Source organism: Salvia miltiorrhiza, chromosome 6, assembly GCF_028751815.1.
Source record: "Salvia miltiorrhiza cultivar Shanhuang (shh) chromosome 6, IMPLAD_Smil_shh, whole genome shotgun sequence".
NCBI lineage: Eukaryota > Viridiplantae > Streptophyta > Magnoliopsida > Lamiales > Lamiaceae > Salvia > Salvia miltiorrhiza.
In genome coordinates, this window is record NC_080392.1 from 41084482 (window position 1) to 41226742 (window position 142261).

At 37.2% G+C, this 142261-nt stretch overlaps 13 protein-coding genes, 2 long non-coding RNA genes and 2 pseudogenes across 18 annotated transcripts; 6 read left to right on the plus strand and 11 right to left on the minus strand.

Annotated features, from left to right (window-relative positions):
* Nucleotides 1-25106: 25106 nt before the first annotated feature.
* Nucleotides 25107-29556, plus strand: LOC130989577 (cystathionine gamma-synthase 1, chloroplastic). The gene is made up of 11 exons (XM_057913557.1): nt 25107-25858; nt 26361-26464; nt 26944-27017; nt 27109-27277; nt 27528-27587; nt 27670-27873; nt 27976-28062; nt 28256-28363; nt 28857-28952; nt 29039-29157; nt 29240-29556. Exons 1-11 carry the CDS (start codon nt 25378-25380, stop codon nt 29361-29363), a joined length of 1626 nt encoding a protein of 541 aa, XP_057769540.1. The 5' UTR covers nt 25107-25377; the 3' UTR covers nt 29364-29556.
* A 4054-nt stretch (nt 29557-33610) lies between these two features.
* LOC130989578 (SPX domain-containing protein 4-like) lies at nt 33611-36851 on the plus strand. 2 transcript variants are annotated; one of them, XM_057913559.1, is made up of 4 exons: nt 33725-33929; nt 34047-34369; nt 35912-36077; nt 36217-36851. In XM_057913559.1, the coding sequence occupies exons 2-4, from the start codon at nt 34124-34126 to the stop codon at nt 36684-36686; spliced, it is 882 nt and encodes a 293-aa protein (XP_057769542.1). In that variant the 5' UTR covers nt 33725-33929; nt 34047-34123; the 3' UTR covers nt 36687-36851. The 2 variants fall into 2 exon arrangements, with proteins under 2 accessions (XP_057769541.1, XP_057769542.1); XM_057913558.1 differs by having other exon boundaries at nt 33611-34369.
* Nucleotides 36852-38808: 1957 nt separating this feature from the next.
* Nucleotides 38809-41516, minus strand: LOC130989579 (uncharacterized). Its single transcript, XM_057913561.1, has 3 exons — nt 39433-41516; nt 39171-39347; nt 38809-39085 (listed from the first exon to the last, which is right to left on the minus strand). The coding sequence occupies exons 1-3, from the start codon at nt 40309-40311 to the stop codon at nt 38924-38926; spliced, it is 1218 nt and encodes a 405-aa protein (XP_057769544.1). The 5' UTR covers nt 40312-41516; the 3' UTR covers nt 38809-38923.
* LOC130990942 (uncharacterized) lies at nt 40600-41481 on the minus strand. The gene has a single exon (XM_057915163.1). The coding sequence runs from the start codon at nt 41479-41481 to the stop codon at nt 40600-40602; it is 882 nt and encodes a 293-aa protein (XP_057771146.1).
* A 3057-nt stretch (nt 41517-44573) lies between the features above and the next one.
* Nucleotides 44574-48299, plus strand: LOC130989581 (SPX domain-containing protein 4-like). Of its 2 annotated transcripts, XM_057913563.1 has the most exons (3): nt 44583-45474; nt 47397-47562; nt 47668-48299. In XM_057913563.1, exons 1-3 carry the CDS (start codon nt 45241-45243, stop codon nt 48114-48116), a joined length of 849 nt encoding a protein of 282 aa, XP_057769546.1. In that variant the 5' UTR covers nt 44583-45240; the 3' UTR covers nt 48117-48299. The 2 variants fall into 2 exon arrangements, with proteins under 2 accessions (XP_057769545.1, XP_057769546.1); XM_057913562.1 differs by having other exon boundaries at nt 44574-45474; nt 47397-48299.
* LOC130989582 (uncharacterized) lies at nt 44692-46482 on the minus strand. 2 transcript variants are annotated; one of them, XR_009090698.1, is made up of 2 exons: nt 46214-46482; nt 44692-46091 (listed from the first exon to the last, which is right to left on the minus strand). It is a non-coding gene; the product is annotated as an uncharacterized LOC130989582 (long non-coding RNA). The 2 variants fall into 2 exon arrangements; XR_009090697.1 differs by having other exon boundaries at nt 46192-46482.
* Nucleotides 48300-48458: 159 nt separating the features above from the next.
* On the plus strand, nt 48459-50508 carry LOC130989580 (putative pentatricopeptide repeat-containing protein At3g01580; annotated as a pseudogene).
* A 6294-nt stretch (nt 50509-56802) lies between these two features.
* Nucleotides 56803-57429, minus strand: LOC130989583 (uncharacterized). The gene is made up of 2 exons (XR_009090699.1): nt 57239-57429; nt 56803-57151 (listed from the first exon to the last, which is right to left on the minus strand). It is a non-coding gene; the product is annotated as an uncharacterized LOC130989583 (long non-coding RNA).
* A 5689-nt stretch (nt 57430-63118) lies between these two features.
* On the minus strand, nt 63119-64110 carry LOC130989584 (uncharacterized). Its single transcript, XM_057913564.1, has 3 exons — nt 63947-64110; nt 63534-63857; nt 63119-63443 (listed from the first exon to the last, which is right to left on the minus strand). The coding sequence occupies exons 1-3, from the start codon at nt 63998-64000 to the stop codon at nt 63210-63212; spliced, it is 612 nt and encodes a 203-aa protein (XP_057769547.1). The 5' UTR covers nt 64001-64110; the 3' UTR covers nt 63119-63209.
* Nucleotides 64111-74063: 9953 nt separating this feature from the next.
* Nucleotides 74064-75295, plus strand: LOC130989585 (uncharacterized). The gene is made up of 3 exons (XM_057913565.1): nt 74064-74495; nt 74570-74908; nt 74985-75295. The coding sequence occupies exons 1-3, from the start codon at nt 74442-74444 to the stop codon at nt 75225-75227; spliced, it is 636 nt and encodes a 211-aa protein (XP_057769548.1). The 5' UTR covers nt 74064-74441; the 3' UTR covers nt 75228-75295.
* Nucleotides 75296-87424: 12129 nt separating this feature from the next.
* Nucleotides 87425-88898, minus strand: LOC130989587 (uncharacterized). The gene is made up of 3 exons (XM_057913566.1): nt 88323-88898; nt 87910-88248; nt 87425-87815 (listed from the first exon to the last, which is right to left on the minus strand). The coding sequence occupies exons 1-3, from the start codon at nt 88476-88478 to the stop codon at nt 87573-87575; spliced, it is 738 nt and encodes a 245-aa protein (XP_057769549.1). The 5' UTR covers nt 88479-88898; the 3' UTR covers nt 87425-87572.
* Nucleotides 88899-88946: 48 nt separating this feature from the next.
* On the minus strand, nt 88947-94830 carry LOC130990949 (uncharacterized). The gene is made up of 6 exons (XM_057915168.1): nt 94609-94830; nt 93140-94279; nt 90427-92984; nt 90172-90384; nt 89938-90061; nt 88947-89006 (listed from the first exon to the last, which is right to left on the minus strand). Exons 1-6 carry the CDS (start codon nt 94828-94830, stop codon nt 88947-88949), a joined length of 4317 nt encoding a protein of 1438 aa, XP_057771151.1.
* Nucleotides 94831-100114: 5284 nt separating this feature from the next.
* Nucleotides 100115-101845, minus strand: LOC130990957 (uncharacterized). Its single transcript, XM_057915172.1, has 2 exons — nt 101615-101845; nt 100115-101497 (listed from the first exon to the last, which is right to left on the minus strand). Exons 1-2 carry the CDS (start codon nt 101843-101845, stop codon nt 100115-100117), a joined length of 1614 nt encoding a protein of 537 aa, XP_057771155.1.
* A 5749-nt stretch (nt 101846-107594) lies between these two features.
* On the minus strand, nt 107595-108496 carry LOC130989588 (uncharacterized). The gene is made up of 3 exons (XM_057913567.1): nt 108371-108496; nt 107958-108296; nt 107595-107877 (listed from the first exon to the last, which is right to left on the minus strand). Exons 1-3 carry the CDS (start codon nt 108422-108424, stop codon nt 107635-107637), a joined length of 636 nt encoding a protein of 211 aa, XP_057769550.1. The 5' UTR covers nt 108425-108496; the 3' UTR covers nt 107595-107634.
* A 3821-nt stretch (nt 108497-112317) lies between these two features.
* LOC130989589 (phosphate transporter PHO1 homolog 9) lies at nt 112318-116446 on the minus strand. The gene is made up of 13 exons (XM_057913569.1): nt 115639-116446; nt 115094-115385; nt 114948-114996; nt 114794-114865; nt 114592-114721; nt 114299-114419; nt 113938-114196; nt 113762-113866; nt 113626-113670; nt 113385-113537; nt 113013-113309; nt 112781-112917; nt 112318-112653 (listed from the first exon to the last, which is right to left on the minus strand). Exons 1-13 carry the CDS (start codon nt 116198-116200, stop codon nt 112560-112562), a joined length of 2316 nt encoding a protein of 771 aa, XP_057769552.1. The 5' UTR covers nt 116201-116446; the 3' UTR covers nt 112318-112559.
* A 13863-nt stretch (nt 116447-130309) lies between these two features.
* On the plus strand, nt 130310-133042 carry LOC130989590 (uncharacterized). Its single transcript, XM_057913570.1, has 4 exons — nt 130310-131463; nt 131548-131706; nt 131845-132179; nt 132275-133042. Exons 1-4 carry the CDS (start codon nt 130629-130631, stop codon nt 132359-132361), a joined length of 1416 nt encoding a protein of 471 aa, XP_057769553.1. The 5' UTR covers nt 130310-130628; the 3' UTR covers nt 132362-133042.
* A 304-nt stretch (nt 133043-133346) lies between these two features.
* LOC130990968 (uncharacterized) lies at nt 133347-139359 on the minus strand (annotated as a pseudogene).
* Between the last annotated feature and the right edge of the window lie 2902 nt (nt 139360-142261).

Consider the following 142261-nt stretch of genomic DNA (forward strand, 5'->3'; position numbering starts at 1 on the left):
TTAAATTGCACAGTTGATTATCGAAAATGCATATATGAAATTGGATAGTTGGTTTTCAAAAATTAAATAGCACATTAGAGTTTCAAAATTGCATTTTGCACTAATTATAATTGCATAGTGAATCCACAAGCAGCTCCATATGCACGGTAGAAATCCATACCATCTTCAAGAGTGGCAAATGTTTGACCTATTTTGGGTTTCAAAGAATCATCACATTCAGGAACGTAAACATCTTCCACATCTGTGGTATATATCCAAATCAAGTTGCATAGAACCTGTATGAAATAGCAAAATAAACTAAAACATTAATAATAATAAAATTTGTGCAACAAAAAATTGATATGCAAAAATATCTAAAATAACATTATATTATTAATTGTGCAACATCAACACATATCTATGCAATTACTATATCAACCTGTGCAATTATATGCAACACAACATCTGTGCAACGAATATAATTAGTTGTGCATCTGAAATAAACTCATAAATAAAATTGTGCAACATCAACACACATTCATGCAATTACAATACATATCTGTGCAGGTGTGCAATTGAAATCTACATATAAAACAAATGGATTATAAAACAAAGTATGGAAGAATATAAAAAAAAATTCAAGATGACGGAAAAATTAAAAAAAAAAAACATAAAATTTAATCTACAAAAAACTATAACTCTTTTATTAAAAACTAATTGGATAAAAAAACAAAATGGATAAAAAATGAAATTAAAACAAAACATCTATTATTAATTAAGAAAACCTTAAAAGACAAATATAACCTTCTCCTAATTAAAAACAAAAAAAAACGGCAAAATCAAACAAATTCCATCATTTTAGGCGCATTATTAATCAAATTAATCATAACCACTAGATCTTCAAATTTAAAGGCTAAGATTAGGTTCCTAGTTCTCATTTTAAAAAAGGTTTTTATTAGAACATCTTCCTATATATATATATATATATATATATAGAAGGGATTGGAAAAAGCTTGAACCCAATTCCTACAACGATGAATATGAACACATTTGAAATTCCCCGAGAGTTATACATGTGTGTGTGTGTTATCTATCGTGTGAACTACATTTTTTATGAGAACATGAGCTCGATTGCTCCATACATCCATTAAAATAATGCATTCACTGTAAATCTTTTTTATAGAACTCCTGAGAATATTTCTCAATTCTTATTTTAAATAAGGGTTCTATTTGAACATTGTCTTATACAAAATGCAAATATTTAGTTGTTATTTGAGTCCTTTTTCTAACCGATATGATTTAGTTGTAATATATATATATATATATATATATATATATATATTGTGTGTGTGTGTGTTTTGTGGAATTAAGCTTAATTTGTGGAATTCATGTGGTCTTTTCAGACAGTTGCGATGAAATTAAGGTCGAAAATTGTGGATTATGTACAAACGAGACAAAAGAATGCAAACTGGGGCTGATCGGCCCAGGTTTTTACAAACCTTTTTTTCGGCATTTTATGTATAGATGGACGGTCAGGTTCACTACTTTGTAATTTCATGTTTCTCTCTAAAATGAATATATATATATATATATATATATATATATATATATATATATATATGATGCAGTTCTAATGAGAGCCACAATTTTCTTACGAACATGATAATCATTAATTTAAAATAATTTAGGGTCAATAATTAATCTTAGTTCTCACTCTAATGTAAAGTTTTCAATAAAAGCTAGTTCTAAATTCGACTAAGAAATAATTCAACAATTTACAATTTACTAGCAATTGTATCATATGTACACTAAATTAAAAATGAAATTGGAGATCGACGACGTTCAAAATTGGTTCTAAATTCGGCTGATTACATATCTAATACTATCGGGGCTCGTTTGGTAATAAGTAATGCTGTACAAAACATACGGTTTTTTTTATAAATTAAAAGTCCACAAATATTACTGATTTTGAGGGAATCTATATACCACCTAATGGGGTGATATACGTAATACAAATCTTAATTATAACTATTATTAACTTTATATATTCTTAGTACATCATACTAAACACAAACAACATGTATTTTACAGATATTTTAACGCATTCTATCAAACATGATATTAATTTGATATTTAATAAAAAAATATTCTAATTAAATATATCACACTTTTATTTCATACCGCGTGCTAAACGAGTTCTTGATATACCCAAAAAATGAAGCACACAAGGGGGTACGACCGTACGTGCATGTGTAGGTGGAACGGTGGTTCGAGGGGGTCTATTCGTAACTTCTAAATTAGCTCTATTTCGGTGCTATAATTTTCGTCTTATAATTTGTTTACTCAAAAATGAATATGTTTTTTTGGTACACCTAAAATCCTTACCTCATTCATGATAATCTACGCAATAATAATAATTAATGAAACTAAAGGTAAACCGACTTTCAAACAAATCATTTTTCTATAGCTATGCAGTAGTTGACTAGCTAGCCTGTATCACTTTGGCTGTAAGATTATTTTACCATTCGAAATTGTATGTATTTTGTAAATTGTTAAGTTATTATTTTTATTTTTTTAGAATAATTGTTAAGTTAATTTTATATGGCACATAACTGTTCAAAGTATAGATTTGTTATTCTTATTTTTAAGAAATTCCATATAAATTACATGGAGGTCTATGTTGAATCCAGTCATATGATAAATTGAGATACTTTCATCCAATTCTAAGCGAAGGGAATTTAATTTTGGTGGAAATTTACATATTCGTTCATTCGTTGTGTTATTATGAAATAGAATAGACAGGCAGAATTATTTAAATTCAAAATAAAAAATTTAAGTTTCACATATTTGCAAATTTGACATTAATTTCAAATTTTAGTAATTCATGGTACTTTTATTTTCTATACATTTTTGTATTTCAAATCTAGAGTTGCGAAAGAGTTAGATTATTATGCTACATTTGAGAAATCACTCTCAATTACTATTACCTACGTAATACTCCCTCGGAGGGGTGGGAATTTCGGGATCGGGTAATCGGGTACCCGATACCCGACCCGAAAAAATCGGGTATCGGGTACCCTATACCCGAAAAATTAGGGGTCGGGGTCGGGTTCGGGTATTTAGGGTGTTAAAAAATCGGGTATCGGGTATACCCGATCGGGTATCGGGTATACCCGAAATACCCGATTTTTTAATTAAATGTATTTAAATTATTTAATTAAATTTTAATTCCTTAATTTCAATTTCAATTTAATTAAATTTTAATTTCTTAATTTCAATTTCAATTTCAATTTCAATTGGGCATGAAATTAGTGGTTACATTTTCGAATTTTTTTAAAAAAAAATCGGGTATTTTCGGGTATTAGGGTACCCTAATACCCGATTAAGGAAAACCGGGTACCCTAATACCCGAAATACCCGATTTTACACAGTTTGACCTGAAACATGTAATTTTGACCGGGTAATTAGGGTACCCGAATACCCGACTCGGGTACCCGAGTCGGGTATTAGGGTACCCGATTTTTTTTCGGGTTCGGGATCGGGTATCGATTTTCCGTCTTAATCGGGACCGGGTACCCGATTTTTTGGGGGACCCTCCCGTCTTTTGAATTTATTGATATTGAATCTATACTTAATTTTTTAGTCGAACAAAATGTTCATCAAACTCAAACACAGTATAATATAAAAACAAGAATAAAAGGAAAAGAAATTCAACAAATGAAGAAAAAAAATATTCGGGCTTTACAGGCAGCAAAAATATAAAGAAATGAATCGATTTAAGCTGCAAAGCGGATCCCAAAATCTTCAATATCCGCACGTTAAATTTCGGCTTCTGGAAATATTTATTTTTCCACAGAGCCGTAGTACGGTGCAGTTCGTCGCCGTAAATTACGTACAATTACACGCATTCACAGTTTCTTTCATGGCTAAAAGCGTAAATTGAATATACATACATACATACATGGAGTATATATAAACACGACGACCGCCGTGTGGAAGAGAGGTGGCGGCGACACGGGGGGGGGGGGGGGGGTGGAAGACGATGCAATGAAATGTGATTGAGAAGTTTTCCATATTTATAGTGAATCCCTTGTGTTTGGCTTTTTTCATTGTACATAATTAGGTCTAACTTTATAGGAGTTTCTAGGCCCATAATATTTATGGACTGGGCTTTTTGCTTTCGGAACTTGCCCTGGCCCATGTTGAGCCTAATAATCTTATTATGCCCTTGAATGGAATGGGATGAACAATATTTTGGTTACAAAAATCTTATACCTTACCAAAATAAATATGATATCTATAACTATAAGGGATAAGGTTCAAAATTCAAATACACTTGTACCTATATATTGGGCTTCATGTACTCGTTTTGCACAACACACAACTCATTTGTTAGGCTTTAAATCTATTTGTTAGGCTTTAAATCTACAGGGATTTTTTCTGGATTCAACTTGTTCATTGTGGATTCATCTTCGGGTTTTATCAATTTAATTATATATATTATTTTTGTTCTTATTTAATTATGTTAGAGTTAAGTTTTTATCTGATTTTAGAGTTTGTATAACTTAATGGAGTAGAATTTATGTTTTAATTTATTGATAGTCTATGATTTATTATTCCTCATGCTCATTTCATGTGGAATTTTTGGACAATATTTTGCATATTTAGTTATTCAATTTGAGACTTAGCGATGATAATTGTTCATCTGATTCAGGAATACATGATATAATTTACCTCGAGTCATAGCAAAGAAAGGTGGGTCATATGAAGCCATTCCGAATGTGTTTTTAGGAGGTTAGTATACATGCATGTATTACATTAAACTTAATAATAATAAAAAATATATGGCACGTCGTTTTTTTCTGCATAATGATACTTCTTACAAGCCATAGGAAATTTTTGTTTACACCATATTCTATACGTAATACAAATAATCAAACGCCGTCTATGTTAGGTTAAATTAAATTATCTTTAAGAGTCCGTATTAAATTTTATGGAGTATTATTATATATAACAACCATAAAAAGTATTCATAAAAATAAAAAGATAATTTTTTTTTTATTTTGATTATGTAACTGAACTGGTCAATGGAGTGGAATTACTTGGTGGAAAAAATCAAGAAAAAGATCAGCGGGTGGAACAATCGGAAATTTTCTTTCGCGGGAAGGATTACCTTGATTCGATCTGTTTTGTTTTCGATCCCTATTTACCAACTGTCCTTCTCTAAGGTACCCAAATGTGTGTTGTCCGAAATTAGATCCCTTTTGAGTAAATTTCTGTGGGGGGTGGTCTGGAGGCTAGAAAAATTAATTGGGTAAATTGGGAGGAGTTGTGCACTGATCCAAGTATTGGGGGGCTGGGGTTTAAAAATCTTGATTGGTTTAATTCAGCCCTTATGGCTAAGTGGATCTGGAGGTTTTTGACGGAGAGAGATTTGTTGTGGGTTAGGGTGGTGCGGGCAAGTCAAGGGGACATCTGTTGGGATGGAGAGGGTCTTAGGGTGAAGGAGACCACATCGATGAAAATAGGATGGTGGAAAAAAGTGCTGGGGTTAAGCTGGGGGAAGGGGGAAAGTGGCTCAGACAGAATCTCGAATTTCAAATTGGAGAGGGCGATTCCACATCATTTTGGCATCACTGTTGGGCAGGGGAGAAACCTCTCTCGGAACTATTCCCTAGGCTGTTTCATCTTAGCAACAATAAGGGAGGCTTCATCAACAGTATGGGAGAGTGGGTGGAAGGAATTTGGGAGTGGAAATTTTCATGGAACCGGGATTTGAGGGATTCTGACCAAGAACGAATCACTCACCTTCTTTCTTGTATCAGTAATTTTCCGATTTGTGCAGGCAAAAAAGATAGCTGGAGATGGAAAGCCGATCCAAGTGGAAGATTCTCTGTTAAGACGACGTATAAGGCGATTGATTCGCAAGCAATTCCAACTGATCATCAAGGAAAGAAGGAGTGGCCAATGATTTGGAAAGCAAAAGCCCCATTTCAAGCAAAAACAACAGCATGGAAAGTTTTGAAGGGAAGACTGCCAACTTGTGACGAACTCCAAAAACGACAGGTCAATATTCCAACCTTAGAGGCTCTCTGTATCTTCTGCAAATCTTCCCCAGAATCCATGGACCACATCCTTTTTGAGTGTTGCAAATCAGACGAAGTTTGGAGGGGGATTCTTGGCTGGCTCAATAAACAGACGACCCTCCACCATAAGGCTTATGACCATTTTCTTGCTTTCGTACATCTTGGAAATAAGGAGGACACTGATTTTCTTATTGGTGTGTGGATTTGCACAACGTGGTGTCTTTGGAAAGAGAGAAATGAGGGTAAATTCAACAAAAGCCCATGGAAGACTGAGAAAATAATGGCAGAGATCAAAACAAGAATCTGGGGGTGGTCGCTGGCGTTTAATCAGAAGACAGAACCAGGCGAGTTCAGGAGATGGTTCTTTGGGGTGAATTTGTGTGGCTAAGTCAGGTGTTTCTTCCTTTGTATTTCTCTTCTACTTTTTGTGTTTCGTTATTTTTTCCAGTTGTGTTGTTGGTGGGGTACCTCTGGTACCTTTGATTTCTTCATTATAAAAGTTTTTACCTTTGCCTGATCAAAAAAAAAAAAAAAAAGATGACACCTCATCATTTTGATCCATGACGGCAACAAGACGTTCCACCATTTTCTGATCGACGACAATTTGATACTTACTCCCTCCGTCCGCCAAAATTATGTAAAATTGCTTGGGCACGAGATTTAATAAAATTGGTGATGATTTTGATGTAGTGGAGAAAGGGTCCCACCACTTTATGAGATGTGTGGTTGAGATTGAATTTTGAGTGGGTTTTTTGTAAATAAAGAGTGTTAGTAAGGATAAAATATTAAAGAGGATGGTGGGACCATTGCCATAAAAGGAAAGTGACATAATCTTGGCGGACGCCAAATATAGTAATTTTTACATAATCTTGGCGGACAGAGGGAGTATTATTTAGCATCCCTCCATACTAATTCATTTCATCCATGTGATATTGATTGAGGATCGATCCTTCAGAATCGTTGCGTTTAAGAAGTATCCTCACCAACACAACAATTTTCACGAGGAGATCTTCTTGGATAACAACACCACAGTTATCTCACGAGGGCTTCATGGTCAATTTTCAATATATAGTGGCATTGAGATTAATAGGGGACTTGTTCTTATCATTACGACAAGAACTAGAAGCCATTTGAAATAAAGAGGGATGTAGGAAATAGAAGTAGAAGAGTAGAAATTTAAGTGCCACAACAATAAGAGCAAAAAAAAATTAAGTAGACAATAGAATACGTCAAGAGCTTGGAATGCTTAGAGAGAGAAGATAGCAGAAATTGTGTTAGGATTAGGGAGTGGGTATTTATAGAAGAAAAATGAGAGAGTTTGAATTTTTTTGGCTGTATGTCGGTTCGGACGGTTTGAACCATGGAATCGCTGGTTTGGCGCAATTCTAAAAAAAATTATATATGAATCGTCGATTCGAAGAAAATATAACCAAAATTGGACCGTCTAAAAGTGATTACAGTTTCGATTCAGAATCATTGACCGCGGTTTCGATTTCGGGCTGATTCTGACTCAGTTTGGCCACTAGAGATGTCAAAAAAGCCCGAAACCGACGGGTCGACCCGAATAGACCGATAAAAAAGGTGGGTTAGGGCTGAAAATTTTTAGCCCGAAAAAAATTTAGCCCGAATGGCCTGAACCGAAAATAGCCCGAGCCCAATAGGGTTGGCCCGAAAACCGAGTGGGTTGGCCCGATTAACCGAACACTTTCTTAATAATTGATTTCTAAACTTTAATACTTTACTTTTTAATTTGATAATAACATTTTGATGCTTGTATAATTTGTTTTGATTTTTTCTAACGATCAATAATAAATATTTATGATATAAAAGTCAAAGAAAGATAGTAATTTATGTTATATCTATATACAGTTTTTATTGGAAACAAAGTTAAAATTAGATATTATGTAAATTTACATTAAAACAACACTAATTTTTGTATCTAAAATAAGGTGAAATGTTTTGATTTAAAAAGCGCGACATATTTTTATTACAATAATATGATTATCCATATAAAAAATTATACATATAAAAAAAACGTAAATTTGTGGGCCCGAACGGGCTAGCCCGAAACCGAGTGGGTTAGGGTCGAAAAATTTTAGCCCGAAAAATAAAAAAACCGACTAGCCCGAACCGAAAATAACTCGAAACCGAATGGGTTGGCCCGAAACCGAGTGGGTTGGCCCGATTGACATCCCTATTGGCCACCTCTAATTAATTTATAGCTATGTGATAGGCCAGAAGACGTTACAGGTTCAAGGATAATTCTTTGTTGTCACTTCTCTATATATATCTATATATCTCTTGATTTATGTGTTGGCGGGCCTAGTCATAGGATGTCGTAAAATTATAAGTATGATTATTTTTTATTTTATTATTTTAATTTGAATAGTTTAAAAGCCCACGCTATTTTTAATATTCAATCGATCGATGATGATTGAGATTGGTGAAAGGTATATATGATAGATAACATAGACATCTCTATCATGTATAGTAAATCACCTCAATATATTTATTACAATGTTTAGTTATTTTTAAAAAAAATCCACCAGAATAGAGGAAAATAAATATTAAAAAAAAAAAGACCCAAAGTTATGATAAGGTGTTGAAATGGATATAAGTATTCTTAGGATGAGTATGTGAAGAGACTGAGCTGCCCTTAAATTAAATATGACAATTTCATGTGTGAATGTGAGAAAGCTCTACTAGTGTCTTTGACATTGTTGACAAACTATTTAGGTATTGATCCTGAAGGGAAATGATTAAGATCCTGGTTGGTACAGCACCAAATAGATTATTAAATATAGTATTTAATTTTAAAGGTTTTGATAAATAAAATTTAAAATTATTTCGAAATTGTAATTTTAACATGATTATTAAATTATGACAAATTAAATCACCATCTTTTATTACGTCCCGTCAATTGTTTTCGGTCATTGGATTGTTGAGTTAGAATTTACGTATATTAGTTCGCCACGTAATATTCATGTTACGACATCGTTTACTATAAAATTGTTGAATATTGAAAATTATTGTGCAAAGGATATTGTCCATTTATAATTTGGAGAAATTATTTTATTAAAATAGTACGAAACTACATCGTTTAAGTCTCACAAAAACAACATTGTCTTTACTAATACATGTCCTGAAGGGATATGATTAAGATCTAGCTGGTTAGTACAACACCAAATAGATTGTTGGATATGGTAGTTAATTTTAGAGGTTTTGACAAATAAGAGTAGCAGACTATTTCGAAATTGTAATTTTAACGTGATTTTTAAAGCATGACAAATTAAATCACCACTTTTTTAATTTTTTATAATGTTTTACCTTCAGTTTTTTTCGATTGTTGGAATTGGGGGGATCGAAAAAAAATTCGGGGATAGAAAAAATTAAAAAAGTGGTGATTTAATTAACTACACTTTAAAAATGAAGTTAAAGTTGCAATTTCAAAATAATTCGTGATTTTATTTTGCCAAAACCCCTTAATTTTAATTGAAATATGATGATTTGATTGTACACTCATGATTTTCATAAATTCGAAGATTGAAATATTATGAAAAGTGACTACAGTATTGTAAAAGTCGATCAAATGTTAGAACAATTGATCAGAATATTGTGATAGTTCAATCAGATTCATGTCATAGGATATCTAATCAGATTCCTTTTGGCACCATGCGTGGACGGAAGAGAAGAGTTTAAGTGATCGGTTTCCGAGACTTTTCCGCCTAAGTAACAATCCCGAGGGCTGCGTTAGGAGTATGGGGAGATAGGTGGAAGGACAGTGGGTGTGGAATCTTGAATGGAGCCGTGCTTTGCTGGATAGAGAGAAAGAACAAGCAGATCTTCTTCTTTCATTTATCAACAACTTTCAGATAAATGAAGGAAAATTGGATTGTTGGAGATGGAAACTCTCGCCAGAGGGTCTCTTCACAGTCAAAACGGCATACAAAGCAATTTTCAATCAGGGGGCACCTCCCACCCAAAGCAAGAATGGGGTTTTCTCCACCATCTGGAATACCCCAGCAATGCACAAGGCAAAGTCAACTGCATGGCGAATCATAAGTGGGAGGATGGCGACGTGCGACAACCTTTTGAAGAGAAACGTTCCAATCCCAAATTCGGAGATGTTATGCGTTTTTTGCAAAACACACAATGAAGATGCAAATCATCTCTTCTTTTCTTGCCAAATGTCCTCTGATATCTGGTACAACCTCTTTCGTTGGGTTGGCAAGCAGTCTGCACTCCCTTCATCTGCAAAAGCTCACTTTGAAGTCTTCATTAATATGGGGAGTAAGAAAGAGTTTGGTCTTCTCTCTGGTGCATGGTTATGTGCGGTTTGGTGTTTGTGGAAACAGAGGAACGCATGTAGATTTAATCAAGTTCCATGGGTCAAAGAAAAGGTGATTGCTGAGATCAAAACTAGGCTTTGGGGATGGCAGCAGATTTTCAGCCGGTCACCACCTTCAAGGGATTTTAGATCCTGGTTTGGAGCCGCCTGTGTTGAAGATTAGTTTTGACTTGGCCTCCTCGCTCCTGCTGATGAAGGCTTTCTTTCCTTTTGTCTTTCTAAGTTTTTTTGTAACCTTGTTTTGACTTCTTTTGGCATCCCTGGTGCCTGTTGCTTTTCTAGTAATAAAATCTAATATCCTTTTCCTGATCAAAAAAAAAAATTGTATGCAACAAACAATCTTGAAAAATTATGCGTGCAAGAGACTTTCGATATAAATGTGTAAGAGTGACTGAGTGAATGTGATATTAAAGGGCAGTTTAGTAATTTTGAATATATCTTACGTATTTTTATGAAGTAAAGTAATTTTAATGTCTTTGTTATTAAAAATGAGTAGATTTCCACCCAGATAAGATTGCGGAAAAAAGAAGAAGAGAGGACAATATGGATTGTTTAAAAGGAATTTTTTTGGTATAGTATTTGGATAAGAAAAAGTGTTTTTAGCGTTAATGGGTTGTACCATTTTTTATCAGAAAAAAAGGATTTATTAAAACAAAAACCAAGGTACCAGAGCTACCGAAACAGAATTATAAAAGAGAACTAATCAAGTCATTAGAGCACCAATCAGAGAAAGGAAGCTCCTTTGAAATGATATCAAAACATTTATTCCAACTCCACGCCCTAACTTTAATCTCCGAAAGAATACTAATATTAACCGTTCCCACAGCCTCGAACCTGTCTTCGTTTCTCTTTCTCCAGATCAGCCAGATGGTACACACCCAGATTGACATCAAGAACTTCACGGTCTTTTTCTTATTGCTCAAGTTCACAAACGATTGAAAATGCAATCCAATCTTATTTGGTCTTACCGTTGAGAATCCAAGCCACTTCTGAATCTCGTCCCAGGTCTCCATGGTTTTTGGACAGCTTAAAAAGAGATGTTCCGCTGTCTCCCCCAGAGAATCGCAGACATTGACGTAGCCAGAGGGGGGGTAGTGGGGGCACTGGGCCCCCCTGGAAATTTCAAAAAACACTAGGGGTATTTTAGTAATTTTATATTTAATATTAAATAAATACATAAATATTCTTATTTTAGTAATAATCCCAATTTTTCTCTACGTGTAGGAGATAAGCTATTGAACGATTGTAAAACTAGTGTTGTAAGGGTGTGTTTACTTTGGTTGAAAAAAAGTTTATTGAAAAATGATAGATAAGAAAAGGTGAGAAAATATTTTTCTCCTTTTTTTTTATCATATATTTTGCTAGAGATGAAAAGATGATAAAATGTTGAAAAATATTTTCACATCCATATCTTAGAATAATATTATCTAATATTGGAGAGAAAATGAGTGAAAAGGGGATGCCCGATAAAATATTTCACACTGGCCAGAGAAAATTTTCCATCATAATAAACATGTGAAAATGGTGGAAAATGGATGAAAATGTATTTTTTCTTTGTTTTCCATCAAAATTAGTGTATTTGGTAATAAAATGAATAAGTGATTAGATGTTTTTTGCTTATATTTATTCCATATTAGAAAATTGAAATAAATTTAGCTGGCATGGTCCGAAAATGAATATTGATTAAATTAGTTGGGACGAAGAGAGTATTTGGCCCCCCCTAGCTAAAAAGTCTGGCTACGTCACTGATCACAGAGCTTGCATTTTTTGTCTTCCTCGTTTAGTGGGTATATGTCTCTTTTCTAAATTATCACAGGTGGCGAGTCTATTTCAGAGGAGTCTCCACGCCGTGACGACCGCTTTCTGTAGCGCCTTCGTCTTCCAGATTTTAGCAAACTCCATCGGAAAACTGTTAAAGAGAGGATTGTTCTCTTCTTGTTTTTAAGATACAAGAATAAACAGATTTTGTGGTATAAACACCTTCTGGAGAAGCTGTCCATGTCCACTTGTCCTCCTCTCCTGCAAAAAGAGAACACTTGAAGATAAAAGAGGTTAATTGCTGCACCATCTCACTTTCTCCCCCCCCCCTAGCTCCCTCATCCACTCCATCTCCCACCTCCAGCATCCGTCCACCCACTTCCCACACTCACCGATGCAAGCCTCCTTATTCGAGCAAAGCCGGAAAAGTCTTGGGAAAGCCAACTTCAGCGGAGTTTCCCCTACCCACTTATGAAGCCAAAAGGAGGTGTTAAGACCATTCCCCACTTTCCTCTCAAGATTATGTAGGAACCCACCCTTATTCATGTTTTCCCCCATGGCAACAATTTTTCCCCACCAACCCGTTCCCCTCCTACTCTTCCTAGACACCCTTATGCCCTCCTCTCCCCACTCAATCTCTCCATAGATTGATTTAACAATCTTAACCCAAAGTAACTCCCCACTCCCTAAATTATATGTTTTAAGTGATTTTTTTAATGTTTTTATTATCTATATACATAATTGTTGAATTAATAATTAATATCCACATAACATTAACTATCACAAAAGCTCCCATACCTTAGTGACGGATTCAGGAGTTTTATATTGGGGGTGTGATAAATAATCACATGATCATAAATGTAAAAAATATTAATGATAAAAATAAATATATTATTTAATTTTAAATTTAGTTTTGAGCTTATATTTTTCTTTCAAAATAGGTATTTTTTATTGGGGTGCAAAAATTAAATCTAATATATATATATATATATATATATATATATATATATATATATTAATACTATTGATTTTTTGGGGGGATGGGACGGGGGGATGCATCTACACCCTCATGCTCTATGCTAGATCCGCCACTATGGTACCTCATTCGAATCCATGGGGATGGATCCTTTGGCACCTAGACCCGATCAATTGCCTTGACACGTTCGACTAAACGAGTAATTTATAAAAATATAATCTTTAAATCATTTGATCTAAATTAAATTTTGCTTACTTTTAAGAAGAGTATAATATTTTAAGCAAAATCTTGTTTATATAACAACTAATACAAAAATATAATTAAAAACTATTTTTTTTTTACTTTATAATCATATTAAGAAAACATTATCATGCATTAGAATTGATACTTCACTCAATAATAAGTAAAAAAAAAAATACAAGAATAGAAACACATAACTGGAAATAAATCAAACTACAAATTGATGCGTGAGACATTTTCTAATGTGAGACTTTTTTGAAATATATAATTTTGACTTAGATTTGGAGAAAATTAAGTTTGATAAAATTAAGAATTTGTGGTTGATATTCAAAATTTGAAAAAAAAAATGACGAGTCAGGTAAGATGCAGAGTTTGAAGAATCTCGAGAATTAGAATTATTTGAATTTATAAATCTAAGGGTTAATAGCCAAAAAATACACGAACTTTCACCGAATTTGCAAATTGCACATGACCTTCAAAATTGGCCTCAGAATACATGACCTTTTAATTTAATTGTGATTTGCACATGCGTTGACCATAACTTTAAGCCTAGTTGACGTGGCTGCCGGAAATTGCAGACGTGGACTAACCGTCGTGCAAGTAATACGACGTCGTTTCTTGAGTGAGTATAATTTTAAAAAAAAGAGGAAAATCTCGGTCTTCTTCTCCGTCTTTTCCAGACGTCGAGCACGACCGCCGCCTTTTCCAGATTCGCCGTCTTTTCCAGACGCCGAGCACCATCGCCACCGCCGAGCACAGCGCGGTCTTCTTCTCCATCACAGGCCATCGCTCGCTTTCTTTCCGCTGCCTCACCGCCGTCCTCCATCCTCTATCGCTCGCCTTTTCTTCGCTCATATGAATGTCGCCTCACCGCCATCCTCCATTTCCGCCCCTTTCCCTGAATCTCCATCCTCCATCAGCCGTCATTCTCCATCTCCGCCGCACCGCACAGCGCGGCCTCGTCTCCAACCGCCGCCTTCCACCAGCCACAACACAAACACCACACCACGACGACACGACACAAGCACAACACCATGCCACGAATTTCAGTAGCGAAGAGCTGACAATCCCCAAATTTGCAAAACCCCCAAATCCACAAATCCCCCACAATCCTCCTCCGCTTCCAACCTTCCAAAATCGAAGTCCAGCCGGATGAAATCGAAGGAGTGGTGAGGGAAAATCGGAGTCAAATGGGAAGAAATCCCCAGATCTGAAGCCACAATCCTCCTCTGCCTCCAACCTTCCAAAATCGGAGTCGAGCCGGATGAAATCGAAGGAGTGATGAGAAAAAATCGGAGTCAAATGGGAAGAAATCCCCAGATCTGAAGCCACAATCCTTCTCCCCATGCGCGTAGAGTTCATCAGCTTCGTCACCGGCGAGGCCTCCGACAAGTGCCACCAGGAGAAGCGGAAGACGTCCGTCGCGCCCGATGCTGGAGAAGAAGATGACTAATTAGGCAATTTTGTCAGCTTCTCTCTTTCTCTCTCTCTCTCTTGCCACATGTATAAAAAAATTACATTGTTTTTAATTTTTATGCCATGCGTATTGCCACAGCATTAAAAATGCCATGCGTATTGCCACGTCGTTGCCGGTCAACTTTAATTATAGCCGGAATTCTCGCCGTGTGCAAATCACGATAAAATCAAAATGTCATGTATTCTAAGGCCAATTTTGAAGGTCATGTGCAATTTGCAAATTCGGACAAACTTCGTGTATTTTTCGGCTATTAACCCTAAATCTAAATGTAAGTAAATTTGTGAGGAAGAAACTAAGAGAATGTGAAACTGTGAAGATGATATAGGTTTGAGGTGGTCTTGGGTATACCCGGGTGTACCGTACAACCGGGTTACACATTCACTTAAATTTTGACCCGCACTCTGATTTGAACCCATATCCTGACCCAACTCATATAAATAATATTATTTTGGGTATGGGTTAACTCGGTTATACGGTACACCCAGGTGTACCCAAGATTTTGTGTATAGAGGTTTAATTTGTTTGGAAGAATATAGCAAAATTAGGTTATATTTTTGAGAAAAAATCAATGAAATTTTAATATATATATATATATATATATATATATATATATATATAAGGAGTTACATATTATTAAAACGTGATTAAATCTATACTATATTAAAAGAGCAGTTTTCAATTTCAAATCAATTTGAAATCAATTTGAAATTGATTTGAGTGGCAATTTTGAAGATATATGAAATATAAAGGTTATAAATAAATTACACTTTCACACCCCACTAATTCACCCTCATATTCACCGCATGAACTAATTCAACATATCTTTTAATTAATAAATTATAAAACTCAAATTAATGCAATTATAAAATTAATCGTTAATGTCGGAGTTATGCCACAAAATTGTTCATTAACTTCTATTAGCTCTTTAATATTCTATTTACGTGCTTCCATTTAAGTATAGTACAATAAGACAAAAATTATTAAATTAAAAATAGGTAAATTATCAATAGATTTAAACGGTGATTTCAAACTAAAAAAATAATCTATAATTACTATCAAAATTCAAAAGTTTGTAAATTCAGGTTCTTTACACAATTACACTATTTATATAATTCTAGATTCTTTACATACATCATCTATATAGTTTTAAATTTTAAAAATATCAAATATTTCCATGTATTCACTGAGGGCAAATGTAGTTTGATTTAAAATGCAAAAAAATATATTTATGTAAAAATAAAATAATCTCTTTCCTCTCTCATCTTTTTTTTGAATAAATCTATTTTTTAATTATTTTAATTTTTTAAAATATTTTTTTTTTGCACTTTAAATATCAATTTTTATTATTGTGAAATCTATCTATACTATATTAAAAGGGAGTTTTCAATTGAAAATCAATTTCAAATTGATTTGAATGGCAATTTTTTGAATACTGAAAAAATAAATGGCTAATTGAAAATTTATGTATAATTCTAAGAACGTGGTTTTGACCACTTCTTTTAAATTTTAGTTAAAAATAACGTGTGTATTTTTAATCTGCAAATCATGGTATTTTTTTACAAAAAAAGAACAGCATATTATGTGCATAATTGCATTTCTCATGCAATTATATCTAAAAGTATTTCTGAGTTTTTTAGATAAATAAAATTAGTTATATATATATATATATATATATATATATATATATTCTTATATGATTTAAATTTATTTAATTTGTGGTAGTGTTTTTGTACTAATAATACTTTATTTATTTATTTAAACATATTTGATATTTATATAGATTAAAAATGAATCTTTTTTAAAAATGGTTTACATTTATTTATTTTAAGATTTTCAAATTCTTCACTATATATTAAATTTTAATATAAAATTGAAATAATTATATGGTATAACTATTTTACTTTTAGTTACATACAAAATATACTGACTATTGTAATATGCAACAATTAGTTTGTACATATTTTTTTTTTAAATTGAGTTAACTTATCGTAATTCTATTTTTTTTCTTTATAATGTAATTATTATTTTATGGTACCTATTAAATTTAATATTATACTCATTGAGTTGATAATATTGTTATTATATACTACTTTGATTAAAATAATATAGTTAACAAAAATAATTTTTAGTTGTCAGTTAATCTAATTATAAAATATTTAATATGCATATCAAATTAAAGATCAAAATAAGAGCTTTAATTTGATATATTTTATGTAAATATATCAATTAACTTAAACTGTAAAAGTTATATTTATTGAAAGATTAAAATTAACAAATTATGTCTCAGCTCTCATCTTTTTTCGAATAAATTTATTTTTTTAATTATTTTCATTTTAGCCTTTAGTTTTTTTTTTTGCCTTTTGATCGTATCAATTTTTATTCTTGTGAATTCTTCTTTATTTTTTAATATTAAACTAAAATATATATTTAATTAAATGTAATTTTTTATTATATTTATAAATATGATAATTGAGTTGGTATCAATTTTATATAAATATAAAAATAAAAATATATTTTCCGTGCATCGCACGGGGTGCAAATGCTAGTTTTACCTAAAAGAAAAGTTGGGTTGATCAATAATATTTTTCTTTTGTCGATGAAAACCTAAATATATTAGTAAATTCATATAGATAACGGCGTGTTTTTATTTATTGGTCATTCATACCAACTACAACCTTAACTTTTTTATCCTTATTTTTATTTTTATTTCATTATTAAGTGGGGAGGGGAATCTGCATCAGTTAACATAGTTGGGCCATATCAAATAACATCCGTGCACTATCACTCATCACTATCACAATAACTGTGTGTCGCTGAGATGTTCAGTGTATGTGTCCAAAAATAATTCACAATTAAACTACTACTTGCCTTTCATTATTAATGACTAAAAAAACATAATACTACGATTTTTAACTTAATAAGTATATCTTACACAATTTTTGAAACAAGTTCAACGTCAACATTTCATAATATAAATTGTACAAACGTTCTTATCAGATGTGTAATTATTTTATTGCATATTTATGTATAATATACATAGTTGGCAATTTGTCGTTGTGTGTGTGTGTTTTTTTAATATCTCACCAATCATGTGATAGTTGATACGTTTTTTTCGAGAGACGTATTTTTCTTGAAATAATTAATAATTTTATTAAATAATTTTATAAATTAATACGTCAATAAAAAAATAGGGTTAAGTATCAAATAAGCCCCTGACATAGTAGCCCTTATCACGTTTACCTCCCTATAGTCGAAGTTGGGCCAACTAAACCCTCAAAGTGCCAAATTTTTAACAATCGGGCCCTCCGCCCTAACGGCGACTTAAAGGCTGTTAACTAGTATATTTTTATAAAAAAATTTTAACATAGCTACTGCTCCAAGCCTCCACCTGGGTTTTGACCGACAACCCCCTCCTCCTCACCCTCATCCCCGCCCTCCTCTCCACCTCCGCCGCGCCGAAACCCTCTACCACCGCGCCTTCTTCGTCAGGAATCTCTTCACCAGGCTCCAGATCGGCGGGATCGAGTTCAAGCGGAAGGCACTCGATTCGCTGATTCAGCTCTTTTCAAACGACGACAAGTCCGCTGCCGTCGTCGCGAAGGAGGAGAACATGAGCTACCTGGTCTCTCTCCTCGATCCGAACGCTCATTTCTCGATTCGAGAGCTCGCCATCATCGTTGTCTCGCTGATTTTCTCCGTCGGCGATTTGCCGCGGAAGTGCGTGTTCGAGGAAGGGGCTTTGGGTCAGCTCTGTCGAGCTGGTTTACATTGTGACACTTTCGCATAGCAGAGCGCATAACAGAGCAGAGCGCAGAGCACAGCAGAGCAGAGCGCATAGCTGACTCGTGCCGCCGAAGTCGACAGAGCTGACCAGATAAAATTAAAAAAAATAAAAATAAAGGCAGACGGCGTTATATGGCCGTTAGAGGCGAGGGCTCACTTATTCGAGTTTAGGTACTATGAGGGTTTAATTGGCCCAATTTGGACTATAGGAAGGCAAACGTGATAAAGGCTACTATGTCAGGGGCTTATTTGATACTTAACCCATCAAAATAATTACGAGTAAATAACTTTCGAAATAAAAACTATAGTGATTAATTGTTTAGAATTTAGCTTTTCAAAAGAATTGAAAGTTAGTGAAAATGAAAACGAAATGCGTAATTTTTTTAGAAAGAAGATTATTGGTAAATTATTTATATAATGAAAATCGAAAAATCGGTTATTGCATTTTTTAAAATTTTGGTTTCAATATTGATTGAATCTTTAAATGAATGGAAATTTGATAACACATTCAATAATAGAAATTTGTAACTGAATAAAAAATTATAAGAGATAAAAGGGAATCATACGTAATTGAATTTGTTTAAAATTTTATATAATTGGTTCTCTAATATTGCTAGTTCAATTGCTGTTTTAACATTATAATATTAAATAAAACATTACATTTTCTCATATCAATGGTTAATTTTTTAACGATAATGATTATATAATCAAATAAATTAAAAGTATAAATTCTCGTGAGTAAAAATAACAATTTCCGAAAAGAACAAACATTATTTTTCATAATGTTAATTATTATTTTTCATTACTATAATATAATTACTTTGAATTATGTGATCCGTGACTGCCCTCAGACCCACCTCAATCAATTTCACCCGTGCACTCAGTCTCACCAAAATTTTTATCTACCGTTAATATTTTAATGGCGTGTTTGATTTTTATCCCTCTAAATGAAGGGATAATATAATGATGTATAAATTTATCACTTAAAGTGAAGATCATATTTGTTAATATCTTATTTGATTTGAAGGATAATATATTTATCCACTTCTTATAAGGTGGTATAAAATTATACCTTCCTCTCTTAAGTATAAAATTATTCATTTCTCAAGGAATAAGGGGCTGTTTGAAAAATTATACAATTTACTCAAATTTTTTTATACATTAAAATAAATAAAATATAAAATAATAAATATAACTTATCCCTCCCTTGTACTTCAAAGCAAACGCATGCTAATTCTTTTGCAACGTATAGCATTGGTAATTTGGTAGCTTGTTACAATAAGGACGTGTTTGATGCCCTGTATATTGCTGTATTAGCATGTTAATACAGCTTTTCATTGGAGTTTGGTGGCTTTGCTCGTAACACAGATGGCCTGGGATTATGCAAAGGCCCGGACCTCTTTACACGAATAAATCCCGACTACGTATACCCCACCCCCCATCTGATACGTTTTCCAGTCTTTTGAAATGAATTCCATCTCCCAAAAAAGCCCTCTACTTTTGACTCAAAATTTCACCAAAATCAAATTTCTCCCCATATTTGTGGGTCTCTCAATTTCTGCTGCAAACTCAAGACGTACTCGCCTGAAGCTATGGGAGCTGCCGCGGCGGAGGACGAGGTGGAGCGTCGCAGCCGCGTCGCAGCCGTCGCCCCCTGCTCACCGGCCTTGATCTCGACGCATATGTGTTGGAAGATTTGGGTGCAGATTTCTAGAACAGAAAGTTAGAAGATTTGTGTTGGAAGATTTGGGTGAGATACAAGAAGATAAAATTGAATTGGCGGTGGGTTTGGGGGATTCCAGAACAGAAAATGGAGTATAAAAATTGAATATCTTTGATTTTAGAGACCAAATCCTAGTTGCTCCCTCAATTATCTTGTTAAACTCTCTGCATCAAGAAGGAATATGGCATTCACAAAATCATGCGTGGGGATGGAGGTGGGGGTAGGGGATGGAGGTGTTACAGAGAGAGATGGAGTAATTGTTTTGGGGGTTTCCGATTTGGTGGGGGTTGGGGGTGAGGGGTGGGGGGGGGGGGGGGGGGGGGTTTGGAGACACGTGTGGAAAAGATAGAGAATTGTTTTGTGGTTGCCAATTTGCCATAGATAATTTGGCTTTTTTAAAATAAAAATTTGAATTTATTTTATTTAAATTTATATGAGGGTAGAATAGTAATTTGATTACTTAATCTAAATTTTAATATAAATCACCAAACAATTGATTCATGTTATCTATATTTTAGTTTTGGTTTATCAAACATTAAGATATATTATTAATCTTATTTTATGTATGTTACGTATCTTAAATTTTATTTATCTTAGCTTATCTTAATAAAACTATCAAACGTGCCCTAATAGTTTTGATAAAATGAAAACAATTAACAATGATATTTTTATATACTGTAAAATGACGTGTACAACCACATTGGATATCGTCTGTAAACCACTAAATCTCAGCCCATATTAAAAAAAAAACCTATCTTAATATAGGCAAAATTAGTTAAATCATAATATATACTACTCCCTCCATCCTAGTAAGCATGACCCAATTTCCTTTTTGGTTCGTCTCATGAAGCTTGACCTATTTCTTTTTTTGGCAAAAAATTTACCCTTTATTCACCTTTTCACTTTTTCACATATCACATTTAACATACAAAATATCAATTTATTGAAAAGAACTAAGTCGTGCTTCATGGGATGGAGAGAGTATTAGTAAAGCTTTTTACATGAAAAAGAAAGAGATTGGGAGATGGCCTGGTTGGGAAATTTATTGCACTGGAACAGATTTGTTATCGAATTTAACATAATATTAATATAATTTTGTAATTCGTATATGACTTTTTAATTGTTAAAATAAATAAAAAAAACACAAAATTTTATTTTCTTTTACAAGTTTAACATTCTCTTTTTGTTTCCTGGTGAAATCATCTGATATATGACGTGGGTTCATCCGTACAATTAATTATACGGATATGTTCTCTTTAGTTGTAAATTTATCATGAAAAAATAAGGGGCAAACAAAATTTCATCCTCCAAATCCTTGTTTTATTTTCCCTCATTTTCTGCTTGACCCTTACTCATTTCTCATTTTCACTATAAATAAGGGATAATATTATCCCTCCAAAATGATGTGATAATATTATCCCTCATTTGTAGTGAAAATAAGGAATGAGTAAGGGTGGTTCTCAAAAAAAAAAAAAAAAAGGAATGAGTAAGGGTCAAGTAAAAAATGAGGAAAAAAAATGAATGATTTTCATGATAAATTTACAACCAAAGAGAATGCACCTACACAGATCAAGATTCTTTATATGTAAAGAAAATTATTTTTCATATATAATTAGCCCCCTTTAATGAAATCTGTATGACAAATATGCAAAATACAAATTCTGGGTAATGCCATAATAAATAACAAAAAAAAAGGGTAAATATCATGAAAACCCCTGAACTATACTCACTTTATCAAAAATACCCTGAAACTTTTGAAATGTTCTCTAAACCCTCAAACTATCAGGTTTTTATCAAATATATCCTGCATCTATTTTTCGATTACCAGAAACATGATGTGACAATTTATATTCTATTTTTTTAAAATGACACGGAAAAAACGACTTCGTTTCGTACCATATTCTATCGTGTTTATCCCTAATTATAGGTGATTAGCGTGAATTTCAAACACGATAGGAGTGAATTTTAAATTTCAAAGTGGATTTTTTTAAAATGATATGGTACGAAACGATGTCGTTTTTGCCATTGCATTTTATAAAAAATAGAATATAAATTATATTGTGCCATCCGGTGAGCCACATCACATTTATGGTGACTGAAAAATAGATGCTGGATATATTTGATAAAAACCTGATAGTTTGAGGGTTTAGAGAACATTTTAAAAGTTTCAGGGTATTTTTGATAAAGCGAGTATACTTCAGGGGTTTTTATGATATTTACCCAAAAAAAAAAGAGAGAGCCTAGGACCTTAGATTTCCTACAAATTAAAAAGTGAGAGAATTGTAGAAACTTGAAAATGTTCCGTGTTAAAACTTAAATGTGATGCAGTATCTTTTTGTTAAACATGAGATGTTCTTGTACAATCAGTTTTTATCCTGTACTATGGGAATAAATGTTGTGCATTTACTTATAATATAATATGTCCAAACGATGTCGATTTTCTCATAAGAGAGGTGACTATAAAGTCGGTTGGGCCCAAAATTCCACTTTCTTTTGATTTCAATTTCAATTATTTCAGTTCACCTTCACCTAAAAGTTGTTTACAATAGAGAAAATAAATAAAAAAATAAAAAATACTATATTTTTACAATGCATTAATAATACTATAAAAAGAAATAGAACGTTGCGCCACAATGAACTCAAACTCAAGACGTTTGGCTTTAGATATTAACAATTCTATCATTTAGTTGACACACGCACACCTAACAATTTTAATAGTTCATCTATTCTCATAAAATGTACTCCCTCCGTCCATGAAAGAACTTCCTAGGAGGGAGTGACACGGGTTTTAATAAAATGTTGTATAGTGTATTGAGAGTGGAGAAAAAGTTGTAAAGTGTATTGGGAATTGTGAAAAAGTATTAATAATTTATTGTGTTGTTTTAATTAATGTTATTTGAGTGGTGGGAATTGTCTTAAAAGGGGAGTATTTTTTAAGTGGTGGGGTATTGTCCCAAAATAGGAAAAAGTAGGAAGTTCTTTCGTGGACGTCCCGAAATAGAAAAATAGGAAGTTCTTTCGTGGACGGAGGGAGTATCTAGTTTATTTTTGATAAGTTTTCTACTCATAATAAAATGAGATCATTACACACTCAAAACACATTCAATTACTTTATTGAGGATATATTAAAAGTGGATATGTTTATGAGGATGGAGGAAATATTTAAAAACACAAATTCTCTTGTAAAACCGCATGTATAAGTGAGACAGATCGGGTTGGGGCTGGGGAACAGGTTTGGACGTGAGTCGCTAGTCTGGACCAAATAATGCAAAATAATTGTTTTGTGATGAAACGTAATAATTGACATAAAGAAAAATAATGTTCAAAATATTTTTTGACCAAAATAAGTACACCATCGTCGTGCTCGTGCTCTCTGCTGCTCTATCAGTTAGAACTAATTGAAAAATATGAATTATTCAAGCTAATTATTATTATGATAAGAAGTAATATTTTAATTTTTTTTATAATAATACTCCCTCCGTCCCACGAATCTTGACACGTTTGGTTTCGGCACGAGAATTAAGGAGTTGTAGATTAGTGTTTTAAGTGTGTAGTTAATAAAGTATAAAAGTGATAAAGTAGGAAATAGAAAGTTATTAGTGTTAATAGGCAAAAATGCCCACTTCCTTAAGTTTTTTTTTGTAAAAATGCTCTAAGTTATCATACAAAGCATTCTATGCCCTAATTATGTGAAGTACCTATTTTACCCTTTGATGTTGATAGGTGTGCTTGGTTTTCTGTGAAAGTCTTACACATTTGACCGATTTGACAGCTATCAATCATAAAAGTCAACGATTTGACAGTTATCAGTCAAGAATACATATGAACGATGGGTGGCTAGATCATGTGTCCGCCCGGGCGGACACATAATTTCACCGGGCGGACACATCATTTTATCGGTCGGACACATGAGATAGCATTTTTACAAAAAAAGATAAGGAAGTGGGCATTTTAAATTTTTACTCAAGTTATTAGAGCATCCGCAGCGCTTGTGTCGAGCAGCGCCTCGATCCGGGTCGAAGAGAAGGCCGCCGCACTGGAGACGCGGCGGGATGCGAGGCCGTGTCTTGGCTAAGACACGGGGCGAACGGCAATTATGTATGGCTCGTCCGGAGGACGCGCCCAATTAAAAAAAAATCGAAATTCGTTTTTTTTTAGAATGACCGTTTGATTTTTTTTTTAAATTTACCGTTGGGCCAACGGTCATCTTCACCGATTTTTAATTTTTTTTCCCTTTATCTATATATATCACAATTTAATTCCATTCATTTCATTATCTAAAATCATCTCCACATCAAAAAATTCTCTACAAAAAATGTCTTCATCCTCATCAAGCCACGAGGACGAGCGACGTGCTCAAGAATTTTTCAATCTTGTGCAAGAATTTAATAAAATATGAATTTAAAAAATAAAAATATAGAAATGTGAATTTTGTGGAAATAAGGATCTAAGCACTCATCTAAGACACAATGCATTGGAGAGGGGTGTGTCTTAGATGGGGACCACCTTCTAAGACACCCCATAAGCACCAATGCATTGGAGATGCTCTTAATACCTTATTTGAAAATATGTCAAAATTTGTGAAACGATTTAGAAAGGAAAACGTGTTAAAATTCGTGGGACTGATGGAGTAATTACTTTTATAATTCGTTCACAAAAATAACCCACTATCCATTCTAGCTTCAATCGGATCCGTCTTTTCAACACTTTGATCTCGGAAGAGACCAGCTCATTAAAAAATGGTTAGAGAGGAGCAACTTGTCATTTAAAATAATAAAAAAGAAAATGTAGGAAATAGTACAAGTCCAAGAAACGAATCTAGAGGAGTGTTTATCGGAAGGCTATATAAGAACGACAAACTCTAGCCCCGTTTACTTCCTAGTCCAGAGAGAGAAAGAGGAGAGAGAGAGAGAGAGGCTCACCAGAATTTGTGAACTCTATTCAGCATCCAAAATAGGATTTTTTTTCATTTCCATTTCCAACCCTCCTCCCCCAAACCTAAGCCTAATGGCCGTTTCCAGCTTCGCTAGGGCATTTCCCTCCTTCGAGTGCCGCTCCGATCCCGACTTCTCCCTGCCGGAGATTCCTTCACCTCGATATGGCGCAGGATCCAAATCCGCCGTCCTCCGCGGCGGCGCCGGAGCGTACGGTCTTTCGTCGCTCATCCTGAAGTTTCCCCCGAATTTCGTGCGCCAGCTCAGCGTCAAGTCGCGGAGAAATTGCAGCAACATTGGCGTCGCCCAAATCGTGGCGGCTTCTTGGTCAAACAACCAAGGCGCGCCGGCTCCCACCCCGGCGGCTACGGCTGTTGACGCAGCCGCGGCCGCCGCCGCTGCAGCACCGGTCGAGCTCGACACCGGTGCTGCGAATGGGGTCCTTCCGGTGAAGGATCCGTGTTGTGACGGCGAAAACGTCCAGATTGACGATTCGCCTAAATTTAAATACGCTTCATTTTTGAATTCGGATGGCAGCGTTGCGATTCATGCTGGTATGCTAGTTAGGATTAATACCTGATCTATCTCTTATTCTGCGTAGCAATTAACTATTCCATCCTGTTCGATTCGCTATGTCTGTTTAGTACTTCATTTAGAGGCTGCAAGCCTGCAATAGCTTAAATTATGCGAGTGTAAGTGAGGCTGGATTTCTGTTCATTTATAATTTCGTATATTACTTGAAACTTTTGATTGCCTAATTATAATATCTTAGGCGCACGGTTAGTGATTTTCCGGATCCAGAACTCGGATTCGTTTGTTCGTGGTCAATGAATATTCTATCTAGCTCAGCCTTTCGATAAAGTGATTTTAATGGGTCTAGGTGTGGTCCGAAGTGAAAACACAAGATAACAATATGTTTGTCTTAGTTTCTTTTGTTTGCTTTTCTTGCTATTTTCTCGTTTTGTTCACTCAGTATGTTTCTGAATTTGTGCATCTTTAGGATACTCATAAGCTTCTCTGTTCTTATAAATATTGTGGATTTACTGATTTGGTTAGGTGAAAGATTGGGCCGTGCCATTGCTACTGATGCAATAACTACTCCAGTATTTAATACATCTGCATATTTCTTCAAGAAGACTGCTGATCTCATTGACTTTAAGGTATATTCAATTATTTCATTGTTAAAGTTGTTGCATAGATGTTCTTATTTCTTAAGTACCCTTTTGATTTAATAGATAAATATTTTATCCCATATCTAAGGTCATTGATGGTACCTTGATTTAAAGCCATCCCCTGACCTGAATTACTTACAGATCATGTATGCTGTAACATAGATCAGCAAAATAGATTGCCGGGGGAGAAGAATGTGCTATTTTACACTTGATTATGATTACTTAGTTCAATTAAAACCTACCTTAGTTGCAACCTAAGCTTCTCTAGAGCTGTTTTCTGACTAGTGTTGTGTCAAACAGTGCTTGTTTAGTCCTTTTTTGAAATCCAAACCAGCACCTCTTTATGGAAAAATAATTTAAGCTAATCATTTTTGTTTGAATAATGTCAACTTGGAATATCTTGAATAGACTTTACACCATAAGGTGAAACGGATGCATGAATCTGGATCTCTTTGCTCTCTTAACAGGAAAAAAGACGTGCCAGTTTTGAATATGGACGGTATGGGAATTACACTACTCTCGTTGCAGAGGAAAAGATAAGGTTAGTTAGATTTGCCTTCCTTTATTGTATAAAACAACTTACAGTAATGCACTCACAAGTGGCTTCATTTCATTTCTTGAAAATTTACCAGTGCACTGGAAGGGGCTGAATCAACACTTTTGATGGCGTCTGGAATGTGTGTTAGCACTGTCATGTTGATGGCACTTGTTCCTGCTGGTGGGCACTTGGTGACTACAACTGACTGTTATAGGAAGACTCGGATATTTATTGAGAACTTTCTTCCCAAAATGGGAATCACTGTATGTTCTTTTCTTTCTAATCCAATTTATCTGAGTTCTTGATTCCTTTTACCAATATGTTAAGTCTTTTCACTGTATAAACATCATGCAAAAATGAGTTATTGGGACTTTCATGCACACTGTAAAGTAAGTCCTTGGGTATGAATGTCCCCAATATCTCATTATTTGCATGAGAGTGTTATTGAACAGTTGTGGACCAATCTGGACCCAAGAGGGCTAATCTTTTTCCTTCCATGATAACAAAATGCAGGCCACTGTCATTGATCCTGCGGATATTGGAGGTCTGGAGTCAGCTTTAAAGAAGAACAAAGTTGGTGTTTATGATAGATTACCTTGTACATTATGATTTGGTTGAACTTCCAGTTTCTCATTAATAATAACTTTCTTTGCAGGTCTCTATTTTCTTTACAGAGTCTCCAACAAATCCATTCTTGAGATGTGTTGACATTGAGCGAGTCTCGAAGCTTTGCCATGAGAATGGAGCCTTGGTTTGTGTGGATGGGACGTTTGCAACTCCTCTTAACCAGAAAGCCTTGGCTCTAGGCGCTGATCTCGTTGTACACTCTGCAACTAAGTACATTGCCGGTCATAATGATGTATGCCAGTTTCGCCTCTCTCACAGTCTTTATACACATCAATTACATTAAACACTGCAAACACTATATGCCTCGTTATTAACCCAGCAACTCTTTATACAGGTCCTTGCAGGGTCAATCAGTGGTCCTGAAAAATTGGTTTCTGTTGTTCGTAACTTGCATAATGTACTTGGTGGTGCTCTTAATCCAGTGAGTTAACTACATTAAACAACTGGCTCATAAATCATAAGTTATTTTCAGGGTTGGCTTGCTTAATTTTGCACTTCAGATTTTGCTGCACTGATTGAGCTTGATGCATTAACTTCTATTAAGCATTTTGTAGTTGTTGCATTTTGAACTTATACTACAAGTAAGGTTGTCTAACTTTGCTGTTCTTGATCAGAATGCTGCATATCTGATCATCAGAGGAATGAAAACGCTGCATCTTCGTGTACAGCAACAAAACACTACAGCACAAAGGATGGCCGAGATTTTAGAGGCACATCCCAAGGTAATCAATTGGTTAAAAGAACTCTTCATCTGTGAAGGTTTCGAATCTTTTCAATTTTGTTATGTTCATTGTATTTTATTTTCTTTCCCAAAATTGGTACTGATGAGCTCCTGTTTTTTATGTTTCTCTAGTTCTTCTCTTGGCCTTTTAGGTAGTAGTTTCATTGCTATTCTTGCTAAAAAATGGGGCTATTAGATCTATTTGGTTTTGCGGCACTTAATTGTCTCTATTGTGCTGCCTGTAGCTTTCTGTTGGCAGTGACGTGCCGTTTTTACATGCTGACCTAGTATATCACATCATCTTTATGAGCCTACCAATTTATGTTTTTCAAATTCATTTATGGATGCATAAAAATATTTGGTTAAACTTACTGACATAATGTGTTGATAAACTGTTGTAATGTAAAACTATACAAAACAATATTCTTTATTTGTTTTGGCTATTGACTGCGGTTGGTACATTGTGTATAATGCTCGACTGATACGAATTGCAGATCAGGTGTGTTTATTACCCAGGGTTAGCTAGTCATCCAGAACATCATCTTGCCAAGAAGCAAATGACTGGTTTTGGTGGAGTGGTTAGTTTTGAGGTCAGTGGACGAATATATACAGCTAAAGGTTTCTCTATTCCATCTTTCTGCTCGAAACAATCCCTCTGAAATTTGAATCAAATCAGGTTGACGGGGATCTGCACAAAACTGCAAAATTTATCGATTCACTGAAGATTCCATACATCGCCCCTTCCTTTGGAGGTTGTGAAAGCATTGTCGATCAACCTGCTATAATGTCTTACTGGTATGTACTCGGCTTACTGTAATAGCTTATCCAAATACGTGTCACGTTAACTGAATATTACACCAAATGTTATTTGAAATAGGGATCTTCCCCAGTCAGAGAGGGCTAAGTACGGTATCTTGGACAACTTGGTTCGCTTCAGCTTTGGAGTGGAGGACTTTGAAGACCTCAAATTCGACATTCTTCAGGCTCTGGAGATGATATAAGGCGTCTGATCTGCTGCTGTTTTTTCTTTTTGTTATTTTGCTCGTGTCGTGCGACTTTGTTTTCGTCTTGATTGCAATTGAAACCTTGAAGTAGAACTGCTCCTATTTTACCGAGGATCATCGTTTGGTGATCCCATCAATCAATGAGATTTATTTGAAATATGAAATCATAACGCAGTTTTCATGGTTTGAAGATGCTTGTGTTTTTACCCTTCTATTTTGAAGGTGTAATGTGATGTGGATGAGAGCTAAGCCTTTAAATAACTGTTCTCGTGAATGAATAAAATACTTGCAAAGGATTATTTGGTCACAGTAATTTGTTGAACAAAGGGTATGCGTGTGTATTTTTATAATGGCGATAAAATGGTTAAACTGATTCAAATCATCAACTAACCGATGAAGGGGGTGAGAATTTCTTTATTTAATATTGTTAATTTATAAAAAGAAAGGGTGAGAATTTGATCGGGTTCAAGCGCCTACTTGAAAAGATTGGATACCCAAACTCGAAATTAATTTCTAACTTCCTACTTGACTTTGAATTTGAAAAAAAAAATTACATATCCTAATACTTGATTTGGATATTCGAGATGAGCATTCGGTTTACCCTAAGTTACCGATATTTCAATTTATAAAATAGGAGTGAGAATTTGGTGGGATTCGAGCGCTTACCTGAAAAGGTCGGATACTCAAATTTGAAATTACCCTAAACCTCACTCTGAACTCGAAAAAAAAAAAATAGGTATCCTAATACTTGATTTGGATATACGAGATGGGTATTCGGTACCCTATTTCAATTTATAAAATCCGCCTTCTGAATTTGGTCTTAATCGAGTACTCGAAATACTCAATTCGTCAAGTCAGATAATCAACATGGGCAGATCCACAAACTCTAATCATAGATTTTTTAACAAAAGAGATTTTTATCTCTTCAAAAAAAAAAAAAAAAAAAAAGAGATTTTTATGTCATTGGTCTACAGAATTCTAAATACTTCATTTATATAAATGTGGATACAAAATATTATATCTTCAACTCATCAACAAAAAGACAGTGCACTCATGACAACCTTTCGGTTTTCATAGATGTATGTCCAAATTGTAAAGCAATGAAGAGATGAAAAAAACCAGTCAAAAAACATTCACGTCTAACAAGATATTTGTAAATAGTTAATTCCCAAATTACATTTAATGGTCCGACTGCGAATATAATTTAGAGAAAGTAACAATGAGATAAGAATGATTTAATGGTGAGGTTATAGTTAAATTTCATAGTTGAAGCGAGCAAAAAGAGACGTGGGCGGCAGGGAAATACAACTTGAGCATTAAAAAAAAAAAAAAAAAAAAAAACTGAAAACGCTGCTTTACGCCACAACTTGCCGAATATTCCTCCACAACTAATTTTAAAAAATAATTAAATAATATCGTTTTCGTCGAATCTTTTATGGAATATACTCACATCCTCTTTGTTTCTAGCTAATTTTGCTCGTCTGTTTATAGACAAAATAACTCATGAAGTTACTCTATGGCTCCGTTTATTTGACAGTAAAAGTAATGTTAATTGTGCCTGCATTGCACTAGTGATATGAGGTTAATATTCAAGATCTAAGAGCACTCCCCGCAGAAATCTCAAAATTATGTTTCTATATTCCTCCCTAAAGCTTTCATATTTAGTTTTAGGATCTCGATTTTATAAATACGTACACCAGATTTCCTATTTTCTACATAAAAACAATAATTATGTGTGGGCCATACTAATTATAAGCTTAAAATAAATTTAGAGTGAGTGTAAATTTAAGATTGAATTTAGGTAGGTGTAAAATTTTTTGTGGGCCCCATACAATTTAGGGGATCTGCTGGATGCATTTTTTTTAATCTCATTTTCAATTATTTTAGCTTAAATTTAGAGTTAGTGATACATTTAGGTGATCTGCTGGGAGTGCTCTAAGGTATTGAGTTCGAATCATTCATCGCGTGATCTTTGAATTTATAAAAAATAATTTATATAATTTATAAAAAAAGTAATGTTAATTGAACAACATAATTTTTATGTAAATAATTTTATTAAAAATGAATTCGAGTATACTTTTATATGTTTTGTGTTTCATAATACTAAAAAAGATTGTTATAATTCTCAATATGCATTCATCAATTAAATATAATTAATAAATAAATATAATAATTAAATTTTGATTAACATGCATAAAAATTATTTCTAACCATTTTTTAGTACAATAATGTACATACCACATGACTCACAATTCTAAAATCAAATATAATTATTTAAATTAAATTAAAATTGATATAATAATAATAATAATAATAATAATAATAATAATAATAATAATAATAATAATAATAATTATTATTATTATTATTATTATTATTATTATTATTATTATTATTATTATTATTATTATTATTATTATTATTATTATTATTATACTTCATCTGTTCTCAAAGATTATGTGTTTATTACTCCATCCGTCTCATGAAATTAGTCCTTTACTCCATTTTGAGATGTCACAAAAAGATAGTCCACTTTTTTAATTAATATTATATAAAAATATTATTTTACTAAACAAACCTTATTTAATGTTTCACTTAAATGTGAAAATAATGTGTAAACATAATAAATAAGGGTATAAAAAATAAAAACATAAAATTTAGTACTCCCTCCGTCCCATGAAGCAAGACTAAGTTTCCTTTTTGGTATGTCCCATGAAGCAAGACCAATTTCTAAAAATGGCAAAAAAATACCCTTTATTCACCTTTTTACTTTCACCTACCACACTTAACACATAAAATACCAATTTCTTAATTCACGTGCCGAAAAGAACTAGGTCTTACTTCATGGGATGGAGGGAGTAGTATTTTTTTAAAGAAAATTAAATGCATTTTCTTAATATGTGTGAAAAGTGAAAGATGACTGAATTGGTGGGAAGGAGGGAGCACTACTTTTTTTCGTCCACAAAGATTGTTTGTTTTCCTTTTTTAGAAACTTCCTTTATACTTTAAACCATATTCACACTTAATATTTACAAAATACTCACATTTTACTTTTATATTTTGGTGGACCCAATACTACTTTTTAACACTAAAATAAAATATTTCATTTTTTTAAATTAAAACTCGTGTCCTCCACTCCACCATACACTCTTTGTGGACGGAGGAAGTAATAATAAAATAGAAAAGAGTATAAATAAATTCAATTAGAATTTGTTATAAAATTAGTAAATGTACTTTTTAAGGGTGCCTTCTCTTTGGTTGTAAATTTATCATGAGAAAAAGAGGTATAAATAAAATTTCACTCTTTAAATATTTTCTTTTTTTCCACATTTCCTACAAAATAGAATTTGACCCATTACTCATTCCTCATTTTTACTACAAATGAAATGAGGGGTAATATTATCCCTTTATTTTTGATGTGATAATATGATCCCTCATTTTGAATATATTGAAAAAATTGTATGTATGCATGAATATTCGATCAACGAACAACAAATAATCCATAGCTTGGCACTCAAGACTCAACTGTCTCGTTTTACGAAGGAATAACTAAAATGATGTAAAAGAAAACCATGATGCAATAGTAAGTTAAATACAGCGTTACAATTTGAAGAAAACTCATTACATGATCGATATATGTTTTGGAGTTAAAATTTTGTATTTAGATGTGATAAATAATTATTTTAATTTAAATATAAAAACCTTTAATATTAAAAGGTGTAGCAGTACTTCGGAATTGAATGGAAGAGCTCGAGATAAAAATGAACGTGGGATGGGCCAGATGGCGGCTGGTGGTTGAGAAGAAAGAAAAAGTTTGTTTATAACCATGAGAAGAACTTATTATTATTATTATTATTATTATTATTATTATATGAGAGGATAAATATGAAATAAAAGTAATATTTTGATTTTTTTAATATAGTGTAGTAATTGTTTTTGGACTTTGATTCACCTCTGCTTGATACGTATCATTAAAAAAGATCATAAATACTTTTATGCAATCGATTGCACCGTGCAATTGATTTTTAAAATGACACTACTTCATTTGAGAAATGACACTTGAACATTTTCGAATAACACTACTTCAAATAGTAAACACATAATTATGCGTTCTATATTGATTGCACTAGGTATAGCATAACAATAGTGATGAATACAATATGTTATATTTAATATTTAGACAAGGGTAAAATATTGAAGTATTTAATAGTCTCCCTACTCGTTGGAAAAGATTTCCTTGGCTCATATGTAACCAAACAAAATTGGCCAAAGTCTATTTGGTTGCTATGCTAATGCCAATAACTTCAACCAAAACTATATTCTATATATACTTGTTTCAAATTAAGGCATTTCAAACAAACATAGTAAAATTAGTATATTTAATATGCGATACGAATCTTTTGTAGTGAAAGGATATTCCTTATAATTTCTAAGCTTTCTTTGCCTAATTTTATTTAGTTTACTGATCTCATCATTTCTTCCACCAATACATATACACTGCAAAAGAATATCCCCAAATTTGAGTTTATGCATAAATTTGATGCTGACAATTTGTATAAATTGGTATCCACATCTTTCAACTCGTTATCTTTGGATCAGATTATATTCCCCAACCCAAATTCTCTTTTCAAAATTTCACCTTTTTCGTGTAATTTTCTTCCACGTTTGATTCCTTTGCAGCATCCATTACTACTCCGACAATTTCCTCAAATTAACCTGAAAATCGACGCCGTCAAAAGAAGATATTCAAAGAAGATATGAAATTTGGGAGGGAATTCAGGATTCACTTAGAGCAAACCCTACCGGAGTGGAGGGACAAATTCTTGCGCTACAAGCTGTTGAAGAAGCTGCTGAATAGTATTGCGCCAGCCGCCGGTTATCTGCCGCCGCGGCTTCCCTTGCCGGAGTTTCAAGTGTGGTTTGTGGCGATTCTTACCAGGGAAATTGAAAAGTTCAACGATTTCTACGTCGGCAAGGAGGAGGATCTTATCATCCGCTTCCAGGTATCTCTGCTCTTTTTTTTTTTGCAGTTATTGTTTATGTAATTGATTTATTCATAGTGTTCACTTTTTGGTTGAGATTCTTTACCCGATTATCGTATTTTCTCATTGGAAAATAAGCTTTTGGTGAATTGGTGGAACCAAAAAATGGAAATGAAAAAAAAAAAAATTGCTTCTCGAAAAATTTGACTGCATTCTGTAGAAAACTGAGGCAGCTCTCAACTTTTTGTTTGTATGAATCAAACTAGGAACATTTCAAAAGTAATATATATACATATATATAAATACGTGTTTGTGTAAATAAAACCTTTTTTCCTCATAGTTCTTGAGTAATGATAAGAGTGCATGAAGCTGAGGGAGTAGAGTTTCGATAGTTACTTCTTTAGAAACTTGGATAGCCTGAGGAACTTCTCATTATCAACGTAGAAATCGTCGAACATTTCTCATCCGAGAAATCGAACCTGCAAGAGGGAATCACCCCAATATAAGGCGACTGAGGAAGTGCAAGATGTTATTTACAATGTGATATGGTAGAAGGAGATCTCAGTAACTTATATAGATGAAGTTTTGATATGAAGCTGGCTTTATAGAGATGGTTTCATTGTGTGGTAATGTGATATGGGATTGAGGAAAGTTGAATCAAAGTAATTTTCTTGTGAAGATGATGTCGATATGAAATGAATTCTAACAAGTAAAGGGACCTCATTCTACAAAATTGGATGGTATAAAAGTATGTCCGTGGTTTATTCCGATTCCTGAGGACTGCTTTATTTGAACTAACAGGAATTCGCCAACAGCACATCTCTTGAATTGGGTTCCAGATGTGCCAATTTAGTATTAACGATAAATCCTTTTAGGTCACACTGATTTGTTGGCAAAAAGAATATATAGATTATTTATTGATGGGGTTCTTCACAAAGGATCTCAACTTGAGGAAAGGAGAGAAAAAAAGAAGAAAAGAAAGCTAAATGCTCTCAGATGCTGAGGGGAAAGCGTCTAGAGACGTCTTCAGGACGGAACTTAAAGGCTGAACACTGCAAAAATCCCACTTAGTTAACTGAATTTGGATCTCTTTCTGTAACTAGATTAAATTCTGTTGAAACCCTTAGAAACAAATTAGATGTCCATTTAATTTAGTCCTTCAATCTTGAGATGGTAAAAATTTCATTTCTTTTGGTTATAATTATTCATACTTATTGTATCAAAGAGGCCTCTTTTGGAGAAGCTGTTGGAAGACTTACTTTAATAAAATCTGCCATTGTGTGAACCCGACTACTAAATGTTTGCAATAATATACAACTCAGCCAATTAAACGCACCTTTGTATCATATATCAAGTTATTGTTGTAATCATTCAAGTATTCTGTTGATTGAGGTTGTCTCATTGTGTTTCTTTTGGTAATGAAAACCATAAAACAATTCTGAAAAATGTGTCTACGACACATGCTCGTTTACTTATTTTCATGAAAGCATCATGGTTTCGGTCACCATGTTAATCTTGTAACGTGGTTTCTGATGCAATAATCGTCTGCTGCTGGCACCTCAGGCCCTTATGGAGACAATTGAGCGAGTGCAGGAGAGAGATCATGTAAATGATGCAATGTTTACCTTGGATACTGGATTTGAGTTTATGACGGAGATACACAAAGACTTGGTTGCGATTCATGGGGAAATGGTTCTTCTGAAAAGCTACAGCTCCCTTAACTTCGCAGGTAAAGAAGGTTCTTTTGTCCATCACCCGGTTCGTGTCAATCAAGTTCTAAGCTTTTGTTACCATGAAAATTATAGTATTAATTTTCATGTATGGCTCTCATATTTTATTGATGAATTGCCTCCTGCATTTTTGGTTAGGCCTCATTAAGATATTGAAGAAATACGATAAACGAACTGGGGCAATGCTAAGCATGCCTTTCACTCAGCTTGCTTTCCACCAGCCATTCTTCACAATCGAACCTCTAACGAGGTTAATCCACGAGTGCGAGGCAAAGCTCGAGTTTCTGTTCCCTCTCGAAGCAGAGGTGGTAGAACCATCCACTGCAGTTGCAGAGGACCACGACAACAGACCAAATGCTTCCTTGGATACGACGTTGCTGCTTGTGGAAGAAACTGTAGATATATACCGGAGCACTCTTGCTGCAATAAGCACTATAGAAGGCCTGAGAAGGCCGAGCTCCACCTACAACCATTTATCCATGTCGTATCTCTTTGGGAGACATGATGATGACAGCGGAGGCGATGTAACTGCAGAAAACTCGCCCTGCAACTCCTTTGTCAAGGAAGAGGTTGAAAACGAAGAGGAAGATGTCTGTTTCCCTCAATGAATTTTTTACTTTTTTGTTTTGGTTTACAGTCAATCCTACTCTTGAATTGACTGTGTTCGTATCTGGCAATTGAGTTCTTAGGAATTATGTGTGAATATATAGTAATGCAATAAGCTTTTGACAGAATGTAAGCAGTGAAAAAAAACTAAAGATGGTTTTGTTTCAGTAGTTTGTTCAAGTTTCATATTCTGTATTTAGATGAGATATTCTAACCGTAAATGGTTCAGATTTGAAATGGAGCTCCGTAATTGTTTGGAAATAAACATGTGTGTTTTTCCAACAAAAATTACATTAAAAAAAGGGTTAACTATAATTATAGTCTTAACTTTCAGGGTTAGCTATAATTTATAGTCTTAACTTTCAGCAAAATTTAATTTATAGCCTCAACTTTGATTTACTTTTTATATATTCTGAACTGTGAAAAATTATTTAATTATAACCACAATCACATCAAAACTATGACTCCATCCATAACATGTATATGAGCTTCGACTCGGCGGAGGTGTAGTCACTACGAGATCCCATTGCAGCCTTCGGCTTCACTTCGTCAGCAACGGGGGGTGGGTTCGCCGGGGGTGGAACGTTGCCCACCTCTAACACGTTGGATGCTTGGGAAAAAGAGCGAACCTCATCAATGGGTTGGTAATCGGAATGGCCGCATCATGAGAATACTTCTTGAAAATTCATCAAAACCTTCCTCCATTGCTTGAAGTTGATATGAAAATTAAAGAGTGGAGAAATTGTAGAGAGGTTGTAGAGAAATTGTAGAATGTGTGAAAAAAGAAGAGAAAGTGTAGTATTTATAGAAGAAAAAAGGAAAAAAACAAAAAAATAATTTTTGCAACGGTCAAGAGAAAGAAAAAAAGAAAAAAGAACAAAAAATTCGACCGTTTGCAATGGCTATATTTTAGATTTAAGTTTAATGTTTTTAAAAAGGGTTAATGGCATGTAAATTACTAAACTATAGGCCAATTCTGGTTTAAATACCGAACTTCAAAGTGTATTAAGGAAATTCCTAAACAATTGATTTGATCTGATTTGGTAACTCTGGCCATATTCCGGTGACTAAATGATGACATGGACCTCCGGAAAATCCTACGTGGTCACGCTGGGATTAAACCGAAACACAATCGTTTTGTGTTTGAAAGACGTCGTCGTTTGGATTCGTTTTAACTGAACTTCTTCAATAAATGAGTCGACTTAACCCTAAATTCACAATTTTCTTTCATTTCGTTTGCATATCATTCCAATCCATCTCAATGAGCAAGTATTGGAACAGTGAGACTGGAGAATCGTTTTCGAGCTCGAGCTCGTCTGACCTAGGGTATAACACACCCAACAGCCCGCGTTTTGCTAATTGGGCGGCAGGGCCAAGAAACTGCAAACATGGTGCGGCGCTTCCAATGCTGCAGCCGTCGAGGGGTAAGTTAATTTTCAAATTTGTTAAATTTATTGTTTGCATCATATATATCTGTAAATAAGACTTGATTTGTGTTGGTGTAGACAAACACAGATTGTGGGTTTTGGGAATGGCTTGACCCGGAATTGAATGACCACTACAAGGACTGCATTACAAAACTCTGGCTACAAGTTGTTAGGGCTGACGAGGAGCGTGAAGAAGCCAAAATGGCCGCTACTTTGAGCCTTGAAAGGTTGGATGCGAGAGTGCGTGAAACCAATTCAGTGGCTATGGAGCTGGATTTATTGAAGGCCAAGAACGACGCCCTTGAAGGCATCGTTCGTGGACAGTTGGTGAAGATTCGCACTACTAAATAGGTTGTTTGCGTGTTTGCTGTCTTGTTTGCTATGCTTTGGATTAGCAAGTAATCTAGGATTTGGTTAAGTTAAGGTTGTAGATAGGTTGAAGATGACTTAGGTTGTCTTCCTTTTGTAATAGATAGACTTATCTGTAAATCAACTATCCGCAATATGAATTTAGTAATCTAAACTTCCATTTCCTAAGTTTGAGTACATCTTCATTTCAGCTTCATTGAAAAAGAAAGAGGAATTGGTAAAGATAGAAGATTCACAAAAGCAAAGGGATATCTCAATTAAGTCCAACATAGCTGAAATAGATATCACCAAGTTTGATTAACTGTCATCCACAAAATATACATACAAGCAAACTTAATCAGACCCTAGCATTCGAGTTTTTGAAAAAGGTCATAGCCATTGAGCAAGTATCTCCAAAACCAGTTTCCAAAAACCACTATTACATTCACATATAACAACAAAGTTCATAGATTTGGTGTAGGCCCTCCATCCTGCATGCTTTCTTGAGCTGTTGTAACAGCACTCACACCACTGCTATCCTTGATTGCAGATGATCCACCCATTTCAATTTGTCTTGGTTTCTTGTACTTGTGCAATTGAGTTGTCTTTTTGCTCGAACTCGAAGCCTGCATGGAAGTTGATTTATTAACAAGTATCTTAGGACACACATAACAAGATTAGTAAGCAGTATCCTGGGAGAGATCAACATACATGGAAGAAGGAGTTTCCAGTTTTTTCATTCACGTAAACACCAATACCCCGTAGGGCAGTCCCTCTGCCTTGGAATTGGCTTGACTTCCCTTTCTTGTTTTTATCAGCCTTGTCCTTCTTTTTGACTTTGTCCTTCTTTTCTGCTCCTCCTTCTTTCGAAGGTCTTCCTCTCCTCCTCTAGGCCACATTTAAATGAAGCAAAATTTGTAATCATTCATCTATGCTTGACAAATGTATAATAACTAATCAAATAAGTATATACCTTCTCAGGTTCTGGTACCTTCACAGGCTCATTGGTGCATTTACGTTTGTTGTGGCCATGTTGCTTGCACCTGCTGCAAGTCATGATCACTCCATGCTTTGTCATTCGACCTTCTTTCTCCTGTGGTGCTCTCACTCTTTTTTCTTCGGTCTCCCAAGCATTTTTTGTTTTCGGCGGCGGTTTGACAATGTCACCTTCAACTTGTGGCCACATTTTATTGCCATGAATTGGTTTGATACCATGCTCATAACCAGACAAATAGGTGTCAACAGAAAAACAATCAGACACATAATCAATAGGGTCACGGTCCATATACTTGATAGCAGACACCGCGTGCTTACAAGGGATCCCTGTCAAATCCCACTCTCTACATGAACATTTGTTCTGCCCACTTGTTCCCGTTTTAACATGGACCACAAATGTGTCACCTTCGTAGTGCACTTGAAAAGAATCATACATGGCCGGAAGTGCAATGCAATAAGCACTTACCATCAAATTCTTCTCCAACAACTTGCTTACGTTTGGAGTTAACTTACCCTTGACAGCACTCATTGTCTTGAATTTCTGCACCTGTCTAACCATCAAAGAAGACCTAATTTCTTCCAACATGTGAATAACATGCTTACCCCTAGCATTTAATATGTAACCGTTGAAGCACTCACTGATATTGTTATCTACACTATCACTCTTGGGGTGGGTTGAAATGAAGGCCTTACAGAATTTTGACGTGTCCCTTCCCATGAAATCCTCGAATGCTGCCATTGATTCTTCTTTCATTTCTTGAACCGCTAGTTTGATTTCAGCTTCAAAGGTGGCATAAACAGCTCGGAAGAAAATGTTTTTTAGTGTTTGACCCTTGTGCACCTTCTTCCAATTCATGTAGATATGGAGAGCACAGTTCCTATGCTCAGCCTGTGGTGCCAACCTAGCCACCGCATTTTGTAGACCCTTCAAAAGACAAAGATACAATTACACAGATGCCAAGTATGTACTATAAGCTTCAAATATGAATTACGTACACAATTAAAAGGATTAAAAATAGATTTGCTAATCTTTTGTTGGTCACTGATAAATGTCCACCCACTGCCATCACTAAGGTGTCAATTCATGAAATAAAATTTCAAGGAACCAATTCCAGCATGCTTCATTTTCTGCCTCGACCACAGCTCAAGCTATTGGGAACATTCCGTTGTTGCCATCTTTCCCTGTGGCACAAAGAAGATGTCCCCCCAAGTATGTTTTCAGAAAGCAACCATCGATACCTATTACCGGTCTGCAGCTGACCTTGAAACCCTTCCTCGGAGCACTCAAACCAATGTAAAGTGCTTTGAAAGTATTATCGGCTTCTAAAAGAAGCTCAAACCTCCCTTCAGGATCAACTTTCCTTAACTCAGCAACATAATTCTTGATCATTGCGTAGTGTTGGTGAACGGAACCTCTCACCATCTCTTGAGCCATTCTCCTGGCCTTGTATAGTCTGTCCTTAGGTACTCTAACTTTAAACCTTTCAAGTATATCAGCACCTAGATCTTTAACTGAAAGATTGTAACTAACCCTATACACATTCAAGTACCTGCTAGCTATCCACTGAGAACTCAAAAGCTTATTACTCATGGCCTTAGCACAGGTGTGATCCCAAGCACCCGACTTAATCATGAAAGTGCCATTAGCCCGGAGAGAACTAGCATAAAGGTTCCAAGGGCAGGGTGGAGTACATTTGGCCAACAATTTCTTCTTAGAAACTGCCTTAAACCGGACATATCTACCATTTTCAATGGCCCATGTTGTCAAAGCCGTCCTACATTGAATCCCATCCTGGAAATACATGCCAATGACAGGCTGCATTTTGCTATGGTCATAGCTAGGATCATAAACAACTTTCTTTACCCTCAACGAATGTTCGAAGTCAGAATCTGTTTCATCGGAGGCAAATTCCTTTTCATCATTTTCATAATCAGAATGGTATGTGTGTTCCACTTCGGCTTCAAAGCCATCTTTTTCATTAATCAACTTAAAAACACTATCAGTCGTTTTTAGTTTCTTTCTCATTTTAAAGTTTTCTTCATCAGATATATACTCTAGGTCTCCTAAGCTAACATCTGACAACTCACTCTCACTAGGTACATAATCTTCTTCCTCACTACTATCATCAAAATATTGATAAAATCATCAACCTCGGAATATGTAGCATTATCTAGAGCTCCCCAATCACCATCATCATATGAACCCCTTTCACCCTCACCAGCAACCACACTATCATCATCTCCCCCACACCCACTCTCACCATCAGCTTCACTAACATATTTATCAGTACAGTCAGTCTGTACTTCAGGAACACTCACCTCAGAAACTTTGCCCCCCTTTTCACCAAGATCTGTACCAATCTTACCCCCATCCACACATACAGTAACTATTGGGTGCCTACCCTTACATCTCAACATTTCCATTACACTTTCATCATTTGTTATTAGCTTATGTGTTTGAGTAGTAGGTATTCTGTAATACAATCCAGACCAGGCCACATAACCTAATTCTTTCACATAATCAACAAGATCAAAGTACCCAAACCTATCAGGATCTAAGCCAATCTTATTGTCATAAACCCCACCTATATAATGTTGTTTAGCTTCATAGTTAATGAACCTACCTCCATGGCAAATATGTAAACCAAATTCATCGTCACTGCAGACATAAAATTGAACAAAATAAATTAAAAATTTAGACAAGACACACAGACAGATTTTACAGATTCAAAGCAACAACAATTGAAAAATGCGCGAAACTTTAACATGCAAAACCCTAAAACCGTTATATCCAAACATTAATGCACAAAATGACAACAACTAACAATTTCCCACCTATAGGCAAGCAAGAGACAATTTTTTAACCCAAATAGTACAAAATGCGACAACTACTGCTTTTGTCAGTATAAACAAAGAATACACTACACTTCTTCCTAAAAAACGTTAAACAAAAGTTCATGAAAGCATAATAAATTGGTTATTGAGTTACCTTTTCGCCATTACTGAATGGGACCACAAGGCCACAGATGCCCACGTTCTCGATTTCAAAGATCAGAGACAACGATAAAACATAATAAACTACTGGGACCTAGTGTGCTCTCCAAAAGACGACAACTTTGGTGAAGAAATGAAAAAGGGGAAGAATCTTCGTCTTCAACTATCGGGAGAAGAGCAGAAAGAATGAAAACGAAAGGAAAGAGAAAAAATAGGGCGCGACTTTTCGGTTGTTTCCCCCCAAAATTAATAAACGACGTCATTTATTAATTTGCTATATCCAGTCGGATCACACTTGGCGGCCAACAAGGTGCCAGCGCAACAAAAATAAGCCACGTATGTACATTACCAAAAATACCCTTGCCGGAATATGGCCGGACTTACCAAATCAGATCAAATCAATTGTTTAGGAATTTCCTTAATATACTTTGAAGTTCGGTATTTAAACCAGAATTGACATATAGTTTAGTAATTTACATGCCATTAACCCTTTTAAAAAAAATTCACACGTGAAAACATGAGCCTTCACCCTTTCTCTTCGTGCCGAGGCATGAGCCTTCATACCTCCCTCGAGCCCCAGCAACCCGCCAGCCCTCCCCATTTCCTTCACGTCAGCTCGATCCAGCTCCAATTTTTGGGGCTGGAGATGCTCTAGTACCCGAACAATCAGCATGTATAATTTATATAGTTTACTACATATTAAATTTGTAGTGGATTGATTTTTTTTGGTAGTTTTGATTTTGTGTTGTGATTTTATTAAAAAAAAAATTGTTATGTTAGTTGTTTTTGTTATTAAGATTTATTGATGTGAATTGAGAATTGTGAATTTTGAAACGCAAAGTCATTGTAATTTTGATCCTTATTGATGTGAATTGTGATTTAAAAATGATGTTTGGTTATTGATTAGTAAACCTTTCATGTTTGGTTTTCAATTATAAATATGTGGAAAAAGCAAAACAAATAGAGGTGCTCTTTTTTCTTTTTCTTTTTTTTTCGCGAAAATCAGCTTAAATTCAGTTACGAATACTCACATTTTGAGTTCGAGTTATCCGACTTGTTCATCACCCTTAATTTTTATATCTGATGAAGTGATATTTTAAGAAAAAACACATACAAATAAGTTTTCATATACTTGCACTATTTATTGAATATCTGATGAAGTGATATTTTAAGAAAAAACACATACAAATAAGTTTTCATATACTTGCACTATTTATTGAACTAGTACATTCGCCCGTGCGATGCACGACGAACATAATTTTGCATCAAAATTAAACGATGTAGCGTGTGTATCGGTTAACCGATTAGGGGTTCATGTCTAAAACCGAAGGTCTTGGGTTCGAGCCCCTGTGGCGCAGTCTCTAAATTTCTTTATTTAATCATGTTAATTTATCAAAAATAAATAAATTAAATGATGTATCAAATAAGTAAAAAATAAATATTAAATATAGTTAGAATATAAGTAAATGTAAATTATTTTTTCTTAAAAAATAAAATAATCTACATCAATTGCTCAGTAAAGATCCTTAATTTTATTTTATAATTTTGAAAAGTATCATTTTTAATTTTCCATCTATTTGATGGAGAACTTTATTTTCTTCCTTAAAATTACAGAATAAACACATCATTCAAATTAAAAGAAACGAATAAACAATAAAAAAAGAGTTTTCACATCACAATATATAGTTTTAAAACATAAGCTAATCATGCATAAAATTAATTTTTTCTAAGTTAGCTCATTACCTATGCCATCTTATTAGAAAAGCTTTCAATTGATAAGTAGAAAAATAAATTATATTATTAGAATACTAATAAAAGAGTTGAATAATTATTTGATACCAAATCAAAGATCTTGTATTCATCTTTAATTTAAGATATATAAAGAATATTTTTTATAAATAAAATTTGATTTTTTAAAAAAATCATCAAAATATGAAAAAAAGAGAATATGAGAGAAAATAGAGAAAGAGAGAGAATAGAAAATTGAAGAATGGGTATGATGAAAGAGAGGAGAGAGGAGAGAGAAAATATATGGGATATGGGATTTGTTGAGTTTTATAAATACCCTTTGATTGATTCTTTAATTACAATTTTGCCACAAACTGTGTTTTCATATAATAAATAGATTAATGAAATGAGAATAATTAATTATTTATTTATTATAATAAGCGATTGAACTGTTACTATTAAATTCGCCCTAAACCTAAAGAAATGAAGTGTCCATCTATGAATCCTCATGCACTACCTTCAAACAAACTGTATATTTCAACAAATTCAACATCCTATCATTTCTTGGATCCACAGCTGGTTGAAACTCATCAACCAATAATAGTAATCACAAATTCAATCAAGGAATTGTATTCAACGAAGACTACTTGTATTCTCTCTTCCCTTGTTCGCTGGAAAACAAATTCCTTGCCGCATATTATCACAAATATTCTCCCAATTCTTTTGGTTGCTCCGCAAAACCCAATTGCATCAAACCAAAACTACAAACAAAACATTTTCAATTTGGGATTTTCTTCCGCATATTCTCTTATAATCCCATTTCTTCATCATCTCCTCGACCAATTAATCACAAGACTGCAATGGAATATTCCGCCTTTAATTTCTGCGTGCGTGTATGCATCGTGTATACCCAGCGAGTTTAATAAATAGGGAACATGAGCGCCCAAATCTTTTTCCAGATCAGATTAGATTCCAAAAGCCAAATTCTCCCTACGGATTTGTACCCTTTTCGTGTTAAATTAATCGGAGCGGTGGATTCGCACACGGAGATAACCAAATAACAATGAAATTTGGGAGGGAATTTGGGAATCACTTGGAGAAAACCCTACCCGGATGGAGGGACGAATATCTGCGCTACAAGCTTTTGAAGAAGCTGCTGAATAACATCTCACCCGCCGCCGGAGTTCTGCCGCTGCCGGAGTTCCAGGTCTGGTTTGTGGCGGTTCTCGCTGGGGAAATTGAAAAGTTCAACGATTTCTACGTCGGCAAGGAGGAGGATCTCATCATCCGCTTCCAGGTAACTATCTCTGTGTGTGTGTTTAGTCTTAGTGTTTATGTTTTTGAATTTTTTTTTTTTTGAGAATTGTTTTTGATTTTTTTTATTGAGTGCCTTATTTGCAGAGATTTAACTACCCAAGTTTTGTGATGAGTTTTACAGTTTTATGTTCAATTGAAGTTTGAAGCTTTGATGATAATAGGTGTAAACGTTGCTTAATTTTGAATTTGGAAGCCCCCAAAATAAATAAAATAAAAATGAAAAAGAAAAACAGAGAAAAGAAAAATAGAAAAGGGACAAGAAGATGTATTTATTCATGTATAATTGCTTTATAGGTAGCTCCCAAATGCCAACTCATCCAAGTACTTTTGTTGATGAACTAAAGTAGGAAACTTGAGCATAATGATAATAATAATAATAATAATAATAATAATAATAATAATAATAATAATAATAATAATAAGTCTTCGTTTACATCAACAAAAAATGGGTTATATTTTCTTCATAGCATGTTACTGACTGGAGATGAGTGTATGAAGAGATTTAAGAATTTACTACTTTTGAAACTCGGATAGCCTGAGGCTCATCTCCTCATCCACGTAGAAATCGTCGAGCTTTTCTCACCCAAGAAATCGAACCTGCAAGAAGATAATATCCAAAACAAGGCCATTTCAGCCATTAAGAAAGTGCACTATGTTTATGAATATGAAGTATGGATGAAGCTTATTGTAGGCATACGAAAGCTAGATAGAGACGGTACTCGTATGAGATTTGAGGTAAGTATGGTTAGAGTGATTTTCTTCTAATGATGGATGTTGATACTTAATAGAGTAGTGGTGAGAAAAAACATGATTTATACTACTCAATATTCAAAGTGGAGACGAGGACATCACTCAATGATGCTGGATGGTTTAAAGAATCTTTAGGGTATATTCCAAATTTGAGGGGATTTATTTATTTTAGACTATCAATAATGCACGTCTTTAAATGGATTCTAGATGTGTCAATCTATTTTTGTAGGAATAAATGCTTTAGCTCACTCTAATTTCCTATGAAAAAGAATGTACAGATAAAAAAATGTTTTCATTGATTGTGATGTAAGGACCTCAGCATGAGGACAAAATGTTTAAAGATTTTGGCTGGCAAGATAGAGTATATGCTCTCAGATGCCGCAGGAAGATTCGCCGCGAAAAAGTAAATGTCTATTGGTTGAAACTCAAAGGCCGAGACTGCAAAACGTCGATTTCATGAGCTGAATCTGAAGTTATCTCTCTGAGCTCGATTAGTTGTCTTGAATTTGTGGATACAAAACGGATAATTGAATGATATGGTTAAAATTTTCAGCTCTTTATGTTACAATAATTCATGCTTATTGTCTTGAAAATGCCTCTTTTTAGGGAGTTTTAGAAGATTACTTCTCCCCATGAACTCTCCTCTTGTGCCGAAATGACTAGTAAATATTCGGATAATTGAATGATATAGTTAAACTTTTCAGCTCTTTATGTTACAATAATTCGTGCTTATTGTCTTGAAAATGCCTCTGTTTAGGGAGTTTTAGAAGATTACTTCTCCCCATGAACTCTCCTCTTGTGCCGAAAGGACTAGTAAATATTCGGATAATTGAATGACATAGTTAAACTTTTCAGCTCTTTATGTTACAATAATTCGTGCTTATTGTCTTGAAAATGCCTCTTTTTAGGGAGTTCTAGAAGATTACTTCTCCCCATGAACTCTCCTCTTGTGCCGAAATGACTAGTAAATATTTAACTTGGTATCATACTTCAATATTGTTATAATCACACAAGAATTCTGCCTGGTGAGCTTCTCACCATCGTGTTTCTTCTGTTCATATCAGAATATGTGTAGTTACTTTGATGAGTTTTTGGAGCCCGTGTTAATCTACCAATGTCGTTTCTGATTATTGTCTGGTGATGGTGTCTCAGGCCCTTAAGGAGGCAATTAAGCGAGTGAAGAGTAGAGAGCGATATTATGAAATGTTTACCTCAGAGTCTGAATTTAGTGAGTATCTGACGAGGATACGCAAGGACTTGGTCGTGATCCATGGTGAGATGGTCCTTCTGATTAGCTACAGCTCCCTTAACTTTGCAGGTAACGAAGCAGCTCCCTATCACTTGTTTCCGCGAGTCAAATTTAAGCTTTTCTTTACCATCAGAGATATATTTAAGCTATTGTGTATAAATCATATTTTGGTAGGCATTATAAAGATATTGAAGAAATATGATAAACGGACCGGGGCAATGCTAAGCATACCTTTCACTCAGCTTGCTTTTCACCAGCCGTTCTTCAAAACTGAACCTCTAACGAGGTTAGTTCACGATTGTGAGGCAAATCTTGAGGTTCTGCTTCCACGTAGAGCAGAGGAGCACACGGGCACAAATGCTTCGTTGGAGACGCTGTTGCTGGTGGAAGACACTGGGGATGTGTACCGGAGCACCATTGCTACGATTAGCACTATAGAGGAACTGAAAAAAAAGCCAAGCTCCACCTATAACAGTCTGTCCATGTCGTATCTGTTCAGGAGCAAGGATGAAGATGGCTCGGGTGCTGTTACTGCAGAAAACTCGCCCTGCAACTCGTCTCAGTCTTCTGCGTATGCTGATGAACACGAAGACGAAGATGAAGATGTCTCTTCCCATCAATAAATTTCCAACCTCTTTGGTTTCAGGTTCATCCTTCTCTCAAGAAATGTATTATGCACTTATCATGCGGCTGAGTTCTTTGTAATTTGTAATTTGTAATATGTTTGAATAATACAGTAATAATAAGCTGCTGATATAATCTTAGTGGTATTGTTTTTGTGAAATAAATCCAATGTTTTGTTGTTATGTATCCAAATTATCTATAGTATGGTTTGCTTGCTGCTAATTATATAAATGAATGATTGTAGCTCAAAACTAATTTCATCACACTCGACAAAAGAAAATGATCAAGTTTGATTAAACACAAGAGTGAGATCGAATCCAATTACATCTTATTGTATACAAAATTTTCTTTATTATAGTAGTATTCACTAAGACCATATATCACATGAAGATTTGGATAAATGTCCCATCGTTTAGCTGAATTATCGATTATGTCCTAACCTTTCGATAATATCTAATTGGTACTCAACCTATCAACATTTTTTTAATTATGTCCCGTAAAAATTTCTCACGCCTGGGAGCTAATGTGGAATGCCGAAAATTTATTACGTGGAATTCTGAATTCACATGGAATTGGCAGCATTATAATTCTTTTTTAAAAAAAAATCATAATTCTTATGTGGCACTCTAAACGACACAACATTGAGGGTTTGAAGAAAAATCTCAAATCATAGTCAAAATCTGCCACGAACGCTGTGCTTGCCTCCATTCTCAAACTTCAACTCTTCGGTCTCCTCCTAGAGAACTAACCACCGATGATATCCATGGCATCGTCAATGATTTCAGGGTGGCTGCTCGCAACGCTGTTGAAGCCGGATTTGATGGAGTCGAGACTCCGGCGATCTGCACCACTAGAGTCAGCTTCACGGCGTAGGCGGCTAATCTTCCGTAAACAGCGGCAGGAAAATGCCAGATTTGGTGAGAGAAGAGGAAGAACCATGAGAGGTCGAGGAACAAGGAGCAGAAGAGGAGGAAGGCGTATGTACGGGCGAGGCTCTGATTGCTACTCTCCATCGCCACCAGACCGAAGAGCGAAAGCCCTAAATGGAGGATCAGGACGCCATTGTAGAGCGGGGAGGAGTGTTCATGGTTATATGATAAGGGGTGGGATTGCGGAGGGACTTAAATTTTTCGAATGCATTGCTAAACTTGTATGGAAAGACGGGTTCAGTTGATTCTGCAGCGAGATTGTTTGGGAAAATGGAAGAGAGATGTGATTTCGTGGGGTTCTATGATTGCTTGCTATGCTCATCATGGAGGTGCTGAGGAATCACTTGATCTTTTCGATGAGATGGTGGTTGGAGGAATCGAGCCCAATGCCGTTGTTTTGATAAGTGCTTTGCAAACGTGTGAAGCTACTTGTAGGTTAGATGAGGGGAGAAGGATACACGAACTTGCTGCAAGAAACGGGTTGGATGCGGATTTCTTGCTTTCCACAGCTCTGATTTCCATGTACATGAGTTGCTCTGCCCCTGATGAAGCGGTTGAGGTGTTTGAAAGATGCCTGAGAAAGATGCGGTCTGTTTCTCAGCAATGCTGCACGGATGTGTTCAGAATGAGAGGACAGGCCAGTCCATTGGAGTTCTACATGCTATGCTGGCTAATGATTTTCGACCGGATGCTTTTGATGTGGTTAAAATCCTGACTGCTTGTTCGGAGCTATGTATTCTTCAGCAAACGAGCTGCTTCCATGGTTTTCTGATCAGGTGCGGCTTAGGCGATAATTCATTCGTTTGTGCTTCACTGATAGAATCTTATGCAAAATGTGGTAGCTTAGATGGTGCTATTGCAGTTTTCGGACAGGTAAAAGATCGAGATGTTATGTGGAGCTCAATGCTAGCAGCATACGACATCCATGGGAGAGGCAAGGAGGCCCTGGATTTGTTCTATGAGATGATCAAGAACTCGGGAGTTAGGCCGAATGAGGTATCATTCCTTTCCATCTTGTCTGCATGTAGTCATGCTGGTCTGGTTCAAGAAGGCATTCACATGTTCAACATGATGGTGATGCCGGTGTCTGGGGAGCCTTGATCGGCTCATGCCGGGTTCATCGAAACAAGGAGATAGTAGAAATTGCAGGGAAGAAACTGGTTGAGTTGGATGCCTCTGATACTGGTTATTATGTTCTGTTATCAAATATGCTGCTGATGAGAAGTGGGGCGAAGTAGCTCGAGCTCTAGGATTAATCAAGGAGAAGCGATTGAAGAAGTTTTTTCTCCAGACTTGAAGCAAATGGAGAAGATGTTTGCGTTTTTTACTAGAGAAATAATGGCGCTTCAAGCTTTTTTCTTCATTTGCATTTTTTCGTTTGAACTGCAACATAGGTTTGCCACATAGGTATTATGTTGTTTTTTTTGTAAGTTTAATAATGTTTTTTTTTAAAGTTTAATAATGCTGCCACGTTGGTTAATAATTCCACGTAATTGTTTCCGGCGTTCCACGTTAGCTCTCAGGCGCTGGAAAATTTTTACGGGACACAATTAAAAAAATGTTTGTAGGTTGGGTACCAATTAGATATTACCGAAAGGTTGAGACATAATCGATAATTCGGTCAAACGATGGGACATAAAATGACATTTACCCTAAACAAAAGCAATGGCTTGCAGAAGATAATCAAATTTGTGTGTACAATTTCAAGAATTTCAAAGAATGCAAAATGAATCTTCTTTGACATTGCAATCTATAAAAACAGACCAAAAGAGATCTCCTTAAGCTTGTTAGAAATCAGCCCAAAAAGCATGTGTTGAAAGATTAATTAAATTATTTCCTAGCATACATGGTAATTTGATTAATCACTTTTCTTTCCAATTTTTGCATTCTTATTTCGATATGAAATAAGCAAAACATCACCCACCGATTAGTGTACACAATACATATATACAACATCAGGCATAGATTTCAACACTCAACACAAATGAACCAAAATATAATCGCCATAATTTATAGGTAGGAGACAACAATATTTGTTTAAAAAGTCATAACATCCTAAGATAAACAAATATAGAGATAGGCATCATAAGATAAACAAATGTAGGCGATCTGGAATCTAATTAAGGAGAAGAAGAAGATTTTTATGCTAATTTTAGTGAGAGAGAGAGAGTCTAGCGTGAGTTTACAAAGAGAAGTCAACGTCATTTCACACACATACACACACTTCGAGTTTCTCGACTTAATTCTTTTAAGCAAGATTTCTCAGTGAAACATTGTGACACCAAAATTTATTTTTATTTTAAGCCCAAAACTAGTTCCTCTGTGGTTGGTTGGGGTTGGACGAGTCTAATTAATGCAAAATTCTACTTAAAGAAATAAAATCGTAATCCATCACCTTTACTTTCAACAAATCTACCTATATTTGTGAAAAGCTTTAGCATTTGTGCATATTGTCATGACCCTCTGCTCACAGGAGAGAAGACAGCTTTAATTTAATTTTGGTGACCTAATTTAGATTGCGAATCCAAATTCATTTTTATGCCTTTCAAAAATAATATTCCATCCGTCTGCTAAATTTCGAATTTGAATATGAATTAGTATTCCTCCATTCCACTAAAAGTGATTGTATTATATTTTAGGTTGTCTCACTAAAAATAGTACTCCCTCCGTCCACCAAAGATATGTCACAATTTTCTTTTTCGTCCGTCCACAAAAAATATGTCACATCCATTTTTAGTAGTAGGGTCCACACAACTTCACTCACATTTAAAGTGGGACCCTTACTCCACTACCAACTTTACTAACATTTTATTAAAACCCGTGCCGAAAGTAAAGTGACATATCTTTGGTGGACGGAGGGAGTACTATGTTTCTATAAATGGAAAATTTTAACACTTAAAAAAGTGTAAGTCTATCACTTTCAATTAATTTACATCTTCTTCTTAATTTCTGGTGTCTTCCAAAAACACCAATAGCAACTTAGAATATATGATCAAATCCAAATACCGATGATGGTTGAATACTATTTATTCGTTTTGCTGGTGTTTTTTATTCATAATTATAATATGTTTATTCTTTTTTGTATTCTAAACACCAATAGCAACTTAGAATATACGATCAAATCCAAATACCGATGATGGTTGAATACTATTTATTCGTTTTGCTGGTGTTTTTTATTCATAATTATAATATGTTTATTCTTTTTTGTATTCTAAATACCAATAGCAACTTATAATATGTTAATTGTGGGTAATCAATTGAATCATCTACATTTAACATTCATTATTTTATGTATTCGCTTTATCAATTGAATCATCTATATTACCGATTATAATGTACTTTATTCAGTGTAAAATTTTTACTATTCATACTTTGTGAGTAAAAATTGTATTCTGTTCATTGAAAAATTATGTTTTGTTCATTTAAAAATTATGGTTATTTGTTACATATTATATTCGTAAATAATATTATTGTTATCTGATTCAGAATTGCAAAAATATTTTACATAAAACATTTCGAGCTAGCATAAAAAAGTTACGAACATCTAAATAAGATTTTCGAATTTTACTTATTGATGTAAAATATACATAACATAAAACATTTTGAACAAACGTAAGAAAATTACGAACATCTAAATAAAATATTTTTATTTTTTTCTGACATAAAATATTTAACATATAACTTTTCGAACAAGTATAATAAACTTACGAATATCTAAATAAAATATTTTGAATTTTCCTTGTTGACATAAAATATTTCGAATAAACGTAAAAGAGTGGACAATTTTTCTAAATTCTACAGAATTTGATACTTAAATAATTTCAATGCAATTCGAAAATACTATCATAATTAACCAATTACTGTAACAAAAACTTATTGAAAACCAAAAAAAAAAAAAACACGATTAAAAATAAAACAATAAAAAATAACAATAAGAATATAATTCAAAAACAGCATATACTGTAACTACTGATACAACACACAAAAAAAAAAAAAAAAACAAAAACGATAAGCACACTAACATTATACAAAAAAACGACTGCATTAAATAACGGAATACATATAAAAACAAAAAATATAATAAAAAATAATAATACAAAAAAGAATAAAACTATGGAGAAAAATATAATTAAAATACCTTTATCCATCTTCGAGGAGCTAGAACAACAATGGAAGTCAAGAAAATTTGATTCTAATCGGTATTAGGGTTGAATAAACAAATAACACAGAAACGAAATAAATATAATTAAAGAAACGAAATAATAAAAATGAAACAAAAATATCTCCATAACTGAAGCAAAATATAAAAAAGATTTGGTCATGTCATTAAGTCAAAACGGTTACATTAAAATACAAAATTACTTGATTAACCTTTAAATTAAAAATCGAATCTAATCTTCAGTCTAAATATGGGTGGTTTGATTACTATAATCTAAGGGCTTATATATATACTGTCTAACATATCTTCTAAATTTGAAAGCACAAAATCTTACTTTTATTTTTCACTAGATCAAGAAATTAACGATCATATTTCTATTTTCACTCGGTTCAAGATTAACTTTTCACTGTGATCAAGACATGCCGTTGCGGTTTGGTTCTTTTTTTAAAATGTGAATAGCAAATTATTACATGCGACCGCCGCATGTAGGGCTGTCTAATTGGTTATCGTGTTTTGGATAATCCGTTAACCGAACCGAAATTTCCGGTTTTGGGTATCGGTTCGGTTTCGGGTATCATTTTTAGAAAAATTTCGGGTATCGGTTAACCCAATAACCGAAACGGGTTAACCGAAATAACCGAAAATTATTTAATAAATTATTTAATATATATATTATATATATATTTTAATTATTAATTCATTAATTTATTTATTTTTTATTTAAAAATCGAGTCTTAGCTAAAATAAAATTATGATATGTTTAAAGTTTAAGAATAAGCTTTAGTCTAGTGGATAAGTTGCTTTGTGTATTTTCTAGAGACTAAGGTTCAAATCTTCTATATAGCAAATTATTTGAATTTTAATTTTTTAAATGGTATTTTGGATACCCAAATAACCGAATCGGGTAACCGAAGCGGTTATTGGGTAACCGAACACCTAAAACGGTTCGGGAACGGTTAGTGAAATATGGCAATTTCCGAACCCTAAAACGGTTCGGGAACGGTTAGTGAAATATGGCAATTTCGGGTTCGGGTAACCGAAAATTCGGATATGGGTAACCGAACCCGAACCGATCGACAGCCCTAGCCGCATGGTATGCGACGGGTTTTACCCGTTTTAACCCGGATCCGCGTTAGTATCTTATATAATACAGTTCTTAACAACTAAATACAAAAATAAGATTTGCTGCAGTGGCAACAACTAGTTGCTAACTTTATTCCTTGAGGTGTAGGGTTCGAAACCCATTACCCATTTTCTGCTATTTGTTCTTCTTTTTCTTTTATCTTTTTGTTCTTTTTTTTACTTCTTTGCGATTTTGTTCTTAGGGTTCGAAACCCATTACCCATTTTCTGCTATTTGTTCTTCTTTTTCTTTTATCTTTTTGTTCTTTTTTTTACTTCTTTGCGATTTTGTTCTTATTTTTCTGCTATTTGTTCTTCTTTTTCTTTTATCTTTTTGTTCTTTTTTTTCCTGCTATTTGTTCTTCTTTTTCTTTTATCTTTTTGTTCTTTTTTTTACTTCTTTGCGATTTTGTTCTTAGGGTTCGAAACCCATTACCCATTTTCTGCTATTTGTTCTTCTTTTTCTTTTATCTTTTTGTTCTTTTTTTTACTTCTTTGCGATTTTGTTCTTATTTTTCTGCTATTTGTTCTTCTTTTTCTTTTATCTTTTTGTTCTTTTTTTTACTTCTTTGCGATTTTGTTCTTATTTTTTTTTAACGTTTTTCTTTTCTTTTCCTATTTCTTTAGTTTTTTTGTATTTTATATTTTTGATTTTTTAAACATTTTTCTTTTCTTTTCATTATTTTAGTTTTTTCTTTTTACTGGTTTTCTTTTCTATTTTTTTTACTATTCTTTGTATTTTTTTTACTATTTTAATTTTTTTAATATTTTTAATTTTTGTTTTTTTTAATATCTAGTTTGTTTTACTTTTTTTATATTTATCTATTTATTTATGAGTTATTTCAAAAAAAATTAAAATTTTGTTTTATTAAATTAAATTCTAAATTTCTTAGTATTTTGTACTTTTTAATTAGTAATATGAAAAGTACTACTTATTTTCAATGAAAATAAACATTACGTCTAGAAAATGTAATACATGTATGAAAATAGTCATTTAGCTGATAAACTCAATCAGTCAAGTGTTTAGGGTTTAGTTTTCAAGATTTAGGGTTTAGAATTTAGTGTTTAGGGTTTAGATAATATAATATTTTTATTAAATGAAATTAAATTCTTATATTAATATGAATATACATGTGTTCCAACAAATGTATATCTTATACTAATTGAAAGTAAATATTATCATAAGAAAAAGTAATTATTTATATGCAAAAATGTAATTTTTTTAAAATTATTACATTTGTTGTAATTATTACTTTTATGAATGAGAATGTGTATTTTTATTTATTTCATGAAGTAAATATTTTCATAATAAAAAGTAATTATTGATATGCACAAATATAATATTTTAAAATGATTACATTTGTTGTAATGATTGTTTTATAAAAAGTATTTATCATTATGAAGAAATGTAATGTTTTGAAACATTACATTTGTGGGAATAAATGTATACAATTGTGAGAACAAATGTATACATTTATTCCCACAAATGTAATGTTTCAAATGTGGGAATAGGACTATTCAGATTCCTGATTTAGTGTTCAGGGTCTAGTGTTCAGGTTTTTAGGGCTTAGTGTTCATGGTTTAGGGTTTAGTTTTCAAGGTTTAGGGTTTAGTTTTCAACATTTAGAGTTTAGAAAATATAATACTTTATATTGAATGAAAGGTAAATATTATATTAACATAAGTATACATTTGTGCTATCAAATGTATATTTTATACTTATTAAAAGTAAATATTCCAATTAAAATTTAGGATTTAATGTTTAGGGTTTAGTGTTCAGGTTTCGGGTTTAGAAAATATAATATCTTCTATTGAATGAAGGTAAATACTTATATTAACAGAAGTATACATTTGTGCTAACAAATGTATATTTTATGCTTATTAAATAACATAGAAATAACTAAAATATAGAAAAAATAATTAAATAATTATTCAAGTAATTATTATTGTAAGAAAAAGTAACTATTGAAATAATGAAAAGTAATCTTTCGAAAACATTGCTGTGTTTTATGTCAATAGTTACTATTTGTCATTATAATAATTATTTTGAAATGTAATGTAAAAATAAATAAAATACAAACAAAATAAAATTAAAAAAACATTGTAAAAAAAATAATAATCTATATATATATATATATATAAAAGCTCAACCTGAGCCAATTTGTGCATTTTGGCGGGAAAATGAACAACCCATTTATCCAATGTGTAATCCAAATTTGTCTAATGTATAATGTAAAGTGAAATCTGATTTTCAAAATCAATTGGACCCCAAGCTTGACATATATCCAACAATCTTTTGGGTAAAAATAAAATTAATCTTCACATATAACAAACCACCGGATAAACAAAAAAAATGATGGTTAATACAAAATACTGATTTGGAGTTTGGCTTCCAAAATCAAATTCAATGCTTACCCTCCAAGTTTCGGCCCCTATAAATATGACTTCTTCGCTCCCACATTTCACATTAGTTGTTGGGCTGCAGATACGTCATTGGCTTCTATAGAGTCGCTGGCAGATGGGCCGAGGCCGGAGGAAGCAAGACGACGACAAATAGAGTCGCTGGCAGATGAGCCGAGGCCGGAGGAAGCAAGACGACGACAAACAAATGATGGGCTTCGCAGTGACACACTGAGGCGGGGCACAGACTGCTGCAGAGATCTTGAGGTGAAGTGAGGCGTATGTTCTGCCTCTATATCATTGCGATCTTCTTCTTTATCACCAAAGTATTGTGGGATGGCATGGTTGAACTCCCAATGGCTGTTGCGAGCTCAGTATCCTCCTTCATTGTAGATTTCCTGATTTTTTTGTCTCTAGACTTGAATCTGTAAGGGTGATGAATAAGACTTATGCAGAATTAATATAATGAAATTAATAGTTATAATGAAATACTCCATAGATCTAGAGCTTACCTGAGTCAGTGGAGGCGGTGGTGCGACGGAGACGACGGCGGAGAGACGAATTCCAGAGGGGGAGAAGGGAGGTAGAAACCCTAGGAATTAGATTTTATGATTTGGGGATTTAGATATAGGGAAGAAATGGAAGGGAAGGAAGGGGAAGAGAAGGGGCCGGCCTCGCTGCGCCGGAGGCGGCGAGAACCAGCGACGACCGTCGGAGAAGGAGGGAGAGAGAGAGAGGCGATAGGGAGGAGCGATAGGGAGAGAGAATAGAGAGAGAAAGAAAGAGTATGCGTGTGAGAGGAAGGGGAAGAATTATTAATATGATTCTTATTTTGGTGTTATAAAATCTGAATTATTAATTTATTAAATCTGAATTATTAATTGGGCTTGAACTATATTTGGACCAGCTAATTCTGATGGACCTGATAGTTTATTTAATGGGCTTAATTTGAATTAAATTAATGTTGGGCTTTGAGTTAATTAACTTAATAATTGGATTGATTTTCACATATTATATACTCCCTCCGTCCCTGAAATGGCTTCCTCTTTGGAGACGGCACGAGTTTTAATAAAAAGTTGTAAAATGTATTGATAGTGGAGAAAAAGTAATATAATTATTATTGGAAGTTGTGAAAAGTGTTATAATTAGTATTGAGAAAGATTAAAAGTGAAAAATAAGAATAAATAAAGTATTATTAGTGGTGGGGTAGGTTTCCAAAAATGGAAAGAAAGAAAGAGGAAGTTATTTGGGGGACGTCCCAAAATGGAAAAAAAGGAAGTTATTTTAGGGACGGAGGGAGTATATGTATATATTATAGGCAGTATGGTTTATGATACTCTTATGTTAGAAAACATTTTTATTATTATTTATATTATATAATCGATATTAATTCAAATGTCATATGAAATTTAATAATTTAATCAATGCATTATTTTATTTAGAGTATATAAATAAAATAACAAAGTTTATATATATATATATATATATACACACACATATATATATATATATATGTATGTGTGTGTGTGAAAATAAATAACAAGTTTATTTATTTTAATAAATAAATTAGCTTGATTTCTCTTAGGATGTGTTTGCTTTTTATCCTCTAAATGAAGGGATAATATAATGAGGTATAAATTTATCATTTAAAGTGGGGACTACATTTATTATATCTTATTTGGTTTGAAGGATAATATATTTATCCACTCCTTATAAGGTGGTATAAAATTATATCACCCTCTTTTAGGTATAAAATTATCCATTTCCCAAGGGATAATGTGCTGCCCAAAAAATCCTACAACCTGTCAGAATTTTTTTATACATAAAAGTAAACGAAGTATAAGGTGATAAATGTAACTTATCCCTCCCTTATACCTCAAAGCAAACACACCCTTAAGATATAATGTTATGTTGGATAGGAATCATAAATTTCATTTTTTATATAATCGTCTAATTCATTATATTTCACATTTAACTTTTTATGTAATAAACAATATATTTTTTATTCCATAGGTTACTGATTATTGATTATTTCATAGGTTGGATTTGTTTTAGGTTCCACATTGATTATTGCATTGGCTGGATTCATTTTATGTTCATATATATATCAATGATTATTAATTATTGATATTTGAAACTTTAAAATTTTAGATTCTTGATAATGTTTTTTATATGATACTCTAAAGTTTTGATTTGTATAAGATATTTTATTGTTTGTTATATGATAAACATGCATTTTTACCTCTTGGTGTGTCATATTTGATGTTTAGTTATAAGGATTTTGTGTGCTTGATGGTTTATTTGAGCTCATATTGGTTTATGGTCAAGAACTTATCACTTGCTTGTTGTTTGAACGAATTTTCAAAAATAATGAAGTAGAATTTAGAAGAATTGGCTGAAATACAAGTTGTAGTTCGTCTCGAGAGGAGTTCGTGAGCGCAAACGGATCGTAAATCGGAGTTCGGACGAGGGAGAACGAGCAAAAAAACAATTGCTGCGCAAAGCTGTCAGAACATCGTGGCGCCTCATGCGGGCTGGGCGCGCGGCCGCGCCTCGGGCCGCGTGACAGCACAGTTTTTGCGCAATTTTTCTATTATTTCAACTATTTTTCGATCCTACACGGTTTTGACCTATATTTTGAGACCTAGGGCATATAAATACTCCCCAGAAACATATTGAAAGGACCTTTTATCATCTTTTATCATATTTTTACTTTTCCTCAAAGCTGAGAGAGACGGAGAACAGAGCAAGAGCAAGACTGAAGATTCTCGATTTTACTACGGTTTTTCTTGTTGGATGTTTATTTGTTTTATTGAGAATTGTATTCTAGTTCATATGTCTATGTGTGGCTAGAATCCTTTTTTTCCCAGGGTTTAGGGAGTAAACATGGTTTGAATTTCTGACTGTTTGATTCAATTAATGGGATTATTATTCCTTTCTATGTTCTTGTTTTAATTGTTTGCTTTATTGATTGGCCACCAATTTAGCATAATCATAGGTTTTAATTTGAGATCGGGAGATGATAATTATTAACTGAACTAAGAACATAGAACACATTTATTTTAATTCTAAAGGGAATTGATAACTGTGAGGGCGTTAATCCTAGGAACTTTTAGGAGTTACATATTAGAAGTGCGATCCAGGGATGGTAGCCTTGCATGTAATCAACGGTTTGTATGCCACGGGAGTGGGTATGGGCTAGCTTAGAGATTACCTTAGGAATCGTCTTATTAATTGAATTGAACATGTTAGTTAGGAGAATCTGTTGAAACCTTTGCCTTGGGAAATCTTGTCTTATCTGTTTCTCTGTTTCACAGCTTGATTTATTTTCTTTCCAGTGTTTATTTATTTATTTAGTTTAAAAACAAAATTCTCAATTTTGTTTGTCCAGATAGAGTAGAATAATTTAGGATATGATTTGATAATAATTAGTCTCTGTGGAATACGACCTTGCTTGCTACTGTACACCTATGAAGCATGGGTACGTGTAACTACCAGCCGTATGTGTCCCGGGGACGATACGCGGAAAATACGCGTAAAATACGTCCCCGGGACGTATTTTCTGGGCCCTTTTTAAAATTAATTTTTTTAATAAAAAATACGTTAAAAATACGTTGATGATAAGGTCAAATACGTATTTGACAAGTAAAAATACGTTTTAAAAGAATTTGAACCTGAACCCTAATAGCGCCTCCACAATTTCGCCCCTCTTCTCCTATGACCCACCCCGCTCACTGTCGCCCCTGCGCAACCCCACTTGCCGCTCGCCGTCTCGCCGCCCTACGCCACCCCGCCATCGCCGTCGCGCCGCCTTGCACGCTTGGAGCGGCCGCGCCACCCTAATAAGTGAAGGTATTGCTCTAATTTGGCTTGGGTAGTCATTTATTTGGCTTGGGCAGTGGGTATGTATGATGATTGACTGAATTTGGCTTTGGGTTTTGTTGGATTGAAGTTTAATTTTTGATTTGTTGGATTGGGTACTGGGTTATTGTGTATTTCAATTAACTTAGGCAGATGGGTATTTCAATTTGTTCGAATTGACAGTGGGTATTTCAAATTGGCAGTGGCGTGGGTAATTTTCTGAATTGGGCAGTGGGTTTACTTCAATTCGTTGGTTTGGGTGGTGGGTATTTTGAATTGGGTAGTGGGTTTATTTGAATTGAAGTTTGATTTATGTTTTTTATTTGAATTGGCAGCCATGAATACTACAAATTCTAGTTCTACATCTTCTTCTATGAGGGAAGAGGAAGAGGAAGATGAGGAGGAGAAACGCGATGATGAGTGAATTAGTAGTGTTTTACTTATATTCTTGGTGAATTATGAATTTATAATATATATATATATATATATAATATTTTAAATAAAAAAACTAAAACGTATTTTTGACGTATCGTATCTTGATTTTTGGAAAAATGACGTATTTACGTCCCCGTACCGTATCGTATCCGTATTACGTATTCGTCCCCATGCTTCTTAGCTGTACACAATTGCACCCGTACACTTGCGGCGTGTTAAATAAAATAGCGAACATTATACATATATTTTGCTTTATTTAATATTATATTCCTTCTTATATTTGTAGTTATTTTGCATGTATTTGTGTAATTTGGTGCCGTGCGTATGCCAGAAAAAGAGGAAAAAAGGGAAAAAAAAGGGAAAGAAAAACGCAGGTCAAAAAAAAGGGTAGTGGGTTTCAAACCTCTGACAAAGAAAAACGTAGGTCAAAAAAAAGGTAGTGGGTTTCAAACCCCTGACCTTTGACATAAGCAAACATGCGCGAGTTCTACCATTGCACCAAACCACACAATTTATTTATTATTATCAAAATCTAAAATATAAATGTTTAATTCGGGTTGGGTTAGATTCGACCCATCGCATACAGTGCGACGGTCGTACCAGAGACCAACTGAATGTGAATTTATCACTTTGTTCGTATAGGCTTAATTCTTTTTACGAATTAATTTTACTCTCGTCCAATGTACGATGTACGGATATAAATTAAGGACATTTTTCAATAATATAATTGAAAATATTTTTTTGGTTATATTATTATTTTTTACGAACTAATTTACCCTCGTGCGATTTACGGTTATAAATTGATGACATCTTTCAATAATATAATTGAAAATATTTTTTGGTTATATTATTATAATTAGAAAATAAAATGAGTTATTTATATTATATTAAATATATAGCTCTGATGAAGATGAATTCATTTTATAGTTGGAGACATATCAAATGAACGGCCACCATCTTCACAACACATTTTTTTATCAAATAATCAATATTATCTACTTAAAAATTTCACCAAAATATCTAGATATTTTTTCTTTCAAATTTTCTACTAGTCTAGAAAGAGTTTTTGAAACTTTTAATTACTTTTTATAGATTTATATTTCACAACATATTTTTCCGAGGCGTTAATTGGTTGCAAATTCACAAACTATCAGTGGATTTCGGTATTTTTCCAACTCTATAAAGTTATAATCTAAATGCATAAACATTAGTCTATTCTGGAAGACACTGGGGATGTGTACCGGAGCACCATTAGTTGCTACGATTAGCACTATAGAGGAACTGAAACAAAAGCCAAGCTCCACCTATAACAGTCTGTCCATGTCGTATCTGTTCAGGAGCAAGAATGAAGATGGCCCGGGTGCTGTTACTGCAGAAAACTCGTCTCAGTCTTCTGCGTATGCTGATGAACACGAAGACGAAGATGAAGATGTCTCTTCCCATCAATAAATTTCCAACCCCTCAAGAAATGTATTATGCATATATCATGCGAGTTCTTTGCAATTTGTAATATGTTTGAATAATACAGTAATAATAAGTCGCTGATATAATGTACTAACTTGTTAAATAAATCCAGCGTTGTTGGTTTTGTGAAATAAATCCAGTGTTTTGTTGTGTTATGTATCAAATTATTTAAAGTATGGTATGCTTGCTGCTAATTATATAAATGAATGATTGTAGCTCAAAACTAATTTCATCACACTCGAAGAAAAAGATCAACAAACTCGATAAACTAAGTAAGTTTGATTAAACTCAAAAGTGTGATCCAATCCAATGACATCTTTTATTGTACACAAAATTTTCCTTATTATAGTAGTACTCACATCACATGAACATTTGTGTGTACAATTTCAAGAATTTCAAAGAATGCATAATGAATCTTCTTTCACATTGCAAACTTTAAAAACAGACCAAAAGAGATCTCCTTGTTAGAAATCAGCCCAAAAAGCATGTGTTGAGAGATTATTTCCTAGCATATATGATAATTTGAATCACTCTTCTTTTCAATTTTTGCATCTAATTTCGATATGAAATATATATGCAAAACATCATCCACCCATTTTGTGTACACATAATATATATATATATACAACATAAGGCATAAATTTCAACACTCAACAATATTAATTTGTTTAAAAAGTCATAACATCATAAGATAAAGAAATGTAGAGATAGGCGATCCGGAATCTAACGAGAGTCTGGTCGAACCCTAATCACATTCTCTTTGGGAAGGAACTGGAAAGAGTAAGTTTTGTTAGTAGTGATGGCGTTTGGTTTCATGAATCCGGACCAGCCCCGACCAACAGCAAGCCGGCCCTTAACCGTCAAAATAACTCGCACACTCTCCCCGCCCTCATACTCAAACCACACCTTTGTTTTCTCCATCAAACCACACGCCGTTGCAAAACTCTTCGGAAAATACTGAAATTACTCAACCAAACAAACAAAGCCTCTAAGCAAATATTCATAGATATATATATATATATAGAGAGAGAGAGAGCTCCTTCTTACAAATTTATAGAATTCGTATTCCTTCAACTGAACTCGGCACGACAGTACCGGATTCCCCACATCCTTCTCCAGTGTGGTGGCTGCATACACGGAGACGTCGAATGTGGAGTTTCCGGCGTGAGAAAACACGAGCAACTCGAAGATCTCAAGGCCCATGTCTTGAGAGAATTTGGTCCATCCTTCCGTGAAGAAGTAATCATCGTCTTCTTCTTTTTTTTCCAGTTTCTCGATCCTAACCTTCCATGTTTTGCCGCCCGCGTTTCTCAACGTAGCCTTCTCGGACAAGAGTTGGCCATACTTATCCGTGAAACCTTTAGGCAATCCCTACACATATGCACCACAACAACATCGCATCGTATCAATTAAACACAAAAACATTAAATAACGAGGAAGAAAAGGAAAGAAAGAGTTACGAGTTTGGGAGGGAGGTTCATCAAGGTCTTGTAGAATGAAGGCTTCATCTCCATGATTTTTGCACAAGCAGAAGAAGATTTTTATGATAATTTTAGTGAGAGAGAGAGAGCGAGAGAGTCTAGCGTGAGTTTACAAAGAGAATTCAACGTGATTTCACACACATACACACACTTCGAGTTTCTCGACTTAATTCATTTAAGCAAGATTTCTCAGTGAAACATTGTGACACCAAAATTTATTTTTATTTTAAGCCCAAAACTAGTTCCTCTGTGGTTGGTTGGGGTTGGACGAGTCTAATTAATGCAAAATTCTACTTAAAGAAATAAAATCGTAATCCACCACCTTTACTTTCAACAAATCTACCTATATTTGTGAAAAGCTTTAGCATTTGTGCATTGTCACCCGATCTGCTCACAGGAGAGGAGACAGCTTTAATTTAATTTTGTTGGCAGGTGTAAATAGGTCCCGTCAATGCGTTTTTTTTGGATATGTTTGTTTTGAAAGTTATATCTATATATAAATAGTGAATAATTTTAAAGAGTTCAAACTTATTTAGAAGTGTGATAATGTGATTATTGTATGTTTGTAATTAGGATAATATCAATAATATGATATTTGTTCAAAAAAATATCAATAATATGATATTATTATTATTACCCTTAAAATAGATTAAAAAATAAGGATATAATAGGCAAACTAAATTTTGTAAAACAAGAAAATTTTGTAATAGGTATAGATTTGTAGACCATGCATGTTAAATATGTCACATGTGTACGTGCTCCAGCAAGACACAATATTTTCTGAGTGCTTCAAGAAATGTTTAAAACACTCATGATTTTTTTAAAACGTTGAATACTTTATGCTTCCTTACATTTTCATTAATTCGTGGAAAAGTTGAGACAATAACCATATTTACTCAATTATTAATGTTATATTTATACAAAAGGTGCTGACACTACTACAAAAATGCACATACAAAACACTTCATACATAACGGTTTTTTTCAAAAACCGTTATGTATGAGCGCATTTTTTGAAAAGATAACGGTTTTGACAAAAAACCGTTATCTATGTACTGTTGTCCATGGAAATAGATAACGGTTTATGTTAAACCGTTATGTTTTTGCGTTATCTATTAGTTGCATACATAACGGTACTACAAAACCGTTAAGCCGACCGTTATCTATGAGCATATTTTAAAACGGTTTGTTAAACCGTTATGTATCATTCTTTAAAAACTGTTATCTGTAAAAAAAAATTAAATTTTTTTAAATTATATTATCTGAAACTCATAAATTCTCTCCCCCTTCTCTTTCAAGCTGAGCGGAGCAGCTAGGGCTCCGCCGCTGCGGTCGCCGAAGTTCCAAATCGGAATCCTCACTGCCGCGGGTGATGCCGCCGCCGACGAGCAGTTGTTGCTTCCGATTCTGGCGCCGCATCTACTTTCTCGGACCCTCTCTCTCGATTCTCCTCTCTCAATCAAAGAAATCAACTGAAACATGAAAGGGAAGGAAGCCCTAATTTCGCCACCCCTGTCATCTGCTATTCCTAGGCGCCGCTACTGCACCGCCTGCCACGTCGGATGACGCTGCACGAGCAACCGGACGCCGGTGCCAGTGAGTCAGTGACCGCCCCCACCCACCCCGCGTCGCGTCGCCTCGGACACCGCTCTCCTCCGCCGACGCCGCTATTCTCGCAGCAGCAGATCGGGCGGCGGAGCACCCTTCTCCCCTCCTCCGAGCACGAGCAGACAACCCTTCTCCTCCGCCGACGCTGCTATTCTCGCAGAAGCAGCAGCATATCGGTCTTTTTACTTCTCCGTCTGCCACCTACCTCACCCGTCTCTCTCTCCGTCTGTTAACCCTAGCAGCTACCTGCCACCGCTGTCGTCGCCGCCTTCTACAATAGCCACCACCAAGGTAGAATCCCTAATTTATTCATCCCTTGCGCAAATCTAATTCCAAATCCCTAATTTTTGAACTTTATTGGTAACAATATGATTTAGATCAGGGCTTTTGCTCGAATTTTTTAAATTATCTGAAGCTATTTTGCTCAAATTATTTAATTTTCTGAAGCTATTTTGCTCAAGTTTTTGAATTATCTCGCTGTTATTGGATTATCCGTCAATTGAAAGAATGAAACTCATTCTCATACACAATCACTTTCATTTCTTCATACTGTTACTGATACCAGGAGTATTCTGATTACAATGTTTATTCGGAGATCAAATCTAGTTTGGATGAGGTTGAAATCAAAACTTGAGAAAGAAAGGTGAGATGAAGATTATTTGGACAGTCACGTTGTCATCATAATTTTCTGGTTATTGTTATTGCTTGGTTGAACTCAAGTATCCTTCTTCATAACATTTGGCAGGCAAAGTTTTGGTAAAGGTCTCTTGAAGAGCTTAAAAGAGGTCTTGACGTGCACTAGTATACAAAAGTGAACTATTTGGATGTTGTTAATACCTTACCACTTCTCATCATTGAGACTTTAACTGAATGTATTTGCATCATTGAGCTCAAGTCGAGGTCTCTTGAACAGCAGAAAGGTATAACTATACCCTTCTGCAATTGCACTAGTTTTTTGTATATGGGATTTTAGTATTGTATTATTTTATTTCTGAGTTGCCTGAGCGAGTTTTGGTCATTCGTAGTCATTTTTATTTGATTTTTTGGGTGGAGTTTAAGTTTATGATTAATTGAGGTTTGAGATTGAGATCTACGATTGAAGGTTGCAGATGTAGGGAGTTAAGATTTTTTTAATTGAAATTTATGTTTTATTGATTGGGATCTAGATACAAGTCGACAACTTCTGTTAGTTTATGTTTCTGGGCAGTGATTGGCGTGATTCCTGTTGATGATAATCTCTGAACTGCTATATGCGAAGTATTGCTCTGAATCTCTGAATTGATAACTTCTTATCTCATTACATATGGAATAAAGATTTCTCGCAGATAAAAAATGAGATGTATAACCAAATGTGACAGATTTTTCCATTGCCTTAATGCCTTTCACAAAATTTACTATCATATTCTAAACTACTATGAGAATTAGTCTCTGATAATTCGTAGCTAAAACATGAGGGCTTTTGTTAAAGACTTTGAGGTTTAACTTGCTAAATTCTTTTTGCCCTGAATTCCTTTTATTTTATTCTAATATGGGTGCTAGATTGCACATTTATCCACATTTATGCTTAAGCTAATTTATTTGATTATATGCATGCTTAGATTGGTCCAGATTGCACATTTAAAGCCCGTCACTTTTTCACAGGTATTGTTATATATGGTGTTTCTCTCTAGCCTTTTGTGCCTTTTCTTTCACTATTTGTGATCACTAGAAGCAGAATATACTCTTCAGACGATCTTTTAACTTCGTTTCAGGATACATGTACTTATATAATTTAATAGTATGCATACTCATGATATATGTGATTAGGGGTGTAATCGAGCCGAGCCGAGCCGAATAGTGTCTTGTTCAAGCTTGGCTCGTTTAGCTAATCGAGCTGTTTGATTAATTATCGATTGAGCTTTAATCGAGTCGAATACAGTGCCGAGCCTAATCGAGCTTTTTAAATTTAAATTTTTATTTAAAATTTTAGTTATTTTCCTAATACATAAGTTAATTTTCAAATATATAAGCTATTTTATTCACAAAAATATACTATATTTACTATTTTCTTGTAAATAAATGATGTTAATTAGATACTTAATCCAAATATTACTACATATAGCATAAAATATAGTAAGCCATTTAATGAATAATCTTATGTTTTTAAGATAAATCACTTCACGAGCTTGTTCACGAGCTAACGAGCCGAGCATCGTCATGCTCAAGCTTGGCTTGTTTAGCTAAACGAGCTGTTCATTAAATTATCGATCGAGCTTTTATCGAGTCGAACGTCGAATAGCTCACGAGTAGCTTGGCTCGTTTACAGCCCTATATGTGATACAGAGTCTTATAATCGTGCATCGAATGAATTACCTTTCTAACCTTAATTCTTTAAAAAGTGCAAGGATGTTAGCAAATTTCATAGGAAATTTCAGAAAATACATGCTTGTAGCCTGTGTGAACCAAAGTTCAAATAAATGCTTGACATTGAACCATGAATTTGGCAAACATAATTTTCTTTTTAACTGTTTTTACCAAATATAGATCTTCTCTGGGTGAGCTGTGAGATGAAGGGCTTGTTTTACTACTTTTTTTCTTGGTGCAATTCATGTAGAGAAGAAGGGTTGGGATTAAGGATAGCTGAATGTGCCCAGTAAGTACTGCTTCTTACATACTGCAAATCATGCTTACTTTATACACACGAGTAATTTCTACATAGCACGAAGACGATCATTGTCTTTGTTCTGATCATGATGCTCTATATTGTGATTCTTGGTTGGCTCTTTGTATGATTTTGTGGCAGGTTTGTGGTGGATTAAATGAGTCGTACGTTGAGCTGAAGTGGCTTGTGAATTCACAAGAAAAGTTGTACCATATGGCTAGCTAGTTGCATATTTAATATGTTTAGTATTTTTGTAAGGCATAATAGTATAGATAGAGCAGTTGTTGAATTTTGACTATATTCAAATCTTGTATGAATTCTTTTTTATGATAATAATATAAAATTAAATATTTTGGATGATATATAATATTATTATTGTTGGTTTTATCATTTATACTGTTATGTATAAATTAATAGATAACGGAGAAATAGAAATCTAATTACGGTAAAAAACGTTATACATAACGGATTACCAAACGTTATTAATATCAAAAAACCGTTATGTATAGGTGTGTACATAACAGTGAATATTAAACTTTCATGACGGTTTGAAACGTTATGTATAATACTATAGATAACGGATATAATCCGTTACGTATATATAAACAATCGTTATCTATAATAAAACAGATATCGGATATAATACTATAGATAACGGATATAATCCGTTATGTATAATAGAATAGATAACGATTAAATCTCCGTTATATATGAAATCCACATACATTACACCATTATATATTACGGATGTTTTCGCACATAGATAACGGATGAGCGAATCTGGCGTAGTGTGATATAATGTAAGTTATGTAACGTGTGAAATGTTGGAAATACAAGCTTGCTAGGGCGTAATGTTTACCAATATTGAAAAGCTTAAGGGTGTTTATCTGAGTTTATAAGCTCTTTAAAATACTTTTAAAATTATTTAGAAATTTATAAAGTTTAGTGTTTGACAAAACAAGTTTTTATATTAGTTTTTTTTTTCTTTTTAAAAATTTTTATTACCCAAAGAAAGGAAAAACACACTCACACTCTAAACATAAGCTTTAAAGGTGTGTTGGCTAAGTTTATTTTGGAGAGACCTTGAAGATATTTTGAAGAGTTTATAAAATCTAATGTGTTTCAATAACTTATAAGTCATCAACGTATTTAAATAATTGATTATAGATCTAATGTGGAGGATATTAGAGTTCGTCTCAATTTTGATGGATGTTTTACTGTCGACTGCATGGGAAGGAGTGGTGGTATTTGCATGCTGTGGAAACATTCGTCTTCTTGTAAGCTTTTAAGTTATTCACGCAATCATATTGATATTCATGTTTTTGATAATAAAGGGGATTGGCGCTTGACTGGCTATTATGGCCACCCGGAGCGTAATAGAAGACGGGAGTCTTGGAATTTGCTTCGGCGCCTTTCTGGGAATAGCTCTCTCCCTTGGGTTATCCTTGGGGACTTTAATGATTTACTTGACCCGGGAGATAAGCGTGGTAATGTTCATCATCCCAATTGGCTTTTTCAAGGTTTTCAGTCTGCTATTCTCGACTGTGGCCTATCCGATATTCCGCTACGTGGCTACCAATTCACCTGGTCGCGCGGAATGGGTACTCCGAATTTCGTGGAGGAGCGTTTGGACCGTGGTATGGCGACTAATGGCTGGAAATCTCTCTTCCCTGAGGCAACCCTTTTGCCGATTTCAGTAGCTCTCTCTGACCATGTGCCTTTGATTCTTAAATGTAATGGTACTATTCAATCTAACCCTCGCCGCAGGTTTAGATTCGAAAAAAAATGGTGCCTGGACTCTGCTCTACCAAACATTGTTCGTGAATGTTGGATCAATCTTCAAGGCCTTAATATCATCGAACGCTTGACTGCGGTTTCGGAGTCCATCTCCACCTGGTCTGATCATCTGGGCAAACATGAGAGGCTGCTCAAAAGAAAACTTGAGAACCAGATTTCTGCTCTCCAAGACAAGAGAGACAATTTTTCAGTTGGGGCGTTGAAGACTGCCAAGAAAGAGCTAGCTTCCATCCTTTTGAAGGAAGAAGCACACTGGAAGCAAAGAGCTAAACAATTTTGGCTAAAGGATGGCGATCAAAATACCAAGTTCTTCCATGCTATGGCCTCAGCTAGGCGTCGTGTTAACAGAATCTCTAATTTGCAAAGAGAGGATGGCAGCTGGACCACTAATGATGAGGAGGTTCGGACCACGGCTGCTAACTATTTTACTAATCTCTTTGAAGCCCCCAGCGAAGAGAGCAACTTTTCTCAGGTTTTGAGACGTCTACAACCCTATATAAATGATGAGAAGAATGCTGAGTTGATACAGCCTTTTGTTCTCAAGGAATTCACTGAAGCAATAACCCAAATGCACCCGGACAAGTCCTCTGGCCCCGACGGATTTAATCCGAAGTTCTATCAAAAGTTTTGGAGCATTATTGGCGAGGATATCTTTCGCGGATGCTGTGATTGGCTCGATAATGATACTTTCCCTCCGCAACTCAATCACACCATCATCTCGCTTATTCCTAAGGTGGAGAATCCAACTAGCATGAAGGAGCTTCGGCCCATTGCGCTTTGCAATGTGGTGTATAAGCTTATCTCGAAGGTGTTATGCAATAGATTGAAGAAGGTTCTTCCTCACCTTGTTGATCGAGCGCAATCGGCATTTGTGGAAGGGAGGAATATCCAGGACAACATCCTTATAGCTTTTGAAGCCATCCATACTATGAAGAAAAAGACTCGGGGGAAATATGGCTGTGTGGCGCTTAAGATCGATATTAGTAAAGCCTATGATCGTGTCAGCTGGAGCTATATGGAGGCAATTCTCGATCGTATGGGCTTTTGTAGCAAGTGGCGCAGGTGGATGAGTTTATGTGTTCGCACCGTGTCCTATGATGTTCTTGTTAACGGTGTCCCCGTTGGGCCTATCTTCCCGGGTAGAGGGCTTCGGCAAGGGGATCCTCTCTCACCGTATCTCTTCATTCTTTGTGCGGAAGGCCTCTCCGCCATGATTAATTATGAAACGGCTAGAGGTGCTATCCATGGTGTCCAGATCAGTCGAGGAGGACCGGCCATCTCACACCTCATGTTTGCTGACGACTGCGTCTTCTTTTGTCGGGCATCTGTTGAGGAGAGTGCTAACTTGAAAAGAATCCTTGGTATTTACGAGCTTGCCTCCGGTCAGGGGATCAATTATCAAAAGTCGGGGATTTTCTTCAGTGCTAATGTTGCCACAGCCGAGAGGGATGCAATTTCTGATACGTTGGGTGTATGGTCGCCTTTGAACACAGGTCGCTATCTTGGCTTGCCTTCGCTCATTGGGCGCAACAAAAAGGAAATTTTTCAGTATTTGAGGGACAGAATGTGGTCTCGAATAAAGAACTGGAATGGCAAAAAACTCTCTAAAGCAGGCAAAGAAATACTTATTAAAGGCGTGGCGCAGTCGATTCCCTCATATTGTATGGCAATCTTTTCGCTGCCGACTGGTCTTACCGATGATATGGAGCGCCTTTTGAATAGCTTTTGGTGGGGAAATAAAGCTGGGAATGGCAAAGGAATAAATTGGATGCGGTGGCACAAGCTTTGTGTTGATAAAAAGCTTGGCGGTCTCGGCTTTCGGAGCCTCCAACTCCTCAACGTTTCAATGCTTGGCAAGACGGGTTGGCGATTGATGAATGAGCCAGATGCTCTTGTCAGCCGAGTTCTTAAAGCTAAGTACTTCCCTCATGGCAACTTTCTTAATGCTAAGCTGGGCCACAATCCTAGCTACACTTGGAGGAGCATTCATTCCGCTCAAGATTTGGTCCGGAAAGGTGTTCGGTGGAGGATTGGCAACGGTGCCAGTGTTCATGTGTTCAAGGATCCTTGGCTGTGTCGTGACAGTAACTTTGCTGTGATTTCTCATTGTCCACCGGGTTTGGATGGAATGAGGGTTTGTGATCTCATGAATCCACACTCTTGGAGCTGGAATCTTGAGCTTATGGAGCAGCTGCTTGAAGAGGAAGACATTCAGGTCATTACCAGTACCCCTCTCATCCCTGCCCCTGGCCCTGATCGTCTTATTTGGCATTACTCGAAAAATGGTCAGTACTCTGTGAAAACTGCATATAATCTTGCTAGTTCGCTCACTCTCGATCAAAGCTTTGGGGAAGAAGGCCATTGGACTAAACTCTGGAAACTCTCGATCCCGCCCAAGGTTAAAACTTTTCTTTGGAGAGCTGCAAAAAACAATCTCCCCTCCAAGGATAATCTTCTCTCGAGAGGTGTTGATGTTGGGGGCGAATGTGGGATCTGTAAGGGAGGTTATGAGAACCTTTGGCACATCTTTATTGCTTGCCCTTTTGCTAATGGTTGTTGGAATTTTGGGGGCTTATCTGTGCTCATGGCGAGGGTTGAGACAGAGCATGATTCCTTTAAATCGGCTCTTTTCTCTCTTATCTGTAATGGGGACGGATCTCTTGCGGCGAGAGTTAGCATGATATTGTGGCAAATTTGGAAGGACCGGAACAAAGCCATTTGGGAGGAATCTATCCCCTCTCCCTCTCGAGCAGTTGCACAGGCACTTAGTTGCCGTGAAGACTGGCTCCTGGCCCGGGACGTGTCCTCGTCTCATTCTGTACCCAGAAACGCAACCAGCGTGTGTATTGGGTGGCATGACTTACCGTTGGGCTGGTTTTGCTGCGGAGTGGATGCTGCCTTCTTTGCCGATACTAATTCAATGGGGATTGGCATGGTCATTCGCAACCATGAAGGCAGGTTCGTGGTGGGTAAATCTATCAAAGTCCCGGGGTCACGTGGAGTCGAGGAAGGCGAGCTTTTGGGTATTAAAGAGATCCTGTCATGGATTAAAGATCTCGGTCTTGTGCAGGGGTGGGTGGAATCGGACAGCAAGTTGGCTTGTGAGGCCATTGGTTCGCATGAGAGGAATTTCACCGAGCTTGGCGCTATTGCTGCTTATTGCAGTCATGAATTAACTTTGCTCCCAGGTTTTCGTATTAGACATGTTAGAAGGAATCAAAATGCTATAGCTCATTGCTTAGCTAAAGCTGCGAGAGATGTTTCTACACTTCATGTTTGGAATGAACCCCCGTCGTTTGTGGAGGGTCATCTCCATATTCCATGCCAGTGTGCTCAATAAAGTGTCTCTCCTTTACCCTCAAAAAAAATCTTAGTAGTATTGTATAGCATACATTTATACTTCAATTTGGATATGTAACAATATCGAGGAGAGCCAAATATGTAAGTAACTGCTTTTGTTTTGAATGTCAATGTTTCTAATTTTCATTGCTTTCATTTCATGTTTAAATTTAAATGATATTAAAGGCTAAAAGATTTAAAGCAGATGAATATCTTTCTATTTTAAGCTACAAGATAAAATTAGATCTTTCTATTTTAAGCTACACGATGCTAGCTAATAAAAATAGCATTAACTAATAATATTAATTCATGTATTGTAAGTATTTGTGTAGTAAAAGAATAGGAAATTTCTTTATAAATGATATTTTCTGCTCTGACAGCTGCTGCTGCTAAAATCCAAATGAAACATGAAAAAAAAGGAAGAATAAAAGCCCTGGATTTCGATTATGAAATAAATAATACTACTATTTATAGAAACCAAAATTTGAATCTGAAGGTCTTCTCCAGTGAGCACAGGGTGATGAATGCACAAATCTTAAAAGCTTTTCACAAATATAGGTCTGTTTATAAAGGCTGCAGCTTGATTCAAACCAATTTTATTTGAAATCAGAACTTTAACTCAGCTGGCATCGAATCTCTATTGCGTGTCTCAGCATGTAAAATGCTATCTAATTACCTCTTTTGTGCTTCCTGCAGCTCGAGTTGCCTCCGCCATGGCCAGATCGAGATACCAAATGTAGTGAAAAGTTGCAGTAAATGTTTTTATGAAGAATCGTGAGTAAACTCAGATTATAGATAGAGATAAGAAAGGGAGCTAGCTACGAAGAAGAAGAAGGGGAGGAATTGTGCATGGGCTTTGCCCTAATAATGTGGTCCCACATTACAGCTGTCTCCTCCAATCCCACCGTCAAAAACGTGACACGTGGATGGCTAGGATCAGCTGACTTTAGCCACTCTCTTCCTCTCATTAATATTCCTTCTTCCTTCTCTCCCTCTGCAACTCTGATTCTTCACCAGTCGTCACACTCTCTTTGTAAACTCATATACATCTTCTTCTACTCTCTTCTTTGTAGCGCACTCTGCAGAAATCATGGACACGAGGCCTTCATTTTACAAGATCTTGATGGACCTCCCTCCCAAACTCGTAACTCTTTCTTTCATTTTCTCTTCTCTTCTCCTCTTCTTGCTCGATCGCTAATTATTTAATGTTTTGTGTAGCTATTGCCAAAGGGTTTCACGGATAAGTACGGCGAAAACTTGTCCGAAAGAGTTAGGCTAAGAAACAAGAGCGGCACCTCATGGAATGTGAGGCTCGAGAAAATGAGAGAAGAAGGAGAAGAAACCGATGCTTACTACTTCACGAGAGGATGGACCAAATTCTGTAATGACGTGGACCTTAAGACCTTCGAAGTGCTCGTCTTTTTCTACGCCGAAAACTCCACATTCGACGTCACCGTATACGCGGTCACTGCACTGGAGAAGGAGCCGGCCGGCTTCAGAGCTGCGGCGAATCCCATGTGCCGATTTGACTTGAAGCAACACAACTACCATAAATTTGTAAGAAACCCTACCTGCCTCTATATATATATATATGATTTAATTTGGTTAAAATGGTTTGTTAATTAATTTTCAGCATGTTCCGAAGGATTTCTCGGATGCGTGTGGTTTGAAGGAGAAAAGGGAAGTGCGGTTGGAGTGTCGGGGCGGGTCGAGTGCGCGAGTTAAGGTGAACTCGTGTAATGGCCGCGTTGATTTTGGCGGGGGCTGGTCGGGGTTCTTGAAAGCAAACAACTTCGCTATTAACAAAACTTACTCTCTTGAGTTCCTTCCCGCCAAGAATGTGATTAGGGTTGGACCAGACTATCTCTTATATTAGGATTTCCCAGCCTTTGTTTATTTTAGGATGTTATGACTTTTTCAACATATGTTGCATGTTGTGTGCTATCAATTCTAATTAATGGCGTTTACGTTTTGGTTTATATGTGTTGAGTATTGAAATTTATGTTTTATGATGTATATATGTGTGTGTTTGTGTGTGTGTGTGTGGCGGCTGCTGATATTTCATACCAAGATGAGAAGGCAAAAATTGGAAATAAAAGTGATTCAAATTAAAACAATTATCAATGGCAACATTGGTTTTGAGTATACTATGAAATAATTTAATTGATGTGCAACACATGCGTGTATTGGGATAATTGTGATGGATGGAAGAAATCGATATGGCTGAGAGACAACTTTGTTGTTGTTGTTGTTGTTTTTTTTTTTTTTTTTTCAAGACATTTGACAGAATATTGTTTTTGTGAATTTATGAATTAAAAACCGTGGCCCAAATAGAATGAGAGTTTTGGTAACGTAGAAAAAGATAATAATAGTACTAAGTAGCAGTAGGTAGTTCTAGTTGAGTAGAATAAAATGTTAGAAGTATAGCATGCTACATGCAAATAAATGAAATCCCAAGAATAAATGAGAATATTGACATTTTCATGCAAAACAAATTTTCTATTAATCATTCTAGCAAAAGGTAATTAATTTTGTCTTGTAGCTTAAAATAGAAAGATATTCATCTGCTTTAAATCTTTTAGCCTTTAATATCATTTAAATTTAAACATGAAATGAAAGCAATGAATTAATATTATTAATTAATGCTATTTTTATTAGCTAGCATGGTGACTTATGTTTAAAGCGGTGGGCATTCTTTTAGCTCTTGGGATAATTTATTTCTTGGAGATTCTGTTCTTCGCAAGCATGCAGCTACAATTCTTTTTGTAAAATTTTAATTTGCATAATACAGTACAATATGCTATAAGCTATATATAGCTAACTGTGAAGTCTTATTTTAAAGAGGTTTTATTGCATATCCACGAAACTATAAATTTTCAAAGCACTGTGCAGGTTACTGCTAGCTAGTTAATTATAACTCATTTAATCTATTTTCAAATAACTCAATTAATTTAATTTATATGAATGAAGGATTATAAACAAAGGTAAAACAAACACTAGTGTACGTACGTGGATGATGCAAGAGACAAAGATTGAGAGTGGAATCATCTTATGTAGGAGTAGAATGACCATCACATTCTTAATCCCTTCAAATCTGATAGGGCGCTAGCTCTTTTATTATTTGAAAATACTGTACAAATCTATTAATTTATACTTTTTTCCTTACATAACATTAATAACTTACATTCCAATTGATTAAAGTAACACAAAATCTTCTATATAATATGGTACAATTTATTTGCACCTGACCCGGTCCGATCCGAAAATAATATATGCTAAACCCGCGCTTCACTTACAATCTGAGTTGGTTTGAACCTACGCCTCACATGTGAAGGTTGTAGGTTTGAAACACATTGGAGGCGAGATTTGTTCTTCTTTCACACTTTCTAGCGCCCTAGTCACTTTCTTTCTATTTTTATTTTTTTTTAATTTGGCTAAATTAGTCTTTTTAATTTTTTTTTTATTTTCTTTGGCGAAATTAGTTTCTTTCTTTCACTCAGTCAATTTCTTTCTATTTTTTGTTCTTTTCGGGGGTTTTTTGGCGAAATTAGTTTCTTTCTTCTTCTTTTTTTGTTCTTTTCAATTTTTTTTTATTTTTTATTTTTTTTATAATACATGTTTGATGTTTTGGTTAATAACTTAATAGATGTTTGGTCAGCAATCTCGGCGTGCGGTATTATGCCCAGAAAATATTGATTACGTCTGTGTATGGAATTTTTAAAAGAGATTGAGTATATTTCTTGTAATCACTAAGAATTTCTTAGTTACGTTATGCTAGTGAATTATTAAGAAACGTAGTGTTATTTATTAAAGGGAAAATTGCACCTAAATACACAAACTTTGTCGAAAATCCATATTTGACGCGAAGTTAGGATTTTACATTTTAATACACCAATTTAAGAAGTTGTTCAATTTTGACACAATTTTGAATTCCGGTGACCGGGATATTGACGTGGCAGCCGGAATCGCCACGTCACACACACACACACACACTCCACCCCTCTCTCTCTCTCTCTCTCTCTCTCTCACCCCACTCTCTCTCTCTCCACACGTCAGCTTCCCCCACCCCCCCCGGTTGGACCCTCCCCCTCCCCCAGAACCGCGTCGCACCGCCGCCGTCGAGCCCCCAGCCGCAAACCCTCCCTCCCGCCGTCAGCCACTTCCCCCTCCCAGAACCGCGTCGCACCGGCCGCCACTTCCCGCACCGGTTTTCCCCACCACCATCACTCTATCTCAACGCCTCTTCCACCGCCGCCCCTGCTCTCCCCACCACCACACCTCTTCCTCCACTTCCTTCACCCCCTGCTCTCTCCACCACCACACCTCTTCTTCCACCGCCTTTCCCCACCACCATCACAAATCCGCCGCCCCTGCTCTTCCCCACCACCACACCTCTTCCTCCACCGCCTTCCCCACCACCGTACTCCCCACGACTCTCTCCCTCTACCGCTCTACCGCCCTTCCCAACCAACAAAATCGATAAGGGATTAGGGCTCGATTTCTCCTCAAATCCAAAACCCAAAATCCGAATTCACCTCTGCAATTCCCCGATTCGGTACTCCGACGATGGGCTCGGCGGTTGTGGGGGAGAAGGGGGAGGGTCCGACGGCGGATATGTGATGGTGGTGGGGAAAGGAAATGGAGGAAGAGGTGTGGTGGTGGGAAGAGCAGGGGCGGCAGTGGAAGATGTGGTGAGAGAGAGTGATGGTGGTGGGGGAAACCGGTGGTGGAAGCGGTGGGTTCGACGCGGTTCTGGGGGAGGGGGAAGGTCCGACAGGGGGGGTGGGGGGAAGCTGACGTGTGGAGAGAGAGAGGGTGAAGTGTGTGTGTGTGTGACGTGGCGATTCCGGCTGCCACGTCAATATCCCGGTCGCCGGAATTCAAAATTGTGTCAAAATTGAACAACTTCTTAAATTGGTGTATTAAAATGTAAAATCCTAACTTCGCGCCAAATATGGATTTTCGACAAAGTTTGTGTATTTAGGTGCAATTTTCCCTTTATTAAAAGAATAGTGTCATTTTTAAATATATTAAAAATGTCATTTATAAAAAAAAATAGTGTCATTTAGATATATTAAAAGTACAATTTCTAACATAACATCATTTATTAATGCAGATGATGTCATTTATCAAGAAAAATAGTGTGATTTAATAAGAAAAAATAATGTCATTTTTAGATATATTAAAAATATCATTTACTAAGAAAAATAATATCATTTGGAGATAAGAAAAGTATCATTTACTAATAAAAATAGTGTCATTTAGATAAATTAAAAGTGTCATTTTAAAAATAAATGTAATATAATTGATAGTTTCATTTAAAAATAAATGTTGTAAAAATAATATGAAATGATATAGTTTCATTTGTATAGTGTCATTTCAAATATTATAAGAGTAATGTGAAATGATATAGTTAGCAAAGAAGAGAAAATCCTCCAATTGGTTTTGAACTCGCGACCTTCACGTGTGAGACACGGGTTCAAACCACTTGAACTATACACTCAAATTGTAGGTGAAACGCGTATTTATTATATTTATATGGATCGAATCAGGTCAGGTATAACCCGACATGGTACACAGAGTGACCAGCTCTTAAAGTAAAAACATTGTTATATATACAACATCAGGCATAGATTTCAACACTCAACACAAATGAACCAAAATATAATCGCCATAATTTATAGGGGGTAGGAGACAACAATATTTGTTTAAAAAGTCATAACATTCTAAGATAAACAAATATAGAGATAGGCATCATAAGATAAACAAATGTAGGCGATCTGGAATCTAATTAAGGAGAAGAAGAAGATTTTTATGATAGTTTTAGTGAGAGAGAGAGACAGAGAGTCTAGCGTGAGTTTACAAAGAGAATTCAACGTGATTTCACACACATACACACACTTCGAGTTTCTCGACTTAATTCTTTTAAGCAAGATTTCTCAGTCAAACATTGTGACACCAAAATTTATTTTTATTTTAAGCCCAAAACTAGTTCCTCTGTGGTTGCTTGGAGTTGGACGAGTCTAATTAATGCAAAATTCTACTTAAAGAAATGAAATCGTAATCCACCACCTTTACTTTCAACAAATCTACCTATATTTGTGAAAAGCTTTAGCATTTGTGCATATTGTCACGACCCTCTGCTCACAGGAGAGAAGACAGCTTTAATTTAATTTTGGTGGCATGCAGATGTAAATAGGTATCTTGGACCTAATTTAGATTGCGGATCCAATTTTATTTTTATGCCTTTCAAAAATAATATTTCATTCGTCTTCTAAATTTCGAATTTTAATATGAATTAGTATTCCGTCTGTTCCACTAAATGATCGTATTCTATTTTGGGTTGTCTCACTAAAATTAGCATGTTTCTATAAATGAAAGTTTTTAACACTTAAAAAAATGTAAGTACGCACTTTCAACTAATTTACACCTTCTTCCTAATTTTCGTGTCAAAAAATTTTGAGTCATTTATAATAGGACGGAGGGAGTATAATTTCTTACATTCAAATTCGATCCATGCATGGATTCATTTAATTTATACTTTCAGTTTTTAAGAGTGTGCATTATTTTTTATGGCACAAATTTTACTCCCTCCGTCCCTAAAATAACTTCCTCTTTTTTCATTTTGGGACGTCCCCCAAATAACTTCCTCTTTCTTTCTTTCCATTTTTGGAAACCTACCCCACCACTAATAATACTTTATTTATTCTTACTTTTCACTTTTCACCACTCCCAATACTAATTATAACACTTTTCACAACTTCCAATAATAATTATATCATTTTTTCTCCACTATCAATACACTTTACAACTTTTTATTAAAACCCGTGCCGTCCCCAAAGAGGAAGCCATTTCAGGGACGGAGGGAGTAATAAATATAAAGTGAGTTGTAGTGTTATGATAATGAGAATATCACAGAAGACAAGGTGAATGTAAAAAGAGAATGTAGTGTCCAAGCTAAAAAAAGATAGAGTAAGAGAATGAGTCGTCCCACTGTGGGCTCCTTACTCATAAGTGGTCCCCCACTCTATAGAGTAAGGAGCTTACTCAACCAATATGGATGCTCTAAGGAGGTGTTATCCTTTGTCCCCTTGGGATGGCCTAGTGGTTGGGGTGGTTGCCTGTTGTCCAAGAGGTCACAGGTTCGAATACTCTCGGCCACAATAACCACTAGGTGGGGTGTGTGTGTGGTTTGTATTATTTATAATGTAATTTCATCAAAAAAAAAGAGGTGTTATCCTTTAATTTATAATTATCGTATTCTTAAGTATTTATATTTTTTCAAATCTTTATTTTGATGGTTATTGTTTTTTTCCTTGTAGTGTATTAATTTAATATGACCTATATTCAAAACTTTTAATATATACTAATGTATGAAATTAAAATAATAATCCATGATAGATAGAATTTTAGTAAGAAATTTAACGAATAAGAATTCATAAATATATACTTAGTTAAATTTGCTAATTAATTAGATGACGTGCAACTTTTTTATATTTATCCAATTGAAATTTGTATTTAATTTAATTTTACTAATATTATTCCATGAAAGGGTAATAACACTATTATTTGAAATTATCTTACCAACCTCTATTTCCCTCAATGCGTTTTTTTGGATATGTTTGTTTTGAAAGTTATCATCTATATATAGTGAATAATTTTAAAGAGTTCAAACTTATTTAGAAGTGTGATAATGTGATTATTGTATGTTAATTTGTGATTAGGATAATATCAATAATATGATATTTGTTCAAAAAAAATATCAATAATATGATATTATTATTACCCTTAAAATAGATTAAAAAATAAGGATATAATAGGCAAACTAAATTTTGTAAAACAAGAAAATTTAATAATAGGTATAGATTTGTAGACCATGCATGTTAAATATGTCACATGTGTACGTGTGCTCCAGCAAGACACAATATTTTCTGAGTGCTTGAAGAAATGTTTAAAACACTCATGATTTTTTTAAAACGTTGAATACTTTATGCTTCCTTACATTTTCATTAATTCGTGGAAAATTTGAGACAATAACCATATTTACTCAATTATTAATGTTATATTTATACAATAAGGTGCTGATATAATTGTTGAAATATAAACTTGATTTGTAAGTAAAATATTTTGTAAAGAAATATCTAGAATATAGGAAATAAGTAGAAAAATCTAGAACCTAAGATATTTAATTAATTATCTAGACTATTCTAGCAAATGAATAGTCCTAGACTATTCTAGTAGCTAAAATTAATTAACTAGTCTAAAATGGTGAGCTATATCACCGACCTATGCCACTATATATATGTGTGCATTTGTATTGTTAGTGATGTGAAGAAAAAACAAAGTGGTTACTATTGCTAAAACTTTCTTTTACAAAACATACGTCCACACACATTCACAAATCCTCCCACTTTAATTTGTTTTATTCACACTCATATCACTTACACACACACACACGTCCTCTCACACATTACACACTTATTCTCTATCCTCCAAATTTAGCCAAATTTTCCTTTATATTCCAACAAAGTGGTATCAGAGCCACAAGATTCTACTTGTGGTATGGCGAATTTACAATCGTTTCAAGTCCCCATGCTCAACAAGAGCAACTTCGATAATTGGAGCATCAAGATGAAGGCACTATTGGGAGCCCACGACGTTTGGGAAATCGTGGAGAACGGCTACGAGGAGCCGCAGGACGAGGCCGCACTATCCCAACAACAAAAGGATAGATTGCGAGACGCGAGAAAGAGAGGCAAGAAGGCTCTCTGTCTCATTTATCAAGCGCTAGGGGACGATGATTTCGAGAAAATCTCGAATGCAAGTACCGCCAAAGAAGCGTGGGAGAAGCTCCAGAACGCGTGCAAAGGAGCGGAGCAAGTAAAAAAGGTACGACTTCAAACTTTAAGAGGAGAGTTTGAGTCATTACATATGAAAGAGTCCGAATCAATTTCGGATTATTTTTCAAGAGTCTTGGCGGTGTCTAATCAAATGAAAAGAAATGGTGAAAAATTGGAGGATGTTAGAATTATGGAGAAAATATTGCGGTCACTAACCCCAAAGTTTGAGCACATTGTGGTGACGATCGAAGAAACTAAAAATTTGGAGGAGATGACAATCGATCTCTTGTTGGGGTCGTTGCAAGCATACGAGGAGAAGCAAAAGAAGAAGCAAGAAATTTCAGAGCAACTTTTAAAGTTGCAAGTAAGCCCGAAAGAGAAAGAAGAAGGTCCGAGCAATGGCCATGGACAGTTCGGGAGAGGACGTGGCCAAGGACAAGATCGAGCCAGAGGCCGAGGCCGTGGACGTGGACGTGGACGAGGACGAGGAGGCTTCGTCAATAGTGGTGAAAGAAATGAGTTTACAAGTGGTCGGGGGAGGAGCAACCCGCAGTCGAGGTACGATAAATCCTCAATAAAGTGTTATAATTGCCATAAATTTGGGCACTATGCTTCCGAGTGCAGAAGTGAAAAAGTAAGGATTGAAGAGAAGGCCAATTACGCCGAAAGTACAAATCAAGATATTGGTAGTGTGCTTCTGGCATATAAAGGAGAAGCTGGAAGACAAGATGACACGTGGTACCTCGACACCGGTGCAAGCAACCACATGTGCGGGAAAAGAAATATGTTTGTGGAGCTCGATGAGTCGGTAAGTGGCAACGTCTCCTTTGGTGATGAATCTAAAATTCCAGTTAAAGGAAAAGGAAAAATTTTAATCCGCTTGAAGAATGGAAGTCATGAATTTATTTCCAATGTTTATTACGTGCCCAATATGAAAAATAATATCTTGAGTTTGGGACAACTCTTGGAGAAAGGTTATGATATTCACATGAGAGATTATAACCCTTCAATAAGAGATGGCAAAAATAATCTTATTGCCAAGGTGCCAATGTCTGAAAATAGAATGTTCTTATTGAATATTCGAAATGACATGGCAAAATGCCTAAAAGCGTGTTACCAAGATAAGTCTTGGTTGTGGCATCTTCGGTTTGGGCACTTAAATTTTGGCGGTTTGGAGTTGCTGTCAAAGAAGGAGATGGTGAGAGGTTTACCATCCATCAAGCATCCCGATCAACTCTGCGAAGGTTGTCTACTCGGGAAGCAGTTCAGAAAGCCATTCCCAAAGGAGTCAAGCTCAAGAGCTCAAAAGCCACTGGAGTTGATTCATGCTAACGTGTGTGGGCCGATAAATCCAAGCTCCCTCGGTAAAAATAATTATTTTCTGCTCTTCATTGATGATTTTTCTAGAAAAACGTGGGTACATTTCTTGAAGCAGAAATTAGAAGTATTTGATGCATTCAAGAAATTCAAAGCTGCCGTCGAGAAGGAGAGCGGACGACAAATCAAGGCCATGAGGTCCGATCGAGGCGGAGAATTCACGTCAAGGGAGTTTCTAGAATTTTGCGAAGCAAATGGAATTCGGCGGCCCCTGACAGTTCCGAGATCCCCCCAACAAAATGGAGTGGCAGAAAGAAAGAACAGAACAATCATGGAGATGGCGAGGAGCATGCTAAAGACGAAGAATTTGCCTAAGGAGTTCTGGGCAGAAGCAGTGGCATGCGCGGTGTATCTATCCAACCGATCGCCGACAAGGAGCGTGTGGGGAATGACTCCACAAGAAGCCTGGAGCGGGAGAAAGCCAGGAATTTCTCACCTAAAGGTATTTGGGAGCCAAGCCTACGTGCATGTACCAGATGAGAGAAGGAAGAAGCTCGATGACAAAAGTGAAGCATTCATCTTTATCGGGTACGACTCTAGCTCCAAAGGCTATAAGTTATATAACCCTGAGACCAAGAAAACAGTGATAAGTCGAGACGTCGAGTTCGACGAAGAAGGAGTATGGGATTTCAGCTCCAACGGTGACTTCACCTACATCCCACAGTTAGAAGAACAAAGTGCAGAAGAGCAAATTGGAGAAGTCCAACAAGAGCCAGTGACTCCACCAGCTTCACCAGTGCCAGTCACTGAAGACTCGCCACCATCTTTCTTAAATGAAAGAGCCACACCACGAGCAAGGAGTTTGGGCGAGATATATGAGGATACTGAAAGGTTAGAAGATCTTACCTTATTTTGCCTATTTGCTGATTGTGAGCCTGTTAGCTTTGAAGAAGCAGCAGATAGTGAAAATTGGCGAGTCGCGATGGATGAAGAGATCAAGGCCATAAAGAAGAATGATACGTGGGAGCTCGTGACACTACCGAAAGGGCACAAGGCTATTGGAGTCAAGTGGGTGTATAAAGTTAAGAAGAATTCCAAGGGTGAAGTGGAAAGATATAAAGCGAGGCTCGTCGCAAAAGGATATAGCCAAAGAGCTGGAATTGATTATGATGAGGTATTTGCTCCCGTTGCTCGATTAGAAACTATCAGACTAATACTCTCTCTTGCAGCCCAAAATAGATGGAAGATTTATCAAATGGATGTCAAATCAGCCTTCTTGAATGGGTATATAGACAAAGAAGTCTATATCAAGCAGCCAATGGGCTACGAGGTGAAAGGGCAAGAAGATAAAGTCTTGAAGTTAAAGAAGGCCCTATACGGACTAAAGCAAGCACCAAGGGCATGGAATAGCAGGATCGATAAGTATTTGGAGGAGAATGGTTTCACCAAATGCTCTCACGAGCATGCTCTCTACGTGAAAGCCAATGGAGGAGATGTCTTAATTGTGTGCTTGTATGTCGATGATTTGATTTTCACAGGAAATAATAAAAAGATGATCGAAGAGTTCAAGAAGGCCATGTCAAAGGAGTTCGAGATGACAGACATTGGGCTGATGGCGTACTACCTCGGCGTGGAAGTCAAGCAACTCGAAGATGGGATCTTCATCACACAAGAAGGATACGCCAAGGAAATCCTCAAGAAGTTCAAGATGGAGGGCTGCAAAGCAATCAACACGCCAGTGGAATGCGGGATCAAATTATTCAAGAATGATGGAGGAGAAAAAGTGGACCCGACATTGTTCAAGAGCTTGGTTGGAAGTTTACGGTACTTAACTTGCACAAGGCCAGATATTCTTTATGCGACAGGACTCGTAAGTCGCTATATGGAAAATCCAACCACTACGCATTTTAAGGCGGCAAAGAGAATTCTTCGCTACCTCAAAGGTACGCTCAACTATGGCCTGTTCTATTCAAGTACTGATGATTATAAGCTTGTTGGGTATAGTGATAGCGATTGGGCTGGAGATAATGATGATCGGAAGAGTACAAGCGGATTCGTGTTCTTCATGGGAGACACTGCTTTCACCTGGATGTCGAAGAAGCAACCCATAGTCACGCTGTCAACATGTGAAGCTGAATATGTGGCTGCCACATCCAATGTTTGTCATGCAGTTTGGCTACGAAGTTTACTGGAAGAGCTTGGATGGCCACAAAAGGAGCCAACAACGATTTGCGTGGATAATAAGTCAGCAATCGCGCTCTCAAAGAATCCGGTGTTTCATAATCGAAGCAAGCATATTGACACCCGCTTCCACTACATCAGAGAATGCATCGCAAAGAAGGAGGTCCAAGTGGAGTATGTGAAATCACAAGATCAAGTTGCCGATATTTTTACCAAACCGCTCAAGTTCGAGGATTTTGTGAAGTTCAGAATTTTGCTCGGGATGACAAATCAAGTTTAAGGGGGAGTGTTGAAATATAAACTTGATTTGTAAGTAAAATATTTTGTAAAGAAATATCTAGAATATAGGAAATAAGTAGAAAAATCTAGAACCTAAGATATTTAATTAATTATCTAGACTATTCTAGCAAATGAATAGTCCTAGACTACTCTAGTAGCTAAAATTAATTAACTAGTCTAAAATGGTGAGCTATATCACCGACCTATGCCACTATATATATGTGTGCATTTGTATTGTTAGTGATGTGAAGAAAAAACAAAGTGGTTACTATTGCTAAAACTTTCTTTTACAAAACATACGTCCACACACATTCACAAATCCTCCCACTTTAATTTGTTTTATTCACACTCATATCACTTACACACACACACGTCCTCTCACACATTACACACTTATTCTCTATCCTCCAAATTTAGCCAAATTTTCCTTTATATTCCAACAATAATGTACGTAAGTTATGTAACGTGTGAAATGTTGGAAATACAAGCTTGCTAGGGCGTAATGTTTACCAATATTAAAAAGCTTAATGGGTGTTTATCTGAGTTTATAAGCTCTTTAAAATACTTTTAAAATTATTTAGAAATTTATAAACTTTTAAGTAGTGTTTGGCAAAACAAGTTTTTATTATTTTTTTTTCTTTTTAAAATTTTTTATTACCCAAAGAAAGGAAATACACACTCACACTCTAAACATAAACTTTAAAGGTGTGTTGGCTAAGTTTATTTTTGAGAGAGCTTTAAGATATTTTGAAGAGTTTATAAAATCTAATGTGTTTCAATAACTTGTAAGTCATCAACGTATTTAAATAATTGATTATAGATCTAATTAGTAGTATTATATAGTATACATTTGTACATCAATTTGGATATGTAACAATATCGAGGAGAGCCAAATATGTAAGTAATTAACTGCATTTGTTTTGAATGTCAATGTTTCTAATTTCGTTGCTTTCATTTCATGTTTAAATTTAAATGATATTAAAGGCTAAAAGATTTAAAGCAGATGAATATCTTTCTATTTTAAGCTGCAAGACAAAATTCATTACCTTTTGCTAGAGAGATTTAATAGAAAGCTTGTTTTACATGAAAATGTCAATATTCTCATTTGTTCTTGGGATTTCATTTATTTGCATGTAGCATGCTATACTACTAACATTTTATTCTACTCAACTACCTACTGCTACTTAGTAGTATTATCTTTTACCAAAACTCTCATTCTATTCTGTCAAATGTCTTGAAAAAAAAAAAACAACGTAAACATTCTCTCTCAGCCATATGAATTTCTTCCATTCATTTGCAGAAGCCCTCAATCCATCACAATTATCCCAATACGCATGTGTTGCACATCAATTAAATTATTTCATAGTATACTCAAAACCAATGTTGCCATTGAAAATTGTTTTAATTTGAATCACTTTTATTTCCAATTTTTGCATTCTCATCTTGGTATGAAATATCAGCAGCCGCCACACACACATATATACATCATATATATATAAAACATAAATTTCAATACTCAACACATATAAACCAAAATGTAAACGCCATTAATTAGAATTGATAGCAGACAACATGCAATATATGTTGAAAAAGTCATAAAAATCCTAAGATAAGAGATAGTCTGGTCCAACCCTAATCACATTCTCAGCGGGAAGGAACTCAAGAGAGTAAGTTCTGTTAATAGCGAAGTTGTTCGCTTTGAAGAATCCGGACAAGCCCCCGCCAAAATCAACGCGGCCCTTACACGAGTTCACCTTAACTCGCGCACTCGACCCGCCCAGACACTCCAACCGCACTTCCCTTTTCTGCTTCAAACCACACGCATCCGAGAAATCCTTCGGAACATGCTGAAAATTAATTAACAAACCATTTTAACCAAATTAAATCATATATATATATATATATATATATATATATATAGAGGCAGGTAGGGTTTCTTACAAATTTATGGTAGTTGTGTTGCTTCAACTCAAATCGGCACATGGGATTAGCCGCAGCTCTGAAGCCGGCCGGCTCCTTCTCCAGTGCAGTGACCGCGTATACGGTGACGTCGAATGTGGAGTTTCCGGCGTAGAAAAAGACGAGCACTTCGAAGGTCTTAAGGTCCACGTCATTAGAGAATTTGGTCCATCCTCTCGTGAAGTAGTAAGCATCGGTTTCTTCTCCTTCTTCTCTCATTTTCTCGAGCCTCACATTCCATGAGGTGCCGCTCTTGTTTCTTAGCCTAACTCTTTCGGACAAGTTTTCGCCGTACTTATCCGTGAAACCCTTTGGCAATAGCTACACAAAACATTAAATAATTAGCGATCGAGCAAGAAGAGGAGAAGAGAAGAGAAAATGAAAGAAAGAGTTACGAGTTTGGGAGGGAGGTCCATCAAGATCTTGTAAAATGAGGGCATCGTGTCCATGATTTCTGCAGAGTGCGCTACAAAGAAGAGAGAGGAGAAGAAGATGTATATGAGTTTACAAAGAGAGTGTGACCAGTGCCGACCCATGTGCTGTGCTGCCATCCCACTAAATTAATTCCAACTATGTTTTGAATTGCATCAACAAATTCCCAAAAACATATACAAATTCCATTAATTCTGCCGACCCATCAGTCTTCAAAAAACTCATTCCAAGAACACATTCCCAAAAAAAAATCAACAAATTCAAAGCTTCAATTGCATTTTGAATTCAAAGTTTCAATTCACCTCTCTATGTTTTCTCCAGCGGTGGTGGACCTGGTGGTGCGAGACGGGCAGGGAGCAGTGGCCGGCGGTGGTGGTGCGAGGCGGAGCAGTGGCTGGCGGTGGTGGTGCGAGCGAGGCGTAGCAGCGGCGCAGCGCAGCTTCTTAATAAAAAAAATTTGGTTTCAGCGCTAGTAAGGGTTTTCAGCCTTAAATTCCTATGTTATTTATATATATATAAATAAAAATAGCTCCCTTTCTTATCTCTATCTATAATCTGAGTTTACTCACGATTCTTCATAAAAACATTTACTGCAACTTTTCACTACATTTGGTATCGCGATCTGGCCATGGCGGAGACAACTCGAGCTGCAGGAAGCACAAAAGAGGTAATTAGATAGCATTTTACATGCTGAGACACGCAATAGAGATTCGATGCCAGCTGAGTTCAAGTTATGATTTCAAATAAACAGACCTATATTTGTGAAAAGCTTTTAAGATTTGTGCATTCATCACCCTGTGCTCACTGGAGAAGACCTTCAGATTCAAATTTTGGTTTCTATAAATAGTAGTACTATTTATTTCATAATCGAAATCCAGGGCTTTTATTCTTCCTCTTTTCATGTTTCATTTGGATTTTAGCAGCAGCAATCAGATCAGAAAATATCATCTATAAAGAAATTTCCTATTCTTTTACTACACAAATACTTACAATACATGAATTAATATTATTAATTAATGCTATTTTTATTAGCTAGCATCGTGACTTATGTTTAAAGCGGTGGGCATTCTTTAAAGAGGTTTCTGTTCTTGGGATAATTTTAGCTCTTGGGATAATTTATTTCTCGGAGATTCTGTTCTTCGCAAGCATGCAGCTACAATTCTATTTGTAAAATTTTAATTTGCATAATACAGTACAATATGCTATAAGCTATATATAGCTAACTGTTTAAAGAGGTTTTATTGTATATCCACGAAATTGATTAACTTATATCAAGTCTTATTTTAAAGAGGTTTTATTGTATATCCACGAAACTATAAATTTTCAAAGCACTGCAGGTTACTGCTAGCTAGTTAATTATAACTCATTTAATCTATTTTCAAATAACTCAATTAATTTAATTTATATTATTTTATTAAATAGAGCTTTTATTAAAAGAAAGAAAAAAAAGAACCAACGAAACCCGTGAGAGCACAAGGGAGCAAACTACGGGCCGAGCCTCATTAAAACCTTTTAAGTAAACCCGAGAGGGAGAAACCTTAAAAGGAAAAAGAGTACTCGCCTATAAGGAAAACAAACCCCGTCATCGAAGCGGAAGTGAAGCAACTTCAAAGATTCCGGCCGAACCATCACCCTTAAGTTGCTCGGCTTTGATGCACTAGGAAAACGGAACCAAAAAACAAACAAGCGAAAGACATGCAACCTAAAAAACAACAAAGAGACCCTAACAATGAGAAACATAAAGGAAAGCAACGGATCAACGAGATGGCCGAAGAAAGAGCTTCGCCGGAGGTCCCCAAGCAGCAAACTAACCAAAGAACACCACCCACCAAGGAAACGCAGCGGGAGGAATCCAACGGCCGAAGAAACGCCGTCGCCGAGGACTCCCCTGCTGGTACTGGTGCAGTCGAAAGCAGCGCTCTTCCCAGCCCAAACAACCTCGAACTCCAAGCAACCACCCACGCACAAACAGCAGCTGACCCAGCACCCACAGCAACCCATGCACGGCAGCAAAAGCCCACACACCTAAAATCCGAGCCTCCCAAGACGAAGCAATCCGCCAGTCACCTGCGGACCTCTCTAACGTGACTATGTGTGGACATGTCAGTAGCCACCGCATGCTTGATCTCATTAATGGCAAAGGGCCACCAACCCTCATTCCGATCACCATTGGCCATAATATCCGCCGGCCTATTTCCCTCCCTATAAATGTGACTGACCAATAAATTGAAATTTTGCAGACGATCAATAACACTTTTCCACGACGCCATAAAACGCCACGGGACATCAAGAGACTTCGACTGCAAAAGATGCACCACATACATGGAATCAGCCTCAATCCACAAATGCAACCAATTTCGATCATGCGCAATATTAATAGCAGTAATAACTGCCAAAAGCTCCGCTTCAAAAGCATATCCAACGCCTCCTTTAATGTGGAAGCAACCGCGCACAACCGACCACTTGTCCCTGAAAACACCACCTGCTGCAATGGCACCCGGGGCGCCCAGTGCCGAACCGTCCGTGTTTACTTTAATCCAATGATTTACAGGAGGCCACCAGTGAACTTCAACCATGCGAGGGGGAGCAGCCGGGCGCGTAGAAACTCCAATACTCCTAGTTATCAAATAGTCAGACCAAGTATTATTGTTATTCCCCAAAGCACCGAAATTACCATCCATCTCTTTAAAAAAAGACTTCACAAAAACAAGAACCGCACGGGGCTCAAACCGAGCACTGTCAAACACCGCCGAATTATGACAGTCCCAAATTCTCCACATAATCGTGAGGATATCAGCCTTCCATAAGGCTTGAATTTGCGGGCTAAAAGAAGAATTCCAAGCCGCAACCAGAAAGGAGTGGATGTCCATACACTCCCAAAGAGAGTCTTTATCGAACCAAGAAAGAAAATCTTTCCAGATAGATCGCACTTTCCCGCATTGCCACATAATATGATCAATTGATTCTCCATCCATAAGACAAATGGGGCACCCATTTGGAACAATCATGCCTTGACGAATCAAAATATCCAACGTGGGAAGACGTCCGTGAATGACCCTCCAACACAGGATAGAGCGACGAACCGGAATATACGGTTCCCAAATCCACTTCCCCCAGGAAACCTGAGGAAAACGATGACAGATACTTGAAAAGGCCAGAGCCGCCGTTACCTCCCCCTTAACCGAATGTTTCCAATATCGATGGTCTTTATCCCCTGTCATAGGAAGTAAAAGAATATCCGCAACAATCTCCGGGAAACGATTGACAAAGGAGGCAGAAAAATGCCACACCTCATCATAGAAGTAATCTTGTATCGAAAAATTAAGGAAGTCATGCATGTAGTGCGGTATCTTGAGCTTATCCACCAGCTTATACCCAAGCCAGTCATCCTTCCAAAAGTAAGTGCTCTCACCCCTATCAATACAGGAGTAAGAATCATCCACCAGTCGGTTCACTTCCTGTTTTACACCAATCCAGACAGTAGAGTTCGCAATAGAAAGTTTAGCATAACCGAAGCTATTAAGGTACCTAGACCGAAGAATGTTATGAGCCCAATCTTGCCCTTTTATCATTCGCCAAGCCAACTTCATAAGATAAGATTGATTCATCAAAGTGAAGGAACGAACACCAAAACCCCCTTCCTCCTTTGGCGAGCACGCTCGACCCCAGCTGACCGAACAGTTAGGTTTCAAATCAATGCTCCCTGTCCACACAAAGTTCCTGCACTTCCTGTCAAGCGAATTAAGCAGAGTTTTCGGCCATTTGTACACCATCATAGAATGGACAATCGAACTCTGAATCACCGATTGTACCAGACAAAGTCTGCCCGCCATAGAAAGCTGCCTCCCTTTCCATCTAGCAAACTTATTAACAATCTTATCAAAAATCGGCATAAAATAAGAGGCCTTTGGGCGACCAACAAAGATAGGAACACCTAAGTAGTTCATCGGTAAGCTGCCAATGGAGAACCCCAGTTCCCGACGGATAGCCCTCCTTCTGTCAGTTGGAACACGCCTAGCAAAGAAAAGATTAGACTTATCTTGACTGCAGTGTTGGCCCGAGATCGATCCATAGTAATTGAGAATATCCTGAACTTTCCGGGCGTTACGAACAGTAGCTTTGCAGAAGATAATGATATCGTCCGCATAGAAAAGGTGAGTTGGGAAAGTCAAAGCACGACTAAACCCCATGGGGACCAGATGGCGAGAACTCACACAGCTGCTAAGAATGCTACTTAACACATCCTCAGCAATCCCGAACAAAATAGGAGATAACGGATCTCCTTGCCGCACGCCTCGAGTACACGCAAAATAACCACTGAGCCGACCGTTATAAATAATGGAAAGCCTTGCCGAATCAAAGATAATCTGAATCCATCGTATAAAACTCTCATGATAACCATTAGCGCGGAGGACCTGCATAATGAAGCCCCAGCGAATAGTATCAAACGCCTTCCGAATGTCAATTTTACAAGCCATATTCATACCCCGTTCCGTACGCTGCATACAGTTAAAACCCTCAGAGCTGAGCATAATACAGTCATGGATGCTACGACCACTGATAAACCCAAACTGATTAGCCGAGACATGAGTAGCAGCGACCACATTAAGGCGGAGCGCCAAAATCTTCGAAATAATTTTAAAGAAAAAGTTGGATAGCACAATAGGCCTCAAATCCGCAACAGTCGTCACCGTCTCTTTCTTAGGGATGAGGATCATATTACTAGCATTACACCAGTCGGCAGATAGGAACTTCGAAAAAAGGTTTGCACAACCCTAACCACATCATCTTTAACAACACTCCAACACGTCTGAAAAAACATACCCGAAAAACCATCCGGACCCGGAGCGCTATTAGCATCCATACCAAAAACAGCTGCAGCGATCTCACTCTCGTCCGGGATATGAATTAACATGTTATTTTGTGCCTCCGAAATACAAGAATCAATATAAGCATCAATTACCAACTGATCCTCCAGTGGGCTCCCGTCATCTTTGAAGAGCGAAGAAAAATGGTCAATAAGATGCCTTTCAATAATCGTAGGATCATAAACATCCAGTACTCCATCAATGAATAATCTTGTTAACTGCGTTTTCCTCTTCTTGAATTTAGCAATTCTGTGAAAGAAAGCCGTGTTCCTATCACCATCTTTCAACCAGGTCGCGCGACTTTTCTGCTGCAACAGACTGTTTTTCCTTGTGAGCGCAATATTGAGCTTAGCTTGGCAACTAACCTCAGCATCAAAAAGCTCCTCCGTATAACCCGTTTCAGAAATTCTATTCTGAAGATTCATCAAATCCGTTTGACCTCGCGCAATAGAAACATCCACATTCCCAAAGATGTCCTTATTCCACACTCTAAGATCCAATCTCATTCTCTTAAGCTTAAGCATAACCCGAAGAATAGGGCACAAAGCATCAACCGATTGATTCCAAGAAGCCAAAACCATGTCCATAAAATTGGAATGAGAAGTCCACATATTCAAAAAACGAAACTGACTACGACCCGTAGGGACATTCTGTCGACATTGTAAAACCAACGGAGAGTGATCCGAGGTGAGACGTGGGAGTGCCGAAGTCACAATAGAGTCCCACATATCAGCAAACTCTTGGGAGAAGAAAGCTCTATCCAGAACAGATTCAACATGTCTCGGGAGAAACCTCCTACCCGACCAGGTGAACCTCAAACCCTCAGTCGGGGATTCGAGCATCTGTGTATCGTCAATAAAGGTGCAAAACTCCGTACAAGAACCCCTATGCGGAGAAACCAAACTGAGACGCTCATGTGCTCCCTTGACAGCATTAAAATCACCAATAAAAATAGTGCGGCCCGAAACAAATCGAGAAAGGTCGCCCCAAAGAATCCTGCGATCGATATGGTTGTTTGCCCCATGAACAACAGCAATTCGGAAATCCCAGCTCTGCCAAACACAATCAACAATAACAACTTGATCCGAAGAAAAAATAATTGTAACATCCAAGGAGGGATTGGCCAACACCCATATATTAGAACACCGAGCACCACGATTATTATAGTGAATCGGAACCATATTCAGAGAATGCCAAAAACCAGGACGAATTCTATGAAAAGCCGTCTTTGGCTCAATTAAACCCACCAAAATAGGAGAAAAAGAACGACAATGTTCTTTTAATAGATTTTTGGACTCATCCGTCAGACCACGGACATTCCAAGCAATAATATTCATTATTAACATTGTGTATTCGCGGAAAAAATTCCGCTTCTTTCCACCTCGTCAGCCCAACTTTCCTTCGCGACGTTATCCATAGCTTGGATACTCTCCTTATTGCTACTGTCAATAATAAACTCCCGAGATTTGACCCCCGTTTCACCTGAGTTTCTTAACCTTGCCTTAATACTGTCCTCAGCATGTTTAGTAATTTTCCCGATCGCCCGGGCTGCTTGTTCCTGTTTAGTTGGGCGCCCCCGGCGCTTACTAGCGGGAACTTGCATCGGAGCCTTAGCAATAGCCAAGATTTGTTCCAGACGTTGTGCCTTCACCGCGTTTTCCAACGCGAGAACGTCCGAATCCACCCTTTCGGTATTGTCCCGCTGGACATCAATATTTCTCCTCTATTCCTCCATAATCTCCTGTTCAACCCCAACCTCGTCTTCCAGCTGTTCACTCATGCAATCACCATCAGAACTGTCAGCAACTAAAGGCTCATCAAGAACCGAATGTGTCACCGGAATAAGGATAGATTGTAACAAGTAAGGACCTCGCACCCCCTGGACTTCACTCTCCTGTTGCAGAACCTCAAAGCGACTTCCAGAACTAACATGCGCCTTAGGACTTTTCTCTTGAAAAGTCGCAGCCTCATTATTCAAATCATGCGACGCCGGTGAAACAGTTTTTTCCTTTCCACTCCTAGGAGTGACCTGTTTAAATCCATCAGCATCCACTTCCGCCGAGACTTCCCTATCTCCCCCATGATGTATTTTATCCTGCACAGGATGCCAACGTGCAGAAGGAATCTGTGGTTGTTTATCATCAGATTTCGGATCAGTTTTTCCTTCACCATTTCCATTATCTTTATTCTTACGACATTTATCCAATGAGTGCCCCGTAACTTTGCACCTCGAGCAATAGAACGGGAGGTTCTCATAAGAAAATTCAACATAAAAAGAGGTGTCCTCCCCATCAATAAGAAGAGAATGCGGAAGAATCTTAGCCATGTCTATCTCGATCAAAAGTCTAGCATATTGCCCGAAGTCTCGCGTAACTGAAGCTCCATCAATCTTCAGGGGATGCCCAACAAACCTTCCAATACCAGTTAATAACTCCGGCCTCCAGTATTCAATGGGGAGGTAATGAATTCTCACCAAAACGTTGGCTAAGGAAGAGTGTTCTTTGAAAGGATCAAAATTTTTCACCCAGTCTCTAATACGAACGTGCCCTCCAAATATTTCCCATAAAGCTTTTTCCTTAACATGAGACTTATCCTCAGCATTCTTAAACACCATAGTGTAATATCCCTTACCCAAAGGAATAAGTTGCCAATCCTCCCGTAGATTCCAAATTTTCTGAAGTTCTTGCTTCACAACAAGCGCCGGCTTTGGCTTGTCTCCTTTCCTAAGCAATAATCTACCAGTGACGGCATGAGAGAACTCCTGAATAGCCTTAGCATATTCCTCTTTAGGGATTTTAAAAGAGAATTGATCTCCTTCTTTAGTAGGCTTGAAAGCATGAAACCGATGAGCCGGCAAATTCGGTCGACGAGGAGCCCGATTACCTGTAATATCTGCATAGGAAGATGAGCCTTTTCCAACATCGATTCCCTTGCCATGCAGCGGATTCCTAGGGTTCAACGAATCCACTTTATCAACTAATCCTTCCGTCGAGTTGTTCCTTCCAATCGTGCCAGCATGCTCAGGATTGGATTCATGTAAAACCATCTTATTGTTCTCCGCAGAAGTAGTAGAGCTAGACGTAGTCGCAGAAGACTTAGAGTACGAAGCAAAATTAGACGAGACCGGGGGAAGGTTGAGCCCGTCTCTCCGATGAAGTTGGACGTTATCACGCCGGCCGGACTCCATCAACAGGCGCCGCAAAAAGACGGCGAACAAGGGTAATTAGGGTTAGGGCAAAAACGCTTTCATCGCTCCATCTCTAATTGAAACACCTTGACCTTGTGAGTTCTCAATTTAATTTATATTATAAGCAAAGGTAAAACCAATAAGTTGAAGTGTACGTGGATGATGCAAGAGACAAAGATTGAGAGTGGAATCATCTTTTGTAGGAGTAGAATGACCATCACATTCTTAATCCCTTCAAATATGATATGACGCTCTTTTATTATTTGAAAATACTATACAAATCTATTAATTTATACTTTTTTTTCCTTACATAAACATTAAATAACTTACATTGCAATTGATTAAAGTAACACAAAATCTTCTATATAACCGAATGTACGGTACAATCAGTTTGCACCTGACCCGGTCCGATCCGAAAATAATATATGCTAAACCCGCGCTTCACTTACCATCTGAGCGCATAGCAAGCGCCATTGCCGAACACCTTGGTAATCAAGTATGGACCCTCCCAGGTTGGACCCAGCTTGCCAGCTCCGATCTCCTTGGTGTTTTGGAATACACGTCGGAGTACCCAATCGCCCAGCTTGAACGTCCGAGTGCGAACATGCCGATTGTAGTGTCTGGCGACACTCTGCTGGTAGGATGCAAGCCGTAGTCTTGCCGTATCTCTCTTTTCATCCAGTGTGTCTAGCTCGTGACATATTGCTTGGTCGTTCTGGCTATCTAAGGCGATCTCGGTCCTGGCTGTGGGCACTTTGCTTTCGGTTGGAATGACTGCCTCCATCCCGTATGCTAGTGAGAATGGAGTTTCTCCCGTCGGGGTTCTGGTGGTCGTTCGGTATGACCAAAGCACTCCAGGCAATTCGGCGGCCCATAAGCCTTTGGCTTTTTCGAGCCTTTTCTTCAAGGTGCTGACTATCGTCTTGTTGGATGATTCAGCTTGGCCGTTCGCCTGGGGATATCTAGGCGTTGAGAAGCTTAGCTTGATGTTCCAAGATTCACAGAAATCTTGAAAATCGTTGCTGATGAACTGGGAGCCGTTGTCGGTGACAATCTCTTTTGGTATTCCGTATCGGCATATCACATTTTTCCATATGAATCCTCTCACCTCTTTATCACGAACTTTGTGGAATGCCTCGGCTTCTATCCACTTGGTGAAATAATCTGTTACGACCAGCATGTACTCCAGTTGTCCAGGTGCCTTGGGTAGCTTTCCCACGATGTCCATCCCCCACTTCATAAAAGGCCATGGCGACGTGACTGAGATCAATGGTTCAGGTGGAAGGTGAGATAATTGGGCGAACCGCTGGCACTTGTCACATCGTTTGGCGTAGTCGGCCGAATCTGACTTCATTGTGGGCCAATAGTACCCACTCGTTAAAGCTCTGTGAGCTAGGCTCCTCCCGCCAGAGTGATTCCCGCATTCTCCATTATGTAGTTCGGCTAAGACCATTTCTGCTTCTGCATGGTTAATACATTTTAAATATGGACCAGAATATGATCGTTTGTACAACTTACCTCGGATGATGGAGAATCGGGCAGACTGAACCTTTACTCGGCGTGCTTCATTCTTGTCGTCCGGGAGTATGTCTTGCTCCAGGTATTCTAGTATCGGGGTCATCCAGGTACGTCCGTCTGATATGTTTGACACATGTTCTTCTTCTTGCTTCCAGACTACCGACCATTGAAAGTGGATAACCGGAATGGTTTTGGAGGTGGTAGTCTGGATGGATGAGCCCAGGTTGGCTAAGGCGTCCGCGTGGCTATTATCTTCTCTGGGTACCTGACTGATTGTGAATTCTGCGAAGCCGGACTGCAACTCCTTCACCTTGGTTAGGTAGGCTGTCATCTTGTTGTCCCGAGCCTGGTAGGTTCCTTGCATTTGATTTACTACCAGTTGAGAGTCACTAAAGACGTTGATCTTCTTGGCTCCTAACTCCTTGGCCAAGGCAAGACCGGCTAGCATTGCTTCATACTCGGCTTCATTGTTGGTTGCTTTAAATTCACATTTGACTGCTTGTTCCATTTTGTCACCTTGGGGTGATGAAAGGACTATCCCGAGTCCACTTCCATGTCTGTTACTCGACCCATCCACGAAGAGCTTCCACGCCCCTAGCGCTTCGTCCTCGGTGAGGCAACAAATCTCTTTGTCTGCCTGTATCGAGAGGTTAGGCGTAAAATCATTTATAAAATCGACCAATACCTGTGATTTTAGTGAAGTGCGCGGCTTGTAAGATATGTCATATTCGCTTAGCTCGACCGTCCACTTGGTTAGTCTGCCGGACAGCTCCGGTCTGTGGAGGATGGCCTTCAAAGGATATGTGGTGAGGACCACTATCGGATGGCACTGAAAATATGGACGGAGTTTCCTTGCTGCATGAACGAGTGCTAGGGCTAATTTCTCCAGTATGCTGTATCTTATCTCTGCATCCAGTAATGACTTGCTAACATAGTAGACTGGTGACTGCTTGCCCTCATCATCACGAACTAGGACCGCGCTGACTGCTGTTTCTGACACGGCTAGATACATGTACAATATTTCACCGTCTTTTGGTTTGGATAGAAGCGGCGGCTTTGTTAAATACTGCTTCAGCTGGCTGAGTGCTTCCTCACATTCCGGTGTCCATTCAAACGTTTTAGATTTCCTCAACGTGTTGAAAAATGGGTGACATCGCTCTGATGACCTTGAGATGAACCGGCTAAGGGCCGCCACCCTTCCAGTAAGTCTTTGCACATCTTTGATACATGTTGGAGATGCAATTCTTTGTACGGAATCGATTTGGGCCGGGTTGGCTTCTATTCCTCTTTGGGTCACCATGTAGCCAAGAAATTTACCTGCAGTCACACCAAATGAACATTTAGTCGGATTAAGTTTCATGTTATACTCACGAAGTATATTGAAAGATTGTCGGAGGTGGTCGATGTGATCTTCTGCTCGTAGGGACTTCACAAGCATGTCGTCTATGTAGACCTCCATTGTCCTTCCCAATAGTTCTTCAAACATCTTATTGACCAAACGTTGGTAGGTTGCTCCAGCATTCTTCAGTCCGAATGGCATATATTTGTAACAGTAGATGCCTATGTTGGACATAAATGACGTCTTCTCCTGATCGTCTGGATGCATCAGTATCTGGTGGTACCCGGAGTACGCGTCCATGAAGCTAAGTAACTCGTGCCCGGCTATAGCATCGACAAGCATGTCTATGTGGGGTAGTGGAAAAGAATCTTTAGGGCACGCCTTGTTCAGATCTGTGAAGTCTATGCACACTCGCCATTTCCCGTTCTTTTTCTTTACGACCACCACGTTGGCTAGCCAGTCTGGGTATTGAACCTCTCTGACCAGCCCATTGTCCACAAGTTGCTTGATTTCATCGTTGATGACTTTGTTCCTTTCTGGGGCGAATTTTCTTCGCTTTTGCTTTCTTGGAGGGTAGTCGGGATCGACATTCAACCTGTGCACAATAATATTAGGATCAATACCAGTCATGTCCGCATGGGACCAAGCAAAACAATCATAATGTTCAGAGAGAAATTGAAGGAGTCTCTCTCTGAGAGAGGGTTCCAGCTGTGCTCCAATCCGGACTTTGTAGTTCGGGAAGTCTGGATGAATGGAGACTTCATCTAACTCCACTGCATCAGGTTGGTCAGGCTGGACGGGCTGACTTGGTTGGGGGTCGGATGATTCTTTTCGCTGTAATTGCTATAAGACAGCTTGCTTTGCTTTCATCGTTGTTTGATAGCACGATCTGGAATCCCTTTGGTCTCCTCGAATCTCCCTAACTCCCCACTTTGTCGGGAACCTCAGGACTTGGTGGTAGGTGGACGGTACAGCCCCCATCTCGTGTATCCATGGTCGACCCAAAATGACATTGTAAGCGAATGGAGAATCCACCACTAGGAACCGCGTGCATAGGTTGACCCCTTCAGCATAGACGGGTAGCTCGATTTCACCAAGCGTGCTTTTTTGCTCTCCGCTGAAGCCAACGAGAACGGTCATCTTCCTTATGATCTTAGTTTCGTCGATTCCCATTTCCCTGAGAGTAGACAAAAATAGGACATTGGCAGAACTACCATTGTCGATTAGTACACGCTTGGTTAAACAGTTTGCAATACAAATTGAAATTACTAAAGCATCATGATGGGGATTAAGTAGCCTGGTGGATTCGGATGTGGTGAAAGAGATGGTTTGTGCCGGCTGGATGGTTGCGTTTCTTTCAGCTTTGCCATGTTCAGCTTGTAAATGTCCAGCCTGCCTGGTGTGTCTCCTGGCTGCCGAGTGAGTGATTCCACTAACTTCTGATCCGCCAGTTATCACGTTCACCGTTCGATCAGGTTGCGGTGGTCTAGGCGGGGTGACATCCGTGTTGCTCTGCTGACGATCTTGGCCTTGTTGCAAGGTTTGACGTCCCTTGTCGGTAAGGAGGTCAGTCAGGTGACCTTGCTTTAGTAAGTGCGACACTTCTAACTTCAATGCGATGCAATCTTCTGTTCGGTGTCCGTGATCAGCGTGGAAATCGCACCACTTTGACTTGTCCCTCTGATCAGCTGGTGTCCTCATCTTTTCTGGCCATTTGACCTTGTCTCCGAGCCCCTTAAGAGCTTCGACCGCCTCGGCTGGTGAGATAGACAAGTTGTATTCTGGTATATTTGCCCTCTCACGTGGTCGTGACTCGTAAGGGTGGTCATACTGTCTCCTTCTGTATTCTTGTCGTGGGGGTGGGTAAGGCTCAGATCGCCTGTCACTCGTCCGTCTATCCACCCTGGAATCTCTTCTAGTGTGTCTGCTTGGTGAAGATCGGTGATGGCTGTATTGATCTTCCTCCCACTTGATTTGTGCCCACGCCTTGGCGAGGACGTCTTCCATTGTTCTACAAGGGTATTTGGTGAGGTCTTTGTAGAGGTCCGAGTCGGGCAGAAGACCCTTTCGAAAGGCGGTGATCGCTGTTTGGGTGCTGCAATTTGTAATGGACACCTTCTCCTTGTTGAATCGACCTATGTAGTCTCGAAGGGATTCGTCACGTCGTTGGATCACAGCATAAAGATCCTCTGATATCTTTTCAAGTTTCCTGCTACTAGCATATTGCTGCACAAATATATCGGTTAGTTGAGCAAAACTTGAAATAGAATAATTGGGAAGGTTAGTGTACCACTGGAGGGCCGGTCCTGTCAAACTAGAACCGAACCCCTTACACATGCAGGCCTGCCTCAATTCACGAGGAATTGCGGCAGTGAACATCCGTTGCTTGTATTGAGCTATGTGGTCGGTCGGATCCGTTGTTCCATCAAACATTTGCATGATTGGAAAGTTGAACTTGACGGGCATTTCAACTAGAGCAATTTCATCCACAAATGGCGAGTCGGCGTAGCAATTCTCTGAGCTTTTGTGGATGGGTGCCGGGACACCAGGAATTCGCTGGATCAAGGCCTCCATTTCGGCCAACTTTCTTGCCAGGCCCTCGTCTCTGATTGCATACGGGCCGATCGCGGTTGGTTGGGTGAATTCATTCCCAAACAGCTACTCTTGGGTGATCTCCCTCTGGCTGGGTCCGTCCGCCTGTTGATTGGCTTGGCTTGGCGCGACCGCCAGGTTGGGCCCCAGTATAGTACGTTGTGTGCCTCCTATGGCGGCATTGCTCATTGCTATGCCCAGGGTGGTGAAGTTGGTTCGGGTGAGTTGTCCTCCGATGGTGGTTGTTCCATCCTGTCGGAGTGTTCCTGCATTCAAAGTAACACGGCCTGGATCAGTCAGGTTACTAACGACATTGCGGTTTCTTACTGAAGATGACGGATCCATCATGAGATGGTTAGATCCATCCTTGTGAGTGATCGGTGTATCTCCCAGGGGTTGCATGGAAGATACTTGGGCTCGGAAGCCGGGAGGTTCAATGATCTCGATAGGCTCCATGGCTTCGAGACGGTCATACAAGTTGGCGTTATCCTTTTCCAACTTCTTGCACCTCTCCCGTTCCTGATTCATCTGTTCAGTCAGTGCGGAAATCTGGGCGGCTAGGTCAGCCTGAGTAGTTTGAGCAACCACGTGGGGTGCGTCAGGAGTTTCAGATCCGTCGCGACCGTCAGACATGATTGATGCTTGTAGAGATCTACGGAAAGTGCGTTGATTCGCTTGATTGCTAGGGCCCCACGGTGGGCGCCAAATTGTAGAGGCTAAAATCTACAATTGAAGTTGACGTCTGCACGTCCTCAAAGAGTAGAGAGCAAGTAGGATTTCGTGTGTCCTTGATGATCTAGTCTGGATGTTTTTATAGGAGACATCCAGCCGCTAGGGTTTTTTACAGCCTGGCCCCATCAAATCTATCATCCCTCCGGTTGTTGCGATTTGGACGGGATCATGAAGATTCCCTTCTGACTGCGTCAGCTTGGTGGAAGACGTCTTTTTAGGGCTTGACGGCTGGGAGACGTTTTTTAGGGTTTTGACAGCTAGGTCTTATAACTTCGTCAATCCAGGTCGGCTAGAACCCTTGGGCCGCATGCGATATATCCAGCTTGACTATGGTTTTAAGTCGATCTATAGTTTTTCGGGCTAGACGGACCAGTCCGTTTGACCAATTGGGCTTTTTTAGGGTTGTGCCAAACTGGCGAGCTAGCTTGGTGGGCTTAGGCCGAATGCAGCCTGACTGTTTAGAAAAATTTGGACCTAAAGTGGATAATCAACTTGGGTCGGTCCAGGTTGATCCCGTGATAAATATAATTTCACTTATTCGGCTAGACGATCAGTTTTCTTAAGTAATTGGGCCAACCTGTTAATGATCCAAGTTGGTTCGAGGTTTGCCGGGCTGGACTGGCCGGGTTTGTTCGGCTCATTAGTCCAGCTTGGAATGTCAATTGGGCTTGACGAATTTTGTCCACTACATCGGTGTATGGAATTTTTAAAAGAAATTGAGTATATTTCTTGTAATCACTAAGAATTTCTTAGTTATGCTAGTGATTTATTAACAAACATAGTGTTATTTATTAAAAGAATAGTGTCATTTTTAAATATATTAAAAGTTTATCAAGAAAAATAGTGTCATTTATATATATTAAAAGTGCAATTCCTAACATAATATCATTTCTTAATGCAGATGATCATGTCATTTATCAAGAAAAATAGTGTCATTTAATAAGAAAAAATAATGTCATTTTTAGATATATTAAAAATATCATTTACTAAGAAAAATAATATCATTTGAAGATAATATAAGTGTCATTTAGTAATAAAAATAGTGTCATTTAGATAAATTAAAAGTGTCATTTAAAAATAAATATTGTAATATAATTGATAGTGTCATTTAAAAATAAATGTTATAAGAATAATGTGAAATGATATAGTTTCATTTGTATAGTGTCATTTCAAATGTTATAAGAGAGTAATGTGAAATGATAATAAAAATAGTGTCATCTATATAATATATAAAAGAGGAGTTTTTTTCCTCCATTCTTTCCCTCTATTTTTCCTCTCTCTTCTTCCACCAAATTTTTCAATATTTTCTATTCTTTTTTATAATTTTAATTATTTTCTAAACATCACAAAATTTTATTTATGAAAAAAATATTCAATATGCATCTTAAATTTGATTTTGTGACAAGTTTGTTAATATGGTAAAAAAAATCATCAAAAATGAATTTAAAACGAATAAGTTATGAAAATTTTAAGATATTTTATGTTCTCTCTCTTCGCTAAAATTTTATAATTTTATTATATTTATGTTAGTCCATGAGAATATTTATTCATTTAATATGTCGTGTAATACTCTATAATAATAATGTGTAATGTTAATTTTCATTATAAAAAAAATTGAAATTATTTAATAACTATGATTATCATTGCACATTATACAAAGTTAAAATTTGTAATTGATGAGGTTTATCTTTAATTTATTTTTAAAATATATTTTGTATTTAATTATAATTTATCTAATATTTATATATTTTTATTTAAAAACATGTGGTTGATTTCGATGTTCGTCGTGCATCGCACGAATGGTCATACTAGTTTAGATAAATTAAAAGTGTCATTTAAAAACAAATGTAACATAATTGATAGTGTCATTTAAAATAAATGTTATAAGAATAATGTGAAATGATATAGTAATTTCATTTGTATAGAGTAATGTGAAATGATATAGTTAGCAAAGAAGAGAAAATGGGTTTTGAACTCACGACCTTCACATGTGAGACACGGGTTCAAACCACTTGAACTACGCACTCAAATTGTAAGTGAAGCGTAGTATTTATTATATTATATGGATCAAATCGGGTCAGGTGCAACTCGATTACATGGTGCACTTGAGTGTACCCAAGACTAGCGCTCTTAAAGTAAAAACATTGCTATAAAACAGATTGGTTATCCATTCAGAAAAAAACTCGTGACATATTAAGTTAGTTTTTTAAATCTGAATTATTTCTAATAGTTCGTTTTTTGTGAAAAGATTTTAATCGATTCAATTTATAATTCGATCGATTGATAAATTTACATTTTGATTTTTACATCGATAAATTTTCTTAATTACAAATACCTAACCTAATACCTGCTATAGTAAGGCTTTTAAATATTTTGAATTTTCAACATGGACAATATGTAATCAGTCTAATTTCTCTGTATTCACTAATCTTCGTATCTTTTCCTAGCATGTGTTGAGAGATTAATTAAACTATTTCCTAGCATATATGAATATAATTTGAATCACTCTTCTTTTCAATTTTTGCATCTTATTTCGATATGAAATATGCAAAACATCATCCACCGATTTGTGTACACATAATATATAGAGTTATATACAACATAAGGCATAAATTCTTTTAAGCAAGATTTCTGAGTGAAACATTGTGACACCAAAATTTATTTTTATTTTAAGCCCAAAACTAGTTCCTCTGTGGTTGCTTGGAGTTGGACGAGTCTAATTAATGCAAAATTCTACTCAAAAGAAATAAAATCGTAGTCCACCACCTTTACTTTCAACAAACCTACCTATATTTGTGAAAAGCTTTAGCATTTGTGCATTGTCACCCGATCTGCTCACAGGAGAGGAGACAGCTTTAATTTAATTTTGTTGGCAGATGTAAATAGGTATCTTGGACCTAATTTAGATTGCGGATCCAATTTCATTTTTATGCCTTTCAAAAATAATATTCCATTCGTCTTCCAAATTTCGAATTTTGAAAATGAATTAGTGTTCCGTCTGTTCCACTAAATGATTGTATTCTATTTTGGGTTGTCTCATTAAAATTAGCATGTTTCTATAAATGAAAATTTTCAACACTTAAAAAATGTAAGTACGTCACTTTCAACTAATTTACATTTTCTTCTTAATTTCCGTGTCAAAAAAATTTGAGCCATTTATAATGGGACAGATGGAGTATAATTTCTTACATTCAAATTCGATCCATGCATGGATTCATTTAATTTATACTTTCAGTTTTTAAGAGTGTGCATTATTTTTTATGGCACAAATTTTAAAAAATATAAAGTGAGTTGTAGTGTTATGATAATGAGAATATCACAGAAGAGAAGGTGAATGTAAAAAGAGAATGTAGTGTCCAAGCTAAAAAAGATAGAGTAAGAGAATGAGTCGTCCCACTGTGGGCTCCTTACTCATAAGTAGTCCCCCACTCTATAGAGTAAGGAGCTTACTCAACCAATATGGATGCTCTAAAGAGGTGTTATCCTTTAATTTATAATTATCGTATCCTTAAGTATTTATATTATTTCAAATCTTTATTTTGATGGCTATTTTTTTTTTCCTTTTAGTGTATTAATTTAATATGACCTATATTCAAAACTTTAATATATACTAATGTATGAAATTAAAATAATAACCCATGATAAATAGAATTTTAGTAAGAAATTTAACGAATAAGAATTCATAAATATATACTTAGTTAAATTTGCTAACTAATTAGATGACGTGCAACTTTTTCATATTTATCCAATTGAAATTTGTATTTAATTTAATTTTACTAATATTATTCCATGAAAGGGTAATAACACTATTATTTGAAATTATCTTACCAACCTCTATTTCCCTCAATGCGTTTTTTTTGGATATGTTTGTTTTGAAAGTTATCATCTATATATAAATACTGAATAATTTTAAAGAGTTCAAACTTATTTAGAAGTGTGATAATGTGATTATTGTATGTTTGTGATTAGGATAATATCAATAATATGATATTTGTTCAAAAAAAATATCAATAATAAGATGTTATTATTATTACCCTTAAAATAGATTAAAAAATAAGGATATAATAGGCAAACTAAATTTTGTAAAACAAGAAAATTTTATAATAGGTATAGATTTGTAGACCATGCATGTTAAATATGTCACATGTGTACGTGCTCCAGCAAGACACAATATTTTCTGAGTGCTTGAAGAAATGTTTAAAACACTCATGATTTTTTTTAAAAGTTGAATACTTTATGCTTCCTTACATTTTCATTAATTCGTGGAAAATTTGAGACAATAACCATATTTACTCAATTATTAATGTTATATTTATACAATAAGGTGCTGATATAATGTACGTAAGTTATGTAACGTGTGAAATGTTGGAAATACAAGCTTGCTAGGGCGTAATGTTTACCAATATTAAAAAGCTTAATGGGCGTTTATCTGAGTTTATAAGCTCTTTAAAATACTTTTAAAATTATTTAGAAATTTATAAACTTTTAATTAGTGTTTGGCAAAACAAGTTTTTATTATTTTTTTTTTCTTTTTAAAATTTTTTATTACCCAAAGAAAGGAAATACACACTCACACTCTAAACATAAGCTTTAAAGGTGTGTTGGCTAAGTTTATTTTTGAGAGAGCTTTAAGATATTTTGAAGAGTTTATAAAATCTAATGTGTTTCAATAACTTACAAGTCATCAACGTATTTAAATAATTGATTATAGATCTAATTAGTAGTATTATATAGTATACATTTATACATCAATTTGGATATGTAACAATATCGAGGAGAGCCAAATATGTAAGTAACTGCATTTGTTTTGAATGTCAATGTTTCTAATTTTCATTGCTTTCATTTCATGTTTAAATTTAAATGATATTAAAGGCTAAAAGATTTAAAGCAGATGAATATACATACACAAACACACACATATATACATCATAAAACATAAATTTCAATACTCAACACATATAAACCAAAATGTAAACGCCATTAATTAGAATTGATAGCACACAACATGCAATATATGTTGAAAAAAAGTCATAAAAATCCTAAGATAAGAGATAGTCTGGTCCAACCCTAATCACATTCTTAGCGGGAAGGAACTCAAGAGAGTAAGTTCTGTTAATAGCGAAGTTGTTTGCTTTCAAGAATCCCGACCAGCCCCCGCCTAAATCAACACGGCCATTACACGAGTTCACCTTAACTCGCGCACTCGACCCGCCCTGACACTCCAACCGCACTTCCCTTTTCTCCTTCAAACCACACGCATCCGAGAAATCCTTCGGAACATGCTGAAAATTAATCAACAAACCATTTTAACCAAATTAAATTATATATATATATATATATAGAGGCAGGTAGGGTTTCTTACAAATTTATGGTAGTTGTGTTGCTTCAAGTCAAATCGGCACATGGGATTCGCCGCAGCTCTGAAGCCGGCCGGCTCCTTCTCCAGTGCAGTGACCGCGTATACGGTGACGTCGAATGTGGAGTTTTCGGCGTAGAAAAAGACGAGCACTTCGAAGGTCTTAAGGTCCACGTCATTACAGAATTTGGTCCATCCTCTCGTGAAGTAGTAAGCATCGGTTTCTTCTCCTTCTTCTCTCATTTTCTCGAGCCTCACATTCCATGAGGTGCCGCTCTTGTTTCTTAGCCTAACTCTTTCGGACAAGTTTTCGCCGTACTTATCCGTGAAACCCTTTGGCAATAGCTACACAAAACATTAAATAATTAGCGATCGAGCAAGAAGAGGAGAAGAGAAGAGAAAATGAAAGAAAGAGTTACGAGTTTGGGAGGGAGGTCCATCAAGATCTTGTAAAATGAAGGCCTCGTGTCCATGATTTCTGCAGATCGAGTGCGCTACAAAGAAGAGAGGAGAAGAAGATGTATATGAGTTTACAAAGAGGTGTGACGACTGGTGAAGAATCGGAGTTGCAGAGGGAGAGAAGGAAGAAGGAATATTAATGAGAGGAAGAGATCAGTGGCTAAAGTCAGCTGATCCTAGCCATCCACGTGTCACGTTTTTGACGGTGGGATTGGAGGAGACAGCTGTAATGTGGGACCACATTATTAGGGCAAAGCCCATGCACAATTCCTCCCCTTCTTCTTCTTCGTAGCTAGCTCCCTTTCTTATCTCTATCTATAATCTGAGTTTACTCACGATTCTTCATAAAAACATTTACTGCAACTTTTCACTACATTTGGTATCGCGATCTGGCCATGGCGGAGACAACTCGAGCTGCAGGAAGCACAAAAGAGGTAATTAGATAGCATTTTACATGCTGAGACACGCAATAGAGATTCGATGCCAGCTGAGTTAAAGTTCTGATTTCAAATAAAATTGGTTTGAATCAAGCTGCAGCCTTTATAAACAGACCTATATTTGTGAAAAGCTTTTAAGATTTGTGCATTCATCACCCTGTGCTCACTGGAGAAGACCTTCAGATTCAAATTTTGGTTTCTATAAATAGTAGTGCTATTTATTTCATAATCGAAATCCAGGGCTTTTATTCTTCCTCTTTTCATGTTTCGTTTGGATTTTAGCAGCAGCAATCAGATCAGAAAATATCATTTATAAAGAAATTTCCTATTCTTTTACTACACAAATACAATACATGAATTAATATTATTAATTAATGCTATTTTTATTATCTAGCGTGGTGACTTATGTTTAAAGCGGTGGGCATTCTTTTAGCTCTTGGGATAATTTATTTCTTGGAGATTCTGTTCTTCGCAAGCATGCAGCTACAATTCTTTTTGTAAAATTTTAATTTGCATAATACAGTACAATATGCTATAAGCTATATATAGCTAACTGTTTAAAGAGGTTTTATTGTATATCCACGAAATTGATTAACTTATATCAAGTCTTATTTTAAAGAGGTTTTATTGTATATCCACGAAACTATAAATTTTCAAAGCACTGCAGGTTACTGCTAGCTAGTTAATTATAACTCATTTAATCTATTTTCAAATAACTCAATTAATTTAATTTATATTATAAGCAAAGGTAAAACAAATAAGTTGAAGTGTACGTGGATGATGCAAGAGACAAAGATTGAGAGTGGAATCATCTTATGTAGGAGTAGAATGACCATCACATTCTTAATCCCTTCAAATCTGATATGGCGCTCTTTTATTATTTGAACATACTATACAAATCTATTAATTTACTTCTTTTCCTTACATAAACATTAAATAACTTACATTCCAATTGATTAAAGTAACACAAAATCTTCTATATAACCGGATGTACGGTACAATCGGTTTGCACCCGACCCGGTCCGATCCGAAAATAATATATGCTAAACCCGCGCTTCACTTATAATCTGAGCGCATAGCTCAGTTGGTTTGAACCTACGCCTCACATGTGAAGGTTGTAGGTTTGAAACACATTGGAGGCGAGATTTGTTCTTCTTTCACACTTTCCAGCGCACTAGTCACTTTCTTTCTATTTTTTGTTCTTTTCGGTTTTTTTTTTTTGGCGAAATTAGTTTCTTTCTTTCTTTCTTTTTTGTTCTTTTCAATTTTTATTTTTTTGGATAACATGTTTGATGTTTTGGTTAATAGATGTTTGGTCAGCAATCTCGGCGTGCGGTATTTTGCTCAGAAAATATTGATTACGTCTGTGTATGGAATTTTTAAAAGAAATTGAGTATATTTCCTGTAATCACTAAGAATTTCTTAGTTATGCTAGTGATTTATTAACAAACATAGTGTTATTTATTAAAAGAATAGTGTCATTTTTAAATATATTAAAAGTGTCATTTATCAAGAAAAATAGTGTCATTTAGATATATTAAAAGTGCAATTTCTAACATAATACTCCCTCCGTCCACGAAAGAACTTCCTAGGAGGGAGTGACACGTGTTTTAAGAAAAATATTATTGAGTGTATTAAAAGTGGAGAAAAAGTTGTTGAGTGTATTGAGAGTGGTGAAAAAGTATTATAATTAATATTGGGAGTTGTGAAAAAATGAAAGTAAGAGTTATTATAAGTGGTGGGGTATAGTCCAAAAATAGGTGGGAAGTTCTTTTGTGGACAACCCAAAAAGAAAAGATAGGAAGTTCTTTCGTGGACGGAGGGAGTATCATTTATTAATGCAGATGATGTCATTTATCAAGAAAAATAGTGTCATTTAATAAGAAAAAATAATGTCATTTTTAGATATATTAAAAATATCATTTACTAAGAAAAATAATATCATTTGGAGATAATATATAAGTGTCATTTACTAATAAAAATAGTGTCATTTAGATAAATTAAAAGTGTCATTTAAAAATAAATGTAATATAATTGATAGTATCATTTAAAAATAAATGTTATAAGAATAATGCGAAATGATAATAAAAATAGTGTCATTTAGATAAATTAAAAGTGTCATTTAAAAATAAATGTAATATAATTGATAGTATCATTTAAAAATAAATGTTATAAGAATAATGTGAAATGATAATAAAAATAGTGTCATTTAGATAAATTAAAAGTGTCATTTAAAAATAAATGTTATAAGAATAATGTGAAATGATATAGTTTCATTTGTATAGTGTCATTTCAAATGTTATAAGAGTAATGTGAAATGATATTGGTTAGCAAAGAAATAAAAATCTCGCCCTCCAATGGATTTTGAACTCGCGACCTTCACATGTGAGACACGGGTTCAAACCACTTGAACTACGCACTCAAATTGTATGTGTAGCGCGTATTTAATATATTATATGGATCGAATCGCGTCAGGTGCAACCCGATTACATGGTGCACTTGAGTGTACCCAAGACCAGCTCTTAAAGTAAAAACATTGCTATAAAACAGATTGGTTATCCATTCAGAAAAAAATCTTGACATATTAAGTTAGTTTTTTAAATCTGAATTATTTCTAATAGTTCATTTTTTTGAGAAAATATTTTAATCGATTCAATTTATAATTCGATTGATTGATAAATTTACATTTTGAATTTTACATCGATAACTTTTCTTAATTACAAATACCTTGCCTAATACCTGCTATAGTAAGGCTTTTAAATATTTTGAATTTTCAACATGGACAATATATAATCAGTCTAATTTCTCTGTATTCACTAATTTGTCGTATCTTTCCATATAATTTGAGTTTGAACTCTAAACTTTGAGAGCTAATTTATGAAAAAGATAGTGATTATTTATGTCTCTAATCAAATCAAATGTAGCTCAAAAGTAATTAATCAGACTCGACAAAAGTAGAAAAGATTAACAAACTTGAAAAGTAACAAATTAATTTGATCATTTAGATCTCATATATGGTGCACAAATTTCTTGAGTATTACGTAGTACTCACCTAACTCGATCACATGAAGATTTTTCTACACTCATGGTCGGCTTTAATATTTCGGGGGCTCTACATGAAAATGAAAAAAAAAAGGACCCTTCAAAAATGAAATTTAAAAAAAAATTGTCGTCGGTTAGAGACAACACATATTGATCTTACGTAACCAATGATTAACAATAATTAACCAATGAAATATTATTGAAATCATTTGAATAGTCAAAATCATCAATAACATATTCAAAATCAAAATTTTCCATACCTTATTATTATGCATATATAAAATTACTAGCCCATTTAACCTTTCTTGACATATTGTCAAAAACAATGATTTTAACAATTTTAATTTTGAAAACTTTTTTATGATGAAACTATAGTAAACAATATAGTCAATAATATATTGTTCAATAGAAACATTAGAAAAGCAATATGAAATACTAAACGCAAGAACTTCATTTATCGATCTTAATTCTGATAGTAAAAACGTATGTAACACTTATATATGTTGTAACTAATGGAATTATTTTAAAAATTTGAGGCCCCTTAAATTTGGGGATCCTAAGCCTTTGGCCCATCGAATATAGAAGGCAAAAGTTAATCAAATTTGTCTGTACAACTCTTACTCATATTTCAAGAAATTTCAAAGAATGCAAAAAATGAATATTCTATATATCACATGATCTTCTCATCTTCGTAGTGAAACGGCAGTGGCACTGTCTTGAATGCTCGATATTTTCCAACGTTGTTGAAGTGTTCATTCTCCACCCTGTCCAAATCAAACAAGTTTTAGGCCTTGGTTTCTGCTAAAAACTCAGATGCTATTTTAGGATGTAAATCGAGAATTTGTGAGTTCTCTTCTCTGCATCTGGGAAAGTTAAGGTACATGAACAAACCTAAAGAAGTTCCAAATGCCACGACGCAGGATCTCTAAGCAGGCAATGAGTGCAATCATAGCTTTTTTGTGGAGGAAAGGAACTTGGAAATTAAGAACTAGCTGCATCCATACAAGCCTCAGAAGGATGTTCACTACCTGCAATTCGTGTACGTGGGAACGTTCAAAACTGCAGTTTTTGCATAATGCAAACAATATAAACAGAGTAAAAGAGATATTAATAGTACACTCACAATGGCAACAAAGTATACAGCCTTATTAGAAATCAGCAGCTTGTCTCTCAACCATGGATTTCTTGAATTCCTTTGCAAAAGGCCCCAATCGATGACAATATCCCAATATGTGTTGAAGATGGTTGTAAATCCCGACGTTGATGCTGCCATAATTTTCCAAAACATGAGGTTCTGGCTTTTGTCGCGTTCCTTTTGACTATATATTGTCCTCATCACAAGCGCCACAATAGTTGAGAAATACTTAAAGCTATTGACACCTTGACTGGGATCCTTCTCCTCAATTAACCGACGAAGGCACTGAATTAAGGTAAGCAACAGAGTTAAGTTTAGGTTGCAATGGCTGGCATAGTTTTTATATTCTTAACTCATTACCTGAATTACACGCGACCAGAATGGGATGATGGCAACAACAATATACAGAATGTCGTAAGCGTTGCTGGTTTCAAGGAACTTATTTGACCGTGTTGTGAAATCTCCCAAAAAGTAGTAGTAGACATAAAAGAGCAAACTTCTGAAACCTTGCACCTGAATATTCCAACAAGAGTAGTTCTAAGTTGAAATTCACATTCTTGATTACAATTTTGTTGAGATATTGTGAGAAATGATTACAAACCTGACTTGTTAACTGATCTGCCAAGAAGAAATCAGGAAGTGTGACCTACAAAAGCAGAAAGCTAAGAAGTGAGAATTAAGGTAAATTTTCTCAGTTTCTTCCATGACTTGTCTATTGTGTTGGAGCTTTCAAGTACCTTGTAAAGTGGAGCACAAACACAACGCCATGCACAGTGTAAGAGAAAGTAACGGCTGGAACGATACACTATGTTGAACGGACAGATGGTTATAACAAACACAACCTGTAAATGAAACATCCATGAGTTAATCTGCATATGTATGGCTCTTCGGTTATAAGGTATGAGGATCTTACACAGACTAAGGCTAGTGGAACCAATTCCGTTAGAGTCCTATACTCCAACGTATCTGGATCCATCTCCAAATCAAGGTTTGAAAGTACGGCCGCCAATGAGAGTACTGATAGGCCAGAAGCAAGGAGGAAGACTTCTCTAAAGCCTAGTTCTGTTCCTGGTTTGAATCCAAATATAAAGGGGTAGTTCACCCGATATCGCCTCCAGAAATACGTGTCTGTTCCATACATGAGCATGTGCAGGACAATGAAACCAAACAAGCTGCATTCATGAAGATTATAGTTCTTACATATTTAAGTAACAATGTAGAAATGAAGAAAAGTATTTCTGGTTGCAGTGTGTTGTAAGTGGCTAAAAAGGTACCTATAGAGTGGAAATATACTTTCCATGTACTTTGTCCGTTCCTCCGGCTCCAGGAGAGCGCGGCCATGCAGGCTGACGATGATGGCAACAACCAGTGCTATCGAGCAACCAGTAAACAGACCTAAAGACACAAATATTTCACATTAGCCAAACAGTTGAAACAATGAGTACTTCGTTCTTTTAGAGAGACAAATCTTTTCCTCAAACTATAAGACTGCCAGAAGATGAAACCGGTCCCAAATTTCAATATGAGATACTATGTTATTACCATATTACTATGTTTTCAAGCTTACCAATGAAAAACGTTGTTCTGTGCTTCTCCCTTTTCTGCCCCGGCTTCAAAGATTTCATCCCTTTTCTACGATTTCCATTTGCAAAGTACTTGATGAATGTGGCTTCTAGTCTTTCTATGAGCTTGTTCACCTGTCAAAACAGGACAAGGTTAAAAATGCCAAACCTCGGTGAGCTTAAAACAGCGCGTCTCAGAACACAAACCTCATCGGAGGTGCCAAGATATGAATTGTCCACCATCTCTAGGTAAGCTTTTGAAGCACTCCTCGAAGTGATCTGCAACAAAATGAGTCGATCTTTCAGCAGCAGCAATAAGCATAAACACGCACATCTCTAGATTGGAATAAGGCTGCAGTACCTTGTCGTACTTCTTCATTATCTTCGAGAAGGCAAGCATATTCAAGAAACTGCACAACCAATTCACCACTATCTAAGTCTACTTCACCATCATCACAGCAGTAAACAAATGCATTCAACTCAACATTGGATAAAACGTCTTCTTACCAGTAGCTCTTGAGCAGCCTCAGCTGCTGGTAAAATTCAGTGAAGGCCTGTCTCAATTTCTCTTCTGCCCTACTCAGCTCAACCTTGCTGAACGATAAATCCGATTTTGAATTCCCTATCATATTCCTCAAGGTTGAAACTGGAGTATCTGGTTCAACATTGATCTTTACATGATCCAACACTTCCAGAGAAGCAGGCCTAAAATTCCTGTTTCTCTTAGCCCTCGCCTCTTCGCCTCCGTCACCTTCAGAGCTCATCTCAACTTCTTGAATCGCATCCAATTGCACTCCACCTACACAAGATCAAAACCAACACACTTCCATTAAACAGCATAACAATTTTTGACAAAGAGTAAGGTTAGAGCAATCATTCTGAGTAATCAGTTACTTCTGCATTATTAATCATAACAATATATAACACAGAATAAGGTTTTCAATTAGGGCAAACACTCTAAATCAGTTACTTCTACATGATCAATCAATCCTAAATCAATTAATTTGAAGCCCTAAAAACTCTTACCAAGAGCAAAAGCATCACAATCTAACCTTGCTTGAGTCCATTGACAGAAGCAACGACGGTGGCGGGAGCCGCGGCGCTAAACTGAGCGGCAACTCTCTGCTCCACGCGAGGCTTATCCACTCTGATCCTCAGAGCAATTAGGGCATCCATCTGCTTCGTGAGCTCCTCCGCCTCCGCCTTCACTTGGTCGACTTTATCCTTATAAAATTTCTCAACCTTGTTGAATTCATGATCGAGCTTCCGGAAGAACTCGAGCTCGATCTGGCCGCCTTCCTCGGACGAGCGGAGGAACATGGTCTGGTAATAGCTGTGGTCGGATCCCTCCTCCTGCACCGAGCTCACTAGTATAGCTTCGTCGTCGCCCTTCTTGGGGGATCCCCTGAGATTGTTGAGGCCGCTGAAGGCTCTGTACATGGTGAGCCTCCTCTTCAAGGAGCGCGACCGCGAGACCTCCGGCGGCGGCGGCGAGGCGTTCTGCTGGCGGAATATGATGAGGTTTTTGAGAAGCGTCTTGAGGCCGTGGTAGTCCATGTACGCTGTCTGCCATTCCTGCACCATTTGGGAAGCTAGCTCCTTCCCGAACTTCATCTCTTTCTCACTGCGTTGGATTAGTTAAGCAGATTGTGTATGCGAATATATATATACAAGGCGTCTGGAAATTATTCAAGCACAGCAACGACCATTTGTATATATGATTGCTGATTCAGTGAAGAAGGAGAGAGGGAAATGCGAGTAATTAATAGCGAGAAGAAAGAGATTGCGAAGGTGACTTGGTCGTGTGATTTATTAAACATCGAAATCTTCTGCAACTCGTATTCATCAACTCTCTGTCTGGCTGGTTGATATTAGGTGTGATTAATTTAGATTAATTGATTTTTTTTATTGGAATAACTCCACCTTTCACGCTGTGTTTTTACACTGATTTGGTGGGGCCCGTATCTATTTATCTAATCCGGCTGGAGATTTGATGTTCTACGCGCTTAATTAACTCCGTGTATTTGTGTAGGCGGAGAACGTGAACTTCATTTTTTTTTAGATAGGTTTCTAAAATGGTACATGCATAATTTTTTTTTTTATAAAAAATTGCAATTTAAATGTCATGACTTTGGATATGGGTGTGATTTTTAAAGTTTTTTTTAATAATGATTCAATCTTTTAATTTGTTGTAAATTCCACCATTTTATTCTTTGCATAAAGATACTTGAAATTGATTGAAGATTTTTAAAACTCATTATTTGTATTTTCCTCCTCTATTACTTCTAAAATTGTAAAGTGACTCAAGATTCGTGGGACGGAGGGAGTATTTTTTTAGCAGATCTTCGTGTGTTTCTTAGCCTCCTTCAAGACTTGGAGCTGAGGGTGTTTCATATATATTTAATGGCGAATCCCACCATGACTGAAGCAGTTTCTCGTGATATTTGTGTGCGAGCGCAAGATCAGCTAGCTTTGATTACGGCGGGCTGCTGGAGTTTTGTGGCTCTTCGTTCTTGGATTTCACGTAAAGAATAAAGAAATACAACGGTAAAATTTGCAAGTATCAAACAGGCTAATACTACTAGTTGATGATGCGATGGAACAACGAACTTCCTAATATTTAAGTTTCCACAAACAATCAACTCAAAAAATTTGGCTAACTGTCGAACATTATTAATTTGATAGAGACCATTTCATAAACTTCAATTTTTTAGGAATAAATCAGTATTATGATTTGTTATATTCTTTAGCAACTTGACATTTAATTTAGTGTAGAAGAATTGGTCACGTAGGGCTAGTCCTATTAATTTAAATGTTCAAGCGTACTTTGAAATGTACGACTAGAAACAAATAAATAAATAAATAAATAAGACCCTCGTGATTATACTTAGCCGAATTCTTTAACGAAGTACAATAAATTATTATTTTCGACTCCATATGAGTTCAAAATCAAATACTTTGAACCCAAAATTAGCAGCTAGCAACAACTAATGCAATATATTAATTTCTTGTTGATGACTTTGCCTAAGTCTAGTCCGAGTGACTATACAAAACCAGATCAAACAAAAGTCTCAACAATTTGAAATTAGACCAAGATTTATTAATTGAAGTCTTAGATTATTTATATGTACTATTTTTTAGGATCCAAAAACTCCCTTTCGTGCAATTTTTTTAAAGGAAAGTTGTCTACAAGTTGGATAAATTATTGAAGCTAGAGTTAGTCTTTCAATTATCAAACATGAGCATATTTTAGTTGAATCAATGAGGAGCTGCTGAAATAGAAATTTTATTAAAAACGAAAGAAAAAAGAACCTACACCCAAGAGAGCACAAAACCCATCTGAGGGCCAGGCCTCAAAAAGACCTCATTAAGGTAAACCTCAGGGGATTCCCTTAACGCGGAAAAAGAGAGTCCGTCTAAGAAGAAACAAAGAACTGGCAGTGAGCGGAGGGAGCCTCCTCAAAAGCTCCAGCCGAACCATTGCCCCTAGGAGGCCCGGCCCACACAAACCAGTAACAAGAAAACAACTGCAAAACAGACAGACCCCGCCTAGAAAAGAAAAGGCCGACCAAAGAACAAAGCCAACAAGAAGCCAACCCAGCAACCGCGCAACAGGCTAGCAACTACCACTGATATGCCAAGACAGAACATTCATTGAGAAACGTTTGAGTGTTCCTTCCTCCCGGGAGGGATATCCTCATCAACCATGTCACCCCATTTTTTATTAGAAACTCTAGACATGATTTGAGAAGCCTTCGAAGAAGAGCTGGAGACCACGAAATTTTGAAGAGTAGCCCCTCGGGCTTGAGCCTCGTTGACCCGTTCAAGGAATTCCGTAGGATAACTAGTCGTGACAAACTCCCTCGACTTTTCTCCCAAGTCCCCCGATTTTCTAAGCCTATTCTTGATGTTATCCCCACCATTTTTTACAGTCATCGCAGCTGCCCTAGACGCCTGTTCCAGCTTAGACGGACGTCCCCGACCACGTTTGACAGTGGGAACCTGATCCGGCATCTCCGAAATCTGCTCCAAACATTGAGCTTTCTGAGCATTTTCCAAAGTAACATCTTCAGAAGGTTGCAAAGTCTGATCCTGAGATTCGCGACCACAATCCTCATCAGCCAAGCTGTCCGCCCCATCCGAGTCTTCCTCAGTCGCATCCTCTACCAAAACCTGATCATAGACCGGAGTCTCAACAGTTCGCAAACCAGAAGCCAACAAGTACCTCTGTCCTCACCACCGTCAGAAGCCCCCGGGTCAAAAGTCCGCTGAACAGGCAAAGGACGGCCAGACGTTGGTGAAATCGGCGTTGGATCCGAGATGTCACCTGCCCCATACAACCCCGAATCTGAAGGCTCGAGCCGATGACCAGAAGTCGGAGAAAACCGATTCTGATCAAGCTGTGTCGATGCGTTCCGACGGTCAGAATGTTGTTGTCGATTCTGTTGAACGGGCGGTTGTGCTCGGCGGCCAGAAGCCTGCTGCTGAGAATCACCATCCCCAAAATCTGAATCTAAAATCTCGAACCGGTTCCCAGAAGACGGAGAAAACCGGGACTGATCAATTTGTAACAGAGAGCTCCGAGAGTTAGACTGGTGATGCTGAATTTGCTGAACGTTTGTTTGCAAACTCGAAGCATCCATGTCTCTCAAATATGATTCCCCTTTCGAAATTAACTCTCAAATATTTTCCAAATTCGGCTGCCAAACTTGAACCATCTGCTGATTAACAGCCTGCTGTTCCGAACCAACCAAGCTTGCCGCTGCCATTTCCTTGTGCTTCAAGTCTCCGTTATTCGCAGCCTTCTCAACAGGAGCCTTCTTATGGCATTTATCAAGAGAATGACCTGTAATCTTACACCTAGAACAATAGAAAGGCAGGTTTTCATAAGTAAACTCAACATGGAAAGATAACGGACCTCCATCGATTAGAAGAGTAGTCGGGAGAGGTTTGGACATGTCCAGCTCAATCAACAGTCGAGCAAATTGACCAAAATCTCGGCGAATCGAAGCTCCATCGATTTTCAGAGTGTGCCCGACCAACCGACCAATACCAGCCAGGATTTCAGGATTCCAATAATCAATGGGAAGGTAGTGTATCCTAACCCAGACATTCGCCAAAGAGGAGTGCTCCTTAAACGGATCAAAGTTCTTCGCCCATTCTCTCAAACGAAGATGACCGCATGATAGCTCCCAAACCAATTTATGTTTTGCTCTCTCTTTATCAACAGCATTGTTAAAAGCCAGCGTATAATACCCTTTACCGAGGGGTATAAATTTCCAGTTCGCCTCGATATGCCATAAATTCTGTAACTCCACCTTGATCGCCAGAGCAGGCAAAGGTCGGACTCCCTTATGGAACAAAAGACGACCCGTAAGAGCAAAAGAGAATTCTGAGCGCACCTCCCTCTCATATAAATCCTGCGGTATCTTAAGGTAGAGGAGATCTCCGTCTTTTGTTGGTCTTAACGCGTGAAAGTGATGAGCAGCAAGATCAGTGCGGCTTTGAGGTCGATTCATCGCTATGTCAGCGTAGGAAGTATGTTGCGTTTTCTCCTTCTCAGCGGCAGCAGCAGGCAAACCCTCAAGGGTAGGGCTTTGAGCATAGACCATGTTAGGGTTTTGGGAAGCCATCGTAGGGTTTGGTAGAGTAGTAAAAGAATGAGGCGGCTTAGATTGTTTGGTGACGATCCGCTCCGCAGGCAACGCACCAGCGGGCCGAACAACACCCGAACTTCGATCCAGAGAAGCGGTCGCGGAGTGCTCTCCTACAACCAAGGAGGAACGAGGAGTATTTGGGAGAAAATTGGTAGAGACGACCGGCAAATTGAGCGCGCCTTTGTCGCCCGGTGAACTGAGTCCACCGGAAGCCAAGAGAATTGTCGCCACTTGACGCCATCGGACGGACGGAAGATCAGCGGCGTGAGGTAAAATGCGGTGGGGCTAGGGTTAGGGTAAGGGCTCTCATCTCTCCTCCAATCAATGAGGAGCAAAGAGCCACTTTTGCAACATGGAAAAAGAGGTAGTTTGAATGCAAAGGGTGTTTGACCTTTTTGTGAAATTCCCATTGCCTAGTACAAGACATATATAAAACCAAACTTCTGAATGCATGCTTGAAACTTGATAATATAGCATGATCAAGATTAATATCCTAATTTTGAGCGTATGAGTGAGAATTTTTCCTTTTGTAAAAGACCGTTATAGATTATACTCATATGTGTTTGTTATTATGTAGATTATATCTTCTGTATTTGATAATTCTTCAGATACTAATGTCTGAAAGATATGTTCTAGTTTATCTTGTACTTGTAAAGACATCACAATCAAAATCCAAAACGAGGAAAATATACGAGTAATTCTCAGAGCAAATCCACCACCGGCGAAGAGAGATAAATTGTGAAGATTGAAAATTGATTTTTGCAGAAATTATTCTGAATGAATTAAAGCATTTCTTGTTGAGAGGCGAAATTCAAGTCCAGTGACTTAACAACAAAAACTATGAAAAATTAAAAACTAATCTCAATCAAACTCCATCCTTGATCTTGAAGCAGAGCAGCTCTGGAATTAACCTTGAAAAACAGAGATCGGCGACGCGGCGGCGGCAGAAGCTAACATAATTGAAATGTACAATTATACACACACACACACACATAGAGAGAGAGAGAGAGAATGCTTACAGAGGTGGGGGTGGTGGACGGCAACAACGAAAGAGAAGGTGAGGAAGATTAGGGCGGGGAGGGAAAATGTTATGAGGAAAGCGGGACAGTATCATTTTGTTTTAATTTATCAAGGGATTTAGTACTCGGTATAACTGAAAATCATTTAGCGAGGACACAGTTCCCTCGGTAAAAAAAAATATAATTAAATTTAATCTGAATAAAACTAAAACTAACATTGACCGAGGAAATTCTCTCTCGGTAAATCTTTTCCTCGGTAAAATGTCGGTATAATTGAAAATAAAAAATTTCTCGAGAAACTCTAGCCAATTCGGTAATTACCGAGAGAAGAGAATCCGTCGAAAATTCCTCGATAAAAAAAATATGTTTTTGTAGTGTTAATCTCATTTATTCAATAGTTGAAAATTTTCAGATCTTTTTAAGTACGAGTTTTAATGATAAGAAGGGTATAAATGTACTTCTTTTCGTTGAATTGTAAACACAACTTTATACACATATTAAACTAAATATACAAATATTCATAATATTGAATAAAAATGTATATAAAATATATTTTAAAAAATTACAGCACGTACTCAAGGAGACATCCAAGTGATGAGAATTCATGTCTATAAACAATGAGGTCTATAGTTCAAATTCCACTGGTCCTCTCCCCCAAGGTGAAAAAAATAAAATAAAATTACATCGCATAATGCATTTGTTGCTTTTCGAATGGAGAAATGCGACATAAGTAGTGTCGAGGCAATTTCGCTGAGAAAATATGAGATACAAAAAAAAGAAGGCTAACGCTCAAGGGCGGACCTAGCTAGTGGATAGTGGAGGCATTGGGCCCCACTGAAATTTATAAAAAAAATAATAATATATGTCTTTTTAAATTTAATAGTTAATTATATTATATCATTTTTGTTAGAGTAGTATTGTTTTTTGTAGGGGTAATTGCCTGTAAATTTCTAACATTTACACGGAATTGGTTTTTGCACCATTTTTTATTTTTCTTCTTTTAAATACCTAACCTTTAGTTTTTTGTCTGAAAATTCTCCGGCAACCGGTTTTTTCTTATGCCGGCGTCGAAAATGCCACTGTGGCAGCCGCAATCGACATGGTGGCAGCCGGAATTCTCCACTTAGCTCATTTTTGACATGTGGCAAAAAAATCTTAAAAAATTGAAATAAAAAATACATATGGAAAAAAATTAAAAAAAAAAAAAAGAAAATCACCCTCCCCCTCCCCCCAAATCGTCATTTCCCCTTCCCCCACCCCAAACCCTAACTCTCTCTTCCCCCACCCGCCGCCGCCCCCTGCCACCTCCACCACCGTTGGCGCCGCCACTCACCGCCACCACCACCAACGTTCCACTGCCTGGAGCAGCAGAGGAAGCTTTAGATCTTGATCAAGCTCCACCCACCACCGTCCTCCGCCTCTCCAAGCTTCAGATCGAGAAGCTCCCCCACCCACCACCGCTCCTTCCCCTTTCCCCAACCTCCGCCGCAGCCCAGCGCAACCCCATCTTCCGACTCCTCTACGACTCCCTCGCTTGGAAGACAAAAAAATAATATATTTTTGTGCTGGTAGAATTAGGGCTCTGTTGGGATTGAAGGGGGATTTTCAGACGGATGGGGTTTGGGGGAGAAACGATGGCGGCGGCTTCATCGCTGCTATCGCTGGAATTTTAGAGAGGGGGGAGGTCGGAGGTTGTTGAGGAAGAAGGAGAAGCGTCTGTTGTAGCCGGAAGAAGGGTCGGAGGTTGTTGGGCCGCAGTTGGAGATGGTGGCTGGAGGTGTGATTCCAGTGGTGTATGGCTGGGGTCCGGCGCTGGTGGTCGGATTTCAGAGGTTGGGGGCGGCGCGCCGGTGGTCCTTGGTGTTTCCATGGTCCTTGGGTTTTCTTCTCCCTTAAAACAACGATCGGCGGCCGTTCACCGGAGCTTAAGGGTCATCGGCAACGGTGGAATCTGAGGAGAAGAGATATTGTGTGGGGGTGTTTGATGAGTGCGGCGGCGGGTGGGAGGAGGGAGCGGCGATGGTGGCGGCAACAGAGGGAAGAAGACGAGAGGGGGGGTGGGGGATTTCCTTTTTTTCTTTTTCTTTTAAATTTTTTTTCCACATGTAAAAAATAGGTCTAGGTGGCAATTCCGGCTGCCACCTCGTCGATTCCGGCTGCCATAGTGGCATTTCCGACGCTGGCGTAAGAAAAAGCCGGTCGCCGGATAATTTTCAGACAAAAAACTAAAGGTTAGGTATTTAAAAGAAGAAAAATAAAAAAATGGTGCAAAAACCAATTCCATGTAAACGTTAGGAATTTACCGCCCTTTTTTGTATGAGAAATGAATTGGTTTTCTCCATGTTATTGTTGGTATTAAGTATCGTACGACAATAAAAATTATATTTAGAGCTAATTCTCAATAATGTATCAAGTATGAGTAATACAACTTTCTCTTATATGTATAAGTCGATCGTAGTTTTTTTATTCTCCAACATATCCAATATGTATGGAATTGGATCCCTCATTTAGCCAATAAAGAAAATTTATATTATGACACACTTTAAATTAAAGTTCAAAATTTAGTAAAATTTTGTTTACAGTTCTTTCCACCCAATAAAGAAGATTTAATACTATGACATAGTTTGAATTTTGTTATTCATTTTAGATGAATGGAAAAAATATATATATAAAAGTTTCTCCTATTGTGGATATTTTTCCTTCATCATTAATGGTCCTAGACTTGTCCAATTTAGAAGAAGATAAGAGAAATGCTATGTGGTAATCATGTTAATACTTTTTTTAATAATATTGTGGTGTAATTTAAATAATGATAATATGATTATGTTATAATATTGTTATTTATCTATACTTTAAATTTAAAAAATCTTCTTATAAACTTATAAAATTATGATTAGTTGGATCCCAGTAAGTAAAAAGTCTGGGTCCGCCACTGCTAATAATAGAGTTTGTGGTAGTTTCTAAAGGCTGACCTGGCCATATTTTAAGTGAGAGATTGGCATAATTGGAAAAATAGCTTTGCGCAAATTGAAGAAGAGACAAAAAGATATATGCAAGTTGTGTGCGTGTGTTGGCCAAGCGGGAAGAAGTTAATGTCTAAGGTCAAAGGTCTTGGGTTCGAGTTCTCTGTGGCGCGGCCTTTTTAATATTATAAATTTATCCAAAAAAAAAAGATATATGCGAGTGTGCGTGTGTTGACCAAGCGGTAAATGGTTAATGCTTAAGGCCAAAGGTCTTGGATTTTTGTCCCCTGTGGCGCGGCCTTTAAATTTCTTTATTTAATACTGTTAATTTATCAATAAAAAAAAAGATATATACGATAATAAAATACATGCTTACAGTAAAACAGAAAACTACATGTAGTTAAGCAGAAACTTGCATAAACTAACAAAAGATATGCATAAAATATATTTATATAGTCGACCGTGGGGTAGGTTAAAATAAAAACACCTTTTAGAATATAAAATAAAAATTATCTTCAGTCCTTAGATCATCAAGATCTACGGTTGATTCATGACCTTGTTGGATGAATTCATGGTCCCAAGTTCGAATTCCATAAATAGCAAAAATTTATTTTTCGCAATTCATATAATTACGCAATGAATTCATACGTGTTCTACACATAATTCATATATTTTAGGTAATTCGTATTTTTTTTTCTTCGTATTTTATATATTAAGAAGTATTTATACTCTAGTCCTCCCCATCAAACATGCATAATTTTAAACACAAATATACACAATAAATTTACCAAGTGTGCACTTTTACGATAATGCACCCAGCAGATCTTGAAAAACATAATCCACATAAATGCATCTAAATCGTCTCTCACTAATAATTAAGATTGGATACTATCGTCTATAGTACCTGAGACAGAGATACCACTGAAATTCAATCCAATATATAATATGTAAATATATATTTAAAGATTTCTTCTATGCGATATTCAAAATTCTGCCATTATTTGAACCTAATCAAATATTTGGATTCATGCCCTAATTTCAGTCTTTAGTTGTCCATGAATTGCAATTAGGGATGGCAATCGGGTACGACGGGTACGGATAGTGACTATCCATACTCATGTCCACGAACTAAATGGATAGTGGTTTTTAACCACGAAATTATCCATAGATATCAAATGGTATCCAAACCTGCTACCCGCGGATACCCACTACCCGTCGGGTATCCGTCACCCGCTATTCGATGGATACCCACTATCCGCCGGATACCCGCCACCTACTATCCGTCGGATACTCACGAAACAGAATTTAAATATAAATTTACAACAAATTTAATAGAAAAAAAAATCAACACAATTCAAATCCATATGTTGAAATCCACAATCAAATTCATCAACTAAAATATAAAATCCAACAAAATTCTATAATTGCTCAACAAAATTCAAATTTAAATTAGACTATTAGAATTTGAGCCTTAGTTCAGTTTCTGTTTGAGCTTATTTTAAGATATAATATGGTAGCCCATAATCTCAAAATATATATTCAAAGCCCATATTTTTTGGAATTTTTTGTAAATATTTGACGGGTAATTCACAGATAATTGACGGGTAATTGGCGGGTATTTTTCGCGGGTAAACGGGTTTCGTGGGTATGGATAGTAAGTATCCAAACTCATACCCACGAACTAAATGGATAGTGAATTGCAACCACGAAACTATCCGTGGATATCAAATGATATCCAAAGCCACCCTAATAGGTTCGGGTTTTCGCGGATATCCGTTACCCGCGGGTAGATTGTCATCCCTAATTGCAATCCTACTTTTACCCCAACAACTTACTTTAAGAAAAACTTGGACAGTTTGAGAATTTCATATTTGATTGGTCTGAAATGAGATTTTAAGAGCATCCACACTAGTGTTGGAACCGCCGGTTCCGGGCCCGAACCGGCGGTTCAGGGTCGGGAATCTGGCGAACCTGAACCGGCCCGGATGAAAGCACAAGGGCCGGTTTTCTGACCCTGAACCGGCGGTTCCGGTCCGGGCCGAAAACCGGCGGTTCCGGGCTTTTTCCTTTTTTTTTCAATTTTTTTTGTATTCTTTTTTATGAAATTAAATGATTTGTGATGAAATTTCAAAATTCTAATTCAACTTAAATCATAAAATATATAATATAAATTACTTGTGTAGAAAATTTAATGATTGTGATGAAATTAAATGATTTATGTCATATTTTTTTTTTCCTTTTATGCAATTAAATGATTTATGTCATATTTTAAAATTAAATGACTTGTGTTGAAAATTTATATTTTATGAAATTAAATGATTGTGAATTTGTGATGAAATTTCCAAATTTTAATTCAACTTTAAATATAAATTATAAATATGTGTTGAAATCGAAAATATAAACATGTATAGTTTTTATGTCATATTTTTAAATTAAATGACTTGTGTTGAAAATGTATATTGTATGAAATTAAATGATTTGTGATGAAATTTCAAAATTTAAATTCAACCTACAATATAAAGTATAAACATGTGTTGAAATCGAAAATATAAACATGTAATATCTTTTATGTCATATTCTTAAGTAATGCTTGTGCTTTTTTTTTTTTATTAAATGACTTGTGTTGAAAATTGAAATACAATAAAAGTACAATAATTCTAACACAACTAACACTCAAAATAATGCATAAAAATTGAATTTATTCTATGTATACAAAAAAATATTATAAGGATACAAATTACAATCTTCAAAATTGAATAAGTAAACAAACTAACACTAACTAAATAACTAATTCATTACAAGTTTACAATAAATTCCGAAAGAGAGTTGTCTAACAGGGGAAAAAAAATAAAAAAAATTAAGGGCTTGAGCTCAATTTTAATATAAATATTAAAATTGAGTGGCCTACATATCTTCATTGAATAATGAAGAATCAAAGCCCACGTAGTTCTTTTACCTTAACTTACCTAATCGTAGTCCTCGCCGGGCTCGGATCGTTCGGACTCGGTGAATTCATCGTTTGGGCTCTCGTCGTCTTGATCTCATTCATTCTTTTGTTGTCGCAACTCGGCTTTGGACCAATCATCAAGCAACATGGTGGCCTCCATGTTTCGAGGATCCATGTTGCTTCTTCTTTCGTCCAAGACAAGCCCACCAACGCTAAATGCTTGCTCGACGGAGACCGTGGAGGCCGGGACCGCGAATAACTCCTTGGCCATGGTGGCGAGTATGGGATATTCCCTCTCGTGCGTGGACCACCATCTCAAGACGTCAAATTGTATACCACCTACATTTTTGAAAGCAAATGTACTAGACAAATATATATCTAGCTCATTAGTAGTATAGCTCCTTTGTGTATTCATAAATGAATAAGCGGCTTGAGCCCATTCGTTTTGATCAAAACTACTTCCTAAGGTGGAGGAGCCATATTGACCTTGTGAACTAGTAGTGCCTGTGCCACTTGAAGAGTATGAGGGGTTTGCAAGCATATATTTTTGTTCATAGTCATTAAACAAAGCTCTAAGTGTGTTATCTATTCTATGTTTAATATCATCTAAGTTCGGAAGGTACCATTCTAGCATTTCATTATTTCTTAATCTTGACTCATAAATATCTCTAAAGGTACCATAATAAATTTCTAACAGACGATAAACACCGCTAATTTTCATTGTAGGATCTAAAATCTTAGCAATTAAAAAAACATCGGGAATTTCAAGAAAATATTTAAGCCACTTAATGATCATTTGATATGATACATCCTTCAAATCATTTTTTTATAACAATCATTTAAAGCAATACGGTAATACCAATAAACATGCAATGTTCTAAAACTTTAATACTAGTACTGTTGGGGATGGATCCAACAACCACGAAATAGGACGTCAGGTACGTCCGGATCGACGGGTACTAGCAACCTGAGAACCACAAACACGTTAGAGCCCTTCTAGGAACACCGGTGGGGGTGTCGATGGAAGGGTCTCCGAAGCTCAAGTCAGTTCAACAATAAAAGATATTTAACGGAATTCGTAAAAATAATAATAAAACGTAAAATTAATGAAATGATAGAGTAAGGTTGAAGTAGTCGGTCCGGTTGGTCGGACTAGTCAGCCTGACGGGTCAGGGTTGTTCTGAACTTCAGACCGTGAGAGCGTGGAAGCGGATTAATTGAGCAAGAAAGCAAATCGTGTAGAGTATCAGTGCAGGTAGCAGTGATTAGAGTATGAATGATTGGATGGGTCGTCTGACCTAGTCGGGTTGTATATATACTAGTCCATTGGCGGCTAGGGTTGCTTCTCATCTTAAGTTCCACCCTAACTGCTCCGAAATTTTAGGAGAAGATCTCCCACGATGCCTATTTTCTTTTCCTCTTCACCAAGTAGCAGCCCTTTCTAGGGTTTGACATGACGAACCTGTATGTCTATGGGCCTAAATTTGGACTTTCGATATGGATCGAATCTGACCCATCCGATTAGATCATCTAGTTGGGCCGAATAAATTCATTTGGGCCTGATACGAATTTTGCCCAATACAGTTTGTCCCCCAATCTCTAATTGGATTATTTTCGATTAGAGATTTGTTTGATGAAAATCCAGCGTGACCTTTGTCAAAAATTTATTAGATAAGGTAATTTAAAATATTTCGGACGCTATTAGAGCTACTAGAATGGACCAACATAATTGGGCCCGTGCTTTCGATAATCCAAGGCGAGATCAGAAAATAAATGTATAAAATAAGTCATTGCTCAATTTAATTGGTCTTAAGCGAAAATTATGAGCAAATAAGGTTAAGTGATTAATCAAATCAAACTTTTCGTTCACATCACATATATAACATATTGGGGACCCATGATGAAAATAATAATCACCTTAAACAATTTATAGCTCAACATAATGAGTTGGGCGGTGGATTATTCATGAATATGTAGCACTATTCTTTTTTTTTTTGTTCGGTATATATATATATATATTTGGGAGCCCATAACTAAATCAGGAAGCACCTTTTAAATTTGAGGAGAGACAAATGCACCACAAATAAATAAATAATGTGAATATCACAAAATTAACATTTGCTGGCAATTTCACTAACTTGTCATTCGAGATTGCTTTCTTATTTCATTTCACAGAGTAGGCTTTAGTACTTTTTCAAGCTACAGTTGGCGAGTCTGACACATTGCTCTACATACGAAAATTTTATTTTCTTTGCATGTAATCTTTGATAGAGTAGGATAGGATAGGTTGGGTTTCTTTGCATTAAACTTAACGTTGTATGCCTGCACATGAAAGCTTACTCTTTTTTTTTTTTTTTGTAATCTTGGATTTGCCATCGGGTATTGTAGTGTAGGGTAGACGTGAGAGCTAGTTGGCAGCTAAACAAAAGCCACAAGTGGTTGGATGGGTTGGATAATTGGGAAAGCTGATATTAGAAGCAAGATAGTCTGTAACTAATGTGTATCTATCGGCTTGAGGTTTATTTCTCAATATACATGTAGGGTTGTGTTTGCCTCAAATGCAATGTGTCGGGTAGGATGGGTAGATAGAGTTTGCTCCATTCTACATCAGATTTATTTTGTATTGTCAGGTTGGGTGGAGTTAACTTGACGGGTTGGCTGAATTTTGAAGGGTGTATCTTGTTGCTTTGATATTGAAGTGTTGGGTACATAGAGTAAAATAAGCTAGAACTGCATTGTCGGATTGGATGAACACTTATAACGTGTAGGGTAGACTTCACTCATGCTTTCAAATAAAATTTTCCATACGTAGAGTTAGTCAAGTTATTGGGAGTTTTATTATGCCCGGTTGTTTGATCATCGAGGTGAAGCTTTCGTTGGCTTATTTGTAGGTTTCAACGAGACGAACCCGAGGCGACGTCGAATACATCAACAATGAGAGTGACGTGTATGTGCAACCTTGCAAGCTCGTGCATGTTGGGGTAAGCTCAATCTAATAAGCTTTGTGGTGAGAATTTAAACTATTTAAAGTTCATTTCCCACTTGACACGCTTTATTTTCGTTGGATTTTTGGAGGACTTGAAGAGCTTGTAGATTCTAGAGTGAAGATTTTTGGAGGAGAGTTCCAAGAGGTTGGTTTTCTTTCACTTACTTTGAATGTTCTTGAGGTTCTTTGAATATTCTTCGTATTTTCGTTAAGTTTTTATGAGCATGCCGTTTTCATATTTTTGTCGTATTTTGCTTTGACTCAGCTTGATTCGTCGTTTATTGTTTATAGCTTTGATTCTATATGTTGAATGTTTATGACTTAGCCTCCGTCGGGTTGGATTGGTTACATTATTTGTTTTGTTGCTACAACTTTTTGTATTTGTCCGTTTGGTTGGATTGAATTGTAGTTTGATATGTGCTAGTGGATAGTTGGCTTGGATGTGACTGTTAGTTTGTCATGCTTGTTCGATGAGTTGCGTCTTGGCTATAATATGTGCTTATTTGTTGTTGCTTGGTTGGTCGGTCGGTAGCCGTGGGGCTCTTTTAAACTCAAACTTGCTGCTTTATAGGATGTCTGATATGTCTTACCGAAGTGGGGACCACACGGGTTCGTCGGGTAGTTCCGTTAGGATATTTGGTGATGGAGAGAGCGCGATGTGTCTTGCCATTACGGGGAATGTGGTTGGGTCAAGTTGGGCTAAGTTGCCTGCTAAAAAATCCGGAGTCGGGTTTGGGGTGAATAGTTTTGGTCCCATTGTGGGTTCCCAAAAGATAGATGACACTCTTCCAAAAAGCAATCGTGCTTCTAAGATAAATTCTGAGGATCAATTGCGTTGGATCCGTCGGGCTTATAGTATCCCAGAGTGGGCAAGTTTGCATGCTCCCGATACATCACTTCGCCCCAATTGGGATGTTGAGGGTATGGTCTGTATGTACGAGCTTCCCTTCATTTTGGGTCTTCGCCTTCCACTCCCCCGTCTGGTGGTTGAGCTTTGTAACTACTATCGAATTTCTCCGAGTCAACTAATGCCTAATACTTGGAGGATCCTACTGGCCGCGGAACTGTTTGCGGAACGGAAGGGTTTTGACATCAATATATTTGATGTCTTGTATGCTTACCAGCTGAGTGAGGCCCATATAGATAAGGGTCGTTGCCAGTTTAACTCCCGCTCTGATGCCCCACTGCTTATTACTAACCTTCCGGAGGATCCTACAAGATGGAAGGAAAAATATTTTTTTATCAGTGTCGAGGCTTTAGGGGTTCAAGACGGTTACAAAGTTCCATCTGCTTGGTCCAAGCCGCGTGAGTATTTTGGTTTATTTGTTGTTATGAAGTGTGTTGTTATAAAATTGTTATCTAATAAGGCATCATTTCTCTAATATGCAGGTCGGATCAACGGGAGTCTTCCAGTTATATGCGGGTTACCGGAAAGGGCACAAAGGTTTTATTCATTCCCGGAGGGAGATCGTGACTGGCGGGTGATCTTGTCGGAGGACAATCTTAGGGGTTCTTCTTTGTGGTGTGAGATTCCTGTTCGTACCGAAGGTATTGTTCATCCACCTAATCGTGCTCGATTTCGTATTGCTCTATTAGCTAGAGCTTTGGAAATTCTAAGGCAAGGTCGTGAAGTGGAAGGTTTTCCATTATTATTTGAATTGACCCCTGTTGAGCGCGTATTTGTAGACCAAGCGATGGCAGACCTTCCATTCTACAAACCAAAAGGCAGTCGGGCTGCGTATGAGCGCATCCAACAGAAGAAAAAGAAAGTTATGGTTAGCTCAAGTGAGGAACCGACGACTGATCTCTTGGACGCGGTGTCTCTACCCTCACTTGTCGGGAGGGGCAAGCGATCCGCTTCATCCGTCGTCTCTGATCAGTCTGGTGGCTCAACTATTATGAAGTTCCCTGTGGATGCTGCTGCTTATACGCCTTGTGCTCCGCAGCTTGAGGATCGTGCTCGGTTGGATGCTGCTGGCTATGACTCGGCTATGGAGGCTATCATTTCCCATTCATTATTGGTAGGGTTATGTTGCTTCTTATTCTTTGTGTCATTCATTTTCTTTTTTGTTCAAATTGTAACAACTTATCGTGTTGATTGTTCTATGTCTTGTAGGGTACACGGGGTATCCTTTACTTGGGAGACAAGGTGAAGGAGCTTGAGAAACAAGACGAAACTTCGTGCCGAGCAGGTCGACTGTAGGAAGGAGAATCGTGATTTGAAGAAGTGCAAGGTCGGATTGGACAATGTGATTAAGGGCTTGCAGGAACAAATGGCATCCCATGAGCAAGATGCTAGGAAGCTTCATGAAGCACTTGAAAATTTGGAGGCTGTCAGTGCTCGGGTGAGGGATCTTGAGTCTGAGATCGTACAGCTGAGGAGTATGATGGAGGATGTTGGGTTAGAGGCAGAGGTCTTGACTCGCGGTGAGATTTATCAAGAGTTTCGTGATGGTAAGTCGGGTGAGTGGGATATAGATAGGTGTATCCTTGAGATGGAGAATCTGTTGCAACAAAGGGCTGAGAAGGCTGCTGCTATCCAGGCTCGGGCGGCTGCCGAGGCTAAGGAGTTAACCGACACTCTTGGTCGATTGGATACCGCGGATGCTGCCGGCGTTTCCCATGGTTCCACTGATTCCTGATTGGTGTTTTATCTTTATCGTTATGTAGAATTGCTCAAACTTGATATGTTTGGTTGTATTTGGTTTTTAAGATTATCTGTACGGATTTCTATAGTTATTTGTCCCCCAGTTTGGGTCTTGGTCGATTTGGAGACTAGATTCAAACTTAGTGTTGTCGTTGTATTTCAGAATTTTTCGGCGTAGTCGACCAGTTGGAGGGTTTGAACCCTTGAATATTATGGAGTTGGGATATTTGATTTTGAGTTGATTTTTCTAAGTATTGATAATATTGTGATGTTGTTTGTAACTTATGGAAGTATGTGGGTGTATGGTTGATAGGGTGGATCTTGTCCGATGATATATTCAACAAGTTGGGAATGATAGTTGAAAAAGGGTTGGTGGGGGGTGGGGGTGGGGGCTGCGCTCCTTGGAGCTGCCTACATACCCTTTAAAGGGATCAAGCCCAAATGTAGTTCTGACCTGCATGGAAAGGTCAGTAGTCGTGTAGTAGGTTGAGTGGGTCTCGTGAGACCTTAAGAAAATAGAAGTATAGTAGAAGTGTAGAGTTCAAGTGTGATACTGTTTGAGATGGATAGCGTTACAGCTATTGTTGATGTCACGTCCGTCTGTCGTTTGTAGTTTGTATGCTCCATGCCCAACCACTTTAGTGATCAGATATGGTCCCTCCCAATTTGGGCCTAGTTTGCCTGCTCCTGTCTCCTTGGTGTTCTGGAACACCTTTCGTAGCACCCAGTCGCCGGGTTTGAACGTGCGGGTACGGATGTGTTTGTTGTAATGTCGGGCAATACTTTGTTGATACGAGGCTAGTCGCATGTTTGCTCTGTTCCGTTTCTCATCGAGGAAGTCTAATTCGTGGCACATAGCCTCTGGGTTTTCATCCTCCGTTGTCAGTTCGTATCTGGCGGTGGGCACTTCGCTTTCAGTTGGAATTATTGCCTCCATTCCATAAGCAAGAGAGAATGGCGTTTCTCCTGTTGATGATCTTGTAGTTGTTCGGTAAGACCAGAGCACGCCAGGTAGCTCGTCTGCCCATCTTCCCTTGGCTTTTTCTAGTCGTTTCTTCAGGATGTTCATGATGGTCTTGTTGGAAGACTCTGCTTGTTCGTTTGCTTGGGGATACCTTGGTGTTGAAAAATTGAGCTTTATATTCCAGAACTTGCAAAAATCTTGGAAGTCTGCACTGATAAATTGGGATCCGTTATCCGTGACAATTTCTTTGGGCACCCCGTATCGGCAGATCACATTCTTCCATACGAATCCCTTGACTTCTTTATCACGAACTTGGTGGAAAGAGTCCGCTTCAATCCATTTGCTGAAGTAATCGGTCACAGCTAACATATACACCTTCTGTCCGGGTGCAACAGGTAACTTGCCTACGATGTCCATCCCCCATTTCATGAATGGCCATGGTGATGTGATAGCAGTCATGGACTCCGGGGGCAGGTGTGACACTTGGGTGAATCGTTGGCATCTATCACACTTTCTAGCATGGTCAGCTGCATCTGTTTTCATAGTGGGCCAGTAATATCCGCTTGTTAATGCACGATGTGCAAGACTTCTCCCACCCGAGTGGTTTCCACACTCACCTTCATGTAACTCGGACAATATGTATCTTGCTTCTGCAGGGTTAATGCATTTCAAATATGGACCGGAAAATGATCGTTCGTATAGTTTACCTCGAATGATGGAAAATCGAGCTGCTTGAGCTTTAAGGCGACGCGCTTCATTCCTATCATCCGGTAGTGCATCATTCTCCAAGTATTCTATTATTGGGGTCATCCAGGTCCGTTCTGTTGATACTTGATTGACCTGTTCATTTGTCTCCTCCTTTTGAATTGTTGGCCATTGAAGACAAGTGATCGTTATGGTTTTAGGTTTTGCGGTCTGGATCGCTGATCCGAGGTTGGCTAAAGCATCAGCATGACCATTGTCCCCCCTTGGCACTTGGTTTATGATGAACTCTTCAAAGCTTGATTGAAGCTCCTTCGTTTTGCCCAAGTAGGCCAACATCTTAGCGTCCTTGGCTTGAAAAGTACCCTGCATTTGGTTAACTACAAGTTGGGAGTCACTGAATATTTTAATGCGTTTTACCCCCATTTCCTTAGCTAATCCGAGTCCGGCTAGCATGGCTTCGTACTCCGCTTCGTTGTTGGTCGCCTTGAATTCACAGCGGATGGACTGTTCTATCACGTCTCCTAGTGGTGAGATGAGTACCAGACCTAGTCCACTTCCTCGCATATTACTTGACCCGTCCACATTTAGTTTCCAAGTTCCAGCTTGGTCGGGTTGTTCGGTCATGCAACAGATTTCCTTGTCGGCCTACAAGGTAAGGTTAGGTGTAAAATCAACTAAAAAATCTGCTAATACCTGGGACTTAAGAGCGGTACGTGGCTTGAATGTAATGTCGTATTCACTCAACTCCACTGCCCACTTCGCCAACCGACCCGACAACTCAGGTTTGTGGAGTATGGCCTTCAGAGGGTATGTGGTGGCGACTATGATTGGGTGGCATTGGAAATATGGGCGCAACTTCCTTGCTGTGTGAACCAATGCAAGGGCTAGCTTTTCTAATTGACCGTATCGGGTCTCCGCATCGAGCAGAGATTTGCTCACATAGTAGATGGGTGACTGCTTTCCGTCTTCTTCCCTGACCAACACGGCGCTGATGGCCGTATCGGATACGGCAAGATAAACCAACAATGCTTCGTGGTCTTTTGGTTTTGCGAGTAAGGGCGGGTTGGTCAGGTACTGCTTGAGTTGTTTTAGTGATTCCTCGCATTCTTCTGTCCACTCAAATGTTTTTGATCTCCTTAAGGTGTTGAAAAATGAGTGACATCTTTCGGATGACCTTGAAATGAAACGACTTAGAGCGGCTATCCTTCCCGTTAGCTTCTGAACATCTTTAACGCATGTGGGGGACTGGATACTTAAGATGGCATCGATTTGGGCTGGGTTTGCCTCTATACCCCGTTGGGTGACCATGTAACCTAAAAATTTTCCTGCATTGACACCAAAAGAGCATTTAGTAGGGTTAAGCTTCATATTGTATTTTCTAAGAATTTCAAATGTCTCCCTCAGGTGGTCTATGTGGTCCCCCGTATGGATGGACTTGACCAACATATCGTCGATGTAGACTTCTACTGTTTGTCCCAACAGATTCGCAAACATCCGGTTGACTAGGCGTTAGTAGGTAGCTCCAGCATTCTTCAGTCCAAATGGCATATACTTGTAACACCACAACCCTATGTTGGTCATGAATGCCGTTTTCTCCTCGTCGTCAGGGTGCATTCGAATTTGATGGTATCCAGAGTATGCATCCATGAAACTCAGCAACTCATGGCCGGCTGTCGCATCTACTAGCATATCAATGTGTGGTAGCGGGAACGAGTCCTTTGGGAACGCCTTGTTGAGGTCTGTGAAGTCGATACACACTCGCCACTTTCCATTCTTTTTCTTGACTACCACCACGTTAGCTAGCCACTCGGGGTAATGGGCCTCTCGGACGAGTCCGTTCCGTAAGAGCTTTGTGACTTCTTCATTGATGATCTGGTTTCTTTCAGGAGCAAATTTTCTTCGTTTTTGTTTCCTTGGTGGATAGTTTGGGTCTACCTGTAACCTGTGAACAATAATATTCGGATCAATTCCCGTCATGTCCTCATGGGACCAAGCAAAACAATCATAATTAGGGGTGGGAATTTCGGGATCGGGTAATCGGGTACCCGATACCCGACCCGAAAAAATCGGGTATCGGGTACCCTATACCCGAAAAATTCGGGATCGGGGTCGGGGTCGGGTATTTAGGGTGTGAAAAAATCGGGTATCGGGTATACCCGATCGGGTATCGGGTATACCCGAATTACCCGATTTTTTAATTAATAAATTTTAAAGTAACCCCAGCCCAGCCCACTGCCGTTCGGCCCATTCCCATTTTAAAGTAACCCCCAGCCCAGCCCCAAGTAATCCCCATTCGGCCATTCCCCAATCCCATCACTTCATCCCAAATCAATTCATCCCTCGATTCCCTTCCAATTCCCAAATCAATTCATCCCTCCCAACTCCAGAAAATCCCTCCTGTCTCCGGCGAGTCGGCGACCCAGCGCGCCCCTAGCCCACCCGCCGTCGCCCAGACCAGGGTCGGCGACCAAGCGGCGCCCCTCGCCCACCCGCCGTCGCCCAGACCAGAGCCTGCCGCGCCCAGACCAGAGCCTCCCAGTCCCAGCCCTCCCAGTCCCGCCGCCGCGCCGCTTGTGGAGCTGCCGAGCTTGTCGCCAGTGGAGCAGCAGCCGAGCTCCGACTTCTTCTTCTTCTTCTAATCTTTTTTTTTTTTTTTAAATACAGATTTCAAATCTATGTCAATGTTGAATTTGCTGCTTTGAATTTTGTCAATGTTGAATTTGGTCATTTTCTTTCTTCATGTGAATTTGCTGATTAGTGATTAGCTTGAATTTGATGCCCTGCTGCTACTGCCTTGAATTTTGGGTTGAATTTTGGTGAAATTTCAGTCGACTCGGGTAATTTAGGGTACCCGAATACCCGATTCGGGTACCCGAGTCGGGTATTAGGGTACCCGATTTCAATTTCGGGTTCGGGTTCGGGTAGCAAATTTAGGGTATTTTCGGGTTCGGGTACCCGATTTTTTCGGGTAGGGTACCCGAACCTGACCCGATTCCCAGCCCTAATCATAATGCTCAGCAAGAAATGAAATAAGCTTCTCTCTCAATTCAGGATTGAGTTATGCCCCTATCCGGACTTTGTGATCCGGATAGTCTGTACTGATTTGGACTTCATCTATCTCCACGGCTTCTTCTTCAACAAAGCTGGCAGACCGCTTTCGATTTTTTGGTTTGTCGGATTGGTCTGGTCGTTCATGCTGCACATGTTGCTCTAGTTGTGGTGATTGGTCCGTCCTGGGGTTGGATGAACCATCTTCCTGTAGTTGCTATAAAGCATGTTTTGTCTTCATGGTGGTCTGGTAGCAGGATCTGGAGTCCTTTTGTTCTCCCCTGATCTCCTTGACGCCCCACTTGGTTGGAAATTTCACCACTTGATGAAAGGTGGAAGGGACTGCCTCCATGTCGTGGATCCATGGGCGACCGAGTATGACGTTGAACGCGGAGGGGGCATCAATCACCAAGAATCTTGTTGACAAATTGACCCCTTCGGCATAGACGGGTAGGTCGATCTCCCCTACGGTTGTTTTGCTCTCACCGCTGAAGCCTATGAGGACAGCGGTCTTCCTAGTTATGTTTGACTCGTTCAAACCCATCTCCCTGAAAGCATTAATAAACATGATATTGGCAGAGCTACCATTATCGATCAACACCCGTTTCGTTAAACAATTGGCAATATAGATAGAAATAACTAAAGCATCATGATGAGGGTTAAGAAGCTTGTCTGATTCTGTAGTTTGAAAGCTGATTGTCTGTGTTGGCTGGTTTGCCATAGCTTGACCAGTCACATTTTCCCCCGTTCTGCTAGACCTGGCTTGCCTGGTATGCTTCTTTGCAGCGGAATGTGTAATCCCACTAACTTCTGATCCGCCAGAAATGACATTGACTGTTCTCTCATGGTTTGGCGGGTTGGGTGGGGTGACTTCTCTGCGCTCGTCTCGTCTATCACTTCCATGCTTTAGAGTGTGTTGGCCCTTGTCTGTTAGGAACTCAGTTAGGTGACCCTCTTTGAGTAAGTGTGCCACTTCCAATCGTAGTGCAATGCAATCCTCTGTTCGGTGTCCGTGGTCGGCATGAAACTCGCACCACTTAGATCTATCTCTCTGGTCGGCTGGTGCCCTCATCTTTTCTGGCCATTTGACTTTGTTGCCTAGATTCTTGAGAGCTAGGACTGCCTCAGCCGGTGAGATGGACAAGTTGTACTCTGGTAACTTGGCCCTTTCACGTGGTCGCGTCTCGTAGGGTTGGTCATACTGTCTCCTTCGGTATTCTTGTCGTGGAGACGGGTAAGGCTCAGACCGCCTATCACTCGTCTTCCTTTCCACCCTGGAGTCTCTTCTAGAGTTTCTGCTTGGTGAAGATCGGTGGTGGCTGTATTGATCTTCCTCCCACTTGATTTGTGCCCATGCCTTGGCAAGCACGTCCTCCATTGTTCTACAAGGGTATTTGGTGAGGTCTTTGTAGAGGTCTGAGTCGGGAAGGAGACCCTTTCGAAAGGCGGTGACCGCTGTCTGGGTGTTGCAGTTGGTGATGGACACCTTCTCCTTGTTGAATCGGCTGATATAGTCTCGGAGAGACTCACCACGCTGTTGCACCACGGCGTACAGATCCTCCGATATCTTTTCAAGTTTCCTGCTACTAGCATATTGCTGCACAAATATATCTGTTAGTTGAGCAAAACTTGAAATAGAATAATTGGGAAGGTTAGTGTACCACTGGAGGGCCGGTCCTGTCAGACTAGAACCGAACCCCTTACACATGCAGGCCTGCCTCAATTCACGAGGAATTGCAGCAGTGAACATCCTTTGTTTGTACTGAGCGATGTGGTCGGTCGGATCCGTCGTGCCGTCAAACATTTGCATGCTCGGAAAGCTAAACTTGATGGGCATTTCCACCAAGGCAATTTAATCCACAAATGGCGAGTCGGCATAGGAGTTCTCCGAACTTTTATGGATGGGTGCCGGGACATCGGGGATTCGCTGGATCAAGGCCTCCATTTCTGCCAACTTTCTCGCCAAGTCTTCCTCTCTGATTGCGTATGGGCCAGTTGTGGTTGGTTGGGCGAATTCATTGGTAAACAACTGGTCCTGGGTAAACTCCCTCGGACCGTGTCCGTCAGCCTGTTGGTTAACTTGGGTTGGCGTGACCGTCTGGTTGAGCCCCAGTATAGCGGGTTGTATGCCTCCACCGGCGGCATTGCTCACTGCTGCGCCCGGCGTGGTGAAGATGGTTCGAGCATGTTGTCCTCCGGTGGTGGTTGTTCCATCTTGTCGGAGTGTTCCTGCGGCTCTGGCGTCCGGGTTGAATTGACCAAGTTCCCGCACTTGCTCCAGCGCAGATGTTGTCATGTTAACACCTGCAATCAAAGTCGCACGACCAGGGTCAGTCTGACTACCTACCACATTACGGCTTCTTACCGAAGATGACGGATCCATCACGAGATGGTTGGATCCGTCCTTGCGAGTGATCGGTGTATCTCCCAGAGGCTGCATGGAAGACACTTGGGCTCGGAAGCCGGGAGGTTCGATGATCTCGATAGGCTCCATAGCTTCGAGACGGTCATACAAGTTGGCGTTCTCTCTTTCCAACTTTTTGCATCTCTCTCGCTCCTGATTCATCTGTTCAGTCAGGGCGGCGATCTGGGCGGCTAGGTCAGCCTGAGCAGTTACGTGGGGAGCATCGGGAGTTTCAGATCCGTCACGACCGTCAGACATGATTGATGCTCGTAGAGATCTGTGGAAAGTGCGTTGATTCGCTTGATTGCTAGGGCCCCACGGTGGGCGCCAAATTGTTGGGGATGGATCCAACAACCACGAAATAGGACGTCAGGTACGTCCGGATCGGCGGGCACTAGCAACCTGAGAACCACAAACACGTTAGAGCCCTTCTAGGAACACAGGTGGGGGTGTCGATGGAAGGGTCTCCGACGCTCAAGTCAGTTCAACAATAAAAGATATTTAACGGAATTCGTAAACATAATAATAAAACGTAAAATTAATGAAATGATAGAGTAAGGTTGAAGTAGTCGGTCCGGTTGGTCGGACTAGTCAGCCTGACGGGTCAGGGTTGTTCTGAACTTCAGACCGTGAAAGCGTGGAAGCGGATTAATTGAGCAAGAAAGCAAATCGTGTAGAGTATCAGTGCAGGTAGCAGTGATTAGAGTATGAATGATTGGATGGGTCGTCTGACCTAGTCGGGTTGTATATATACTAGTCCCTTGGCGGCTAGGGTTGCTTCTCATCTTAAGTTCCACCCTAACTGCTCCGAAATTTTAGGAGAAGATCTCCCACGATGCCTATTTTCTTTTCCTCTTCACCAAGTAGCAGCCCTTTCTAGGGTTTGACATGACGAACCTGTATGTCTATGGGCCTAAATTTGGACTTTCGATATGGATCGAATCTGACCCATCCGATTAGATCATCTAGTTGGGCCGAATAAATTCATTTGGGCCTGATACGAATTTTGCCCAATACAAGTACAATAATAAACACCGGATAAATCCGTAGTAGCATTTTGAAAAACCTTTAAAAGTTGAAATAAACTACCACATTGTTTCCAATAAGAGGGCAATAAAAGCAAGTTAGACTCGGGAGTTGCTCTAAAAAAATCACATAAATGCTCAACATGTTCCATGGTAGATGCAAGCATGCCAAATGTAGAATTCCAACGTGTAGAAACATCTTTAACAAAATTTGTATATCGAATTTTTTTGTGACGACAATATTTTTGCCATTTTTTGCCAATAGCGGCTTTTCTATGCAACATATTAACGGCTTGTCTAATGGGATCAACAGCATTATTAATAAGAGAATAAGCATCTTGTACACATCTATTTAAAATATGACAAATACAACGAGCATGAAAATACGTACCTTCAAATGAGGGTGCGCACGCGGCAACTAACTCGGGAATGGAGGCGGTGTTGGCGGATGCATTATCAAATCCAACAAAAAATATCTTGTTTAAAATGCGATACTCATTTAAAACAGAAATAATCAATTGAGCAATATTAGTAGCATTATGTATTTCATTAAAATCTCTAAATGCAATTAAACGTTTTTGAATTAACCAACATTCGTCAACCCAATGACAAGTAATACCCATATAAGAATATCTTTGGAAAGAATCACTCCATATGTCGGAACATATAGAAAAAATTTGATTTAAATTCTTAAAATGTTTTCGTAAATCGCGTTTTCTTTCTTCGGCTTGTCGCCGAATACTTTTGCACATAGAAGTTCGACCAATTTTTTTGGTGGCCGTATTATAAGCATTTTTCATAGTATGTTCAAAAGTAAATTTATCGGCATGTCTAAAAGGCAAATGCTCCATTGAAACATAGTGAGCCATATAATCTCGAGCATTTAGTTGATCAAATTTCCATAAAATATTACCTTGTTCATTACCTTGGCGTTGGAAAGCTTCGAGATGTAGTTGAGTTTGAGTTGTATGGATTCCATACTCGACAGTGTGTTGTTTCTCCATGTGCCTTGCGAGGGTGCCATAACCCCCTCCCGCTTTCCATTGATAAGTAGCGTTGCAATAGTTGCAATAGGCAATGAACCTCTCGGGAGCATTTGGACCATCATTTGGATTTTTAGGAGCGGGTTCCCTCCTAAAATGTTTAGTGAAAATATTAGAATAAAGTAATTTACTCTTACCCTTGCCCTTACCTCTAGTGGGAGGAATTTCCTCCTCAACGTTGTGACGTGCTTGCTCGGCTTCCTCCTCCGCCTCTTCGTTATGCAAATTACGTGCATATTCTTCATCCTCCGCTTCTTGAAGTTGTCT

Bases quoted from the DNA above. Each gene is read 5' to 3' on its own strand.
- LOC130989588 (XM_057913567.1), bottom strand. From the start codon at position 108,424: ATGGACACGAGGCCTTCATTTTACAAGATCTTGATGGACCTCCCTCCC. The intron at 108,297-108,370 runs GTAACTCTTTCT...TGTTTTGTGTAG, and splicing joins TGGACCTCCCTCCCAAACTC to CTATTGCCAAAGGGTTTCAC. The intron at 107,878-107,957 runs GTAAGAAACCCT...ATTAATTTTCAG, and splicing joins AACACAACTACCATAAATTT to CATGTTCCGAAGGATTTCTC.
- LOC130989577 (XM_057913557.1), top strand. From the start codon at position 25,378: ATGGCCGTTTCCAGCTTCGCTAGGGCATTTCCCTCCTTCGAGTGCCGC. The intron at 27,588-27,669 runs GTTGGTGTTTAT...CTTTCTTTGCAG, and splicing joins CAGCTTTAAAGAAGAACAAA to GTCTCTATTTTCTTTACAGA. The intron at 27,874-27,975 runs GTATGCCAGTTT...CTCTTTATACAG, and splicing joins ACATTGCCGGTCATAATGAT to GTCCTTGCAGGGTCAATCAG.
- LOC130989585 (XM_057913565.1), top strand. From the start codon at position 74,442: ATGGACACGAGGCCTTCATTTTACAAGATCTTGATGGACCTCCCTCCC. The intron at 74,496-74,569 runs GTAACTCTTTCT...TGTTTTGTGTAG, and splicing joins TGGACCTCCCTCCCAAACTC to CTATTGCCAAAGGGTTTCAC. The intron at 74,909-74,984 runs GTAAGAAACCCT...ATTAATTTTCAG, and splicing joins AACACAACTACCATAAATTT to CATGTTCCGAAGGATTTCTC.
- LOC130990949 (XM_057915168.1), bottom strand. From the start codon at position 94,830: ATGCAAGTTCCCGCTAGTAAGCGCCGGGGGCGCCCAACTAAACAGGAA. The intron at 92,985-93,139 runs GTTAGGGTTGTG...ATTATTTCGAAG, and splicing joins GTGTTGTTAAAGATGATGTG to ATTTTGGCGCTCCGCCTTAA. The intron at 89,007-89,937 runs GTTTGTTTTCCT...TGCTTCCTGCAG, and splicing joins ACTTCCGCTTCGATGACGGG to CTCGAGTTGTCTCCGCCATG.
- LOC130989579 (XM_057913561.1), bottom strand. From the start codon at position 40,311: ATGAATTGGAAGAAGGTGCACAAGGGTCAAACACTAAAAAACATTTTC. The intron at 39,348-39,432 runs GTATATACTTAT...AATGTGGCCTAG, and splicing joins AGGTACCAGAACCTGAGAAG to AGGAGGAGAGGAAGACCTTC. The intron at 39,086-39,170 runs GTATGTTGATCT...ACTTCCATGCAG, and splicing joins CTGGAAACTCCTTCTTCCAT to GCTTCGAGTTCGAGCAAAAA.
- LOC130990942 (XM_057915163.1), bottom strand. From the start codon at position 41,481: ATGAGAAAGAAACTAAAAACGACTGATAGTGTTTTTAAGTTGATTAAT.
- LOC130989587 (XM_057913566.1), bottom strand. From the start codon at position 88,478: ATGGCAGCACAGCACATGGGTCGGCACTGGTCACACTCTCTTTGTAAA. The intron at 88,249-88,322 runs GTAACTCTTTCT...TGTTTTGTGTAG, and splicing joins TGGACCTCCCTCCCAAACTC to CTATTGCCAAAGGGTTTCAC. The intron at 87,816-87,909 runs GTAAGAAACCCT...ATTAATTTTCAG, and splicing joins AACACAACTACCATAAATTT to CATGTTCCGAAGGATTTCTC.
- LOC130989581 (XM_057913562.1), top strand. From the start codon at position 45,241: ATGAAATTTGGGAGGGAATTTGGGAATCACTTGGAGAAAACCCTACCC. The intron at 45,475-47,396 runs GTAACTATCTCT...ATGGTGTCTCAG, and splicing joins ATCTCATCATCCGCTTCCAG to GCCCTTAAGGAGGCAATTAA.
- LOC130989589 (XM_057913569.1), bottom strand. From the start codon at position 116,200: ATGAAGTTCGGGAAGGAGCTAGCTTCCCAAATGGTGCAGGAATGGCAG. The intron at 113,538-113,625 runs GTTTGTAATCAT...TGGAATATTCAG, and splicing joins CAGATCAGTTAACAAGTCAG to GTGCAAGGTTTCAGAAGTTT. The intron at 113,310-113,384 runs GTAATGAGTTAA...ACCTTAATTCAG, and splicing joins TCTGGTCGCGTGTAATTCAG to TGCCTTCGTCGGTTAATTGA.
- LOC130990957 (XM_057915172.1), bottom strand. From the start codon at position 101,845: ATGGAGGCCTTGATCCAGCGAATTCCTGGTGTCCCGGCACCCATCCAC. The intron at 101,498-101,614 runs GCCTGCATGTGT...ATATTTGTGCAG, and splicing joins TTCCTCGTGAATTGAGGCAG to CAATATGCTAGTAGCAGGAA.
- LOC130989584 (XM_057913564.1), bottom strand. From the start codon at position 64,000: ATGGAGATGAAGCCTTCATTCTACAAGACCTTGATGAACCTCCCTCCC. The intron at 63,858-63,946 runs GTAACTCTTTCT...GCATATGTGTAG, and splicing joins TGAACCTCCCTCCCAAACTC to GGATTGCCTAAAGGTTTCAC. The intron at 63,444-63,533 runs GTAAGAAGGAGC...GAGTAATTTCAG, and splicing joins AATACGAATTCTATAAATTT to TATTTTCCGAAGAGTTTTGC.
- LOC130989578 (XM_057913558.1), top strand. From the start codon at position 34,124: ATGAAATTTGGGAGGGAATTCAGGATTCACTTAGAGCAAACCCTACCG. The intron at 34,370-35,911 runs GTATCTCTGCTC...CTGGCACCTCAG, and splicing joins ATCTTATCATCCGCTTCCAG to GCCCTTATGGAGACAATTGA. The intron at 36,078-36,216 runs GTAAAGAAGGTT...ATTTTTGGTTAG, and splicing joins CAGCTCCCTTAACTTCGCAG to GCCTCATTAAGATATTGAAG.
- LOC130989590 (XM_057913570.1), top strand. From the start codon at position 130,629: ATGAGTTGCGTCTTGGCTATAATATGTGCTTATTTGTTGTTGCTTGGT. The intron at 131,464-131,547 runs GTGAGTATTTTG...TCTAATATGCAG, and splicing joins ATCTGCTTGGTCCAAGCCGC to GTCGGATCAACGGGAGTCTT. The intron at 132,180-132,274 runs GTAGGGTTATGT...TATGTCTTGTAG, and splicing joins TCATTTCCCATTCATTATTG to GGTACACGGGGTATCCTTTA.